At 38.4% G+C, this 144179-nt stretch overlaps 4 protein-coding genes across 10 annotated transcripts; 3 read left to right on the top strand and 1 right to left on the bottom strand.

Moving 5' to 3' along the window:
- Positions 1-31028: 31028 nt before the first annotated feature.
- Positions 31029-32717, bottom strand: LOC129728561 (uncharacterized). Its single transcript, XM_055687007.1, has one exon. It carries the CDS (start codon positions 32715-32717, stop codon positions 31029-31031), a length of 1689 nt encoding a protein of 562 aa, XP_055542982.1.
- A 17707-nt stretch (positions 32718-50424) lies between these two features.
- Positions 50425-105675, top strand: LOC129732953 (putative ammonium transporter 2). Of its 6 annotated transcripts, XM_055694426.1 has the most exons (8): positions 50425-54054; positions 56529-56621; positions 64365-64672; positions 64743-64944; positions 103549-103944; positions 104002-104234; positions 104288-104544; positions 105074-105675. In XM_055694426.1, exons 3-8 carry the CDS (start codon positions 64426-64428, stop codon positions 105494-105496), a joined length of 1758 nt encoding a protein of 585 aa, XP_055550401.1. In that variant the 5' UTR covers positions 50425-54054; positions 56529-56621; positions 64365-64425; the 3' UTR covers positions 105497-105675. The 6 variants fall into 6 exon arrangements, with proteins under 6 accessions (XP_055550401.1, XP_055550404.1, XP_055550405.1 ...); XM_055694429.1 differs by lacking the exon at positions 56529-56621 and having other exon boundaries at positions 50426-50861; positions 64579-64672; XM_055694430.1 differs by lacking the exons at positions 56529-56621; positions 64365-64672 and having other exon boundaries at positions 50426-50860; positions 64730-64944.
- A 7668-nt stretch (positions 105676-113343) lies between these two features.
- Positions 113344-119543, top strand: LOC129729686 (putative ammonium transporter 2). The gene is made up of 5 exons (XM_055688442.1): positions 113344-117521; positions 118158-118553; positions 118611-118843; positions 118898-119154; positions 119243-119543. Exons 1-5 carry the CDS (start codon positions 117094-117096, stop codon positions 119456-119458), a joined length of 1530 nt encoding a protein of 509 aa, XP_055544417.1. The 5' UTR covers positions 113344-117093; the 3' UTR covers positions 119459-119543.
- Positions 119544-120222: 679 nt separating this feature from the next.
- On the top strand, positions 120223-138562 carry LOC129729684 (synaptic vesicle glycoprotein 2C-like). Of its 2 annotated transcripts, none has more exons than XM_055688435.1 (8): positions 120223-120482; positions 128906-129333; positions 129454-129956; positions 130214-130501; positions 130556-130767; positions 130833-131050; positions 131115-131274; positions 136703-138562. In XM_055688435.1, exons 2-8 carry the CDS (start codon positions 128925-128927, stop codon positions 136878-136880), a joined length of 1968 nt encoding a protein of 655 aa, XP_055544410.1. In that variant the 5' UTR covers positions 120223-120482; positions 128906-128924; the 3' UTR covers positions 136881-138562. The 2 variants fall into 2 exon arrangements, with proteins under 2 accessions (XP_055544410.1, XP_055544411.1); XM_055688436.1 differs by having other exon boundaries at positions 128896-129333.
- Positions 138563-144179: the final 5617 nt, after the last annotated feature.

Here is a 144179-nt window from a genome sequence, read left to right as displayed (position 1 = left end):
AATAGAAATATTTAGAAAAACTGTGGATTGCTGATGGCGTACGTAAATTGATTCGAAAGATGAACATACTTTACTGCGAAAGTTACTTTTGTCAGTTTTTTTACCCTAGAATGGAGTTCCAGTTATCGTACAAGCCACAGGAGCATTTTGAAGAACAAGCACAAGGTCTAGATTGTATTTTCGGCACACCAAGAACTTTGGTAAATTGCAATGCGCTTGAAATTATGACAACTTTGGTTCTACTTTTTCGATTCAGATAATAATTGAATTTTTATGAAAACACAACAAATAACTTTTGTTATTCTTGTTTTTACAAAATCAAATATGACTACCGTTTCGTGAACCTCTTATTGTAAATACTTAGCTTTAAAAAGTAATTGTTTTCGTTTGTTTAACCAAAAAAGATCAAAGTGGTCCAAATTAGTCCTGTGCGCCGCCAAGCCGCGCCGCCGCCGCCGACACTTTTACGCACGCCGCCGCCGCCGATGATTTGGAATCGGCGCGCCGCCGAGGAAATTTTTACCGCGCCGATAGTGATTGTGTATGCTGGATTTTTTCCTGATTATAGAAATACCGCAAATCACAGCCGATAAGGGAACACTCGTATATTAAGTAACGCGGAATTTGGCAATTCTTAATACCCCTTCACTCCGACGTAACGCAATTTTGCATGGTGGCCTCACGCAGTGTAACACTTCGCTAAGTACCTCCCCTGTATTTACGTATTTACGAAAGGTACGGGACACGAGACATATGGACGCTAGGCATATGGATGTTGAGCATAGTATGCTAGGCATACTAGCTTAATGGATGTGATGCATAATGGATACAAGGCATACTGCCATATGGCATAACGGACGCGAGGCCGAATGGACGTGAGGCCGAATGGACGTGAGGCCGAATGGACGCGAAGCCGAATGGACGCAAGGCCGAATGGACGCAAGGCCGAATGGACGCAAGGCCGAATGGACGCAAGGCCGAATGGACGCGAGGCTGAATACAATATTGTATGATCGCATGAGATCCAATTATCATGACTATGTGTTCCGGATTTGCAACATACATTTCGCAGCAGAGTCTATTGAAAAATATGTTGCACCCTTGATGATTGACAAAAAGCGTCATTCAATGAATTCTATATTTAACTCAGATATTTTTTTCTCTACGTAGCTAGTTCAAGCGTAAATATATTCCTAAAGAGTTTAGGTTGAGCATAATATTTTTTCAAATCATGCGGCGCAGACGCATAACCGAGGGCAAGGAAACGTGGCGGCACTAAGCTGCCGTGGTTTCCACAGTCCGTGCCGGCCGCCGACCCGCCGTCGGAAGCGGCGGCCTCTTGCACACAAACGACTGATCTACAGATTTGCTAGGTCTACTCAAACAGAGTTTCTTTCCCTTAGTTAAGTCCGAACGAGCGGTAGCGAGTAAGGACATCATTCGCTCGAACAGCGAGTCAGCCGAAGGCCGCGAGTGTATTGCTTTCTAAATGACATCCTGAAGCGAAATACGTGTTATTTAAAGAGGGCTGTGATGATGACGATAATACCGTATTCCGCCTCACTTCCCATCGGCTTTGTGTCTATTCGGCCTTGCGTCCATTCGGCCTCGCGTCCCTTCGGCTTCGCGTCCATTCAGCCTCGCGTCCATTCGGCCTCGCGTCCATATGCCTCGTGCCCGTATGCCTGCCATCTAAGGCTGTGCGAGATTTCGAATGATTTCGTATAATTTCGCAAAACTCGAATTTTCCCGAAATTTCGCGAAATTTCGGTTTCGCGAAATTGCCGAAAAATTTCGTTGAATTTCGCTAAATTCCACCTAACATTTCGCGAAATTAATCTTCCAATTTCGACGATTACGAAATTTCGTGAAGTTTCGGACCAAATTTCCGATGCAGATTATTACATTATTTTGGTTTGTGCTTATTGCGACTATGAATTAAATTGAATATATCTCAACAGATATCTGGTATACTAAGTCAGACATAGAAGAATAAACTCTCAGCCGGTAACAAAACCGTAACATCATGCGGGAGGTATTTTTTATTCACGCAGAGCATAAAATTCATGTCATCACTGAAGTCATATTCGAGGAATATGAAGCCGTCCAAATGCGCTACAAGGTATCTAGTAATTTGTTTGTAGGAATAAATTTTACGCATCTTTTACGTACATCAAAATGTGGTTATATTTGCAGCGCACAAGATTAAAGAGGTCACTTTTTGTCTTTCGTTTAGGAGGGCATAGCAGTTTCTGTCAAAACTAAAACTCTGAAGCTCTATCTTACAGGCCAAATGTTCTATGCTACTCGACTTGTAAAAATTTTTAAGCGTTTTTTCGGATTTCTCTGTGTTAGAGGACTCCTCTTCGCACACCGTAGTGTATTTAAATGTGTTTTTTCAAATAGTTCATTGCTATCACTAGGCTGACCAGAAATCATGCCTTATAGTGTGCAGACAGAGTGATCGATGTGTCAAGCAGAAAAAGTTGTAATTGCCTGAATTTTTAGTATTGTTTCAAAACACTCTGACTTCAAAGTCAGCATAGGTTTCAAAATAGCCAGGTACCTTATCAAAAATGTTTTAAACGTGTAACCAAAAAAGTATGCTTTATTAATGAATGAATAAAAAGCACATGGTTCGCTCTCGTTGAACACATAACTGAGAAATGTTACTCTCGTTTTAGGGGACACAAAATTTTACAATGTCAAAAACAAGTTCAGATTACAGCATAAAAGTGATTCTGACTTTGCACTTGACAAATATACAAGGTAGAAGAAAAGAAAGGTTAGAAAGAACGAGAAATAAGAGAACGAGGATGATTACGAACAACTTAGTTGAGTAAAGAGAAAACTGTTTGTTTGTTGCATTACAACATTCCATTCTAACTGTTGATTGGTTGAAAGAAAAATAATTTTTGGTTTGTTTCAAAGGGCCGTTCCCAAACCACGTAACCATATATAGGGAGACGGGGGGAGGGGGGGGGGGTTATCGAAAGACCACGAAAAATCACGCGGGGGGTGTGGGGGTTAACGAATAGACCACGTAGTCTTTTTTCTGACATATAATTTATTATTGCCACTCAGTCAAGACGAACAACAATAAACAATATCGCACGCTAGCCTGGGGGCTAATGCGGTCTCGATCAACTAGATTAGTTGAGAGAATTCGTTATCGATATTGTTTTCGGCACATTTTGCATGTTATAGGATAAGTACAACGATACACCGTGCCCCAGTGCTGAGTCGAGAATATTTCCAGCTCGAAAAGTTCCTCGACCTGATCGGGAATCGAACCCGGTATCACAACCGTGTGGGAGAGCTAGCCGACCGACATCGCTAACCACAGAACCACGGGGACCACATAAGACGAAGCTTTCGCAATTTTTTAATTAATAAATTTATTTGACACGACTTAATAATTAATAAGTGTCACGGAAAGTTTGAGAGTTGTCAGCAATTAACTGTAATCAAATTTTTGAAACATATTTCAAATTTATCCGAACGAAGAAATTTTTTTTTTATTTAAACAGGCTTTGTCATATATGGCATTTGCTTCTTTAGAATAATAGTTCTATTTTGCAATGCGTCATATATATATATATATATATATATATATATATATATATATATATATATATATATATATATATATATATATATATATATATATATATATATATATATATATATATATATATATATATATATATATATATATATATATATATATATATATATATTCGGGGCGGTTTAAATAAGCGATTTGATAATGAAAAACTTTCCGAAAACCGCGTAAATTCCAGAATCCGTGTAAAAGAAGTAAAAAAAATCGTGTAAAAAGACCGTGAATATACTTTACACTACTTGTTCCCTTGTATATTTTAATTGTTCCTGCGGCCTTGTTCAGCTACCGACTACCAACTGGCAATGAACATCCATCGCGAGAAGGATAGATCTAAAACCTAAGAATATTACACACGATTTCAATTAGCTGATCAGTTTGATTCGTTTAGGGTGAAGTCCCGGTTAGTAAAACTGACTGAAGCGACGTTGGTAATGGGCGTAAGCGAAATGAAGAATGCACTATGCTTAGGATGGGAATACCATCAGTAACTACTTAGAGTTATCAGTGAGGAAAACTATCATAAGCTATTAGTAAACTTTTTCTTTTGCTGATATTGTTTGCACTTTTCTTCGTAGGAGAGATACTCTACAGTCATATAATTTTCACACAGGCGCAACTAAGAAAAATCTTAGGGGGGCTCTATTCTTCTTAATTTTTTATTGGATAAAATATCCAAAGCGGTGCAATATAACGGTGCAATATACCATATTGCATCAAGTTTTGAGTAAATAAGCTATAATGTAACTTCGTGCACTAAAAAATCAACGACAAATGAATTTTCTCATCAATCTTAAGGCCCAAATACACACACGGCGCAATGACACCCTATTGATCGCTATCCCGCCTTCCATTTTGTATGGAGAAGGCGTCATTACGCCGTGTGTGTATTTGGGCCTTTAAATGTTTATCATGTGGTTATTTTATTTTTGTTGCAATTAAGTGCTATTAATATAGATTTGAACATGTTTTGTATATGAAAATAACGTGAATCAGAAAACGGCTTATATTCAAATTCCGACCACTAATCACTAAGAAATAGAAAGGCAAACCGTCTCAACACTGACTGTCACTATTTTCAACGCCTGTTGATACACTCATGGGCGCCGACTTTGAGGGGCAAAAAGTGCCTTGCCCTCCAAAGTTGGCGCCTATGGTTACACATCATTGGGTAAAGAACATTGAAGGAACAAAATGGTATATACTAATCATATTTTTGATTACACAAACTATAATAATTCGATTTTTATTGCTCCTTGCATGACTGTTTAGACTTCTGTGATAATCATTCATTGCCCAATTTCTTATTTCGCTCTATCAATTTGACCTTAGTAGCGCATTGGCGGTTTGTTTGTGTTCATTGTTTGTTTTATTTTTTATTGCAACATTAAGTATATATTTTTGGGCAGCTTTAGTTGAAAATTAGGTTGAATATTAAAACAAAACTAAAGCCTGTAGTACACTCTTTGACCGAGCGTCGAATATTTGTCACTTTTTGACAGATAAAAATTTGGTCAAAGATAATTATTTGTCACTCTCCAATTTTAACATGGGGCGAACACGGGCAAACAACAACCATGATGTCAAATAAATTTGACCATTATGTCAGAAGGTCAAATATTTGACCATTAGACAAAGAGTGTACTACAGGCTTAAGTGTTACATGATTGATTGGGTGATACTGAGTATCGATACTTTCTCGATTGTCATTGTATCGATACCAGACCTCACGTTTTTAAGTATACTTTATTAATATATATATATAGGTATCAAGCACTGACCATTGCTGGAGTGATTTCTTATTAACCTACCGAGGCAGCAGCCATGATAGAGACTTTTTTTGTCTATATAATAAATTGTCAAGCGTTTCGATATCGCTAGTATCGATACTCATCATCCACACTGCGAAATCGTGTGCGAGATTCGACTGCGATAATCGTGTATTTCGAGGTAGTCCAATTTGGTGTAAAAGTCGCGATATTCCATTTCAAACTTCTTCCCAAGGTGCGGAAAGGAGCTTTCCAGCATTTTTTTTTATTTTTTCTAATGAATTATTTAAAAGAAAAAAAATATACAAGCAAACAATATTGAGGAGAGCTAGACATGAAAATTGATCCTGCGTGCTGACCTTACAGAGCTCCGTTTTCAATCGCCGTATTACTGAGAAGCTTCTCTCCACCCCTTGAAAAGATGTTTGAAATGGATATATATTACGGTAATCTGTGGCGTCAAACCTCTTCCGGTTTGTCGTTTACACGTTCACATTTCGAAATCTCAGACCATGAGAAAAATTGCTCATAATTTAAAGTGACCAGAAGTCCCTCATTTCGCGGAACAGTTCCGCGTTTGAACTAATTGTCCCGCCTAGAAATACGTCCCGCGAAATGTTCTACGTTCATTAAAAGTGTCCCGCACGCTTTTGAAATTTCCCGCGGTTTCAACAAAATAAAACTAACGGATGCTACATTTTTTTTTCGTAGCAGACTACTCATTATTGTGTCTCTTAACGTCTATAACCGCCAAATAAAATGTATGTATGGTAAGGTAATCAGCTTCGAATGTTTTTATTATACAGTCAGGTTTTTTACGCGGTTGCTCTCTTCAAAAACTCAAAAATGGTATAAGATATCGACTTCGTTTCAATCACGTTTTCTGTTTTAGGACAAAGATTTCAATAATAAAATCACAATTTTTGGTTTAAATACTGGAAATCCCTGACTGACCACCAACATATTCAATCAAAGTTCGCACGTTTTGGGACGGTTTTCTACATTATTTTTTTTAAACTCAATTTATTCTTTTTTTACGCGGTTCCATACAAATTTGGAACGTATCCCCGCGGAAAGAAACCTGACTGTGTTTACTATACTTTACATTTCAAATACAATTTTGATGCGCTTGAAATGGAACACCAACATTACAATGTTACTATTAATTTAGATAAATGTTACGTTACATTTTGATAACCTTGAAATGTGCATAATTAATAACAATCGCAACGTAACAATTGATTTTTTTTTGCAATCGGAATATTACTTTGCCTGTTATGTTTAAAAATGTGAAATCCAGCTATGAAAAGGAACATATTTCGAAGACCACATAAATTCACTCACTTTTCTCAGAGAAGGTTGAAACGATTTCCACAAAATTAGTGTCAAATAAAAAGTCTAGCTGCCTCATAACACCCTATTGAATTTTGCTGTAATCGGACTGTAACTTCGTCTGTAATGTATCAAAATGTGAAAATCACGAAACTTCATTATCTTAGAAACTACACAACCGATTTGAACAATATTGATATCAGATGAACGGGCTAGTTAAGGGTTATTACGACTTATTATGCATTTAGTTGAAAATTGGAGTTGTCGACCAGCGACAACGGAAGTAGTCGGAAGTAGTGCGCTGTATAGCGCATCTGATTTGCTATACAGCGCACTATTTCCAACGTTAGGTATAATGTACGATATGCGAGAAAAGTCGAATGTCGCTAGTCGAAAAACTCGACTTTCTACTGGGGCGACAATATTTGAACATAACTAGTAGGGATGAGCGATGCTAGCATCGATACCAGCGGTATCCATACTAGGGGTCGCGGCATCGGGTATTTTGGCATCGATACTCACCGCGAGAAATAAGTACCGGTATCTATACTTTCTAAACGACGCTTTTTGAAAAAAAATTGCAGGTCTGATATTGCGACTTTTACACCAAATTGGACTACCCCGAACTACAAGATTATCACAGTCGAATCTCGCACACGATTTCGCAGTTTGAGTGATGGGTATCGATACTAGCGTTATCGAAACGCTTGACAGAAATATTTTATTATATAGACAAAAAAATCTCTATCATGACTGCTACCTTGGTTGGTTAATGAAAAATCACTCCAGCAATGGCTAGTGCTTGATACCTATATATATTAGGGCATCCTTAACAGTGCGCTTCTATACCCCGTTTGGCAGCGCTCTATCATCACTTCATACCGTATCGGTCGCTGCTAAACGCGCTAGAGAAATAGTAGCCGGGTCTCCGAGAAGCATCGCGCTCTCAGATTTGGCAGCCCCGTAACAGCGCTGCTAAAGGTTTATGCTGGATGAAACGTCAAACAGAGACGATAGCAACGACCGGTGTGAAAACGGGTGAGTGCGTAAAATAGCCGCGCTGTACATGGTCGCCACCACAACTTAAATAGTAGCGCACTGTTAAGAATGCCCCTAATAAAGCATACTTGAAACCGTGAGGTCTGGCATCGATACAATGACAATTGAGAAAGTATCGATACTCAGTATCACCCAATCAATCATTTTTTTTTCATACGACGGAGATGCGCGTCAAATTTATAGTGATTAGACATAAGCCGAGACATCATGCAAATGAAATCTCGACCTACATCCAACCCCTTGAACCACGGGTTCGTCGATACCTTGGGTATAATGGAATGTAACCACCTTCCCAGTTCCCCTTTGGTCCAAGAATTTTGCCAACTGATGATCGTATTTTGACGTACAAATGCGAAAAATTCATTAAAAGCAATTGGTCTTTCATAAATTTCACCGTTTGTTGCGCCCACCTTAGCCAAAGTGTCCGCTTTCTCATTGCCCGGTATTGAGCAGTGAGAAGGGACCCACACTAAGGTAATCTGAAACGATTTTTCGGATAAAGCACTCAGATGTTCCCGTATTTACCCCAAGAAATACGGAGAGTGTTTAACATCCTTCATCGAACGGAGAGCCTCAATAGAACGGAGACTGTCCGTGAAGATGAAGTAATGGTCCGTGGGCATTTTTTCGATAATCCCTAGGGTGTATTGAATTGCAGCTAATTCTGCGACGTAAACAGAAGCAGGATTATCGAGCTTATGGTAGACGGTTAAATTGTTATTGAAGATACCGAAGCCAGCGGACCCATCGAGAAGTGATCCATCAGTGTAGAACATATTATCGCAGTTGATGTTTTGATATTTCTTATTAAAAATTTTGGGGATCTGCTGCACGCGTAAATGATCCGGGATTCCACGAGTTTCTTCTATCATGGAAGTGTCGAAAAACACAGTGGGATCAGAAGTATTAGATAAGCTGACACGATTTGGAATATACGAAGAAGGATTAATATTCTGGGACATGTGATTGAAATACAATGTCATAAAACGGGTTTGAGAATTAAGTTCGATTAACCTTTCAAAATTTTCAATCACGGGACGGTTCAAGACCTCACATTTGATAAGAATACGAGAAGACAGGCTTCAGAAGCGGTTTTTCAATGGTAGTACTCCAGCTAAGACCTCCAAACTCATCGTATGGGTCGACTGCATGCAACCTAAGGCGATACGCAAACAACGATATTGTATTTGCTCCAGTTTGATCAAATGTGTGTTTGCTGCGGAGCGGAAGCAGAAACACCCGTATTCAATAACAGACAATATCGTTGTTTGGTAAAGCCTTATAAGGTCTCCTGGATGGGCTCCCCACCATTGTCCGGTTATTGTACGAAGAAAATTCACTCTTTGTTGACATTTTTTCATCAGATACCTCACGTGACAACCCCAGGTGCCTTTAGAGTCGAACCAGACACCAAGATATTTGTGTACCAAAACCTGAGAAATCGTTTTACCCATTAACTGTGTTTGAAGCTGAGCAGGTTCATGCTTTCTAGAAAAAACGACTATCTCAGTCTTCTCCGGAGAGAATTCGATACCTAGCTGTAGAGCCCAAGCAGACAAATTGTCCAAGGTATCTTGCAATGGTCCTTGCAGATCGGCAGCTTTGGCTCCTGTAACAGAGACCACGCTGTAGTCTTTTTTTTTTTTTTTAAATGAGTTTATTTGACACGGCACGATACATTTTCTGTTTTACTGAGCCAAGTACAATTCGTTTTAATTCTACGTTAGCAGGGAAAAGAGGGAGGCCTTTTCTTTATTCTCGCGGCCGACTACGAGCTAGTGGGGATTTAAGGTGAGAGGAGGGGAGATACAATTTTGACTTAAAACTATTTTGGAACTTTGTTTTTCAACTGGTAGAGCAATTGTATTCTTGTTTGTTGTGGGTTCAAAATATTTGTGTAAGCATAGTTGCGGGCTCTTCGTTTCCGTGTCTTCAGCATAGCATATTTGTATCCTTAATCTGACAAATAGACAAAGAAAATTTTAAATTTTAATGTCAGCGTTTTTCAGAAAGCAGTATAACTGTGTCATGTACTGGAGATCACCGCTTCCCAGAATGTCTCTAACGGGTACGTTCGGTTGTTTTCCTCGGGCCCGAAGGGAATCTATAAGCTCGGACCTAACACCACAGTATTCGGTACACGACCAAACAACATGCTCGATGTCATGGTAGCCATCGCCACAAACGCAGTGATTACTGTCTACAAGCCCTATACGAAAGAGATGCGTGTTTAACGTGTAGTGATTGGACATAAGTCTAGACATCACGCGAATGAAGTCCCGACCTACATCCAACCCCTTGAACCATGCTTTCGTCGATACCTTAGGAAAAATGGAATGTAGCCACCGTCCAAGTTCATCTGAGTTCCATGATGATTGCCAACTGTTGAGTGTTCTCTGACGCAAAATGCTATAAAATTCATCATAAGCAATTGGTCTTTCATAAATATCGCCATCAATAGCACCCACCTTAGCTAAAGAGTCAGCCTTTTCGTTACCCGGAATCGAGCAATGAGAAGGGACCCACGCTAAGGTAACCCGGTAATTTTTATCTGTTAAAGCACTTAAAAACCACCGTATTTTCCCCAGGAAATACGGGGTGTGCTTCACAGGCTTCATCGATCGCAGAGCCTCAATGGCACTGAGACTGTCTGTGAAGATGAAGTAGTGGTCTGTGGGTAGGGTTTCGATGATTCCAAGAGAGTACTGAATAGCAGCAAGTTCTGCGACGTACACGGAAGCAGGAGCATCGAGTTTGTAGGAGGCGGTAAAATTTTCGTGGAAAACACCGAAGCCAGTGGACTCATCTAGATTAGATCCGTCAGTGTAAAACCTTTTATCATAACTAACATGTTTGAACTTATTCGAAAAAATCTTAGGGATCTCTTGGGGTCGCAATTGATCCGGGATACCAGAAATGTCTTGTTTCATGGTGGTGTCGAAAAATATAGCATTATTAGAAGTATCTAAAAGTGCGACATTGGAGGAATCGTATGAAGAAGGATTAATATCTTGAGCCATATAGTCAAAATATAAAGTCATAAATCTGGATTGAAATTGAAGGTCGACCAACCTCTCGAAATTTTCAATTACTAATGGGTTCCTAACTGTGCATCGAATTAGCAACCGGTAAGAGAGATTCCAAAAACGATGTTTCAACGGAAGAATACCCGCTAACACTTCAAGACTCATCGTATGGGTCGACTGCATGCAACCCAAGGCAATACGCAAACAACGATATTGTATTCTCTCTAATTTTATAATGTGCGTGTTCGCGGCGGAGCGGAAGCAGAAACAGCCGTACTCAAGAACTGACAATATCGTTGTTTGGTAAAGCCTTAGAAGGTCTCCTGGGTGGGCTCCCCACCAGGTTCCGGTAATCGTACGAAGAAAATTAATCCTCTGTTGGCATTTTCGTGTCAGATACCTAATATGACAAGCCCAGGTGCATTTAGAGTCGAACCAGACCCCGAGATATTTAGCGACTAAAACCTGAGAGATCGTTTTACCCGTTAGTAGGAGCTGCAGCTGAGCTGGGTTATGCTTCCTAGAAAAAACGACCAACTCAGTTTTCTCCGGAGAGAATTCGATACCCAGCTTAAGAGCCCATTCAGACAAATTGTCTAAGGTATCTTGCAATGGTCCTTGCAGATCGCTAGCCTCGCTACCAGTAATGGATACAACGCTATCGTCTGCAAGTTGCCTTAGCGTGCATGAATTTGCAAGACATTCATCGATGTCATTGACGTAAAAATTATATAAGAGAGGACTTAAACATGAGCCCTGGGGAAGGCCCATGTAACTAATTCGGGAAGTTGTCGAATCGCCATGTGAGAAATACATATGCTTTTCTGACAACAGATTGAGCAAAAAGTTATTCAAATTTAGTGAAAGTCCCTGCGAATGAAGTTTCGCGTTTAAAACTTCTACAGAGACAGAGTCAAAAGCCCCCTTAATATCCAAGAACGCAGAAGCCATTTGCTCTTTTCGAGCAAATGCGAGTTGAATTTCAGTAGAAAGCAACGCTAGGCAATCGTTCGTCCCTTTGCCCCGGCGAAAGCCAAATTGAGTATCTGAAAGTAAACCGTTTGTTTCGACCCATTTGTCTAACCGTAAGAGGATCATTTTCTCCATTAATTTCCGGAGGCAAGAGAGCATTGCAATCGGCCTATATGAATTGTGATCAGAGGCAGGTTTCCCGGGTTTCCGAATAGCAATGACTTTTACCTCCCTCCAGTCATGCGGAACAATATTTAGCTCAAGAAACTTGTTGAACAAGTCCAACAAGCGTCTTTTTGCAGAGTCGGGTAGATTCTTCAACAGGTTGAATTTTATTCTATCTAACCCTGGAGCCTTATTGTTGCACGACAGGAGAGCCATTGAAAATTCCAACATCGAAAATGGAGGCTCTTCCGTAGTTACTATAAACGCGTCGCGAAAGGTTTTCTGTTCCGGTACAGAGTCCGGACAGACCTTTTTGGCAAAATCGAGTATCCAGCGATCTGAATACTCCTCACTCTCATTCGAAACATCACGGTTCCGCATGCGCCTGGCGGTATCCCAAAGAGTGCTCATCGCTGTTTCCCTCGACAACGCGTTTACGAACCGCCGCCAGTACCCGCGTTTTTTCGCCTTTACTAAGCTCTTCATCTGCCTGCCCAGTGCCTCGTACTTTCGTAGTAGGTTGACAGTGCCGTACTCCCGGTAGTCCTTATACGCCGCGGACCTTCGCGCGTACAGCTCAGAGCACTCTTTGTCCCACCATTTGTTGGGAGGGCGTTGTCTAATCGTTACCCCGGGTATCGGTTTCGTCTGAGCTTGCGTCGCGGCGTCGATTATCAAGCCAGCTAAGAACGCGTATTCTTCCTCCGGAGGAAGTTCCTCGTGAGTCTCGATAGATTCCGCTATAATAGACTCATAACGCTTCCAATCAATATTACGTGTAAGGTCGTAGGAAATATTGATTGGGTTCGGGGGAGTTGAACCATTAGCAATTGATATAACGATTGGAAGATGATCACTACCGTGGGGATCGTTGATTACTTTCCACTGGCAATCTAACGCTAGTGATGTCGAGCAGAGGGATAGGTCAAGCACGCTTTCACGTGCCGGAGGATTAGGTACGCGTGTCGCTTCCCCAGTATTCAAAACTGTCATATTGAAGTCGTCGATCAAGTTACAGATTAAAGAAGATCGGTTGTCGTCGTACAGCGACCCCCATAGCGAACAGTGAGAGTTAAAATCTCCCAAAATCAAAAAAGGTGCGGGAAGCAATTCTGCTATATCAAGGAGTTGCTTCTGTTCAATCCGCGCGGATGGGGGAATATATAACGAAACAAGGCAAAGGTCTTTTCCATTCATATTCGTTTGAATGGCAACAACTTCAATATTCGAGATCGAGGGGAGGTCAATTCTGAAAAAAGAATAGCACTTTTTGATCCCTAAAAGTACCCCTCCACCGTGTGAGTCTCGATCTCGACGAATGATGTTAAAATCGTGGAAATTAAGTTGGTCATTTGAATTGAGAAAAGTTTCACAAAGCGCGAACGCATCACAATTGTATGTGTTTATCAAATGTGAAAATAAATCAAATTTGGGGATGATACTTCTGCAGTTCCACTGTAACACAGTGACAAAATTCCTAACCTCTTTCAACGAATTAGTCATCGAAAGATACGATAGCTGAAATGAGGGGCCAAGTTGCTGTGAGTTGCTTCAAAAAGGTTTTCACTGTTGGGAGAAGGGCAAGAAGAATGTTTTGAAGGGGATCTGGTATGTTGAATGTTTTAAATATCCAGTCCACAATATCAGAGAATTTTATGAACCCTGTTTCTTTTATGTCTTCTGATCGAGAAATGGGTGCCCGAGGGGTTTTTGGTGCCCCAGGAAGCGGTGGGTACTCCTGGTTTGATTTGAAATTGAAACCGGGGGGTACTTGCTTCGGTTTTTCTTCACCGCTTCCTTTTTGTGTTGTCTTATTGGTCATTCCGCTAGGGGTTATCTTACGACCTTTACGAGAAAGATTAGGAGAGTTGAGCATTCTCCTCTTCCTAGATCCCTCTGGCAAGGCATAGGAACACCCTTCGACGGGATCGTCAGATGTACCCTCATCGGTTGGCAAAAAGGAAAAGATGTTTCCTGTCGAGGGTGGCTCAGCCCTCTTAAGCATTTCTGCAAAAGAGCGCTTTGATCGTTCCTTAAGGGAACGCTTAATTTTTTCCTCGCGCTGTTTGTACGCGGGACATGCCGGAAGGTCATGCCGAGTTCCCTCGCAATAAAGACACTTTTCAGTATCCCCACTGCAAGCGTTCTCAGCATGATTGCCTCCGCACTTGCTACAGCGTGCCTTGTTGCAGCAGTAGGTGGCTGTGTGACCTAACTGCTTACAGTTTTGGCAATGCATGACCCGCGGTACGAACAGGCGTACAGGTAGACGAACCCTGTCCAAGCGGACGTAGTTCGGCAGCGCGGATCCGGCGAATGTTACTCGGAAGGAATCCGAAGGGAGGAATTTCTTCTTCCCTTCTTCGATGGATACTGAATGCAATTGCTTGCAATCCAGTATCTTTACACTTTGCATCAAGGGGTTTTTAAAGCAGCCAACTCCATGACGCAAAATGTCATCGACAGTGAGATTCCCCTCGGTAACCACACCGTCGATTTCTACATCCTTGGCAGGGATGTACACGCGATACTCTCTCGTGAAGAGCTCGTAGCCAGCAATTTCGTTTGCTTGCTTCAAGCTACTCACGACAACTCGCAGTTTGTTCGGCCTCACCTTCGTAATCTCGGTTACGGCCGAAAAATGTTTTGCCAGGTCTTTGCCAATTTGGATAATATTCAATGGCTTCTTTATGGGCCGGAAAAAAACAACGTAGGGACCGCCAGCGGCATCTGGGTAAGCTTTTACCCGTACTTCCGGTACTCTTGGTACAGGACTTGGCAAAGGGGAGGGCACAGGGGAAGGTAGGGGTGTGCTGATGGGAGAAATTTCAATTTCTTCCCCGTTTGTTTCCACCTCCAGGAAAAGTTGCACCTGCATGTCGTCCATTTTGCGGGAGCGTTACGCTCTACCGCACACAAACGATAAATATTCGAATATGGGGGGGGGGGGTTCAAGTAGTTGATGTTAAATTTTAAAAACAATTTTTCAATCTACAATGGATCAAATAAAAAAAAAGACAGTAATACTAATACTAATAACAATAGTAATAATAATAATAATAATAATAATTATAGTAATAGTATTAATAATAACAATAATAATATCAATAATAATATTAATAATAATATTATAACATAGTAATAATATTGATAATAATAGTAAAAATTCTAAAGGTAATACTTCACCGAACGTCTAAGTCACGACCTCACGGCTGATAGTAGGATTAATCGAGCGTCTCCGCAGAACAAACAATGACGATCCAGCTTCGTGTTGAGACACAGTGGCCGTGTCCTACACGCGACCTTGTAGATGCCACTTGTAGTTGACTTCCACTCGCTCGATCGTATGATGGTCCGTGCTGCTAGCGGGGTAACAGCGGTGCGGGAGAATTATTCTTGCTGATATATCAGCTGCGTATCGAATCACTGGCGGGGTAGCCTGCCCCTACCAGTGTGCAGATGTTTCTGCCGATATATAACAGTCTATTGTTATTGCGCAGCACGAGAACTAATCGACAAAAAAACACCCGTACGATAACTCGTGTATTGTTATTTTGCGAACTCAAACGGAGATAAACAATTTGCGTCTAATCGAGACGAAAGCAAAACAACGAATGACGACCACGCTGTAGTCTGCAAGTTGTCTTATCGTGCATGAATTTGCCAGACATTCGTCGATGTCATTTACATAAAAATTGTAAAGAAGGGGGCTTAAACATAAGCCCTGGGGAAGACCCATGTAGCTAATGCGAAAAGTTGCCAAATCGCCGTGCGTAAAATGCATGTGCTTTTCGGACAACAAATTGTGTAAAAAATTGTTCAAAATTGGAGAAAATCCTTGTCGGTGAAGTTCACCCGAAAGAATATCAATAGAAACGGAATCAAAAGCTTCCTTAATGTCCAAGAACGCAGACGCCATTTGTTCTTTGCGAGCATACGCCAGCTAAATATCTGTTGAAAGCAACGCAAGACAATCATTCGTCCCTTTGGCACGGCGGAAGCCAACTGAGTATCTGACAGTAGACCATTTGATTCGACCCAGTGGTCTAAACGACGGAGTATCATTTTTTCCATCAATTTCCGGATACAGGATAGCATTGCAATCGGCCTATAAAAGTTGTGATCAGAAGCTGGTTTCCCTGGTTTTTGGATGGCAATCACCTTCACCTGCCTCCAATCCTGCGGTACAATGTTTTGCTCCAGAAACTTATTGAACAAGTTCAATAAGCGCCTCTTGGCAGTGCCGGGTAGATTCTTCAACAAGTTGAATTTGATTCTATCTAACCCAGGCGCGTTATTGTTACAGGACAGAAGGGCAACTGAAAATTCTGCCATCGTAAAAGGTAATTCTATCGCGTCGTGGCCCGGAGACGCATCGCGAACAATGTTTTGCTCAGGAACAGAGTCCGGACATACTTTCCTGGCAAAATCAAATATCCACCGACTTGAAGACTCCTCGCTTTCGTTGACCGTTACGCGATTCCGCATTCTTCGGGCTGTGTTCCAAGGAGTGCTCATCGATGTCTCCCTCGACGTCTCGTTCACGAACCGACGCCAATATCCGCGTTTCTTTGCTTTAGCCAGGCTTTTAAGCTTGGTATTAAGCTCCGAATACCGTATATAGTCGTCGGGTATACCTCCCTTCTGGAAGGCCAAAAACGCGTCGGATCTTTGCGTGTAGACATCGGAGCACTCTTTGTCCCACCACGGAGTTGGAGGCCGCTCTTTGATCGTTACGCCGGGATATTTCTTCGTTTGGGCTTGCAACGCGGCGTCGAGAATCAAGCCCGCGAGGAGGTTGTATTCTTCAAGTGGTGGATGATGTTGAATCGACTCGACCGCTTTTGTAATCACTTCCTCGTATATTTTCCAATCGACATTCCGTGTGAGGTCATACGGAATGTCAACTGGTCGCATGCGAGATGACCCGCTAGTAATTGATATAAGAATAGGCAAATGGTCGCTACCGTGAGGATCGAAGATTACCTTCCATGTGCAATCCAACCGTAGCGACGTCGAATATAAAGATAAATCCAAAGCGCTTGGGCGCGCTGGAGGCTTCGGGACACGTGTCATTTCACCGTTGTTTAAAATTGTCATATCGAAGTCATCGCAAAGGTTATAGATCAAAGAGGAGCGGTTATCATTGTAAGGGGAACCCCAAGCCACACCATGAGAGTTGAAGTCTCCTAAAATCAAACGCGGCGAGGGGAGAAGTTCTATTAAATCAAAGAGCAGCCGTTGCCCAACCTGTGCTCTGGGAGGAATATATATTGAGGCGATACAAAGCTCTTTACCTTGTATTGTCATTTGACATGCGACAACTTCAATGCCTGGAATCGAGGGGAGGTTAATACGATAAAAAGAATAGCACTTCTTAATCCCTAGAAGAACCCCTCCATATGGAGTGTCTCGATCAAGGCGAATAATATTAAAATCATGGAAGTTGAGATCAGTATTCGAAGTAAGCCAAGTTTCACAAAGGGAAAATGCAAATACTTCTGCAATTCCACTGTAAGACAGAGATAGAATCCTTCATATACACAGTTGAATTAGGCATCAAAGGATACGATCGCTGCCAGGAGGGGCCATTTAGTAGTCAACTGCTTCAAAAATGATCTAACTGTTGGGAGGAATGCTGTAAGAAAAATTTTAATTGGATCGGGTACATTGAAAGTTTTAAAGATCCAGTCCACAATGTCAGAAAAATTCACCAATCCAGCATTTGATTCATCAACTGGATGTGCAAGAGGAACAACTGGGGTTTTAGATGTTCCTGGGAGTACTTGGAACTCTTTCTGGGCCTTCAAATTTCAAAGCCCAGGAGGAAGTTTGCTTCGGGTTTTCCGCAGCACTTTCAGTTTTGGTTGTACTTTCCTTTCCACTTTGGGAAATCCTAGGACCTTTTCTGGGAAGTTAAGGTGAGGAAGGATTTTTTCTCTTCCTAGACTCCCCAGGACTGGCATAAGGTGTTCCCGTAGGTGGATCGTCAAGTCGGTTTCATCTGAAGACAAGAGATCAAAGGGGTTCGCTGTTATGGTAGAAGTGGTCGTGGTCTCTTTGAGCATATCAGCGTAAGAGCGCTTTGAACGCTCTTTAAGAGACCGTTTTAATTTATCCTTGCGTTGTATGTACACCGCACACGTGGCGAGCCCATGCTGATTCTCACCACAGTGGATGCATTTTCCAGCATTTCCATTGCAAGAATCCTCAGCATGGTTTTCCCCACATTTACCGCACCGTGCCTTATTGCAGCAGTGGGCGGCTGTGTGACCTAACTGCTTGCAATGAGTGCAGTTCATTACACGGGGCACATACAGCCGCACAGGCAGACGAACTCAGTGAATTGAAACGTGGGTAGGAAGCGCGGATCCGGCGAATGTGACACGATACGAGTCTGACGGGGTATACGTTTTCTTACCTCCTATGAGTGATACTGACCGCAGTTGTTTTACATCGAGTACTTTTACCTCAGGTAGGCTGCTGTTCTTGAAACAGCCCACAGCATCCTTCAAGAGGCACTCAACGGACAGACTTGAATCGGTCACAACACCGTCGATCTCCACATCTCGCGCGGGAACGTACACGCGATACTCCCTCGTAAAGAGTTCCGAACAAGCTATATCATTGGCCTGTTTCAAGTCATTCACCACAACACGGAGCTTGTTTGGCCTGACTTTCGAAATTTCAGTCACTGCATTGAAATGTGACGTCAGGTCTTTCGAAATTTGAATTATATTCAGTGATTTCGACTTTGGTCCTGCTTTCGGGCGGAAATACACTATCAAAGGGCCTGTCTTTTGGTCCGGGTAAAGCCTAACACGTGGAGAAGGTGAAGAATTTGCAGAGAAAGAGGAGGCAGGAGGGACAGGGTCAGGAGGACTCGGAGACGGAGGATCGGAGGATGGGGTATCCACATCCATTGCGCTTAAGTTAGCGCACTGGCACACTGGACAAGAAACACGTACCTGTTCTTCTTTGTTTTGAAGTTTTTGTTGTCTTCAACAGCAAAATCACTGAATCCTACGGTGCTGGAGCGAGCAGCTTTGCAGCGACACAGGTATACAATAGGATGACCTTCAAAGCGGAATATTTAATTATCTGCAGCAGCACAGCACCAGGCTAGCAATGCCTTTTCTTTGTTGTTTTGTTCACACGCGGTGTAAAGCGAGAAAATCACAAAACGCGTCCGTTATTGCCGAGCGTTCGGGACAGAATGGTGATCAATCATGTAACACTTAGTTTTGTTTCGATATTCAACCTAATTTCAGGGTTGTTACAATCGGCGCGGATTTCGCGTTTTTTGCGGATTTTGCGTTTTTTGCGGATTTGACGCGTTTTTACTACTCTACACACTTAGTTTCTTTTACCGAACTCAGCAATCTTTTTAACGAGTTCTCAACAGCTGAGCCATCAGCAATCTGTTCAGTAATTCATTTGCTTGACGAGTGTTCGGTAATTTTTCATTCTCGTTAAAACGTCAAACATAGAAGATAGCTCAGTAAAAATTTACAAAGTATTCATAAAAAATTGCTGCATGAGTCGGTATTTACAATGCTGACTATTCGTCACGAATTACCGAGCGTTTTGTAAATTTACAAAGTTGACGATTTGCCAAAAATTACCGAGCTTTTTATTGCAGGCTTCTAGTAAACTGCTTTCCTGTGGTGGAAAAATTTCCATATGCTGACTGAAATGATTTGCATTATCTAAATCGTAAAAGATAGAATCTTGGGTGAAATCATTGTTGCGGATGTGCCATGATATGAAACATTCAACTAAAATACACAAATACGTACATATTTGATGAATAACAACTTACTGAATGGATCGTGTACTACCGCGTCGTTTTCTTGTAGATTTGAAAGCACGATATCCATTTTAATTTTTTTTTGAAAATCACACGCGAAACACTATAAAAACTCAACTTCGAAACTCTTTGAATATTTGCAAAATGACGGACTTTTGATGTTTCGTTTTGACAGATGCAGAAAAATTGCCGAACAGTATAGTAGCAAACATCAAGAGTTCAGTAAATCAATTGAAGGGTTTTCAGCAACACCTAGGTAGGTGCTGACAGATCGTCAAATATTTACTGAACTTTATGAAAGTGCAGAACATACTTTAGTTTACAGAAAAGATCAGCAATGTTTTTTGCTGAGCTCGTCAAGTGCATTTTGTATAACGGTAATTCGGTAAGAACTTTAACCGACATCAGTTATTTTTGAGGAAATTACAAAATCAGTATTTTTTCAAATTTACTGAACATGACCGTAATAAAAATTACTGAACAATTAAAACGAGAATAAGTGTGTATGGCGCGGATTTTGCGAAAAGCCTTGCAACCTTGCTTTCAATTACCTAAAAATCAGGATATCGACTGCTGGGCTGGCAGCACCCTTTCAGAGTTCTATGAAATATGGTGGGTGTGTAGTAGGGTGCCAATCACTTGTATGAGAAAAAAGTAATCAAAAAATTTAGAAAAAAAACCCTATACAAAATGTTTACCTGCCCGAAAAACACCCTGTGCGAAATTTCAGGTCAGTTGGATTCAAAATGGGGTGGCGCAAAACGAAGTTAGACCTTGAGAAATCCGAAAAATCATAAAAATCATGATTGTTTTCAGATAATACCAGATTTCGGCGTTTCATGCATTTATAAGCTATCTGACACCAAAAAATTTTCAAAAACCGAAATTTCATGCAGCCAACCTCTCTTGGGTTCCGATTTTTCACTAGGTGTTTTTTCGGGCGTGGTTTCTTAAAATTACCATTTTGGTTGGCATCCTATTTTTAATGCAATTTTTTAAAAATTATCTAGGCTTACATTCAAAGAGGACTGAAGTTTTTTTTTGTAAATCGATATATCTGAATAATGACAAGAGAAAAAAGTCGTCAAAGAATGACTTTGAGAAAGATGTCTGAATTTCCATTTAAAAATATTGAGAAAAATTAATAATCGAGATCCTACAAAAACAAAATTTTATCGTAACCGTTATGTGCTCGACAATAAAACACCCTTACGTGCCCCCAAAATGGTCCTTCGCGAAAAGATCCTACTGGGGCTTCACTAATAACATAACTCTTTGGATGTTATGTGGTGGTCCTGAATAGATTCAAAATGGCAACTGTGGTCGATTTACGGCCTATGAATGTCATCTCTGCTCCGAAAATACTCATATTGGGTGGTATTTGGCCATTTTTGGCAGATTTTCATGAACCGGAAGTTGCCACCTTGGATTTCAAATCGACGTCTAGGGTCGATTTCAGGTCATCCTGATTTCGGAAATACCCATAACCGTGTTAACAAGTTCTGAAATCACATGCGTCTCATCGACGTCAGTAATGACAAGTATTAGAGAAAAGTTGTCAAGGGCTGGTGTGTAGAAAACCGTCTAGAATTCATTGATTATTCATTGAAACTCTTCTGAACATTCCAACATGGTCACTAGACTGGGACACGGTTATATGGGAAAGAAGAGATGGTGTTTTTTCTCGCTCTCATGCACTTTACGTGTTCCTTATAGGTCCTATAACAACTGTGTAACTTTTTAGATCAATCGGTGAAACGCCCGATTTTTAAAGCTTCCATACGATTTTATATGGGAAAACCACTTTTGACGTTGGACTACGTCTACCCGCACTATATCGAGATACATTCTGTGAAAACTAAAACCAAGGTGTAACGTCGGAATGAAAGATTTCAAACGTTAATACTGATATAACCACTTGATGGATCACAATAATCAATATACCGTTGGATTGATAAAATGATGGACAATTTTGTGATTCTTCAGTTATCATTATCATTTCATTGTTAGACAGTGAAAAGTTCATAAAGGTTTCATGGTCGCATTTTCACAAACAATGTATCAGTCACATGCGAGCACGCCTGGCACAGACTTCATGAGTAGACACCAACTGCCTGCTGTCATATCCTGTATAGCAGTGGCAAAATTTTTTTGACAGAATCTTCCCGTCCCAATAGGTCAACTAATGTTTGTTTCCATGAGCCTAGACTATTTTGATGTCTTGAAGGTGAAGCTTCGGAAAGTTCGTAATAACCTCTTCTGTCAGACAGTTTACCGATCTGCTGTTAAAATGTTATTAAAACTGTATCTCGAAGAAAAACATGCTGACACAGGCAACAATACTGTACCGAGCAATGTATGAATAGAGCGCTGGCCACTCGTCGTCTATCAGTGCAGAAGAACTATGCCGCCGGGAACCACAATCACTATGCAAAAATTATTTACTGGGGCAAATGTGCATCACTCAAGCCCGGTTTATTTTCGAAGATACCGTGCCTGCGGGTAATTCCACGCTGCACATTTTTCTGCGCACTAAAGAGTGCGCGGAAAAATGTGCTGCGCGGAATTACTTGCAGTCACAGTAACAGACATATGACTTTCAAATATAGTATTTTCGTTGTTTTTTTGTATCTTGAAACTGGTTAAATTTTCTTTCTGATGTTCGAATTTACCCGAATATTCATAAAATTCTATGTCAATTTTAAAATTTTCTGAGAATATTCATTTTCGACTAAAAACTATGATTCCTTATCGATATTTTTTCCACGAGATTGTAACTGTAGGAAAAAAGTGACATCTTTGCCGCTTTTTGATCGGTGAGTAAGTCATCTTCCACAAGACAAATAGATACAGAAGGAAGTTTAATTTCTACTAAATCGTACTCAATTTATTATTACATGGAAGGTTGCCTTTTAGCGTATTAAAGAAAATTGACTATATTAGAATGAAAGGTATTCATCAATGTTAAAGAGAATATTTTTTCTTCTAAAATAGATTACTGCAAATAAATAATCAAAATACAGACCCCGTTCGATTTTGGCAACACGCCGAATTTTTTTTGTTGCCAAAATCGAACCATGCCAAAAATGAACGGTTTGACAGGCTTGATGAATTTATGCTGACGACCTAGATACTTGATATGACCACCCGTGTAATAAGATGAATAGTAATACTTTAATCATGATCATTTTATTACCGTAACATATTCCAGTCCAGTCGAATCAAATAGCTTGAAAATGAAATATAAAACTATTCTAGTCCTACGCTAACCACTTTTCACTCCAGTTGGCTCTTAAAAATATATCAATATATGATATTGAATGGAAATTTTCCTGGGAAAAACTCTTCTGATGACCGCAAGGCGCTACCTTGCTTGTGAAAAAAGATACTCACCCCAGACTGATTGAATATCTGACAAAGGGCTCACCATTGAATTTTACTAGCAATACTACTGCAGCATGCTGCTGTTCTAAATTCAACCATGTGATGAGAAAGAATATCGCTTAAATTTATCTTGGAGGCTTCCTCGAAGATTCTATGAGCAAAAATCACGCTTTGAAAACTAAATCCACGTGAATTTTTTTCTCATACTTAAGCAAGTTTGCAATAGCAGCATGCTGTAGCAGTGTTGCTGGAAAATTTCAATGGTGAGCCGTCCGTCAGACATTCAATCAGTTTGGGGTGAATAGCTGTTTCTACAAGCATCGTAGCGCCTTACGGTCTTCAGAAGAGTTTTTCCCAGAAAAATTTCCTACTAATATCATGTATTGATATTTTTTTAAGAGCCAACATGACATCTCTAGATACTACACTTTTCACTTTTTATTCACTTTCACTACTACTCACTATTTAATTCTATCACTTTTCACTTGCAAATACGTATTTCGGCACTGACATAGTACCTTCGTCAGTGCTTATTTGGACTGTGGAGAAAATAGCGAAACCCCAAGAATTTTATACCTAATTAGGTAAACGACTGGGGCAAATTTTAACTCAGAAAACGTAAACAACTTGAGTTAGGTAGAGAAATGTGCGGCCTGGTGATCCATGCCTTGTCGGGGAGTTTTCGGTAGAAATTTAAAAAGCCAAGAGAAATGATTACCCTGATCTCAGTTAAGGAGGGTAGCTGGGTTTTGTTTGAAAACTTTCTGCGACATCTTATTTCCAAGGGGATGTTACTGATCGAACTAGACTAATGTTGTCGGTAGTCATAGCGTGATCTTCATGAAATATATGTTCGGCTATTTTGGATCTGAAATGGTGAGTTATTCCTTTTTCTGAGTCTTTCTTAGCCTTTACAAGTTCTGAAGTATGTTCCTTAAACCGGATGTCTAAATTTCTTTTTGTTTGGCCTGTAAACTTTATCACAATGTGGACATGCAACTTTATAAACACCCGCCCTATGTAAATTATTTTTCTGTAAACTAAAGTATGTTCTGCACTTTCATAAATTTCAGTAAATATTTGACGATCTGTCAGCATCTACCTAGGTTTTGCTGAAAACCCTACAATTGATTTACTGAACTCTTGATGTTTGCTACTATACTGTTCGGCAATTTTTCTGCATCTGTCAAAACGAAACATCAAAAGTCCGTCATTTTGCAAATATTCAAAGAGTTTCGAAGTTGAGTTTTTATAGTGTTTCGCGTGTGATTTTCAAAAAAAAATTAAAATGGATAGACGACGATTTTCAAAAAAAAATTAAAATGGATAGAGACGGGAAAAGCGGGAAATTAGGCTTCACATCAGGAAAATCATCCTCCTGCATGTCTCCTACTAATGTTGTCAATGAACGAGTTGTAGCAAACTAATTCCTAAATCTGGAAAATATATACATTGGATTAAAAAAGAAAATCATTTATTTTTTAATTATTTTTTTTTCCAAATTATAACGATTTAAAATTGATGTCATTGAAAAACTATTTTGGCAATCAATTTTTTGATATATCTCAGAATTTTCAAGACGATTTCGTTAGGATGTGTTGTATACTGTTTTAAAAAAGGAGCTCAAATTTATCGAATTCCTAAAAATCTGTCATGCTTTTGTTTAGAAATTTATTAAAATTGCTTTTTACGCAGTTTTTGGTTTGGTTTTTCACGTCTTTTTTTATTGCGAATTTCGGAATTTCCGTGGTTTATCATGCGGATTTCCAGGAAAATTCGCGTTTTACACCGAATGTTTCAAATGATATTCTTTTCAAATTGCTTATTCAGAGTGTCGGTTGAATTTATTTAACGGATTTTAGAGAATTTCTCAAACATTTAATTGGTCCCAAGATCGAAACTAAAAAAAAAATGTTTCGAGATGACAGATCTCAACGTTTTATGAATTTCCAACACATTTACCATAAAAAAATAATTTTAACAGTTCCATGTGAATTTTTTCTTTGGTCACTTTGAGGCATTTCTTCCCGATCGATGTTCGCTTGAAAACAAATTTTGCATAAGAAGACAAAACTTCTAAGCTATAATTTAAAACGATCGGTGTTTAAGAGCCAGTTCGCGAGAACCGCAACCGCCTTTCTGAGGGACGTTGTTTTGATGTTCTCCGATTGGGCTGAAATTTTCAGCGTTTGTTTGTCTATTCAAGGTAGAAAGTTTTGCAAAATTTCAATTTTTTTTTGAGGTAAAGTGGGGTAAAACGGCCCTTGAAAATGTTATGTCCAAAAACGTCCAAATACTAAAAAGTGCAATAACTCCTGCTAGACTTGATGGATTTTTCAAAAATTTGTGGTATTATTCTCCACTAAAAGTACTTCAAAACGCATGGTAACAATATAGGGTTAAAAGGTAACATGATGAAAAAAACGCATTTTTTTTTTAAAATTGTCAATTTTTAGGGTCATCCTACTCTTTTCAACATCGCTAGAAGAAATTTCTGAATATGGGGTTTTGTAGAGCAACTCAAGAGCTTTAATGTCATGTATAAGCCAAGTGTGCCAAATGGGGTAAAACGGCCCTAGAATGTTTTTTTTAAACCGTCAAAATCACTAAAATCACTGTAGTTCCTGCTAGACTTGAAATATTTTACTAAAAATTTGGATTATCACTGTACCTTACCAGAGCTACCTACTCTATCAGAAGATACGCAATTTGGGGTAAAGCGTTCCTTGAAGATTTTTTTTTCGAAAAATGCCGTCAAAATCACCAATACTGCAAGAACTCGGGTTAGACTTACTTAGATTTACTGAAAATTTAGATAATTACTCTAAGTTAATAAAAACTTAAAGGCAAGATGACAAAAATGACAAATAGATTTACATAACGAAAATAAATATTTTTCTTGAGAAATACTTAGCGATTTCCGGGGTGCTATTTTTCTACAGAAAAGGTCCAGAACCAGAAGTTAGCATTTTATAAACAACTACAAAGCTTTTATTTGGCATAATATCCAGATGCATCTTTTGGGAAGTGACTAAAAAGGACTAAAGTTTTCCTTGACTTCACGAAAAGCTTCAAACAAGGTAAAAGATATGATCGACATGATGGTCGCGAAAATAAATAATTTCAACCGAGTTCCTACTTATCCGTGGAGCAAATAAATTCGTTATTTGCACGATTCTCTGCAATAGTTATGTATGCAAAACTAAGCGTAAAGGAAGATGGTGCTTTGATGAACGTTGAAGAACATCATGAGTAAAAATTGTTAAGCATTAATGTTCGAAGTCGTGATTTTTCAAAATGATTGTTCATTTTTGTTGATACAATTATACATGTTACATTTTTGTTGATACACCAGAGTAACATGATTTTTTTGGCCAACACTCTGGAAAAAGCGAAGAATGAGACCGATGACAATTAAGTTAAAAATAATCAAATTAAAAAGATTTAATTTAAATTTAAAAACAACCAAATTAAAAGAGATGAACATGAAACTCAAACCATAACTTACTTCATTTGCTTTAACAAAACTCGAAATATTGCAGTCTTTCAGCAACCGTCTCATCGATATTGTCTTTTACAGGGTTTAATGCTTTTCTTGAAACCTAGTGAAAAAGTCAAGAAAAAGTTCAGTCCTATTAAGTCAGTTTCCAAATGATGCATCTGGATTTGATATCAAATAAAAGCTCTTTAGTTGTTTTATAAAATGCTAACTTCAGGTTTTGGACTTTGAGGAAATAGCACCCTGAAATTCGCCAAGTATTTTCCAAGAAAAATATTTTTTTTTCGTCATGTAAATCTATTTGTCACTTTTGTCATCTTACCCTTAAGTTCGTATTTAACTAGAGTTATAATCTAAAATTTCAGTAAATTTATCAAGTCTAACCCGAGTTCTTGCAGTTTTGGTGATTTTGACGGCATTTTTTGAAAAAAAAAATCTTCAAGGAACGTTTTACCCCAAATTGCGTATCTTCTGGTAAAGTAGGTAGTTCTGGTAAGGTACAGTGATAATCCAAATTTTAAGTAAAATCTTTTAAGTCTAGCAGGAACTACAGTGATTTTAGTGATTTTGACAGTTTTTTCAAAAAAACCTTCTAGGGCCGTTTTACCCCATTTGGCACACTTGGCTTATACATGACATCAAAGCTCTTGAGTTGCTCTACAAAACGCCATATTCAGATATTTTTTCTAGCGATGTTGAAGTGAGTAGGATGACCCTGAAAATTGACAATTTTTAAAAGAAAAATGCGTTTTTTTCGTCAATTTACCCCTTTACCCTATATTGTTACCATGCATACTCTTAATGTAGAATAATACCACAAATTTTTGAAAAATCCATCAAGTCTAGCAGGAGTTATTGCACTTTTTAGAATTTGGACGTTTTTGGACATATCGTTTTCAAGGGCCGTTTAACCCCACTTAACCTCAATGAAAAAATTTGAAATTTTGCAAAACTTCCTACCTTGAATAGACAAACAAATGCTGAAAATTTCAGCCCAATCGGAGAACATCAAAACAACATGCGGTTGCGCCTCTCGCGAACTGGCTCTTAATTTTTTTCCATACATTCCATTGGCATTCAAGAGCAGGTTTACAGAGAGTAAAAGCAGAAGGAAGATTGTCAACGATTTTGAAATAAAAAGGGCGCAAATTGTGCAGGTTTCCATGAAGGTACTCGCTATAGTCGATAAACAGTTAAAGGAAGAAAAATTTTTGAAGAAGAAATATTTTTCATAGTTTTAATAACACTATTCTCGCAAGGATATATATGAACATGTAAAATTGATGTTTTTCACATATTTTTTTAAAAATAAAGCACCGAGAAAATTTAAAACCTATCATCAGGAAAACCGGGAAAAAAGCGGGAAATCGAAAATTGATTTTGAGTGGTCACCCTGCATTAAAACACGTTTACTTGAGACTATTCCATGTTTCTACAGAGGATGTTGTTCAGACTTTCCGAAAACATTTCTAATGACATTCAACTTATGTTTGAATGTTAGACCTGAATTCGAGTTGAGGGATTTTTCTACTTTTCCGATTGTTTCTACTTTTTCGAGTTTGGCGCTATACGTGAGTTACATGTATTTAATCGTTTCAATAACCTTTTTTCTAGCTAAAACTTATCTCGTCCTTTTGAATTATTTTCAACAAGATTTTTTGCAAATTTTAGTAAAACTTGCTATCGTTTGCAGCTTATTAATTACTTATTGAATGTTCCGACAATATACGGGTTTAAATGGTTATCCATCACTTTCCAAATCTCGTCAATCAATTCTCACTTTTTAGGTCTAAATTATGTCCCACAGGAATTTTACTCGTCATAATCATACTCTTTTCAACGAGAGAAAATCGCGAGAGAAAAAATCATTGCTACGGGCATTTTACATTTGTATATAAGAATTTCCAAATAACATTTTTGGTCAGCATCATTCCTAAACATGGCCGCAGTAAGTCAACTGTCCTGCGTTTGAAGCTAAATACAAATAAGTTATACATATCAGCATGGCATTTTAAAGATGGTATTAATTTTACCATAATGAATCATAAGTTTTTATTTCTTTTTTTCGGCGCGGTTTTAGTTTTCACGGCGCGGATCCAAAAACCCGTGGCGCGGATTTTGCGGATTCAAAATTAAGGTTTCTGTAACAACCCTGTAATTTTCAACTAAAGCTGCTCAAAAATATATACTTAATGTTTCAAATGAAAAACAAAACAAACAATGAACCCAAAAAATCTGCCACTGCGCTACTGAGGTGTCAATTTGATAGAGCGAAATAAGAAATTGGGCAATGAATGATTATCACAGAAGTCCAAACAGCCATGCAAGGGGCAATACCGATACTATCAAAGCATCGATAATCGATAGTCCTTCAACCGATACTCCGATACCCATCCCTAATAACTAGTGTCATACAAACGAGTCGTCTCTCAAACTTACAAATATCAAACTTCATAATAATTTTATATGTGGTTTAAAAGTTTTGGAAAGAAAAGAAATTCAAAGACTATTCAAAACTATACCTGCTTTGATCAATATATAGGACCTTAACATGATTTAAATGTGGTATCGTACTACTTGAACATTCCTGATATCGCTCGTGATTAATTTGTTCGAAATTAAGAGTCATTTCTTTTATTTCGATATTTCTCAAGTACTAACATTACGTCAATTTGCATATTTTATACTTCAATTACAACATCAATATGTTAGAACCCAAAGAGTGAATATACCTTTTCTGGATTTAAGCATTCATGTAAATTTATTTTTACAAATAATAAGTTTGTATGAGAAAGGCTGAGTCTGACCGCTAGGTGGATCAATTCAGGTTTTACACATGCTTTGAAAATAAGATGGACGTTTGTTCTCTGTGGTATAAGCACAGATTAACAGACATTAGAATAACTTTTTAATAAAATCATCGAACGAATGACACCAGTATTTTACGCTAGTAACAATAGCACCATCTGCAGTCGTGTTCGCGCTGCGTCGTGTATTTTGATATCAGTGCAAGCGTACGTGCGTGATTCAAATTGAGAACCACAAAATATGTATGAAATTGCTCGACAGTGCCTCATACGGTATTGTCGCGCGATGACTGTTATTCTATTGGATATTTGAAATGATTGTTTTTTTTTGTGGTGATGGAGTTAGGTTCCAGCGATACATCTGTTAGTCTGAGGTATGAGTACGAAGTGAATTTTGAAATATTCGTAGAAAATGACATGAAAAATCGCATAAAAAGCACATAAAAACCGCACAAAACGTGGCTTCAGCTGTGGGCTGTAATTGTCAAATTTCAATAATTTTTTTGAGGAGAAAATTTGTTAAGAGGGGAATTTGTTAGTAGCTTAAGTATTTATGATAAATATTAGTAAATAATGAGTATGTGTGTCCAATCACAAATGGTGACTTCTCAATACTGTTAGAAATTTCTAATTTAAATTGTTAGAATTTGTTTGCTTTCGCAATTAGGACTTACCATTTGTAGGGATTTAAACCTACTTGTCAAAAAAGGGGAAGTAAACTTACAACTAACTTAATTGCTAACTTATTGGTTATAAGGAGAGCTTATCGTAGCAACTGAGGATTGCAACGATTATTGTCGAAAATTAATAATAATTTTATTTGACATACCCGATCAGAAAGACAAAACAAAACTGTAACAGAAGCTGTTAGCTTGTTACGGGAAAAACCTTATAGGTGATAAAATAACAGAAATGATTCTACTAGTATCAAACACATATCAAAATGTTACTAATGTATCAGCTTTCTAACAAAATAAGATAGTATACAGAGCAGTATAATAACAAACATTGTTAGACACAACAGTTTTGATAAAAACGAAAAATTAGTTAGACTTGTTTCAGAACTACTTCATTTCAGGTTTTGTTATAATATCTCATTCAGATCCAATTTTGTTATCAAAATTATATGGGAAAATACAAAATTGTATCAAAATATGTTATTTGTATTTCGCGTTGTCGATGCAGCCAAATAAATTGTAGGAAACTGATTTTGACAGCTTTTATTATCTAAGTGTGATGCTTCAAATCTATAAATTATTGTAATTAGTATTATACATTTAGCTCTCTTTTAGCTTACATTCAGTGTTTCTCCTAAATCTGTCTTTTGGCTGCTGGGCACGTTTTAAAGTGCGCCACGTGTTTTAGGTTAAGCTGAAGTAGGGAATATTTTTATTAATTCTAATTTAAGCTACAAATATCAAATACCTTTTACTTAATAACTCCTATTCAACCTCACTGACATTAATAAAACACTACTTTTAACAATTTATATTTTACTTTTAAATACATTCACTTTTATGAGCTAAACACGTCTTGCTGCTATCGCATCTGGACTTAGAAAGAAAGACCGATCATCTGACAGTTTAAACACTTCCGCCGCAGATCTTTGTCATTTGAGGCACCGCTTTGGCGGCTGTCAAGCGCCCTTCGGGATCATTATTAACCTGGGTGGCTAGTTCGACGGTTTCTCCGCTAACAGACTCCCCCGGGTGTAGTCCGGAGCTCTCCGGATCTTCACGACTCTTTCGCACGTCGAGCAATGCAAACCGCGATACCGGTCGTAACACGCCCTTTCCGCCGATCATGACGACGGCTCGTCTAATTCGACCGTCCGGTGCCTGGATCAATCGAATGATTCGTCCTCGTTCCCATCCATTGCGTTTCATCGGTTCAGCGACCATCACCAGGTCTCCGCGTTCCAGAGCCCTAGTTTCGTCGAACCATTTTGGCTGTTGTCGAATCACCGGAAGATATTCAAGCAACCAACGTCCCCAAAATACTGTCAATTGCTGCTGAATAAGGTCCCAAGACTTTCCCAGAATTTGTCGACGTGTTAGTTCGCCTAATGGTTCCCAAGGTCTATCGTGAGATTGTCTCTGCCCGCTCGAGCTCAACAGCAGAAAATGGTTCGGCGTTAAAGCCTCCGATTCCGCTGATTCCAACGGTAAATACGTCAGAGGCCTTGAATTAACTATGCTTTCAGCCTCCACGACCAGTGTCTGCAACCCCTCGTCATCGAGTGTTCCCTCGGTATATGCTTCAGCCATGGCCGCTTTAACGGATTGCACCAACCGTTCCCACGCTCCACCCATATGAGGCGCTCCCGGTGGTATGAAAATCCATTTGTTGTTCGTGTTTGTGAACGTTGCGCTCAGTCCCTGGTTTATCTGGTGCTTAAGTACTCGATCTGCCCCCTGGAAATTCGTTGCATTATCGCTAAAAAACTCCACTGGCGGGCCTCTGCGACTAACGAATCTACGGATACAGGATATGCAGGATTCAGTAGACAGAGTGTAGGCGATTTCGAGGTGAACAGCTCGTACCGTCAGGCAGGTGAATAATGCTACCCACCGTTTGACTTTCGATCTCCCCAGTTTCACCTGCAGCGGCCCGAAGTAGTCCACTCCTGTGTAGGTGAATGCGCGCTCGTTGTGTGCTAAACGCGCTGGTGGCAATGGTGCCATCGGTGGAACTCTAGGTCGGGCTCGGCGAATTTTACAGTGCTGGCAATCGCGGCTAATTTTCTTCACCACTACGCGAAGTCTCGGAATACTGTAGAGCTGGCGCATCTCGTTGACAACCGTTTCGTTGTTGCCATGCTGATAATAGCAATGGTATTTGTGAATCAGGAGTTCCGTAACTCGATGTTTTCTCGGCAAGATCACGGGATGACGCACAGTATATGGTACATCAGTCGATCCAATTCGTCCCTTTTCACGCAACAAACCGTCGTTATCCAAAATCGGCATCAGTGGGTAGATGTGGCTGTGTTTACCGATTGCTTCTTGTCCAGTTTCATTTGGCGATTTGTTGGATAATGCTGCTACTTCGTCTGGGTAGAACTCACGCTGAGCGAGTTTGAATATCACCTTTTCGGCTGCTTGTAGTTCAAACTGCTGCAGTTGTCCAGAAAGTTTCGTTCGGTTTTTGTACACATTATGTACAAATCGAAGAGCATATGCTGCTGCACGCAGTAATCGGTTCCAGGAAGAAAAACGATGAAATTTTATAAACGGTTCGTATGAACAATGATACAAGATCGATGCACGCATTTCCTCAGTTGTAGCAGTTACCTGTTCTCTGAGACGTGGCCACTCAGTTTCTTGTTCTAGCAAAAAGTTTGGTCCTTTAAACCATTTGCTTTCGCGATAGAAGTACGGTCCACTACCCCATTACGTCGCTTCATCTGCTGAATTAAGCTTCGATGGTACCCACCGCCAGTCGCTGGCTGATGTGTTTTCTAGAATTTCTCCTACTCTGCAGGAGACAAACTGTCGCTAGTTAAGATGATCAGCTCTTATCCAAGATAAAGCCGTACTGGAATCACCCCCAGAATCTCTTTGATGGCGAACAGGGTAGTTCGTGTTATTTTGTGGTGATATTTAATCGTTATTTTACGTGTGAAATAGAGAAGTGATTCACGGTAGATATATTCTAACGTGTTTCGGTAGTGAATCTACACAAGGCTAAGTACAAGAACAGTTGCTTAAGCAGCTTGTTCGCATTAAAGTTTGTTTAAATAAAATCCCCCCAGCGCATTAGCTGCGGTGGTGATAATTTTTTTTTTGCCTATCTCTTGTTTCCCTGCATGTCTGTTGGTATAGCGTCCCGTGTTAACGAGTGTTGTGTGCGATGATTTGTTCTGGCTGTGGAACGGCAATTGTCCTATCGGATTTGCCGTTGAAATGTGTGGGCTTCAACTGTGCACGTTTGTTTCACTACAAGTGCACTGGACTCACCAAGACAACGGCAAAGATTATAACAGATAACGATAATCTTTGCTTCAAGTGTGATGAATGTTTATCAAACCAGTGTTGTGGTGGGCAGCATTTGGTTTCGGACGTCAAGCGTATCGAAGAAGAGATGAAGAAATTATCTTCTCTCACTGATTCGGTCATTGCAATGCGAGACCAAATATCGGCCCAGATAAACAACACGTTGAGTGCCGGTGTTGAACAGTTGAGATTAAATGTTAATGAGTCTCTTGAAAAATTATTTTGTGAGCAATTTGAAAAATTGAATAACTCGGTTTTGGAATTAAATACGCGTCAGAATATAGCTGCGATGAACGATGCTCGCGCGCGGAATGGGCCGGTTCCTTCTGAATCGGACCAAATCGGCAAAAAGCGTAAAATTGAATATGATAACAACGAACGAAATGATGACGACACAACATTTGCGGAAGTCGTTAAAAGACACAGTAAAAGTAAAAAAACGAGTACAAGTCAAATGATTAGTAATAGTAATAATAATAATGGTTTTAAACCGGCCAAACCTAAGACTCGTCCGGTTAATGTGATTGAACCTAAAGAGTCCAAACAAGCTTGCGAGGAAACTCGGAAGTTTTTGAATACTAACTTAGATCCAAAAACACACAAAGTTAGTAATTTTAGGAACGGTAAAGATGGTTCCATTATTGTTGAATGCGCTATTGGCGAAAATGTTGAAAATGTGAAAAATGGCATTGAAAATAATCTGGGTGAAAATTACAGCGCTGTTGTACCCACATCGGTGCCAAGATTGAAAATAGTGGGCATGAGCGAGAATCTTTCTCCTGATGTTTTCATTGACTATTTAAAGAGTCAAAATGAAGGCATCACAATTAATAATATAAAAATAGTAAATACCTTTGAAAATCCACGCTTCACTTATAACAAGTATAGCGCGGTAATAGAAGTTGATTTAGAAGCGTATAATAGCTTATTAGCTGCTAAGCAAGTAAATGTAGAGTTTGATCGATGCTTAGTACTTCCCGCGATAAACGTGTTGAGATGCTTCAAATGTGGAGAATTTGGACACAAGAGCATGGATTGCGAAAATTGTGATACATGCTCTAGGTGTAGCCAAAAGCACAAGACATCTGAGTGCACGTCTACTGTATTGAAATGCGTTAATTGTTTAAAAATGAATAGAGAGCGTAAAATGAACTTGGACGTCAACCATGCCGCATTCAGTTCAGAGTGCGTGATTTATAAAAGACTTTTCAATCAAAAGAAAAGCAGCTTGCGTTTCAATGAATAGCAAACAAGTTCCAAGAAGAGTGTGAATCACACTGATTTTCTGTATTTCTATATTGCAGGGTTGACAACAAACTACGTTGCATTACGTCAGGTTGTTGTAGATAAACGTCCACTTTTAGTGTTCTTATCAGAGACACATATTGTCGATATTGAAGCATTTGATCAGTATAGTATTCCGGGATATAACGTTGCTGCTTGCTTATCACTTTAGACAAACTGGCGGTGTTGCTTTTTATGTCAGAGAATCGGTTCAGTTCGAGCTTTGCCGAAACGAAGCTAAGGATGGTAACTGGTTCTTGGGCATTACAGTAGTTCGTGGCATGAAGTTGGGTAATTTTGGTGTTTTATATCATTCTCCTAATACCAGTGACCAGTGTTCCCTTGAAATATTGGAAAACTGGCTTGAGGAATTTCTTGATTTTAGTAAATTGAACATATTGGCTGGTGATTTCAATATTAACTGGCGAGATGATGCAAATTCGAATCATTTGAAGCGCTTAGTTGAATCTTTCAATTTGAAACAAAGTGTTGACGAATATACGCGCATTTCTCAGCGAAGTAGAACTTTGATTGATCATGTTTATTCCAATTTTGATTCTATTCGTTCAGTTACGAACTCCGATATGAAAATAACCGATCATAAGACATTAATGATTAATGTATTAGATATAATGAATGATTAAAATGATTTAATAAAATTGAAATACTGGAGAAAATATTCGAAACAGGCTGTTTCGAATCTTGTTGAAAGAAGCTTGGATTTTCCAATCGCGGGCCGTAATTTAGATGATTCGGCAGCTGTTCTTACAAATATCTTGAAAACGTGTACGAATCAATTAGTTGAACACAAATTAGTTTCTCTGAAAAACTCGAACAGCTGGTACAATTTGGATCTTTTGCGCCTTAAACGCAAGAGGGATAAATTGTACAAAAAGTTTTGTAGGTCTAACAGGCAGAATCATTGGAAGGAGTACACGATCGCGCGTAATAAGTATTCACAAACGTTAAAAAATACGCGTTGTGAATATATACAGAGGAAGATTATTCAGCATCAATACAACAGCAAAGAGTTATGGAAAATTTTGAAATCTTTATTAAAACCTAGTAATAATAAATCGCGGTCCATAACTTTTGATGGCACATTAGAACAAACAGAACAAGTAATTGCTAGTTAGTTCAATGATTATTTCATCAATAGTGTTTCATTGTCAATCAATCAATTGAACTGGTCGATGAACCGGATGAAATAAAACAGCCGACTAACGTTAATAGTAGATTTGATGGTTTTCACCCAATCACAATGGATGACCTTAAAAATATTTGTTTTTCATTAGGTAAAACGGCTAGAGTAGACAATGTAAATGCTAGGGTCATTCAAGATTGCTTCAATGTTATTGGTCACACTCTGCTGAACCTTATTAATGAATCATTGCTAACTGGGTACGTGCCTAAAGTGTGGAAAGAATCGTTGGTTGTTCCGATTCAAAAGGTTGCTGGAACGATTAAAGCCGAAGAGTTTCGTCCCATCAACATGTTACACACGTTAGAAAAGATATTAGGACTTGTTGTTAAAGGTCAGCTGTTAGAATATTTAAATAGTAACTCGTTATTAATTCCGGAACAATCTGGCTACCGGGAAGGCCATTCGTGTGAAACCGCGTTGAACTTAGTACTAGCAAAATGGAAAGACAACTTAGAGAATAGAGACACAATATTTGCTGTTTTTTTGGATCTAAAACGCGCTTTTGAGACAATTTCTAGGCCCTTATTGTTGAACACAATCAAGCGCTTTGGAATTTCGAGTACTGCATTCAGATGGTTTGAGAGCTATTTGGCTGACAGAACTCAACGGACTGTTTTTAATGATTCGGTATCTAGTCCCGTGGAGAATGATCTTGGCGTTCCACAGGGAAGTGTATTAGGGCCCCTTTTGTTCATTATGTATATAAATGACATGCGACGAGTTTTACGTTTTTGTGATATCAATCTTTTTGCCGACGACACCGTATTATTCATTGCAGCTAAGAATGTAGAAGAAGCCGTTTCACACTTGAACGAAGATTTACGTTTTCTAAACAGATGGTTGAAGTATAAGCAATTGAAATTAAATATAGATAAAACTAAATATATGATTTTCTCGCGCACCGTTGTAAATGACGATGTCTCTGTTTTGATTGATGATGAGGCAATTGGTCGCGTTCGGGAGATTAAATATCTTGGCGTGATTATTGATGACAACCTAAAGTTCAACACTCACATTGACAATGTCATCAAGAAAATTGCCAAAAAGTATGGAATTCTATGCCGTTTGAAAAACGAATTAACGATTAGTAGTAAAATACAGCTATACAAGTCAATCATCTCTCCACATTTGGATTTTTGCCCTTTTGAGGTTACAGCGTTTGCAGAATAGAATAATGCGTTTGATTTTAAATTGTGATAGATTAACTTCCTCTACCTTTATGTTGGACGCTTTGCAATGGTTATCCGTGAAGCAACGAATTGTTTATTTGTCAATGGTGTTCATTTTTAAAATAATTGATGGTTTGCTACCTCAATATTTGTGTGATCGAATTGAAAGAGGAAGAGATTTTCATAGATATAACACTAGAAACGCGGATGAACTAAGAACACCTTTCTTTCTAACAAGAGCTTCACAAAATTCATTGTTTTATAAAGGTATAATTTTTTTCAATTCGATGCCAAGACATGTTAAACGTGCACCAACGCTTGCGGAGTTCAAGAGACAATGTATTTCACACGTGAAAGTTTCTGTTGTACAGAACGAAAATTAAAACTTTTATAAAATGACGAGAGTTTATCTGACGAAGTTTAAACAACGGATTTATTTTGGATGAACTATTTATTTTTGGAACCTATCTATTTATTTATTGTTTTATTGAAGCATGTAACTGACGAAGTTTTTACGAACGGATCTGATTGTGTTGTAAAATTTTATTCATATTTTATATTAGATCTTTTTTAATATGTAATGTAATAACAAAAACTACTGTGTTCGTCACGGTGGTGATGATGGATTTTTTTCCTTTATGTTGTTGTAGCTTTAAAAAATAATAGAAAGTGACTACATAAGTTTGAGCCTCGCGCGCGGAATTTAGATATAAATGGATTCTTTAACAATGCTTAGAGAAAAATCATGAAGTAGTTGTGGTTAGTCTGGCTGAAGGTCATGAAAACCCTGTGCTAGTTTTGTGTAGCTCTATAGCTCTTCACATTCTTACCGATGTGAATCAAGTAATCAGTTTTTGAAGAAGTTTATATCTGGAGGTAAAATCAGTTCGTTTTTTTTTGTATAACTGATTTAAATGTGACTACATTAATTATCTATAGATAAATCGTCCAGCTCAAACCTTTGTAGGGGTATGTGGCGGGACCATCATCATCATCATCACCCCAAAATACCATTCTACAAACCGGGACAGCATGGTTCTCTCGGACAAATTTTGACCATCGCACGCCCAGAACGCATGCATGCAGTTCCAGCCTTGGAATTGACCATGGCTTGAGAGGAGTGACTTTCGCTTTGGCAGCTATCAGACAAACCTGAGGTTTGCCGGCTTGGTTGTTCGTTCGTAAGTACACAGCACAAGAAAATATGCTGCCTCGCTCGCGTCGACAAAAACGTGAATTTCAGAGCCGTGGTAGGTTTTTCGAGTGGCACAGGGGAAGTAGCATCTTGGAATTTTGATGTTTGCAATGTACTCAATCATGTGTATCCACCGTTGCCATTTTCCGTACACCTCGTCGCCGACTTGCTCGTCCCACTCAGCACCTTCTCGCCACAAGTCTTGAATCAAAGTCTTCCCATGGATGATAAATGGCGAAAGCAGACCTAGCGGGTCGAACAGAGTCATAACACATCGCAGGATTAGTCTTTTTGTCGGTCGTGAGGCTGTCCGAACCAGCCGTTGCACTTCCTCCGTCATCTGAGTGCAGAAACTCAGCTCGTCTGTTGATGGACTCCAAAGCATTCCGAGCACCCTTTCGTTTTTCACACCGTCACCCAAACTGAGCCACTTATCTGGTCCATGTTGCACCTCTCCTAAATGTTTGAGCACTGCGCTACTATTGGAACGCCAGTTATGTAGCTTGAAACCTCCATTGCCATGAACGTAGCGGACTGCGCTCGCCACCTTCGCTGCTTCTTCTTCGGAACCAAAACTGGCCAAGTAGTCGCCGACGTAATGGTCGCTGATGATCGCTTTCGATGCTTCCGGGTAGAACTCAGAATGTTCTTCTGCATTTTTGTTCTTCACGAACTGTGCCGAGGCAGGTGAGCAGGTGCTACCAAAGGTTGCCACATCCATCACATAAATGCCTGGCTTCTCCGATGGAATGAAAACACAAAAAGCGCTGGGAATGTTTGTCCTCTTCTTTGATTCGAATTTGGTGGAACATCTCTTGGATGTCCGATGTTATGGCAGCTGCGTATTGGCGAAAATGAAATAAAACGGCTGGAAGAGATGCCAGCTGATCCGGGCCTTTAATCAGTGCGCTGTTAAGGGATATGCCATCAACCTTGGCGGCTGCGTCCCAAATAACGCGCACCTTCCCTGGTTTCTTAGGATTAATAACAACTCCGATCGGCAGGTACCATACTCTTCGAAACGATTTGCGACCCGCCGGGTGGTTGCCTCTAAAATATTCAAAGCTCGTTGGTCCTCTTTTGACAGTGGTATGTCTTCGGGGGCCGCCCCGATCGACTCGATAGCAAAAAACTGTGTAATTGTTTCGTGTAGATCTTCGTCACGAGTGCATTTGCATACGTGAAAACTATACGACTCATCCTTGCTGCCTCCTCGCGGTCCGTAAATGCACCAGCCAAGTCTAGTTTTTACGGCCACTGGGCCGCTTCCGTTTCCCTCTCTAATTTTCAACGGTAATGCCAAGCGCAAATTATCAATTCCAATCAGGATTCTGGCTCTGGCGTTCTGATAACTACGAATTGGAATGCCCTGTAAGTGCGTATACTGTTTTACTGATTCTTCCATATTAAAGCTTTGACCAGGAAGACTGAGATTTTCTACTGTCCTAGCATTCAGGAGCTTATGCCGCTTCTCCTGCTCTCTTCCACTAACCGCCAATGCAATCCGTTGGGACCCATTTTCCATACGTGTCGTGTCGCCTGTCCACCTAAGGCAAAGAGGTTGAGGGCTGCCTTCCAAGCCCAGCGACGCCGCTAAATCACTCTCCACAGTGTCAAGTCCGAGCCTTCGTCAAAGAAAGCGAAGGTATCAATCGAGCATGTGTTCCCATGAAGAGTTACCGGGATAGTTCTGAAAAGCGTCGACGAAGTCAAAAGACGATGGGTGTGATTCTCAGCAATCTGCGCCGCAAGCATCGGTGGTCCCTCCGGGGAGTGAAGGAGTGGGTGGTGACGAAATTGACAATGTCACATGATTTGCGTCCACGACATGCTCTGCGACCGTGATTAAATAAACAATTTTTACAAAGTCCTAAAGACCGGACAGTTTTCCAACGATCATCCACCGTAAGCGACTTAAAGCTAACGCAGTCGCGCACCCGGTGTCCTGTTTTATTGCAAAATGCACAATCAATCGGTTTCGAATATTCTTTCGGCTCTCTAGCCAAGTCCCTATTTTTCCAGTTACTTTCCACTGCGTGGGAGTTCACGAAACCTTTGTTTTTTAAACGATCGTGAGGTTGGCTTTGCCTACGTTCTGGCTCGAATGTAACAACACTTGACGCATCTCGCACCACAGACGCCATATAGTCGCCAAAGATTTGGATTTGACAGGTGAGCGTGTTCGTTCGCTGCTTCAATATGGTCGCATAATGACTGAACCGCCATCCCGAAATCTATAAGACCTTCCAACCTGTCAGATCTTGGCGCTGGTATTTCCCGTACTTTACGAAGCAGCGCGTTGATGAGTAACTCTGGACGGCCGTACCGCATACGTAAGGTTTCAATCACCTGCGGGACCGCTGCTGGTAATACTAACCGACTGCGTACCGCTTCGAGTGCTGGACCCGAAAGGCAACGCTGTAAGCGAAGCATATTCTCGCCATCCGAAAAACCGCAGGCTTCCGTGGTGTAATTAAAACACGAGATAAATATCGGCCAGTCTGCTGGATCACCGTTAAATCGAGGAAGTTCTTTAGCTAGGGACTGGCGTGCTGCTAGCTGTTTTTTTTTCAATTCAATTCAATTTATTTCAGGCTATTACATAATGATATAACAATTTCGAACTTACCCTACTGAACTTAAAGAAGATCTTTGAAAGGGATTGCTCTAGCTTAAGACTAAGTATTATTGGATATTACTGTTTTAATGGATGGTTTCATGATTACATCAGAGACCGTTAATGAAACATGAAATTTCTAACATTGCCTTGATGAAAGTTTTCAATTGCCGCTTGAAAGCATGAATCGAGGAAGCTCCTTTCATGATATCTGGCAATCCATTATAGACTGAAGGTCCCACGTTCGAAAATCTTCGTTTACCTATTTTCGTTCTAAATCATATTCTTTGTATATGATGAGCATGTCTTGTTCTATGCTGGTGAAGAGCGCTTAAAAATGTCCAATTATGATGCAGGTCCATTTCATGGGTTATTTTGTACATTAGAACACTTACTTGGAATTTGTGTAACCCTTTTATAGGCAGAACATTATGTTCACGCAATTTGTAGAGATCCTCTGTAGGAAAAAGAAACGGCAATCTAAATATTGCCTTAAGACATCGGTTTTGTTGGACTTGCATTGGCTTTAGGTATCCGTTTCTGCTAGTTCCCCAAGCAGCAATTCCATGCTGATACCGGCTTTGTATAAATGCAAAGTATATCTTCATTAGTACGTGCGTTGGGAGAAATTTAGCTAGCTTCCAGAGAATGCCACACAGCGTTGAACATTTGCAGTCAACCTCACGTATGTGTATGTCCCAGCTTAAACGGTTATCTATGTACACACCCAGGTATTTAAAACAAGCCACTTCTTCTATCACCTCACCTTTAACTACTAGCTGTTGATGCGTTGATCTTTCGTGCTTGAGTGTACTAAAAATCATCATTTTGGTTTTACTTAAGTTGAGAGCCAGCAGGTTGTTCTCCAAGTACGCAACCACTCGTTGTAGATCTTGTGTCATATCGGATATCACATGTCCTGCAGTTGATCCAGCGTACGAAGTTGCAGTGTCGTCAGGTTCCGTTCAACTTGAGTTCTGCAATATCGTTCACATAGACGAGGAAGAACAGAGGTCCAATGTTGCTACCTTGAGGGACACCACAGCTGACATCACGGAAGTCGCTTTTACCGCCAGGGATTACTACTTGTTGTTGACGGTTCGATAAGTAGCTACGGATGAATTCATTCGGAAGACCTCGTACACCGTACGCCTCCAGCTTCTTCAATAGCATATCATGATTGATAGTGTCAAAAGCTTTGGACAGATCTAGGAAAACTACGCCACTACATTTTTTCCGATCAACTGCTCCTGAGATGTCATCCATCAATTCCAGTATCGCAACTTCTGTTGATGCTCCATGTCTAAAACCAAACTGGTGTTGGTATAGGTTTCCAGTACTTTTGAGGAAGTTGATCAGTCGCGTGTGAAGAAGTTTTTCAAATATTTTGTTCATTGCCGGTAGAACTGAGATGGGTCTGTAGTTTGTTGGATCCTTGACGTCGCCTCCTTTGAACACAGGAAGCACTAAAGATCGTTTCAAGCATGCAGGGTACACACCGGTACAGACACTGTCGTTAAAGCAGTTTGATAACAATTCAGATAACATTACTGAATGCTTTTTCAACGCGAAAACTGGGAATTCGTCGACGCCTGTTGCTTTAGTACCATCCAGGTTCCGAATAATCGAAAGAATTTTGATTTGGTTAGTTGGTTGCAGAAATAGTGAAACATTTGCAAACTTTATCGTACCGAACTTGTTGATGTCTCCATCCGATCTCAAGCTGTTAGCTATACTATCTCCGACTGATGTGAAAAAGACGTTGAAAGCATCGGCCACACTTTTTGGTTCATTTACCTCTATTCTATTGACTAACAGTGATGATTGCTTACAGCTATTAGAATTACTACCCAAAATTTTATTGATGCGTTTCCACGAAATCTTAGCGTTGACAGAGGACGTCATTCTTCGAAAGTATAAAAGTTTGGCTCTCCGCTTACTCTCCGAGTTCGAGTGGTCAAGAAGGGATTTAAGATTTTGATCCTCTCGATTTTTCTTCCACCTTTGAAACAATTTGTTGGATATTCGGCTCAACTTCCAGATATCTAGGTTGTACCAGGGACACAGGTTGGTTTTTACTGGGACGTTAATGGATACAGTTTTGGAGTACATTCGACGAAGATGTGCGTATTGATTGGTTATAGTTAGTAGGCGATCATTAGGAGATAACTGCCCAAAGTTGTGCGAACTAAGAAAGTATTGAAACTGTTCGTCCAGCAGTCGGAAGTTGGTAATCGTTTTCGTTAACGTTCGCTTAGGCTTACTCATTGCAGTTTGGAATAGTGTTAAAACAAAACGATGATCGCTAAAGTTGCAATCCACAGTATAGTTCGTAATTACTTTTGCATGCTCCACATCAGTGATTGCGTGGTCCAGGATGTTATTACTGCTTGGACGCGTCACAATTGTATTGGTTACCGTCATGTTATATGCGGAGAGAAGCTGGATATACGATTGGATTCCACGAGAAGTGCAATTATTTATTGGGAGATTCATATCACCCAGCAGAAAGTGGGGCTGTGCAGGATCTGTTGAAGCCAAGATGGTTTCCACGTTAGAAATGAATCGGCTGAACTCATAGTCTGGTGGACGATATATTCCGTTAATAACAATGGATGTTTTAGTTGTTTTTAATTTGATGCCAATATGATGATATCCGTTATCCGTAGAATTAGACAAAACTTCATAGTCCAGACCATCTCTGACAAAAACAGCAAGTCCACCTGCTGAAGTTTTACGACAAGAGAATATGCTTTTGTAGCCTCGAATTGTATAGAACTCGGATCTCCCTTCTTTTGCCCATGTTTCTCCAATAAGCATTCCCAAAGATAAGGGGCCAAATTTTTTTTTCGCGATTTTTAAGTTTTCCTTACACTGCGTATTCCGGAGAGTAATTCTGATGGGGTTGTTTACGAGGCACTGTTGCTGGGTAGGGAGGCCTAGGGCTAATGGGAAATTCACTTGGCTTCGATTTACATTTTCTAACGTACGATGGGGCTGAGACATTTCATTTAAACCGACGCGCACGGAAGGGTTATGTGTTTGCTCTCCGGCAATGTTCAGAGGGGGTGGAATATTGAGCATAGTTTGGTGATCTATGTCACCCGGGCGCGCGTGTTGGATTCGCTGCTGCTCACGGGGATAGTTGAAATTTCCCTGGCGTGCGTTAGGTTGCACCGGCTCACGGGAGGTACACATAAGTTGGGTCGTGGGGCTTTGATTGAAATCAATTCTATTTGTATTTTCCATATAATCATTCAAGGCATGACGCTTACCTAGGGTTTCCATATAAGTCTGATCTCCATCTGTAAATTAATTCGTCTGACTTACCGATATTAAACCAGCTTGGCCTACCGGGTTTCGAAGAGATGAATGAAGATCGATTTCAGATTGCACATGTCGCTAAGGTGGATTGCGGCATTCTCCTGATACCGGCAATAGAGACCGATTCGCTTTCGGGATGGTACCAGTTAATCTCACTAGGTTGTGTTGACTAGCCGCTGGTACGTTCGCCCTCTCTAGATGAACGTGAGCCGAACTCGGCTGCGATGTACTCCCCGGCTGAAACCTAGCCAACATGTTACGGCAAATTTCCAACTGCGCCTGCAATTCTGACAGCTGCTCCGCCGTTGGTTTCGACTGCGCTTCGCACTGCTCGACGCGGTTCTTAAGCTCTAGAAGAGCCTTCTGTGGATCTCTCTCTTCTCGCTGACATCGCCCAGCAGACTCTTCCAACACAGTTAACGGAATTGTGACCATAGGTGTTGCTCTCGGTGTGTCTGACGCCGACGCTGAACGCATTGCGGATGAATTAGGTGAAGATGTGTTTCTCCCACTTAGTGCTATCGCACCGTCACGATGAATGCGCTGTTCGGCTCTCCCGTTCGCGCTATTCAGAATGTGCTGCTGCTCTTCTCGGTGGCGGCGTCGCAGTTCGCGCTCAAGTTGTTCCCGCTCTATTCGCTGCCGCTCAACCAACTGGTTCAAATTAGCGGACAATCTTGACGCCGAACTCGAGCCGCTGTGTTCAATCCGCACTGAAACGCCATCACCATCGACGTGTAGTATATCGGCACATTGGGTGCACGCCCACGGCTGGTTCTGGATGCTGTCGTTCACTTCGGCGCATGTATAGTGTAACCAATTGTCGCACTGGTCACACTGCACCATGTCTTCTGCGTTGTCCGGGCGTTGACATGTCGCGCAGTTGTACTCCTCTTCCAGTTCCGGTTCACTATTTCTGCTAGCCGCCATCTCAGTCTTTTCACAGACTGAATATTTGAAGATTGTCGATGCAGCCAAATAAATTGTAGGAAACTGATTTTGACAGCTTTTATTATCTGAGTGTGATGCTTCAAATCTATAAATTATTGTAATTAGTATTATACATTTAGTTATTCTCTTTTAGCTTACATTCAGTGTTCCTCCTAAATCTGCCTTTTGGCTGCTAGGCACGTTTTAAAGTGCGCCACGTGTTTTAGGTTAAGCTGAAGTAGGGAATATTTTTATTAATTCTAATTGAAGCTACAATTATCAAATACCTTTTACTTAATAACTCCTATTCAACCTCACTGACATTAATAAAACACTACTTTTAACAATTTATATTTTACTTTTAAATACATTCACTTTTATGAGCTAAACACGTCTTGCTGCTATCGCCTCTGGACTTAGGAAGAAAGACCGATCATCTGACAGTTTAAACACTTCTGCCGCAGATCTTTGTCATTTGAGGCGCCGCTTTGACGGTTGTCAAGCGCCCTTCGGGATCATTATTTACCAGGGTGGCTAGTTCGACGGTTTCTCCGCTAAAACGCGTTGATAGAATTTTATAATTTTTTAGTTATGCTCTTCTGGTCGGGTAGCTTCTAAAGGTTCAACACCAGTAAGTCTATGTAATTCGAGTGTACCAAACCAAGGAGGACGCTTCAAAATCATTTTCAGAAGTTTATTCAGAATCCTTTGAAGCGTTTTCTTCCTCGTTGAACAGCAACTTGACCAGATCGATACAGCATAAGGCATAGGGTTTAAAACTAAGCTCACAGGGTTTAAAACTGATTCATGTGATAAAGAAAAAGTTATTGGAAGATGGTTAGAATCAAAATCAGCATGTGTGATCAATTCACTACATACATGACTTTGATCTGTTAGTACCAAATCGATTGTTGATGAATTTCTTACAGAAGAGAAACATGTAGGACTATTCGGAGACAAAATAGAATAGTATCCTGAAGAACAATCATTGAATAAAATTTTGCCATTGGGTTTACTTTGAGAATTATTTCATGATCGATGTTTAGCGATTAAATCGCCGATTATAAAAAATTTTGAACGATTTCTGGTGAGTTTTTGTAAATCACCTTTAAAATAATTTTTGTGCTCGCGTGTGCATTGGTATGGTAAATATGCTGCGGCAATAAATAAAATCCCAAGTTCAGTTTGAACTTCAATTCCCAAAGTTTTAGCTTTCGTCTTAAGATGGGGAAGAGCACGATGTTTGATTTGGCGATGAATAACAATTGCAACTCCACCGCCGGAGCCCTGATTTCTATCATATCTATGAATCACGTAATTGGGATCATGTTATAATTTGATGTTAGGTTTCAAAAATGTTTTAGTAATAATTGCAATGTGCACATTATTTAACTGTTAAAAAATCAAAAAGCTCATTCTCATTGGCCTTCAATGAGCGAGCATTCCGATTTAAAATTTTTATTGTTTTATTTGACATCATTGGTAAATTTTAAATTAGAAACAATTTGAATTGTAAAATTTGTTCCCATTTGAATAGCTTCAAACATGGATTTTGCCTGCAACATGGCGTTCATATGATCGAACATTGCCTGTTGCAGAAAAAAAAGTTTACCTGCCGTAATAGGCCCCAAGCAGTTGACATTAGAAAAAATATTTTCGGTAGCAATATCAGCTGGGGTAATAGGTATATTTTTATTTTCTACTGGTTTTTGTTTACCCCCCATGTTAACGGTAATTTTCGAACTACCAACATTAGGTGAACTAATATGGTTGCCGTTACAGTTGGCGCACCGAAATTTTTTACTCTCTTTCACAGGACATGTGTCCTTTTTGTGAGAGTTTCCACAATAAAGGCATTTTTGATCCATGTTACAAAAATTTGATCTATGGCCATATCGTTGGCAAGTACGGCGTTGGGTGATATGCTTTTCACCTCCGCCAAACTTCCTATAAATTTCCCACTTTACACGCACATTATATAAAGCATGTGCGGAGGGTCTAAACATAAACCCCTTAAAAACAGTCCTAATTCCATTCGGCAGACGAAGGAAGATCTCCATCACTCCTCCAATACTGAATGGAGTTAGACTGGGCTTCAGCAATGAGGTCAAATACCTCGGAATTATTCTGGACAAGAAACTGAACTGGTCTGCACAACTGGATCTCAGCGATCTGCAGAACTCTGTTCGGTAAAACCTGGGGACTGAAACCAGACTTGGCACTCTGGTCTTACAAGACCATTGCCCGACCAAGAATCACCTATGCTGCCCTAGTGTGGTGGCCTAAGGTGAACGAAGTGACTGCGCAAGCCAAACTCAAAAAAGTTCAAAGACTTGCATGTCTTTCGGTTACCAGCGCTATGCGAACAACTCCAACTGCAGCCATGGAAGCTATGCTTTGCCTACTACCTCAACATCTTCATGTGAAAAAGGAAGCAGAGCTTGGCGCTCAAAGGTTGCAAAGTTGGAAAACTATACTTAACGGGGACCAAATTGGCCACCTTTGCATACTTAGGGAGTTCAAACTAACTCCGCTATTAACCACAGTCTCCGACTGGATGGACGTTAGGACCAACATGTATATTCCATATAGAGTGATTGAAACAAACCGCTCTATGTGGAACAATGGAGGGCCTAATCTTCCACCTGGCATCGTCAGTTTTTATACGGATGGCTCGAAAAAGGAATCCCTAACGGGATCTGGTATATACGGACCCGGTATCAGGGAAACGTTTTCCCTGGGAAAATGGCCCACCGTTTTTCAAGCAGAGGTATATGCCATATATATCTGCGCAAAAATATGTCTGCAACGCAACTACAGACATGCGAAAATCGGTATATTCTCGGACATTCAAGCAGCACTACTAGCACTTAAGTCCGTCAAATGCGCTTCCAAACTTGTTTGGGAATGCATTGAAACTCTACGGGAACTTTCCCGACAGAATTCAGTTTTTCTGTTTTGGGTGCCCGGACACTGCGGAGTCGAGGGTAATGCACACGCTGACTACCTAGCAAGACAGGGATCAGCTCAGCGGTTTATTGACCCCGAGCCGTTTCTGGGTACGTCCATTTCCGCTAACAAAAGCGAACTACTAACTTGGGAAAGGCTAGAAATAGTATCCCAATGGCAACAGGCACAGGGTTGTAGACAAGCTAAACAGTTTATCTATCCGAACCCTGGAGCCGCCAGAAAGCTACTTAGTCTAAATCGTAGTGACCTACGGATAATCACGGGACTCCTTACCGGACACTGTCCCGCTTTTTATCATTTAAAGAAAATCGGTTTAGTGTTGAACGACACCTGCCGATTCTGCAAATCTGAACCAGAGAGTTCAGAGCATTTGCTTTGCTCTTGCGAAGCTCTTGCTTACTCTAAGTACAGCTTCTTAGGAAGTTACCTTTTAACTCCATACCAAGTGTGGAGCTCTAATCCTAAACAGGTAACTAGTTTCACCAACTATGTTGTACCTAATTGGGGTACAGGTTTACGACAAAACAGCTCTACTCCATCAATGAGTACGAGCAATCCGTAACCTGTGCACAGCAATCGGGGCCCGCCACAAAAGATAATCAGCAAGACTGTCGCAGTGGCATTTCAGTACCCAGTGCCCTTCAATATAAAATATAAAGCATGTGCTTTTTCAAAAAAATTTAAGTTGTTAACCCTACTGCGGTTTAAATGAATTAAATAGTTCACCAGGGAAACTCCAGTCCTCTGACTGTTTTCACCTCTTGATTTTGTTTCATAGGAATTACTTGGATAGGGGCTAGGCCAAGTAATTCTGTCAAAGTAATTTTGATCTCATCAAAGGTTTGATCGTTGGTGAGACCTTTCAAGACAACCTTGAACGGCTTGGCGTTCTTGGTGTAGTAGGTAAAACATTGTAATTTTGTCAGTTAAATACTGAACAAGACGATCACGACCCTTTATTCAGTCGGCTAAAAAGCGGAATTCACCTCTACGGCCAATTTGATTGGTAACTTTAACGTCAGAAACAAACGTTGAAAGTTCCTTTTTGAATATATTAAATTCAGAAGAAATAGTTACCACAATAGGTGGAACTTTCTCCTTTTTTAAAGAATTTACATTTTATATAGTGTCATTTCAAATAACTTCCATTTCACCGGCTTCTTGCTCAGGTAAAATATCAAACATGTTATCACTGCAGACGCTCGAATTGTCCGAGAGAGAATGCTCTCTCTTTCTCCTAGTAGTGATACGCGGTTTCTTTTTTCGCCCTGTCATTTCAGGTGATACGAAAAAAGTTAAAACAAATGTAAAAATTCAAAAGTAGGTAGTCTTGAGAAAGAATGATGGGAAATAACTTACAGGTAGTCTTTAAAAGACACACTGACGAAACACAAACTTTGAAGCTATAGGCCGTCAAAGACCAGTCCACAAGCAACCGAAAACACGTCTGATCTGTAGGACAGTTCAAAACGCACTGAGTGGGCTGTAATTTGAGATGACTTGTTTATGCTTAGTGCCTGCTCGTCTCGTTTAGATTATGATGGCTAAATTTGCTATATTACCTTGATCTTGAATACACCGACATTTGGAAGACCATAAAAGCTGCCGTTTTTTGCAGGGATATTCATTGTCGGTTTCAAAGCCTTTCTATCCATGAGTAACGCAATCAATCTGTCACGTCCGGCTATTCTAGACGCAATAATAGATATACGTTTTACGATTTCACAATTAAATCCCGGTGTAAACTGGACGGATTGCTGCTATATAGTAACAGATTTTAGATGCGGCATGCATAAGAAATTTGTTGCTCTCAAATTTCCGCATGCCTATCCGAAATTTATACGTTGACAAATTGAAAACAATATTTTATCCTAGTATATCCTCGTGCATGTTTATTACCAGAAAATTTTATCATGGATTCAAGCAATATCGAACTGCTTTCTGGTTCTGTTTTTTCATTTAACACAAGGCTAGGAGCTAGACAACCTAATTTTCATGAAAAATATTACGTCAATCTTATGCGATATTATTCGGCTATTTATCGTTCATCTGCCACTTTGACCGCAGACAGACATAAAGTTTTATAGTACTAGTAATACGTAACCAAATAGCGCTACGCCAGTCACATAAATCTGCGAAAAAAAAAATCTGTTGTAGCACATATATCAGACATTCAAGCTAGAACAAAAAACTCCAGTAACGCGTGTAAGATTTCAAATTCTTACTCGTTTGGAGTGCTAACGACATCTTTCTGCAACTTGCGACTTCAACCACTATAGTAATGGCAGCGCTGGGGAGGGAGCTGGCATCGCTGGCGACGTGTGTAGACGCTTTATTTATTGTGTCCGTGGTAATCGCGTTTTATTGTGGTATATAGCACGATAAATTGTGAATTTCGTGTGGTAATTGTGGGTAAAAGTGTTTCGAGTGTTATAACAGTGTTTTAAAAGTGATTTGGAAGTAAAACGATCTGGAAATTTAAAGTTTTATTGCCGTTTTTTTTCACAATTTGTCGCCTAGCAAATGGCTGCTTTTAAAGCGCAGTGTTGTGCTGGTGACTTTCCTTTGATACGGTAGTGTCAAGCTTATTCTCCGCCGACGGCACGATCTGCTGAGAGGCAGAAACTGAGAGAGCGGCAGTTGTAACCATAGAAACAAGTTGCCTATACTTGTTTGCGTGCGAGCGGAGGCATGTTTGGTTTGCTGAAAGCTGATTCAATGGCTAAGATAAGTGCATACATTTACAGACATGTTTGTTTATTTATAAATGACTCGAAGGTAGTAGTTTTCACCGACAAGAATGCATATATCAAGATGGCTTGCCAAAGTAATTTTTTTTAATTCTTTTATCACCAATATTGGGCTACCTGTAGTTGAGCAAGTGTGTTGGCTAAGTTCCCCGAATCTCGATATTTACCATATTCCCCACACGCACGCTCAGTATAGCAATGACAAACACCGCAAACAGCCAACGCCATTAGCGGCCAGCAGCGTCATCAACAAATAAATAAAACGTAGAACTACGTGAACAATAAAACACAAATTTCTGTACAAACACTAATAATTATGACTTTAAAATTAACATTTTCGTGAACCACAAATTAAGAGCTTTCGATTGATCTATATATCATCGTTGTCCGATTCATTTAAAGAAAAATCATGTTTCAAGATGGCTTGACTCAGTTTTTTGAAAATTTCTCGGAAACCACTTAACCACAAATTACCACAAATTGGATTTCGAACTCACAAATTAACCACTAAATATTGGTGATAAAAGAATTAAAAAAAATTACGTTGTCAAGCCATCTTGATATATGCGACAAGAATCAAATTGTTTTTTTTTATATATATATTTCGTGTTGTAGTGTGTGCAGTACAGTATGATTTTTTAGCGATGAATTTGTGCGTCATTTAATGGCGAATTCATCTTTCATGTGTAGCTACCACAGCGTAGCATTTTCGTACTGTTCTGTCATTCATTTATGCACCGCATGAAAAGGTGTACCAGACGATTGCTGTTTATCTATTTTTTAAAATTGTCTTGAATTTCCGAACTGAAATATATCTGATGACTATGTTTTAATATCCATTGTCATTCCTTTTCTATTTATGATTTCACTATCTTTTGAATAATTATTTTTACTCCATAGCTAAGTTTTGTTAAATATGCTAAATTTTTATAGGCGCAGATCCAAAAGGGTGAAATGAATAATAATTGTTCTGGCATTTTGTAAAGGGTTCAGGAATACTGTAATGGTGTGTCAAGCTCGTTTCCGCAGCTGTGCTACACCGTTCTGGACTACACTTTACAGCACGAAAACGAACACGCAAGCGACGCTACACTCAGTTGTCATATTTTTCGTACGGCATTTGAGAGCATTAGTTTTTGTTATTAGTGTTTTGAGACTGCACCCTGTTTCTTTCGGGTGTAGTCCAGGATAAAGTGTGTAGTCGGATACAGAAAAAGTATAGTCCGGAAAGTGAAAAAAAAAGTACAGGACAAAACTGTTGTCCGGGTGTGAACGTGCCGCGGAGACGAGTTCGACATTACTTATGCTTTTACGCATGTCGTTTGACAAAAAGGTCCCTATTGCTCAGCTTAATAATGAGCCAACATAACGCGTAACATTACTTGAACTCGTCACCCAGAGAATACTGGTGTAGTTTGTGGAATTCAGAGTATGGTGCATTGTTGCTAGTCGAAGTCGAAATCTTATAATTCAATTTTTTCGATTTGTCTAGTTTTTTAACAAAGGTTTTTGTATACTATGTCCCAATAATGACTAGTTCGGCATTTTGTCAACAAACTTAAGATATATATTTTGGTCAATATGCGTATCTGCATTTTTCAAATTATTGGGGCTTTGGATGCATGAATTTTTGCCAATTTTTCTATTTGATAGGCAACACTCGCATCGACAGCTAATAGAGAATCGGCGTGAAATATCGTGCTCCCGAGCGTCTCCGTCGGTAGTCGGGGATTGAGCGGTCGTGCATAATGCTTTGGTAAAACGCGTCTCCGGCCCGGGAGAGTTTTATGATATCTTAGTTCGAATCGTCCACTTAGTGTGGTATACCATTTTGCGTTTCACTAGGATGTACCACACTTACTGTGCGTGACCCTACAACACTCTTTAGTTTATTACTGCTTTAAATCGGTCTCAAATCAAAAAATCGCTTTTATAGAACAGACGAACAGTATAAAAGAAACGTCGTTAGTCGACCTGTTAGGCTCAAAGCCAGATGCCCGGGTGACCGAATATCTAGAGACTTCGCGTCGATACCTTTCATGAGGTCGTATTTTCTACAGATTGGTTATAACCGTGTTATAATTTTCGATATAAATAGGGTCACTTCACGAAGAAGTGATAGGAGTCGCGAGGCGTTAACGTGGACTCAACTCTTGTAGCTTCCGTAACATTGTGTAGTCAGCTGAGATCAATCAATGGGAGATACGTTTCGGTAGTTGCATAATAACTACATAAACAGATGTTCAAATATTTGAGTCGGTCTCGATTGAGTCATAGGTCCGGTATTCTCGCGTGCGCTTTATTTTTGCGGTGTTACTTCATCTGACATATTGATCGCGTTATGACTTCCGTAGAAGGTATAATGAACTCGTACGTGCGATATTTATTATTATGAACCCGGTACTCGAACCCAGCGCATCGTTTACCAAAACGAAACCTGCTGCAAACCTTAACCTTTTCTCCAACATCCCAGTGATTTCTCGTGGAAGTGCAGAGGTGTTCTCGGCTTCCAATAAAGCGAGTATCACGTCAACATATTCCTATACACACTCCTTCTTTGACCTGCATTCGGATGCGGCCGGCGCTGGTATTGCCTAATATAAAGATTAAGGTCACCAGTTTTTACACATTGAAGATGAATGTTAGTCCCAAGCATCAACTGTTGGTTCTCTGTGTAATTACAGCTGATCTGGCAATAACGGAGTAGCAACCGCGGGCGGTCAATCATGCTCATGCTCATGCTCATGCTATAGTAATGGCAGCGCTGGATTACAGTCAAAGCTGCCAAACGCATGAAATATCTCACAGATTATTGTTTTTGCAACGATTTAAGGATGATGTCATAAGGTTTGTGTGATTTATCGCAAATATAAACTGGGATTGAACAAAATTGTCGATAATGTACAAATTACGAATGCTCAAAATTTCTACAGTAAGAACGTCAACTCTACTTATTGCGATAATATCGGTAAGAGCTGAAAAACTATCGATTTTATCAAATTATTGACTACTAACAGCGAATTTCTTTATTCGCAGAGCCCACCTGGAACTATCTGGCATCTCTTTCGTGCATCGTAAATCGCAATATCGCTTCTCTATTCCTGCGTAGACTGACTCCGTGGAATAATGAAATTCGCTATAAGTATTCTTAGCGCCACCATATAAAATAAGGTCTCCATGAGATGATAGTACACATGTAATTTTCAATGTATTTCTGTTTGAAAAATTTACACGGAATTTTCGATCAATGTTTTGAACGTCAAAATACTATAGGGTTAAACATACACACTAATTTTTTTATTGCTGGAAACCAGCAAAATTTTGCTGATATTCTACATGCTGGAAAATCAGCTATGATATCAGCAAACCTTCTCGCAGAAACCATCAGCAAATCGAAACGTCAAATTTTTGACACCATTTTGCTGAAAATCAGTTGTTTGAATAAATTGCTGCCTGTTCAGCATTTGAGCATTTGACATGAATTTGATGATGTATCTCAGCAAAAGTTAGAAAACACACAGAATATTCTTTTGTTTTTTGTTATTTTATTAAAACAAATGTTTTACATTGCGGATATTTATTTTAAAGTTATCTGACTTTAAATCTAAATTATCGATATGAACTTTTAAATGTCTTTGTAGCCCTTCGACATAACCATAACCTATATTGCCCATATTCCCAAATTCCTAGAAAAGACTGAAAATTAACTTATCAGACATATTCTTTATATCACAATTATTCTATTTAAACGCATGCAATGCTTTTTTAAATTCCGCATCCATGGTACGTACGCTTATAAGCTCATTTTTATTTCTCTATAGTTTTGTTAACTTTTTACGTACAAAATGGATTCTCTGCGTGTTAGTAAGGGTAACCGGGGTGGTAGAGATGAAGTTTAATCTGGATGAGTTCTTTTCTACACTTCCATTATTCGCAATTTAGAAGTGGATTTTTTCAACACTGTAATGAACTGCTGGATACAAAACAAGCAGATCTATGTCGAAATTGAATGGAACATAAAGAAGAACATACATACCATAGTTCAGTACTCCAATCTTTAAAAATTATACTGTCAGTAGCTTTTTTTAACTTTTTAATGTGTCATTGTTACCTCATTTAAGCTTTCACTTAGCTTGCGATGTTGATGCGTTGGTCAATTGGTGCTGTAAAATTGACAACATTCACAGAGTCATCGAATTCTTGAACAACAATTTTCAGATCTGCATTCAGGAAGTCAGAAGCTGCAAAATCCTTAGCCGTAATAGTGTGCCGATCGTACACGCAAAAGTTGGACTGTGCGGAGCCATCTTTTGTACTGTTTTGGAACGGATATGTGTTGTTCATAACGCATTTGGTGCTCCAGCGAATGCTCAATATATTGGACGGCTCAAAATCATAACACTTTTGAAGTATCAACCGGTGCACATAGGAGTGCGTAAAGGGTGATTTTTTTGCTATTTGGTTTTTCGTGTATTCAGATTTGACAGTTCACGCGGGAATTCTGACAGCTGTCAAGGTCTAATGTACTCAGTTTGGTTTGCCATTTTACCATGAACAGACTTACGCCTGAACAACGCTTACAAATAATCGAATTTTTGGACCTTAGAACAACTCGCCGAAAATTTACTTTTTTACCGAAAAATTGTGTTCAGCGATGAAGCTCATTTCTGGTTACATGGGTATGTTAATAAGCAAAATTGCCGCATTTGGATCGAAGAGCAATCAGAGGCAATACAAGAATCGCCAATGCATCCAGAAAAATGCACGGTTTGGTGCGGTTTACACGCTGGAGGCATCATTGGTCGGTACTTCTTCAAAGATGATCAAAATCGCAACGTTACGGTCAATGGCGCTCGCTATTGCGCGATGATTTCTGAGTTTTTTTTGCCGGAAATGGAAGAGCTGGGCCTTGTTGACATGTGGTTTCAGCAAGACGGAGCAACGTGTCACACATCGCGCGAATCAATGAACAAATTGCGTGAGCAATTCATCTCACGAAATGGACCGGTGAATTGGCCGCCTAGATCATGCGATTTAACACCGCTAGATTATTTTTTGTGGGGCTACGTTAAGTCTCTCGTCTATGCGGATAAGCCAACAACAATTCCAGCCTTGAAAGACAACATTACACGCGTTATTCGCGAGATACCAGCCGAAATGCTCGAAAAAGTGACCCAAAATTTTACTTTTTGTATGGACCATTTAAAACGTAGCCGTGGCCAACATTTGAATGAAATTATCTTTGAAAAGTGAATCGCATAAACCAATTTATCGGCTCAAATAAAGATTTTATACAGTTTTGTAATTTTTATGCGTTTTTTTTTTAAAGAAAAACCAAATTCTAAAAAAACACCCTTTAGAACAACAACCTGGCCAAAATTATTTCTATGAGTTTTCAGATAGCAAATGTGTCTCATCGTGTTTTTTCCTCTATAAAGCTAAAAAAATTTATAAAACATATTAATCACAAGATTTGAACAAGATTTTATCACCTAGCAGTGATATATCAACTTTCCTCTGCTATTACTCTGCAATTCTAAAAAAGTACAAATAAAGTAAGAGCTTGTTCTAGTGAATACTTTTTTGTCAATAATACCTATTATCTGCTACTTTCAAATTGTCTTTAAAATCACTCGCTTTCAAAGGATCGTCTGATATGGTGTTAATAATGTTGGAACCCGCAGTGCTCCCAGTAGATCATTGAGTCATGGGAACTGCGTAACTCAACTCATCCGAAGGTACAATTTCTCTTAGCATTTGCGTTTTTGTGTCTCTTGCTTCGATCACTGCCATTAATCCTTTGCTTGGACGACATAAATGCGAAGCTTCCGACCAACTTCACAACATTATGGTTAAGCTATATAAATTTGGCATATTTCGAAGCTGTCAATTCTATATAAACTAACTTTTGATGCGACTCTGTTGACATCTTAAGATAGAGGACATTTGGGTTTTTTTTGACGTGGGACTACGTCTTTCTTCACTATACTGGGGTACATTCTGTGAAAACTGAAATGAACATGTAACGTTTTTGGTTAGTGGAATGGAAGTTTTAAAAAGTTTATAGCGTTCGAACAACTGTACCGATTTCAATTATTAATATACCGTTGGATAGCTAAAATATACAAGATTGTTATAGGATAAAAATTATCTCCACCATTTTTTTATTACATGGTGAAAGTTACGAAAAAGTTTCAAGGTCAGATATGCACAAGCATTTTCCATGCGATTGGCTTATTTCTCTAACGCAGACATCAAAAAGGTAGATGGAATGATTCTACGCGTTCATTCATTGGCTAGCAATGCCAGCCAATTAGCATCGCATTCATCAATGGAAGCAAAGTTGCTGGTATGTGATTGGTTCTTCCCTCAATCACCCAACTATTCCATTCTGATTAACGCTATAAAAGGAGATACAGCACGGAGACTCTGGTCGACCGTCAAGGCGAACAGTTCGGCTTCCCTTCGATCTGGATTGGACCCCACCAGTGGTAATCCAATTCAGATATCGTTGGTGGCAGGCATAAAGCGAGGCTGCGCTCTGGACCACGTCTTGGAGGATTTGGAAGCCGCTCGGCTACTACCTATAGTAGTCGATGGTGTGTGTATGTGAAGCGTGTGTATGTGTGTGTGTGTGTGTGTGTGAAGCGTGTGTGTGTGTGTGAGGCGTGTGTGTGTGTGTGAGGCGTGTGTGTGTTTGTGTGAAGCGTGTGTGTGTTTGTGTGAAGCGTGTGTGTGTGTGAAGCGTGTGTGTGTGTGAAGCGTGTGTGTGTGAAGCGTGTGTGTGTGTGAAGCGTGTGTGTGTGTGTGTGTGAAGCGTGTGTGTGTGTGTGAAGCGTGTGTGTGTGTGTGAAGCGTGTGTATGTGTGTGTGTGAAGCGTGTGTGTGTGTGTGTGAAGCGTGTGTGTGTGAAGCGTGTGTGTGTATGAAGCGTGTGTGTGTGTGTGAAGCGTGTGTGAGTGTGTGAAGCGCGTGTGTGTGTATGTGAAGCGTATGTGTTTATGTGAAGCGTGTGTGTGTGTGTGTGAAGCATTTGTGAGTTCGAATCGTGTATTCATTTATGAAGCATTTATGTTCGAATCGTGCACATGTGTATGAATCGTGTATGTATATGTGAATCGTGTGTGTGTGTGTGAGCATGTGTGTATGTATGTGGAGCATGTGTGTGTGTAAAGCGTATGTGTGTTTGTGTGTAAAGCGTATGTGTATGTTTGCGTATAGTGTGTATATGGTATTAACATTATTAGTATAGTGTATGGTTTGGTGTATTGTATGGTATGGGTACGGAAGAATTATTTTTCACACCCACCTTAGTCCCACGTCGAGCCTACGTTTGTGCACTTAGGCACATACTCTTGAACTTTTTTTCGTAAGACTTTTACCCCTCGATTATTGTTTTGATCTTTTGTGGTAACATTCGAGGATTTCTCTAAGTTTTTCCTCCAGAATCAGGAACTTTTCATTACTCGAATGTTCGCAGCGTTGCGCAATCAACCCGAATAGGGTATTCCACGGCAAGATATCACAAAATCTGAAGAAACTAATCAAATTGACAAAGGCATGATAAATGCACTCATTAAATAATAAAAATAAAAATTCAGCAAATATGAATGTTCCAACTTCGCATTAATCGCAATTACGAATGGGTGAGCATGGGGCAGATTTTCTTTCTGGTACTTATTGAGAAACACATAACCTTTCCAATGGTGGGTAAATTTTTGCTGGGACTTGCTGGGAACCCAAACAAAAATCCTTTTTTGTAAAAAAAAAGTTGATCAAAAGAAACTGAAAACACGTGTATGGCAATGCCTTGTTTTGAACAAGTTTTTTCAACCTATACAACACATTACCTACACAAATTTGCCTAATATACCTTCGTTGTTACCGCCCATATTAAATTTACGCTCAAGAATTACTTTAAAGTTATAATAACATGAGTGAAAGTGTATAGTTTTCGTACAATAATTTGAGACTTATTCATGGGCTCTAACTAATATCAAGGTTATGATAGTTACTGTAGTTTGTAATCAACTCAAATAATTTCAAGATGGCCTGCATACAAAGTAGTAAGTAAGTATCAAAAAATCCAAAAATGATCAATAGCACAAGGAACACTTGAATAATTTTTTTCGTATTTTGGCCAAGTTTTTGACTGAAATAATCCTAGTTTTTAAAAGAAAAACCAAATTCTTAAAAAACACCCTTTAAAACAACAACCTGGCCAAAATTATTTCTATGAGTTTTCAAATAGCAAATGTGTCTCATCGTGTTTTTTTCTCTATAAAGCTAAAAAAATCTATAAAACATATTATTCACAAGATTTGAACAAGATTTTATCACCTAGCAGTGATATATCAACTTTCCTCTGCTATTACTCTGCAATTCTAAAAAAGTACAAATAAAGTAAGAGCTTGTTCTAGTGAATACTTTTTTGTCAATAATACCTATTATCTGCTATTTTTAAATTGTCTTTTAAATCACTCGCTTTCAAAGGATCGTCTGATATGGTGTTAATAATGTTGGAACCCGCAGTGCTCCCAGTAGATTATTGAGTCACGGGAACTGCGTAACTCAACTCATCCGAAGGTACAATTTCTCTTAGCATTTGCGTTTTTGTGTCTCTTGCTTCGATCACTGCTATTAATCCTTTGCTTGGACGACATAAATGCGAAGCTTCCGACCAACTTTACAACATTATGGTTAAGCTATATCAATTTTGTCATATTTCGAAGCTGTCAATTCTATATAAACTAACTTTTGATGCGACTCTGTTGACATCTTAAGATAGAGGACATTTGGGTTTTTTTCACGTGGGACTACGTCTTTCTTCACTATACTGGGGTACATTCTGTGAAAACTGAAATGAACATGTAACGTTTTTGGTTAGTGGAATGGAAGTTTTAGGAAGTTTATAGCGTTCAAACAACTGTACCGATTTCAATTATTAATATACCGTTGGATAGCTAAAATATACAAGATTGTTATAGGATAAAAATTATCTCCACCATTTTTTTATTACATGGTGAAAGTTACGAAAAAGTTTCAAGGTCAGATATGCACAAGCATTTTCCATGCGATTGGCTTATTTCCCTAACATAGACATCAAAAAGGTAGATGGAATGATTCTACGCGTTCATTCATTGGCTAGCAATGCCAGCCAATTAGCATCGCATTCATCAATGGAAGCAAAGTTGCTGGTATGTGATTGGTTCTTCCCTCAATCACCCAACTATTCCATTCTGATTAACGCTATAAAAGGAGATACAGCACGGAGACTCTGGTCGACCGTCAAGGCGAACAGTTCGGCTTCCCTTCGATCTGGATTGGACCCCACCAGTGGTAATCCAATTCAGATATCGTTGGTGGCAGGCATAAAGCGAGGCTGCGCTCTGGTCTTGGAGGATTTGGAAGCCGCTCGGCTACTACCAATAGTAGTCGATGGTGTGTGTATGTGAAGCGTGTGTGTGTGTGTGTGTGTGTGCGTGTGTGTGTGTGTGTGTGTGAAGCGTGTGTGTGTGTGAAGCGTGTGTGTGTTTGTGTGAAGCGTGTGTGTGTTTGTGTGAAGCGTGTGTGTGTGTGAAGCGTGTGTGTGTGAAGCGTGTGTGTGTGTGAAGCGTGTGTGTGTGTGAAGCGTGTGTGTGTGTGTGTGAAGCGTGTGTATGTGTGTGTGTGAAGCGTGTGTGTGTGTGTGTGTGTGTGTGTGTGTGTGTGTGAAGCGTGTGTGTGTGTGTGTGTGTGTGTGTGTGTGTGTGTGAAGCGTGTGTGTGTATGAAGCGTGTGTGTGTGTGTGAAGCGTGTGTGAGTGTGTGAAGCGCGTGTGTGTGTATGTGAAGCGTATGTGTTTATGTGAAGCGTGTGTGTGTGTGTGTGAAGCATTTGTGAGTTCGAATCGTGTATTCATTTATGAAGCATTTATGTTCGAATCGTGCACATGTGTGTGAATCGTGTATGTATATGTGAATCGTGTGTGTGTGTGTGTGAGCATGTGTGTATGTATGTGGAGCATGTGTGTGTGTAAAGCGTATGTGTGTTTGTGTGTAAAGCGTATGTGTATGTTTGCGTATAGTGTGTATATGGTATTAACATTATTAGTATAGTGTATGGTTTGGTGTATTGTATGGTATGGGTACGGAAGAATCATTTTTCACACCCACCTTAGTCCCACGTCGAGCCTACGTTTGTGCACTTAGGCACATACTCTTGAACTTTTTTTCGTAAGACTTTTACCCCTCGATCATTGTTTTGATCTTTTGTGGTAACATTTGAGGGTTTCTCTAAGTTTTTCCTCCAGAATCAGGATCTTTTCATTACTCGAATGTTCGTAGCATTGCGCAATCAACCCGAATAGGGTATTCCACGGCAAGATATCACAAAATCTGAAGAAACTAATCAAATTGACAAAGGCATGATAAATGCACTCATTAAATAATAAAAATAAAAATTCAGCAAATATGAATGTTCCAACTTCGCATTAATCGCAATTACGAATGGGTGAGCATGGGGCAGATTTTCTTTCTGGTACTTATTGAGAAACACATAACCTTTCCAATGGTGGGTAAATTTTTGCTGGGACTTGCTGGGAACCCAAACAAAAATCCTTTTTTGTAAAAAAAATGTTGATCAAAAGAAACTGAAAACACGTGTATGGCAATCGCTTGTTTTGAACAAGTTTTTTCAACCTATACAACACATTACCTACACAAATTTACCTAATATACCTTCGTTGTTACCGCCCATATTAAATTTACGCTCAAGAATTACTTCAAAGTTATAATAACACGAGTGAAAGTGTATAGTTTTCGTACAATAATTTGTGACTTATTCATGGGCTCTAACTAATATCAAGGTTATGATAGTTACTGTAGTTTGTAATCAACTCAAATAATTTCAAGATGGCCTGCATACAAAGTAGTAAGTAAGTATCAGAGAATCCAAAAATGATCAATAGCACGAGGAACACTTGAATAATTTTTTTCGTGTTTTGGCCAAGTTTTTGACTGAAATACTCCTAGTGCTAGTATTGTCATGATGATTTGTACTGGTATTGGTTATATTTTTCAGAATGCTGCTATCGTTAAAACAGTGCAAGCAGTAATCAATACTGATGATCTAAGTACTGACTAGGTTAATACAAATATGAACTAATCGATTCACTCTCATGAATCCGGTCATTCAAAAACATCATCGAATCAATAAATGCCCCAGTCTAGTCCCGTTCCCCTCCGTCTACACCCAACAAAACGACAAGAACACGTTTGAACCTTAAGCAGAGGTTTTGGAATCAACAACTGCACCCCACACGAATTCACCAGGACCTGAGAACCCGAGGCCTTCAGTGATATCTTGGCTCAGCGGCACATACCATAGGCCACTTGAACACCAGCGAACAACAACAACGAACCATAACCAGCAACTAGCCCCCGCACAATACCTTCAGGACCCGAGAATAACAAGCCCCTCTTCCAGCTCATGACATCGTGGCTCAGCAGAACAAATCCATACATGCTGCATATTCATGGCCATTCGAAGAGCATCAGACGACCATCAAACTACAAAACAGTGATTGAAAAATACATCCTAGTTTTAAGATAGACTTAATTTCAGCTCGTAGTCGGCAGCGAGGATAAAAAATTTGCTTTAAGATTTTAAGTCTTCAGATATAATTGGCGCCGTTAAACATTAAATTGTATTTGTGCCTTGTCAAATAAATGATATGAGAAAAAAATCGAATCAATAACAATTAAAAAGACATTGGGTTTGTTCAAAACATTTTGCATTTAACGGCGACTCTGGTTTTATTTATATGTCAGTAAATTCTGTTCCAACAAGGCTCGCTATTGGCTGTTTTGGTTGCTATTTATTGAAGCGAAAACGTTTAAAATTGTAACCGCTTTTTCTTGATTTTCCTCTGGATCTTCTCGGGCACCTTGCTGAGGCGGTATTCCAAATGAACATTAGTACATTAGTAGAAAGGATCCAAACATGCTTTTTCTTTGCCTTCTTAAGCATTTCCATATTCCTGGCATGACCTGGAATGCCCGTCGAGGATCAAAAGTACCGAAGATTTTTCTGTTAATTTAGTCTATCGGTCAAACTAAACGGTCAAACCACATGGGAAACGTATATGATGAGTTCCAACCGCGCTACGGGTGCTTCAACCTTTAGAGCCTCACTCATATGTTTTCAGTGGAAAATTCATTGTAGAAATATATTCTCCCCATACTGTAAGCTGCGGAAATGGTCATTATGACTTTTTATGTAAAAACTGCTCCCGCTACTTACCGTGCGCCTTCCATTGCCAACACTTTGCAACTCTATGTTACAACCTATGAAAATAAAATAATCTCTAATACTACCTCCAATACGAGTAATAGTCAACTAGATACTTACGGTACTGGAACCAGTCTTATGCGCTTTCCATCTTCGATTCGAGGGGAACGGACTACTTCATAAATCTCTCGGAGGAGTTCATAAAAGCGATTAACACTAGATCGATTGCATCCCACAACCACAAAAGATCAAAACAATAATGGTCGCATTTACGGAAAAAGTTGTAAAGGCGAGGCGTTTTGCCCCGACTGAGCATTTCATACAGAGTTCCCTTAAAAAATGTTTCGGTTTCTAAAAGATCAAACAAAAATTTAAACGAAAATTATTTCTTCGACTCTCTTGTGCTAAAATATTTGAATTGGTTGAATAAGATCGATACAAACTCTGAATTGTTTTTATGCCCATGAGTATAGTTAACCAAAATTTCGTTGAAAAATAACACAATGCAAAAAAAAAAACAATAACACAACGAGTGCACTGCGATACCGGCGGAAATAAAACCTTTTGTGTGTGTTGTTAAATTTAACATATACGCTATCGAAAAACTAGTAATAATAACCAAACGGCTAGAATTTTTTTCTTCCTATTTCAATTTCCACATGGATATGTTATAAAATAAAAATAAAATTTGTAACGGTCAAACTAACAAGATTTTCTATTTCTGGAAAATAGCAGACCTCTTATTGCTATATAAAATGTGATTTTATTGAAAGTTACCGTTTAATAAGTTATAGGATGTCACATTCTGTGAATTTGCTATACTACGAAAACTGAGACTTTTTTCCATTAGACGAAAATTAAAGCGTACGCTTTAAACATTTAAGTTCATTAATTTATCTTTAAATAGCTGTTCCCTATTGTTTACTATGTAGTATTATTACTGATTGCTGTGAAGTGAAATAAACCAAATCAGAGGCGAGCATACGATCAGAAAATGGTACATACTTCAATTGTTATATAGCGTGGGAGAGGGCGTAGTAAAACACGGAAGCTCATTAAGTCAATTCTGTGCATGTTTAATGGCAATGATTAGACGGTATATTTGTTTAAGCCAATTAACTAAATTGATTTACTCGTATAGTAATGTTGTCATTGAAATTTTAATTAAACTGTCGTCTTATGGTTGGAAAGATAGTAATCGATATCGTTAGTCTTGATTTGACAGTCCTCGAAAAAGCGTCAGATATTTACGATATTCGTGATACAACAGTTATGAAAAACATTGGCTCTAAAATGAATATGTCTATTTCGCAATTATCATCACACACTTGGGCTCGAAACAACAGTTACGTTATACCTGGAGTTTACGATTTAACAGTTGAAGATACAAACTGGGTGCTTACTTCATCTTTCATCATTTTTACAATGCAAACTGGCTTTGGTATGCTGGAGTCTGGATGTGTTTCTGTTAAAAACGAAGTTAATATAATGATGAAAAACATAATTGATATAGTTCTAGGTAATTTATTCTAATGTGGATACTTAAAACAATTTAGTGAATATCGAATTTCTTTACTCTGAATTATTAGGAGGATTTACATACTGGCTTTTTGGTTATGCAATGTCCTTCGGTCGAGGTGAATTGAACAACCCTTTCATGGCTTTGGGTGATTTTTTGATAGATCCAAGTGTAAGTGATCCACTTTTCGGACCAATATTCGCTGCTTTTTTGTTTCAACTATCGTTTTCAACGACTGCAACTACTATCGTCAGTGGTGCAATGGCAGAGAGGTAAGTTGTGGCGAAAAATGTCTTTGAAATGTTTTATCTACAGACAGGTGGGCAGTAGACTGGGACACGGTTATATGGGAAAAAAGCGATGGTGTTATTTTTTGAATCCCATGCACTTTTCGTGTCCTTTTGGGTCCTATAACAACTGTGTAACTTTCCAGATCGATCGGTGAAACGCCTGCTGTAGCAGTGTTGCTGGAAAATTTCAATGGTGAGCCGTCCGTCAGACATTCAATTAGTTTGGGGTGAATAGCTGTTTTTACAAGCATCGTAGCGCCTTACGATCTTCAAAAGAGTTTTTCCCAGGAAAATTTCCTACAAATATCATGTATTGATATTTATTTAAGAGCCAACTTGACATCTCTAGAGAATAAGTATTGAAAAAGTGGATTTTCTCATATAAAATCGTATGGAAACTTTAAAAATCGGGCGCGAATCGGACGTTTCACCGATCGATCTGGAAAGTTACACAGTTGTTATGGGACCCATAAGGAATACGAAAAGTGCATGGGAGTTAACAATTATTTTTTGTCCCATCCTAGTGGGCAGGTATAAAGTGTGCTTTGCTCATTTTAAGGGAGCGCTTACTAAACCACGCGGTCGTATAAGCCGTTGAGAACAAAAGTGGTACATAAGCCATAGAAATTCGGGAGACACAAAAATTGAAATCACTTGAAAAGTAAATTATTTCCATTATTTTTACCAAGAAAAATGCACTACATCATTGCTGTGAACACTTCAGATAAAACCATGTGCATGAAAATTTGGTTAAAAAACAATCTTGCACAAACTCTAAAATAATAAAACGTGTATCAAAAGACATCAATTTTCTAAAGTGGTTCTAGAGCTTCCAGGTTTTTCTAACCACAGCGGTAAAAATTAATGAAAAGTTTCAAGGACAAATTCACGCGTACAATGAACCAATCACATTCGAGCGTGCTTAACACAGATGACATTTTTTTTTTTCCTGTATGGACTTCCTCACTGTGACCAATGAATCGTAGATCTATTGTGAGATATGCCCGGGTGTCTGTTGTATCCCGCACTGCTGTTAATAGCAATACCTCTATTGAGAAGTGGCATGCTTATTATTATTATTCATCAGTGCTTGTGTGTAATGTACTCTTCTTTCACATGCTTACTGTTTTACTATACCGATACTCGTTCCTCTTGCCAAATATCACCAATTATAATTCCCTGGAGAAGTTTCGTCGTGCGTCCTTCTTGCCAGTTTTATTGATAAGAGGGACTTATTTTTTGTTAAGAGGAAGTCACGCAAAGGTATTTGTAGATTTCAGCGGAAAGGAAGGGTAACTGGTGGGGAGCCTGAGAATAAACCCATGCTTAAGTCCTTTTTGCCTTTCTCCTAGAAAGGTATAGCAATCACTGGAAAAACCAAAGGTATAAAAGTGGTCCCAATGGCCGAATGTCATATACCACTCGACTCAGTTCGACGAACTGAGCATTTTCTGTATGTATGTATGTATGTATGTGTGTGTGTGTGTGTGTGTGTGTGTGTGTGTGTGTGTGTGTGTGTGTGTGTGTGTGTGTGTGTGTGTGTGTGTGTGTGTATGTGCAACTTTTTTTTCTCACTCACTTTTCTCAGAGATGGATGAACCGATTTTCATGAAATTAATTGCAAATGAAAGGTCTAGTTGCGCCATAGGTTGCTATTGAATTTCATTGTAATTGGATTTTTAGTTTAGAGGTTATGTATAAAAATGTAAAAATAACGAAACATCAAAATACCTCAGAAACCACACAACCGATTTCAATAAAACTGGTTGCAAATGATCGGACTATCTCCAAAACCCTTAACTTTCAAATTTCGTAATGATTGAATTCAAAAGTTATGTAAAGAAAAGTTATCCTGAGGTTGTTTAAACTCACTCATTTTTCTCAGAGATGGCTGAACCGATTTCCACAAAATTAGTGTCAAATGAAAGGTCTAGTTGTCCCATAGGTTGCTATTGAATTTCATTGTAATCGGATTGTAACTTTGTCCGTGTTCATAAAAATGTGAAATCACTTAATGAAAGTAGACATATTGACTTTCTCCTAACGATCGCTGGCTAATTGAAAGGTAGAAAAGTGATCCAAATAGCCGAATGTCATACACTACTCGACTCAGTTCGACGAACCGAGCATTTTCTGCATGTATGCATGTATAGGTGTACATGTGTGTGGGTGTAGGTGTGTACGTGTGTATGTGCACCTTTTGCCTTTCTCCTAGAGAGGTATAGCAATCACTGCAAAAACTAAAGATATAAATGTGCTCAAAAGGGCCGAATGTCGTATATCACTCGACTCAGTTCGACGAGCTGAGCATTTTCTGTCTGTGTGTGTGTATATGTGTGTAACGCTCTCCCAATCTTACTTGAGTTTCTCAAAGATGGCTGAATCGATTTCAATGAAATTAATTGCAAATGAGAGGTCTAGTTGTCCCATAATACCCTATTCAATTTTATTGTAATCGGATTTCTAGTTTAGAGGTTATGTATCAAAATGTAAAAATCACGAAACATCAATATCGCAGAAACTACACAACCGATTTGAACAAAACTAATTTCAAATGAACGGGCTACCTAAAAAACTCTTAACTTTTGAATTTTATGAAGATTGAACTTGTGGTTCAGAAGTTATGGAAAGAAACGTGTTCTGGAGACTATTCAATCTCACTCATGTTTCTCAGAGATGGCTGGACCGATTTTCATGAAATCAGTATCATATGGAAGGTCTTGTTTCGCTATAAGACCCTATTGATTTTTTTGCAAACTGATTATTACTTTGCCTGTTATGTTTAAAAATGTGAAATCCAGCTATGAAGAGAAACATATTCCGAAGGCTACATAAACTCACTCGCTTTTCTCAGAGATGGTTGACCCGATTTCCACAAAATTAGTGTCAATTAATAAGTCTAGCTGCCTCATAACACCCTATTGAATTTTACTGTAATCGAATTGTAACTTCGTCTGTAATGTGCCGAAATGTGAAAATCACGAAACTTCATTATCTCAGAAACTACACAACCGATTTGAACAATATTGATATCAGATGAACGGGCTAGTTAAGGGTTAACTGATGAATTATGATTGAACACGTGGTTTCGAAGTTTTAGCAGCCGTTATGTATTAAATTGTTAAAACAACGAAAGTCTATTATCACAAGTATTACACGACTTGTATTTAGTAGTGTCATACGAACGAGTCATCTCTCAAACTTACAAATAACAAACTTCATAACAATTTGTTATGTAGTTCGAAAGCTTTGGAGAGAAAAGAAATTCAAAGACTATTTAAAACTATACCCGCATTGATCAATATATATGGCCTCAACATGATTTAAATGTGGTATTGTATTATTTGAACTCTCCCGGTATCGCTCATGATCAAATTGTTCGAAATTAAGAGTCATTTTTTTTATTTCGCTATTTCTCAAGCACATATTTTGTAATTCAAATACAACATCAATATTTTAGAACCCAAAGACTGAATATACCTTTATTGGATTTAAGCATTCATGTAAATCTATTTTAAAAAATAGTAAGTTTGAATGAGAAAGGCTGAGTCTGACCGCTAGGTGGATTAATTTAGGTTTTTGACATCGGATGGCCTGGTTCTACTAAGATTCGAACCCACGACCATCCGCTTGACAAAGCGGACTCTGTAACCTTGCGGCTACGCAGCTCCCCACACAGATGACATGAATTGACAACAATCATACTGTAAAATTTTCCATATCCTGAAAACCTGAAATTCTTTTTCAAATGACTTATTACAATTTTGGGGTAGTGAACTTATTTCTGATGTCAGAAAATGTTGAAAATAGCAATTTACACACCGTAGTAGTGCCGTAAGGCCTTTCTCATGATCAGATTTTTTTTTGCTCCGATCAAGCTTGAAATTCTAATAGGGGAACCGCTCTTTTATTCATCTCAACACCTATATTTATTTCATTGCTCCTATTTGTGCAATTTACTGTACCCTTACTTTCAAAGTGAAAGTAATTTTAATTTCACCTCTCGATTCAGTTCAGTAAGTTAAGAGTGATGAGAAGAGCGAAATAAGAGCGATGAGAAAAATATAGGTGCTAGGATGAATATCGGAGGGGTTCCGTTACTCGTTTATCATCGAAAAACTTTAGACTTGTATTTTTTTGTTTAGTTTTTAGGGTACTCTTTTATGAATTAGGGTGGTCATTCCATACGAAGTGTACATGCCACTTGGACACGACCACCCCAGATTTTGTTCAAAGTTGGGGGAATTATTCATCTACTGTCTCTTTGGAAAAATCCCTATTGCTTGTTAATAATTTTTTTAATTCATTTTTTTTTCATTTATTTGGAGCAGGGAAAAGCCTTTGGGAGTAAAGTTCATTTAAACCTCTTCTCCCAAAGGCATAAAAAACCTACTCTTCTTTTTCATACATAACACAATTCAAAAACACCTCCAGTGAGACATTGTCTCTTCGAAGGAGGTGCATTGTATCTAATCTAATTACAAATACTTATTATCTACTTCAACAAATTGCACTTTTTGTGAATCGATTCAGCGGTATCACTTTGAGCTGTACGGATGTCACTATGAAGTTTGCATCTGTCCGGGATGGCTTAACATATGCCGTATGGTAAATGACGCAGCATTGACTGAAACAGTGGCAGCTTGGTAGTCTCCAATGATGAAACTTGGAATGAGCGATAGAGTAGAGAAAAGAACCCATTATGAGCGTAGTATCGCTGGCTTCGGCCAGACATATACCAGTTAATTTACCTCACAAAATATCTGGTGCGGCTCCTGGCCGAGCATTTCAACCCGTAGTGGTAGTGACCTCAACGGCGACACATAGGACAAGGTTTGGATGTACATTGGGTTGGTATTCCAAGAAGGTGGCGATGATTCTGTCAGTGGCGCGATCGACCGATGAAACAGTGAACAGCTGAACACAGGAAGACTGGTCTAGCTTCTGACTTTTGTTTTTGTTTTGGAAGCTGAGCCGGGCTGCTTTTCCGTAGCTTTCTGCTACAATATGACTTAGATAAGATATTGACGTAACTTGCCTCTAATATACAGTTGTGCCGCTTTTTTGAACTTGGGTATATTGCGTTCTAATTTCAATGCTTCTGGTAATGCGTTGTATCGGACGTTGCCATAATACGTGAAGGTCTTTTTTCCAGTCTCCGTATTCTGTCGTAATACTAAGAGGTTAGCTCGATTTCTTGTTTCATGAGTATGATCGGCTCGTCTTAGAACGTAATTATGGTGGATCCGTGGATTATGGAGAAGATTTTGCATGGTCACCACAGTTTGTAATTCGCGTGAAGCTGCTATAGGGATAATCGAGTTGGGTGCATTAGAATATAGCTCCAGAGTTTCGTATAGCCGTGGTTTGCCATATACGATTTTGAGACATCGATTCTGTGTTGTTTGAAGCGGCCTCAATACAGTTTTCGACGCAGCTCCCCAAATAGCGACCAGATACTGCAGTTTAGATTGTACAAATGCTTGGTACATAGTAATAAGCTGTTTTCGAGGTAGCAGATTTGATATTCTCCAGAACAAACCACAATATGAGCTAATACTGTTTCTTAAAATATCAACATGAGCGTGCCAGCTACGTGCAGTGTCGAATGTCAAGCCGAGATATTTGAAACTGTCTACTTTTTCTATTGTTGTTGTACCAACTTTCAGCTCAGTCTGGTTTGCCACTTGCCGGCCCCGTAGACGAAATATCATATACTTTGCCTTTTCAAGGTTTAGAGACAACAGATTTTCACCGAAAAACATCTGGAGTTTTTGCATATCTTCAGACATTTGATGAACTAAACAAGCGGAGTTTGTAACTGTGTATGACATAGATGTATGATCCGCAAATAATCTAGGTTTTCCATGCAAATGAAGTCTGGCAAGATCATTAATATAGAGCAAAAACAGTAGAGGCCCTAAGTTGCTCCCTTGTGGAACTCCAACCGTAATTGCTTTTCTGGAACTTTCGGTACCGTTAATTGAGACATACTTCCCGACAGATAGCTCTTGAACAGAGCATTAGCTATGCCCCGGATACCATAGTACTCCAGTTTTCTCAGTAATAGGTCATGATCAATGGTATCAAAAGCCTTCTTTAAATCTAAGAAGATTACGCCTGCAGTTTTTCGTGTATCCATTGCCTGATAGATATCGTCAACGAGTTCACTAGCAGCTGTCCATGTATTTGAACCGGGACGAAACCCGAATTGGTGTTGGTTTATGATAAAAGATCAATACGCCCAGTATACGTATCTAACAACTCCTTCAAGGCATCAAATTTATCGACGCTGTTCATTCCCCTGATGTTAAGCTGAAGGATTCGCAAAGTAGAACGATTACACAAATGATTTATATATTTATTCAGATCGTTAGCGTTTTCGACATAAAAATTTTTCTTTATAAAAATTTATAGACAGTATCTGTTGATTACAATTATATTTAGCATGCACGCTTAGCTGATTGTCGGATTTGTGGTGACAAATGAGGTGATGGAGATCCCCCATTACCGGTGGAAGTATTCAGAGACCGCTTCGTGGTAGTCTTTGAGAGACGTTTTAGCTCTTCCTTGGATCCAATCTGTTCTACTTTACTTCCATCCTGTCGCCTAATAAGAACTTTTCCGTTTCGTCCTGGCCAGATGTATTTGACACCTAGGGATGATTGGACCTCTTTTGCAGCACGTAGAAGATCGCGTCCAAACGCAGTTAATTTATCGCGAATCGAAACCCGACTAGACGACCCAGTAAACACCTCCGAAATATCCGATGCTTCTAGAGCTCCATGCTTTCTCTTTTGCTCGAAAAAATCCTCTTTTAGTTTCTCGTCACGGAATGTAACGAGTATTGGTACAGTAGAGTTGTTTACAGCTTTACCCATCAGACGTCTGGCAGAAAGAACAGTTGTATCTTCTAATTGCACACCAATGGCACGACCAACTTTCCGTACGAGCTGTTTGGTATCCTCATTCTCCAGCACGGGAAGTCCCATGACAATTGCATTCCTTGCTAACTGTTGCCGGTTCACCTTGTCTAATTCCTGTTCTAAAAGGTCCACCCTCGTCGAAAGTGCCTGATTTTTGTTCTGACAATGCAGGACTTCGTTACGAACTTTTATATTTTCCATCTTCACTGCCTCTATATCAATTTTAAAACGACGAAAATCTTTCTGGAGCTCATCGAATTGGTTGGATAAGAACTGCTGCGATTCTTCAATTTTATTACTGGTCGCGACCAACGTTGATAACTGCAATCGAGATTGTTCCACAATAAGTCGCAATTGAGATGTCTCTTTCCTTGAGTCATTCATACCAGCATTCAGTGCGTGGAGCTCAGCAACAACAACATCGAGGCTCACATTCGTTTGGCTGGTGTACGAGTACATTTCAGAGCATTCCACAGAGCATAAATACACTTTTTTCTTAGCCCTAGCAATTGCGTTCCCAAACAGTTTTTTGCACCGAAAATGCGCATATTTTCCACAGAACACGCATTCTATAAGTCGTGCCGAGTTCGGTTCCTCTTTCTCGCAAATATAACATACTGATACTGCATCTCCAACATCCGACATTATCTAGTTGGATGACCGCTAGCACCATTCAATTGTTGTAGTATATGAAAGCTCGATCACACAAGCTAGCAAAAAAGAGATCTGAGTGACTACAGTTAATGCCACTCAATCCGTGCCAATGACAGATGTGATCTGAATAATTGTGTTGGACGAGGTCTATTGTTATACTTAGAATCTTGAATAAATCGAAAGATACTTATGTTTTCGTTGCGACCTCATGAGGCACCCCAGCAGCAATACATGGCCTTCCACCTTGTCACGGAACAATTGCTCTGAAGGTGAGATTTCAATCACTTAAACCTTGTTCAATTTGGAGCAGATAAATCACTATCACGCGATCTGATCAACGTTGCCAGATGAATTTTGGTGTCGATTCAAATACCCCCCGCTCTCCAGGACTTCCTCTTTATTGCAAAGTCGCGCAATTTTTGTCAAAAATCTCTTTTTTCTTTTTCTTACAATTCATAGACGTAAGATGTCTGGTAAATACTGATAGATGATTTATGAAGAAAATAAACCAAGGAATCCAGAAAAAATATATATTTTGACCGGAAGTGTTGCCAAACAAATAATTTTTGTATTTGAAAACAAAATTTACATTTTACGGCAAATGCAGCCATTTTTATTGTAAATTTGATAATGTCATCGTGTTCCTTGGAAAATTTCACATAAGAAACAACTATCATCCCGAGGTAATATGAGCCAATCTCAAGATATAACATTTTTACGAAAAAAGTTGTAAATTTCGTTATTATTTTATTTTATAATTTATAGACGTAAGACACCCGAAAAATAGTGATAGGTGAATTTTGAGGAAAATAAACCAAGGAATCGAGAAAAATATTGTTTTTGCCCGGGAGTGTTGCTAAATAGATTATTTTCGTATTTTAAAACTACATTTACATTTTTCGGCCAATGCAACTAATTTTATTTTAAATTTGGTGGTTTCATCGTGTTTCTCAGAAAATTTTACGTAAAAAGCACTTACCACATTTCTACTAAAAATTAATTACGAAATCCAGAACTATTTTCGTAAAAATGCTACATCTCGAGATTGGCTCATATTTCCATGGGGTAATAAGTGTTTCTCACGTAAAATTTTCAAGAATCTTCGGAAAAATTCAAAACATCAAAAATATTGACATGAAAAATCGAGGTTTTTCCGGCCTCCGACCACTGTGCGTCCCAACAAGTCGATTAACGTTTGTTACCATGAACTTCAACTAAGACTAATTTGAAAATTCGAATGTAAAGGTAGCGCCTACTATTAGAATCTGAAAAAACTTATGTCTTGAAGGAAAACGTACTGGTGAAAGCAACAGTACCATACAGTACAGATGGAGCAGAGTTTCACTGGTCTATCATTGCAGCGGTACACGATTTCTATTCGTGTGCAATCAAAACAAAACTGCAATGCTGCTGCTGATGGAGATTAACAGTTTATTTCACGAATATGGTTACCATAAAAACCATAAATCACTCAACAAGAATTGAACATTTTGGCAACGATTGCAAGTTATACATTAATTTTATATCATTTTATCTTAAATGTTCACTAAACAATCGTGACCGGAATAATATCGAGAGATAAAATTTCTTAAAATACAAATTTATAGAAGAGTAAGGTCGATGTTAGGCTGGGGCGGTGCGGCGCAAGCTGCGTCGAAACAGTTCGGCGAGGGAAAATATCAGCAATGAAAACTGACGCGCGTCAAAACAGATCCCGAACTGTTTCGACGCAGTTCGCGCCGCATCGCCTTAGTATAACATCGGCCTAAGAGTCGGCGAATGCTTGTGAATTTTTTGTCCATTTACTAAGATGTATTCGGAATCTTTTTTACATTTCGACATTGCTAGATGAGATTTATTTATTTTGAGCTTAACAAATAATATACAGAGTGAGCCCACTTAAAGCCCTTTAAGGGGTGATAGTTAGAGGACCATATTTGATGAAAAAATCTTTCTGCGCGTATGGCCAAAATTTAACCTTAGCAGAGTCACTTTTTTCAGTTTTCGGTTATGTTTACCTTGAACGAATACTAGCACAAGAAGCATTATAGCTAGCACAATTCTGTTGTTATCGTTGGAAAGCTGAGGAAATTTCGTACTCAATAGTGTCTTAAAAACTTCAATTAAGAGAGCATAAGAAGCACTTAGAAAGGAACAAATGTGAAAGCAAATGTTTTTCGAGAGCTAAACTGCAATTTTCTCCCTGAAATGTGTGATAAATATGGGTTTTGTTGTAAACCGAATTTAACATTGAAGTCTATTCTATAAGTTGTTCTTTGACACCAAGCATCTAACTCTTTTAGTTTAGCTGCTTTTTCACGAGCAAAGCAATAAACTGCGCCTTCATTAAGTGCAGTAAGATTTACAATTTTCTATTCCATATTACCTACTGGAAGATCCGAAAAAAAACTTAGGCTAGTGGAAAATTGACCACGTTTACGGTAATTTCAGATACCAAATCTGGGTTGACAACAACAAGAACAAATTAGATTAACCTCCACAATCACACAATGTGAATGTGATTGGTTAATTTTTAAGGAATTGATGGTTAAAGTTTATTTTATATCGTTCGAGTTCAAAAATTAATCTTTACGAAGTTCTATTTCTATAAAATGATTACAGTATTCTGCGATGATGCAGAGTATATTTCAATATTACTGTCATGAATTTTGACATGATATTTAGGTGAAACGAACCTGAATCCACAACATTTTTTTCGTTTTCTTGTTGAGCTTTGTTTGTGAACATATCAAATCTCATATTTTATGTTCATGACTATTTCTGTTAGAATGAATTGATGACTTAGTATGCCACATGGAATCTTTCTTAAAACGGTTGTTTTTCAAACCTTTAAGCTAAGACGAGTTCATCTTTTTTTTTGTATTGATACAAAAATGACTTTTCTCATTGTTTGTCTAGAGCTAGAAATAAACGATTTATTTTGTTGCGGAAGCTCGAAATGAATAGAACAAGATTAATTTAAAAAAAATCTAACAGCACGAGTGATTCATCTTTTTATCTAAAATGAATCTTAGCCAACTTTCTCAACAAGTGTTATTATTTGAAATTAGAAAAAAAATACGACCTGTTATATATATATATATATATATATATATATATATATATATATATATATATATATATATATATATATATATATATATATATATATACATATATATATATATATATATATATATATATATATATATATATATATATATATATATATATACATATATATATATATATATATATATATATATATATATATATATATATATATATATATATATATATATATATATATATATATATATATATATATATATATATCATTCCGCGTCGAACACTCGACAGAAACGGACGTGCAAAGTGGTCGTTCTATTACAATCCGGTCCGTGTGTACGAATAGCCAAACAAAAGAGTGTATTATTCGCGCTAAATGCCAACTAGATTGTGAGTTGTGTCGCTACGTTCTGTACCCGGCTCGCAACTTTGGCTGTATTGGTGCAAAATACCAGCTGCAGTTTTGATCTGTGCACAGTGAATAGATCTTTCTAATTTCTAATTGACAGTCGAGTGTGCTGAGTGATCTCACACCCGGCTCACTGCTGCTGGCTGTATTGGTGCTGCTGTACTGGTGCTGCTGGCTGCTTTGGGTGCACCTTCGAACGATCGGACAACCACTGCTGGAAGGAAGAAGTAAATAGGTACGTGTTCTTGTCGGCGCTAGTGCGCTAGTGCGCTACATTTAGCGCGATGGATATAGATCCCTCGCCTCCCGTGCCACCATCCCCGAACCCCCCTGACCCTGACCCTTCTGTTACCCCCTCCCCTGTTCATTCTCCAGTCCCCCCTCGCCCCAGGCTTTACCCGGACGGATCTCAACAGGGCAGCTATACTGTTTATTTTCGTCCAAAGGCAGGAGTGAATTCAAAGCGATTAAACATACTGCAAATTTCTAAAGACCTGACGAAGGGGTACAAGGCCGTGACCGAAATTTCCAAGGTCCGACCTAACAAGCTCCGTGTCGTGGTCAGTGATCTGGCACAGGCCAATGCTATCGCTTGATCTGAGCTCTTCACACGCGAGTATCGCGTTTACATACCCGCACGAGACGTGGAGATCGACGGTGTCATAACCGATTCGAGTCTGTCTGTCGAGTGTATCCTAAAAAGCGCAACCGGTTGCTTCAAAAATACCGAAACACAGGCGAAGATTTTGGATTGTAAGCAATTGCGGTCCATGTCTCTCGTCGGCGGTAAAAAAGTTTACACTCCGTCAGACTCGTTTCGCGTTACGTTTGCCGGATCTGTACTCCCTAGCCACGTCTCGATCGACCGGGTTCGTCTGCCTGTGCGATTGTATGTACCCCGTGTTATGAATTGCACCAATTGCAAGCAGTTAGGCCACACAGCCGCCTACTGCTGCAATAAGGCACGATGTAGCAAGTGTGGGGAGACTCATGCGGAAGATTCTTGCAGTGTTAATGCTGAAAAATGTATTCACTGTGGGGCATGTGCTCTCCACATGCCCGGTGTACATGCAGCGCAGAGATAAAATCAAGCGGTCACTTAAGGAGCGTTCAAAGCGTTCTTATGCTGAGATGCTGAAGAAGACCGTGACCACTTCTACCATAACATCGAACCCCTTTGATCTGTTGTCCTCTGATGAAACCGATTCTGACGATTCATCTTATGCCAATCCTGGGGAGTCTAGGAAGAGGAAAAATGTTTCTTCTCCTAAACTTCCCCGTAAAGGTCCTAAGATTTCCCAAAGTGTAATGAAAAGTACGAACAAACCAAACAGTGCTGCGGAAAAACCGAAGCAAACTCCTCCTGGGCTTGCAAATTTAAAGTCCCAGAAGGAGTTCCCAGCACTGCCAGGAACATCTAAAACCCAATGCCTAATTCAACCGCGTATATTAAGGATTCTATCTCTGTCTTACAGTGGAATTGTAGAAGTATTTTACCAAAAATTGATTCGTTTAAAGTTTTGATAAATAAAAACAAATGCGATGCATTTTCCCTTTGTGAAACTTGGCTTACTTCAAATATTGATCTCAACTTCCATGATTTTAATATTATTCGCCTTGATCGAGACACCCCATATGGAGGAGTACTTTTAGGGATTAAAAAGTGCTATTCTTTCTATCGTATTAACCTCCCCTCGATTCCAGGCATCGAAGTTGTCGCATGTCAAATGACAATACAAGGTAAAGAGCTTTGTATTGCCTCAATATATATTCCTCCTAGAGCACAGGTTGGGCAACGGCTGCTCTTTGATTTGATAGAACTTCTTCCCTCGCCACGTTTGATTTTGGGAGACTTCAACTCTCATGGTGTGGCTTGGGGTTCCCCTTACAATGATAACCGCTCCTCTTTAATCTATAACCTTTGCGATGACTTCGACATGACTATTTTAAACAACGGTGAAATGACACGTATCCCGAAACCTCCAGCGCGCCCAAGCGCTTTGGATCTATCCTTATGTTCGACGTCGCTACGGTTGGATTGCACATGGAAGGTAATCCTCGATCCTCACGGTAGCGACCATCTGCCTATTCTTATTTCAATTACAAACGGGTCAACTCGCATGCGACCAATTGACATTCCGTATGACCTCACACGGAATGTCGATCGGAAGTTATACGAGGAAATGATTTCAAAAGCGGTCGAGTCGATTCAACATCATCCACCACTTGAAGAATACAACCTCCTCGCGGGCTTGATTCTCGACGCCGCGTTGCAAGCCCAAACGAAGAAATATCCCGGCGTAACGATCAAAGAACGGCCTCCCACTCCGTGGTGGGACAAAGAGTGCTCCGATGTCTACACGCAAAGATCCGACGCGTTTTTGGCCTTCCAGAAGGGAGGTATACCCGACGACTATATACGGTATTCGGAGCTTAATACCAAGCTTAAAAGCCTGGCTAAAGCAAAGAAACGCGGATATTGGCGTCGGTTCGTGAACGAGCCGTCGAGGGAGACATCGATGAGCACTCATTGGAACACAGCCCGAAGAATGCGGAATCGCGTAACGGTCAACGAAAGCGAGGAGTCTTCAAGTCGGTGGATATTTGATTTTGCCAGGAAAGTTTGTCCGGACTCTGTTCCTGAGCAAAACATTGTTCGCGATGCGTCTCCGGGCCACGACGCGATAGAATCACCTTTTACGATGGCAGAATTTTCAGTTGCCCTCCTGTCCTGTAACAATAACGCGCCTGGGTTAGATAGAATCAAATTCAACTTGTTGAAGAATCTACCCGGCAATGCCAAGAGGCGCTTGTTGAACTTGTTCAATAAGTTCCTGGAGCAAAACATTGTACCGCAGGATTGGAGGCAAGTGAAGGTGATCGCCATCCAAAAACCAGGGAAACCAGCTTCTGATCACAACCCTTGTAGGCCGATTGCAATGCTATCCTGTATCCGGAAATTGATGGAAAAAATGATACTCCGTCGTTTAGACCATTGGGTCGAATCAAATGGTCTACTATCAGATACTCAATTTGGCTTCCGCCGCGCCAAAGGGACGAATGATTGTCTTGCGTTGCTTTCAACAGATATTCAGCTGGCGTATGCTCGCAAAGAACAAATGGCGTCTGCGTTCTTGGACATTAAGGGGGCTTTTGATTCCGTTTCTATTGACATTCTTTCGGGTAAACTTCACCGACAAGGATTTTCTCCAATTTTGAACAATTTTTTGCACAATTTGTTGTCCGAAAAGCACATGCATTTTACGCACGGCGATTTGGCAACTTTTCGCATTAGCTACATGGGTCTTCCCCAGGGCTCATGTTTAAGCCCCCTTCTTTACAACTTTTATGTAAATGACATCGACGAATGTCTGGCAAATTCATGCACGATAAGACAACTTGCAGACGACAGTGTAATCTCTGTTACAGGAGCCAAAGCTGCCGATTTGCAAGGACCATTGCAAGATACCTTGGACAATTTGTCTGCTTGGGCTTTACAGCTAGGTATCGAATTCTCTCCGGAGAAGACTGAGATAGTAGTTTTTTCTAAGAAGCATGAACCTGCTCAGCTTCAAACACAATTAATGGGTAAAACGATTTCTCAGGTTTTGGTACACAAATATCTTGGTGTCTGGTTCGACTCTAAAGGCACCTGGGGTTGTCACGTGAGGTATCTGATGAAAAACTGTCAACAAAGAGTGAATTTTCTTCGTACAATAACCGGACAATGGTGGGGAGCCCACCCAGGAGACCTTATAAGGCTTTACCAAACAACGATACTGTCTGTTATTGAGTACGGGTGTTTCTGCTTCCGCTCCGCAGCAAACACACATTTGATCAAACTGGAGCGAATACAATATCGTTGTTTGCGTATCGCCTTGGGTTGCATGCAATCGACCCATACGATGAGTTTGGAGATCTTAGCTGGAGTACTACCATTGAAAAACCGCTTCTGGAGCCTGTCTTCTCGTATTCTAATCAAATGTGAGGTCTTGAACCGTCCCGTGATTGAAAATTTTGAAAGGTTAATCGAACTTTATTCTCAAACCCGTTTTATGACATTGTATTTCAATCACATGTCCCAAAATATTAACCCTTCTTCGAATATTCCAAATCGTGTCGACTTATCAAATACTTCTGATTCTACTGTGTTTTTCGATACATCCATGATAGAAGAAACTCGTGGAATCCCGGATCATTTACGCGTGCAGCAGATCCCTAAAATTTTTTCCAATAAATATCGAAACATCAACTGCGACAATATGTACTACACTGACGGATCACTTCTTGATGGGTCCACTGGCTTTGGTATCTTCAATAACAATTTAACCGTCTCCCATAAGCTCGATAATCCTGCTTCTGTTTACGTCGCAGAATTAGCTGCAATTCAGTACACCCTAGGGATTATCGAAAAAATGCCCACGGACCATTATTTCATCTTTACGGACAGTCTCAGTTCCATTGAGGCTCTCCGATCGATGGAAGATGTTAAGCACTCTCCGTATTTCCTGGGGAAAATACGGGAACATCTGAGTGCTTTATCCGAAAAATCTACTCAGATTACCTTAGCGTGAGTCCCTTCTCACTGCTCGATACCGGGTAATGAGAAAGCGGACTCTTTGGCTAAGGTGGGCGCAACAAACGGTGATATTTATGAAAGACCAATTGCCTTTAATGAATTTTTCGCATTTGTACGTCAGAATACGATCATCAGTTGGCAAAATTCTTGGACCAAGGGGGAACTGGGAAGGTGGTTACATTCCATAATCCCCAAGGTGTCGACGAACCCGTGGTTTAAGGGGTTGGATGTAGGTCGGGATTTCATTTGCGTGATGTCCCGGCTTATGTCCAATCACTATAGATTTGACGCGCATCTCCGTCGTGTTGGGCTCGGGGAAAGTGGTATCTGTGCCTGTGGTGAAGGTTATCACGACATAGAGCACGTTGTTTGGTCATGCCCTGTACACCGTGACGCCAGGTCTAGATTAATAGCTTCCCTGCAGGCCGAAGGTAGGCAGCCGGCTGTTCCTGTTCGTGATGTCTTGGCGAGCCGTGACCTATCCTACATGTCCCTTATATACGTTTTCCTGAAATCCATCCACGCCCCAGTTTAGTCCTATCCCCTTCCGCCTACATCCAACCAAACGACAAGAACACGTTAAGACCCCGGATTCGGAAACAGCAATCAGACCCGCACGATACTCTCAAGGCCCGATGGAAACAACCCAATATGCCAGTCCGTAATATCTTGGCCCAGCAGCGGAACAAATTTAATATGCTGCTTACCTATGGCAATGAAAATCATCAAACAGCAAACCTGTGCTTTTAATGCAAAATATTCTAGCTTTAAGTTAGATTTAGTTTCAGCTCGTAGTCGGCAGCGAGGATAAAAAATTTGCTTTTAGTTATTAAGATACTTTAGAAAGTAAGCTACCAGATATAATTGGCGCCGTTAAACATTGAATTGTATTTGTGCCGTGTCAAATAAACTATAGATGAAGAAAAAAAAAAAAAATAAATAATATATATATATATATATATATATATATATATATATATATATATATATATATATATATATATATATATATATATATATATATATATATATATATATATATATATATATATATATATATATATATATATATATATATATATATATATATATATATATATATATATATATATATATATATATATATATATATATATATATATATATATATATACATATATATACGAAACAAAACAGCAAGTTGGTTTTTCTGCACACGTGAATTGCTACTTGTGTTTTTCATTCTATGTGTTTTTGTTCAGCGTAATTACATCATCTCCAATTTTAAATCCCAATAGTCCTTTCGATGTTAATGGTTGCTTTCTAATAGGTTCCTTAATGTCTTATTATTAGTAAAAGTTTCATGAAAAAACTCAAGAAACACAGCACAAAAACCTGTGGCAAGTGCCGATGGACATACTGCTACCACCCATCCTTGAGCTGAGGGATTTTATCGTTTATCACTATTCACAAATAATTTTACAATTACAAAACTCGTGAGAACACTAATCTGCTTCCTGCAAGCAGGGTGACGATTGAACATTGATTGAGGAAAAAGATTGTCACAAACTTTTCGGATAAAAATTAGCGCCGAAGCATAAAATTAGTCTAGGCTCACGGGAGCAAACATTAGTTGACCTGTTGGGATGGGTTCTTTTAATGTTTTAGGACACCGATATACCTCCACTGAAAGCATAATCGCCACATGTGCTATCGGACTTCATAGCACGTGTGACGCTTATATGTACTTCAGCCAGTGGTGGGCACCGCTAATCGAAAATTTAGCGTCGCTAATCGCTAAGCCGCTAACCGGAAAATTTAGCTCGATAATCGCTAAACGCTAAACCCACATTAGCGGAACTTTCGCTAATCGCTAATCGCTAACTTTTTAATATGTAAATAGTCATATCGCTATATTTATTGCTCGTGTTTTGTAAGATTTGGACCACTTTGATCTTTTTTGGTTAAACAAACGAAAACAATTACTTTTTAAAGCTAAGTACAGGTCGGACTCGATTATCCGGAGTTTTGAAAAACATTTCGCTCCGGATAATCGAATCCTCCGGATAATCGAGCCATTTATTATTTTTTAATTTTCAATATCTTTCATTTAGGACAGTGAGTTTTCTATTATAGTATGTTGTACACAATACATGTACGGACGAAATAAATTGGAATTTGTCTTTAGACTGTTCGTCGGCGTTTGTTATACATATATACCTAATAATAAATTATGTAATATTGATTATCTCGAAGATGTAAAAACCAAATGAAATAAATCAGAACTACCATTAGAAAGACAGCTTTTGCATCGAGAGATTAAAGGAAATATTTTCCAGAAAATATAATAGAATTTGATTTGATTTAGGTATTTACCTGTTTTATTATCTTAAATATTAAGAAGAATTGAGGTGTTACATATACAGACCCTGTTTGATTTTGACAACACTCATGATGACGCTCATGAGACGCTCGATATTGCCACTAATGGGCTACTTTGCGGATTTCAAATCGTTATTGATTTCGCTTGATGAGTTTTGGTAATAATCCAGGAGTATCCGGAACGCCACCAAAACAGGCTTGTGGTTCTAAGTACTGCATTGATCATGGCCATTATATTACAGAAATATGTTCCGGCCATAAATTCGAAACCGGTTGACCAATAGTGGTTGTCCTCATCGGCAACTAAAAACTATAATACCTTGCCTTTGGAGGTTGTTGAGTAAGAAGTGGTTGAAGGAACGACGAGAAAACTGCTAAAAACGAACTACCTGAACAGAACGGGGCATTGTTGTTACAATTTTGAACAACCCCGAAACTCCCAATGACCCGGAAGACAAATATACGTTATAGAAATGCAGAAGAAAAAAAATACTCTGATAATCGAGCCATTTTCTCCGGATAATCGAGCCGCGGATAATCGGGCCCCCGGATGATCGAGTCTCCGGATAATCGAGTCCGACCTGTATTTACAATGAGAGGTTCACGAAACGGTATTCATATTTGATTTTGTAAAAACAAGAATAACAAAAGTTATGTAGCTTGCATTGAAAATAGATACTCTTAGAAATGTTTTCATAAAAATTCAATTATTATCTGAATCGAAAAAGTAGAACCAAAGTTGTCATAATTTCAAGCGCATTGCAATTTACCAAAGTTCTTGGTGTGCCGAAAATTTAATCTAGACCTTGTGCTTGTTCTTCAAAATGCTCCTATGGCTTGTACGATAACTGGAACTCCATTCTAGGGTAAAAAAAACTGACAAAAGTAACTTTCGCAGTAAAGTATGTTCATCTTTCGAAGCAATTTACGTACGCCATCAGCAATTCACAGTTTTTCTAAATATTTCTATTGTCGCTTCTCTGAAAAATTTAGCGAATTAGCGATTAGCGTTTCGAAGGCCATAATTTTAGCGACGCTAACAGTTTCGCTAACCAGCTCAAAAATTAGCGAAATCGCTAAATCGCTAACTGAATTTTAGCGTCGCTAATTAGCGAATTAGCGAAATGGTGCCCACGACTGACTTCAGCGGTAGTATATCATGACATCTAAGCAAGGGGTGCTTGGAGGTGGTGCGTAGTTCGCGGAAATTTGACCTTCGAAGTTTACATTAATTTTCACCGCGAATCAATGGAATAATAATGATAACTAAAGTACTACAAAACTGTCCAACATTTTTTCTTTATATCGACCTATTGATCACTGTAATCCAAGCAATATCGCACGCTTAGCTTTGGGGCTAATAGCGGTCTCGATCAACTAGATTATAGTTGAGAGAATTCGTTATCGATATTGTTTTTCGTACATTTTGCATGTGTGGGATAAATACAACGATACACCGTGCCCCAGTGCTGAGTCGAGAAAATTTCCAGCTCGAAAAGTTCCTTGACTCGATCGGGAATCGAACCCGATATCACAACCGTGTGGGAGAGCTAGCCGACCGACATCGCTAACCACAGAACCACGGGGACGGGTTTCTTGTCTTTGATAGTGCGCTAATTAAAGCGCAATGGATGTAGATCCCCTCCCTCCCGGTCCTATGTCACTAAACCCTCCCGTAGTCCCTCCTGCTCACTCCTCTCCTGTCCCGGCATCAATCTCCCCTCGAGCTAGGCTTGACCCTGACGGATCGACTCTTCCAGTCTACTTCAGGCCTAAAATCGAAATCCTTGAACCTCATTCAAATTTCGAAAGACCTGACGTCACAGGCCAACGATATAGCTTGCTTCGAGCTTTTCACACGCGAGTATCGCACGAGATGTGGAGATCGATGGTGTCGTGACGGATTCGAGTCTGTCGGTCCTCGTGTCCTGACGTAAAATTGAAGATTCTAGATTGCATGCGATTGCAGTCTGTGTTTCTCGTCAGCGGCACAAAAGTATACACCCCTTTCAGATTCGTTTCGTGTTATGTACCCGTGTATGTATGATTATTGGCAGAGGAGTACTTCGAGGGATTAAAAAGTGCTATTCTTTCTATCGAATTAACTTTCCCTCGATTCCAGGCATCGAAGTTGTCGCATGTCAAATGACAATACAAGGTAAAGAGCTTTGTATTGCATCAATATATATCCCCCAGAGCACAGGTTGGGCAACGGTTGCTCTTTGATTTAATAGAACTTCTCCCCTCGCCACGTTTGATTTTGGGAGACTTTAACTCTCATGGCGTGGCTTGGGGCTCCCCTTAAAATGATAACCGCTCCTTTGCGACCTTCGACATGACAATTTCAAACAACGGTGAAATGACACGTATCCCGAATCCTTCAGCACGTCCAAGTGCTTTGGATCTATCCCTCTGTTCGACGTCGTTACGGTTGGATTGCACATGGAAGGTAATCCTTGATCCTCACGGTAGCGACCATTTGCCTATTCTAATTTCAATTACTAACAGGTCAACTCGCACGCGACCAATTGATATTCCGTATGACCTCACACTGAATACCGATTGGAAGTTATACGAGGAAATGGTTTCAGGAGCTGTTGAGTCGATTCAACATCTTTCACCACTTGAAGAATACAACCTCCTCGCGGGCTTGATTCTCGACGCCGCGTGGCAAGCCCAAACGAAAAAATATCCCGGCGTAACGATCAAAGAACGGCCTCCTACTCCGTGGTGGGACAGAGAGTGCTCCGATGGCTACAAGCAATGATCCGACGTGTTTCTGACCTTCCAGGATAAAGATAAGGCCGACGACCTTAAACGGTGTTCTTAGCTTGATACCAAGTTTAAAATCTTGGCTAAAGCAAAGAAACGCGGATATTGGCGTCAGTTCGCAAACGAAACGTCGAGGGAGACATCGATGAGCACTCTTTTGAACACAGCCCGAAAAATGCGAAATCGTATGACGGTTAACGAAAGCGAGAAGTCTTCAGGTAGGTGGATGTTTGATTTTGCCAGGAAAGTATGTCCGGGCTGTGTCCCTGCGTAAAACTTTGTTCGCGATGCGTCTCCGGGCCAACTGAAAATTCTGCCATCGTAAAAGGTGATTCTATCGCGATCACCTTTTACGATGGCAGAATTTTCAGTTGCCATCCTGTCCTGTAACAATAACGCACCTGGGTTAGATAGTATTAAATTCAACTTGTTGAAGAATCTACCCGGCGCTGCCAAGAGGCGCTTGTTGAACTTGCTCAATAAGGTCCTGGAGCAAAACAGTGTACCGCAGGATTGGAGGCAAGTGAAGGTGATCGCCATCCAAAAACCGGGAAAACCAGTCTTTGATCACAACTCTTATAGGCCGATTGGAATGCTATCCTGTATCCGAAAATTGATGGAAAAATGATACTCCGGCGTTTAGACTACTGGGTCGAATCAAATGATCTACTATCAGATACTCAGTTTGGCTTCCGTCGTGCCAAAGGGACGAATGATTGTCTTGCGTTGCTTTCAACAGATATTCAGCTGGCGTATGCTCGCTAAGAACAAATAGCGTCTGCGTTCTTGGACATTAGGGGGCTTTTGATTCCGTTTCTATTGCCATTCTTTCGGGTAAACTTCACCGATAAGGGTTTTCTCCAATTTTGGACAATTTTTTGCACAATTTGTTGTCTGAAAAGCACATGCATTTTACGCATGGCGATTTAGCAACTTTTCGTATTAGCTACATGAGTCTTCTCTAGGGCTCATGTTTAAACCCCCTTCTTTATAACTTTATGTAAATGACATTGACGAATGTCTGGCAAATTCATGCACGATAAGACAACTTGCAGACGACAGCGTGGTCTCTGTTACAGGAGCCAAAGCTGTCGATTTGCAAGGACCATTGCAAGATCCCTTAGACAATTTGTCTGCTTGGGCTCTACAGCTAGGTATCAAATTCTCTTAGGAGAAGACTGAGATAGTAGTTTTTTTCTAGTAAGCATGAACCTGCTCAGCTCCAGCCACAAGTAATGGGTAAAATGATTTCTAAGGTTTTGGTACACACAGGGGCGAACGAAGACTGATTTGAGCTGCAGGCGAAAACTTATTTTGGTGCCCCCCATCAGTTAGGTTTTTTTATGCGGGGGATGCGTATCTTACGAAAAAACCCGTGTAAAAAAAACCGCCGTATTTCTAAAATCCGCGTAAAAACCGCCATAATTCTAAAATCCGCGTATAAAGTAAACCACCAAGAAAGGTTTTAGAAATTCCCGAGACGCTCTACGACAAGTATTTAAAATTGTCCTTTTTGATGGTTCTTACTGATCTTTCGGAGGGCGGAGGGTTATTTTGACTAAGTCTTTTGCTCAATAAATACTCAGATGTTTTTGTTTCCCAACCCGCGTTAACTCGAAAACCCATGATTTTTTTTGAATTAGCGCGGTAAACCGCGTGATTTGAAAATCCGCGTAAAAAACGTGCATTTCGAAACCCGCGTAAAGAAAACCGCGTAAAAAACCTGACTGTATATAAATAGTTATGTTCTTCAAAGTATTCAAAGTTGTGATTTTTCCGATGACAAATGTCTTCAAAATACTTAAAACGTCGAGATCTAGTGTTATCTCGAGAAACTTGTTTTGGTCCAACCGAGGGCTTCATATGGAATATTCTAGAACTGGCTTCTGGACATTTGCGAAACTTATTCCAAACCAGATGTAAATTATTTTAATGTTCATTAGGTATCTTAAACTTGTTTTTCATTAGAGTGGTTTGTCGCTAAGCAAAATAAAAATGTAACCAATCAAGTACAGTGTCCCAGAAAGTTACTGTTATTTTTCCAAATTTTTCACATTTTGAAGCTTCGCTATAGTCTAGAAAGCTAATTTTCAATTTCAATTTTATTGAATAAATCTTTTGTTCTTTAATTAATATAATTAACATAATATTCTTATAATTTATGAAAGCGTAAATTATGTTTTTCTTTGAGGTTAGAAAGATAAAATATGTGATGTTTGTTTGAAAAATCAAGCGTCAATAAGCAAGCAAGACAGAAATCTATTAATGACAAACCACGACAGTCTAAAATTTTGGGAATTTCCTAGAACGCCGACAATCTCGTATCAATATAATATTAACTATAATCAATTCAGAACATCACTAGAACTTAGCTTGGCCTGTTGGCAATAAGCGTTTTCCCCAAGAGCTATTGTGTGAAACTTATATTAAAAATCTTCAACCACTCGCCACTCGGTGAATCAGTTTAACAGTTAAATAATAATGAAAAAAAAATGAAATAGTTGGATTAAAAACAAATTCAGTTGACACAAAGAAATTTGACGAAAGAGTTTCCAGCTCAGTCGATCAAGGCTTAGTTTCGTGAAGCTCTAATGATCAGGAGATCATCCATTTTAAAAATCATGACTGCTCGTCAACTACGTGAGAGTGAAAAATAGCAGATTCAATTAATTATTGACATGGTGTTTATTCTAAAAACGAACATGCTTGGGAAATTTACAACGATTTTTGCAAGTTTTCATTTCTACAAAGTGCACTGATTTTAGTAAACTCACTCTATAAAATTTTCAATGAGTAAATATATTTATTTTTCGCAGCTAAGTACAGGTCGGACTCGATTGTACGGAATTTTATTGTTTTGGTGTTCGTTTTTATTTTTATTTCAAAATCTTACCTTCACCATCCCTTCTGGAATATTTGTCACCATTTATGTCACTTCCGGCATGTTTGGAACATGTTCGAATTAAGTGAAAATAATCAATGTTCAATTTTTTTTTTGCTTTTTAAGATTTTATCCTATTTCACCTCAAAAATAATTTTTGGTTACGCCACTGCATCATACAAGTGAAATGAGAAAAAAAAGAACATATATATTTTATGTTCGTAAATCGCTAATTCGAATATTTTTTCTGTGATTCGATTATCCGGAATGAACTTTTTTTGGGCATTCTGGATAATCGAGTCCGACCTGTATTATTCGAAAAAAAAAAAACACGAATTTTCCTTTGATTTATAATCAATGTTTCAAAAAAATCAAAAGTACATATTCAGTGGTGTGTCCCTTTAAATTTGGCAAAAACAACACTTCAAAAAGTCAAGTAAAATTTCACAACAAAACTCGTTTTGCATTGTTTTAATTTAATCAAACTGTTTCCAACATGCATGATAGACTTTATGATTTATTTCAATTAATATAACGCTTGCTCGGAAAAATTGACAATTTTCCAGACTTTGGGCTGACCGGAACGAAGCCAGTCGTACCGGAGTTAAAACAGACCGGAACGAGCTTGTTCCGATTCTCGACCGAACTGGACCGAAATCCGGACGCAACTTTTCGTTTTAATTTCGCAGATATAAACAATTGAGAGCGTTTTTATTGACTCGATAAGCAAGCCTGCGAAAAATAGGTTGTTATTATTATTATTATGGTGGTTTCAATTTGTTTTTTTTTCCAATCTTTTCGCTCCCACATTTGGCGCCCTCCAATGATTGACGACCGTCTGCTTCGCCTTCGCCTTAATCCGCCCCTGGGTACACAAGTATCTTGGTGTCTGGTTCGACTCGAAAGGCATCTGGGGTTGTCACATTAGGTATCTGATGCAAAAATGCCAACAATGAGTGAATTTTCTTCGTACAATAACCGGATCATGGTGGGTAGCCCATCTAGGAGATCTTATAAGGCTTTACCAAACAACGATATTGTCTGTAATTGAGTACGGATGTTTCTGTTTCCGCTCCGCAGCAAACACACGCAGTTCAGTACACCATAGGGACCATCGAAAAAATGCCCACGGACCATTATTTCATCTTTACGGATAGTCTCAGTTCCATTGAGGCTCTCCGATCGATGAAAAATGTAAAGCACTCTCCGTATTTCTTGGGGAAAATACGGAAACATTTGAGTGCTTTATCCGAGAAATCTTTTCAGATTACCTTAGTGTGGGTCCGTTCTCACTGCTCGATACCGGCCAATGAGAAAGCGGACTCTTTGGCTAAGGTGGGCGCAACAAACGGTGACATTTATGAAAGACCAATTGTCTTTAAAAAATTTTTCGCACTTGTACGTCAGAATACGATCATCAGCTGGCAAAATTCTTGGACCAGAGGGGAACTAGGAAGGTGGTTACATTCCATTATCACCAAGGTATCGACGAGCCCGTGGTTCAAGGAGTTGGATGTAGGTCGGGATTTCATTTGCATGATGTCCCGGCTTATGTCCAATCACTATAGATTTGACGTACATCTCCGTCGTTTTGGGCTCGGGGAAAGTGGTATCTGTGCCTGTGGTGAAGGTTATCACCACATAGAGCATGTTGTTTGGTCATGCCTTGTACACCGTGACGCCAGGTCTAAATTAATAGGCAGCCGGCTGTTCCTGTTCGTGATGTCTTGGCGAGCCTACCCTACATGTCCCTTATATACGTTTTCCTGAAATCCATCCATGCCCCGCTCTAGTCCTATTCCCTTCCGCCTACATCCAGTCAAACGACAAGGACCCTGGATCCGGAACCAGCAACCAGACCCGTACGATACTCTCAGGGCCCGAGGGAGACAACTCAATCAGCCAGTCCGTAACATCTTGGCCCAGCAGTGGAACCAGGCCCGGATTTGGCAAATGCCCCGGGCCTCCCGATTGGAGGGGCCCCCATTGTCCTAGGGCGACCTTTTTTTTGCTCGTCACCTTCTAGAACGTTAACTCTAAATGTTTTAAGAGAAGAGGGCCCCACAAACAATTTTTACCCGGGCCCCCTAGCTTCTAAATCCGGCCCTGAGCGGAACATATTGCATATGATGCTTACCTATGGCAATGGAAAACCATCAAACAACAAACCATTCTAGCTCTAAGTTAGATTTAATTTCAGCTCGTAGTCGACAGCGAGGATAAAACATTTGCTTTTAGTTATTAGGATACTTTAGAGAGTAAGAAATCAGATATAATTGGCGCCGTTAAACATTAATTTGTATTTGTGCCGTGTCAAATAAATATTAGATGAGAAAAAAAAATTGGTTGGTTGATTTTCCTACAAGCCACGTACAGTGATTAGAGATGTATTACTAAAGTTCAATTCAACGGACGTAGATCATCCCAGAACGCTCCGTTTCGGTTCAGGTCCGAAGAAACGAACCTTCAAAATTCCGTTTCGATTGGTCTCCGAATTATATACCTCTTACTAAAGCTAAAACTGAAAATTAAAAAAATCCTATCAACTGTAATTAAGGGGTTTATGCCAGAAATTTCTCATGAAAGGTATTGAAAATAACCGTTCAATTTTCACTCAGATACCGTAAAAACTATTAACAAGGTTAATTTCAATGTTTCAAGCTCCACCGTTTCTAAATTATCGTGTAAATTTAAAAAACAATCATTCTTTATGCGGTCTCGTGCCACGCACGATCACGCATAATATCATCCGTTGGAGGTAATCTAGTATTATCTTTCCTTGTCATGTCACCGCGACTAGAATATCTTGCTCTGTGTTTAGTATAGAGTAAATTTATTGCACGGAAGGGTTCATTTGCTTTTCTACGTTTGCGGATAGAGCTATTTTGTTGCCAATTATAATTATTAATGAGCAATGTGTGTTTGTGAGTATTTTTGTCAGCAAAGTTATTACTGCTTGGGAATACCTGCAGGTGGCTTGTATAGATACATCAGTAGTGATTTTCAGTTTGATCACGGCAGTAGTTGACTTTGGTTGGTGCTGCATCATGTAAAAATGAACAAAACATCTTGTGGAAGTTTTAGAATTGAATTTAGAAATTAACGTGATGGATCAGTTGATAATAGCAACAGACAGCGTATTAAACAATGAAACCGTTAGCGATACTAAAGTGATTCCCATGCTTTACGATTTCGGTGATAATGATGGTGCTTTTATTATGATATGTGCTTTCTTACTTGTTACTCTGCAAACTGGATTCGCTTTGCTTGAGTCAGGATGTGTTTCGGAAAAGAACGAAATCGACATGATGCTGAGGAACGTAGTAGATATCGTGCTAGGTGGCATATCTTTCTGGCTTTTCGGATATGCCTTTATGATGGGGAGAAGTAACCACGGTAATCCATTCATCGGTTTGGGAGACTTTCTCATTGACCCATCGGTGCTAGATCCTTTGATGGGCAACATTTTGGTTGTTTACCTTTTCCAGATGACATTCTCTGCTTCGGCAACAACAATCGTTGGTGGAGCGGTAGCTGAAAGGTATAGTTTAATGATTTCAAAATAATCCAGATTTATTCTACCTATGCACATTGACTAGAATTTGTATAAGTCATTTTAACTTTCGTTTTTTTCGAGTCTAAGAAAAAGAAAAAGCAAACAAATGTTACAGTTGCTCAGGGCCGGATTTAGACGCTGGGAGGCCCGGGGCAAATTTGTCCGTGAGGCCCTCTTTTCTTGAAATATTTAGAGGTAACGTTCTGGAAGGTGACGAGCAAAAAAAGGTCGCCCCAGGATTAGGGGGACCCCTTGAATCGGGAGGCCCGGGGCATTTGCCCCCCTCAAATCCGGGCCTGCAGTTGCTGGGTGAAATTTTACATATAAAACCTAAATTAATCCACCTAGCGGTCAGACTCAGCCTTTCTCATTCAAACTTATTATTTGTAAAAATAGATTTACATGAATGCTTAAATCCAATCAAGGGGTATATTCACTCTTTGGGTTCTAAAATATTGATGTTGTAATTAAAGTATAAAATATGAAATTTGACGTAATGTTAGTGTTTAAGAAATAGCGAAATAAAAGAAATGACTCTTAATTTCGAACAATTTAATCACGAGCGATACCGGGAACGTTCAGATAGTACGATACCACATTTGAATCATGTTGAGGCCATTTATCTTGATCAAAGCAGGTATAGTGTTGAATAGTCTTTGAATTTCTTTTCTTTCCAAAACTTTTGAACAGCATATCAAATTGTTATGAAGTTTGTTATTTGTAAGTTTGAGAGATGACTCGTTTGTAGGACACTAGTTATGTTCAAAAAAGTCGTGTAATACTTGAGATAATAGACTTTCGTTGTTTTACAAATTAAAACATAACGGTTGCTTAAGTTTGATTACAATCAATTGAAAAGGTAACGTATAGGGCAGCCAAACTTTGAAACCACGTGTTCAATCATAATTCATCAGTTAACCCTTAATTAGCCCGTTCATCTGATATAAATATTGTTCAAATCGCTTGTGTAGTTTCTAAGATAATGAAGTTTCGTGATTTTCACATTTCGATACATTACAGACGAAGTTACAATTCGATTACAGTAAAATTCATTAGGGTGTTATGAGGCAGCTAGACCTTTCATTTGATACTAATTCTATGGAAATCGGGTCAACCATCTCTGAGAAAAGTGAATGAGTCCAAGTAGTCTTCGGAATATGTTTCTTCTCATAGCCGGATTTCACATTTTTAAACACAACAGGCAAAGTAATAATCCGTTTGTAAAAAAAAAAATCATTAGGGTCTTATGGGGCAACAAGACCTTCCATATGACACTGATTTTATGAAAATCGGTTCAGCCATCTCTGAGAAACATGAGTGAGATTAAATAGTCTCCAGAATACGTTTCTTTTCATAACTTCTGAAACACATGTTCAATTTTCATAAAATTCAAAAGTTAAGGGTTTCATTTGAAACCAATTTTGTTCAAATCGGTTGTGTAGTTTCTGAGATATTGATGTTTCGTGATTTTTACATCTTGATACATAACCTTTAAACTAGAAATCAGATTACAATAAAATTCGATAGGTTCTTATAGGGCAACTAGACCTTTCATTTGCAATTAATTTCATTGAAATCGGTCCAGCCATCTCTGAGAAAATCGAGTGAGATTGGGAGAGCGTTACACACACACACATGCAGAAAATGCTCAGCTCGTCGAACTGAGTCGAGTGATATACGACATTCGGCATTTTGAGCATTTTTATACCTTTATTTTTTGCAGTGATTGCTATACCTTTCTAGGAGAAAGGCAAAAAGTGAAATGATAGAAATGACTTTTAATTTCAACTTCAATCCCGAGCAAGGCCGCAAACATTGAAATAGTACAATATCAAATTGAAATAATGTTGAGGCCACATATTTTGATCGTAGCTATAGTTTAAAACAGTCTGCGGGTTACGTTTCTTTCTATAACTTTCAAACCACATGTTTAAACATTATGTAATTCATTGTTTAAGGGTTTAAAAGCCCATTAATTTTAATTCAACTATGTTCATAGCTTCTGAGATATAAGAGCGATTTTTACATTCTGACGCAGCGCCAAAACTAAAAGTTTAATTACAATGAAATTCAATAGCAACCTAAACGGACCCTTCATTTGACACCAAGGTAGAAAGAATCGGTCAGACCATTTCTGAGAAAAGTGAGTGCGAATAAAAGGTGCACATACACACGTACACACACAAACATATACACCTATACATGCATACATGCAGAAAATGCTCGATTCGTCGAACTGAGTCAAGTAGTATATGACATTCGGCAGTGCGTCTTGAGCTGCCCGACAGATCAGACGTATTTTCGGTTGCTTGTGGACTGGTGTTTGACTGCCTATAGCTTCGGAGTTTGTGTTTTGTCAGTGTGTCTTTTAAAGATTACCTGGAAGTTAACTTACATCAGTCTTTCTCAAGACTACCTATTTCTTTCTTTCTCAATACTTGCAATTTGATATTATCTTTGAACTTTTTTCGTATTACCTGAAATGGCAGGACGAAAAAAGAAACCACGCATCGCTACGGGGAGGAAAAGAGAGGCATCTCTTTCTGAAACTAGCTTATGCAGTGAAAATTTATATGATATTCTGCCTGAGCAAGAAGCCGGCGAAATTGAAATGTTCGAAAGTAAAACTATTCAAAGTGAAATTTCTGTAAAAAAGGAGAAAGTTCCACCTATTGTGGTAACTATTGCTTCTGAATTTAATATTTTTAAAAGAGAACTTTCTACGTTTCTCTCCGACGTCAAAGTTACTTATCAAATTGGCCGAAGAGGCGAATGCCGTTTACTGGCCCAAACATTGAAAGGTTGGAATCGTCTTATTCAGTATTTAACTGAAAAGATGTATAAATTTTTTACATATGATACGAAGAGCGCCAAGCCGTTCAAGGTCGTATTGAAAGGTCTCACCAACGATCAAACCGGTGATGAGATCAAAATTACTTTGACAGAATTACTTGGTATAGCCCCTACCCAAGTAATTCTGATGAAACAAAAATCACGAGGCGAAAACAGTCAGCGAACTGGAATTTCCCTTGTAAATTATTTAATTCATTTTAACCGCAGTGAGGTAAACAACTTAAATTTTTTTGAAAAAGCACATGCTTTATATAAAGTGCGTGTAAAATGGGAAATATATCGAAAGTTTGGCGGAGGTGAAAAGCATATCACCCAATGCCGTGTTTGCCAACGTTATGGCCATGGTTCAAAGTTTTTTAACATGGACCAAAAATGCCTCATTTGTGGAGACTCTACTCACAAAAAGGACACATGTCCTGTGAAAGAGAGTAAAAATTTTCGCTGTGCGAATTATAACGGCAACCATATGTCGAATTTTTATCAATGCCCAGCCCGGTTAGCAATTGTTAAGGCAAGGCAAGGTAAACAACATTCAAAACAAAATTCTCCAAGCGTACCAGTGGCGCATAGTTTACCTACTCCTTTGCATACCCGTTTAACATATGCACAGGTTACAGGTAGTTCGAACATTCTACCGCCTAATGATGGTAGTTCGAAAATAACCGCTAATATGGGTAAGCAAAACACGCTAGAAAATAATTGTACACCTATCACCCCAGCTAATATTGCTACCGAAAATAATTTTTCTAATGTCAACTGCCTGGGGCCTATTACGGCACGTAAACTTTCTTTTCTGCAACAAGCAATGTTCGATCTTATGAACGCCATGTTGCAGGCAAAATCAATGTTTGAAGCCATCCAAATAGGTACAAATTTTACAATTAAAATTGTTTCTAATTTAAAATTTAGCAATGATTTTAAATAAACCAATCAAAATTTTGAATTGGAATGCTCGCTCATTGAAGGTCAATGAGAATGAGCTTTTTAATTTTTTAACAGTAAATAATGTGCATATTGCAATTATTACTGAGATATTTTTTAAACCTAACATTAAATTAAAATATGATCCCAATTACGTGGTTCATAGATATGATAGGATCCAGGGTTCCGGCGGTGGAGTTGCAATTGTTATTCATCGCCGAATCAAACATCGTGCTCTTCCCCATCTTGAGACGAAAGTTTTTGAAACTTTGGGAATTGAAGTTCAAACTGAACTTGGGATTTTATTCATTGCCGCAGCATATTTACCATTTCAATGCACACGCGAGCTCAAAAATTATTTTAAAGGTGATTTACAAAAACTCACCAGAAATCGTTCGAAATTTTTTATAATCGGCGATTTTAACGCTAAACATCGTTCATGGAATAATTCTCAAAGTAATTCCAATGGAAAAATTTTATTCAATGATTGTTCTTCAGGATACTATTCTATTTTGTCTCTGAATAGTCCTACATGCTTTTCTTCTGTAAGAAACCCTTCAACAATTGATTTGGTGCCAACAGATCAAAGTCATGTATGTAGTGATTTGATCACACATGCTGACTTCGATTCTGACCATCTTCCAATACCTTTTTCTTTATCACATGAATCAGTTTTAAACCCTATGAGCTCTGTTTTTAATTATAACAAGGCTAATTGGGAAAGATACAAAACTCATATTGAGAGAAATTTCAATAATGAGCTTGATTTGCAAAACGAAGTGAATATTGGTTCCGCTTTGGAAGCATTAAAATGTGCAATTGTTGATGCCAGGAATTACTCTGTTCCGAAGACTCACGTGAAATTTGATTCACCGATAATTGACGAAAATCTTCAACTTCTAATTCGTTTGAAAAATGTCCGCAGACGTCAATATCAACGTTCTCGTGACCCTGTTTTTAAAACTATTTATAAAGATTTACAGAAAGAGATTAAACATAGATTTACTCTTCTGAGAAATCAAAATTTTGAAACTAAAGTTGAAAAATTGAAACCATATTCAAAACCTTTTTGTAAGCTGTCGAAGATTTTCAAGAAACCTTCAAAGCCTATTCTAGTTTTAAAAGATGGTGAACGTTTTCTTGTATCCAATTAACAAAAGGCTCAAAGACTTGCTCAGCAATTTGAGAGTGTTCATAACTCAAATTTGAATTTTGTGAGTCCAATTGAAAATAAAGTCTCACGTCAATTTGATTTAATTTCTTCCCAGAATTTTTTACCTGCAGAAATAATTGAAACTAACTTGAATGAGATTAAATCAATTATTAAAAATTTCAAAAATATGAAAGCACCTGGTGACGATGGAATCTTTAATATATTAATCAAACATCTCCCTGAAAGCACAATGGAATTTTTAGTGAAAATTTTCAATTGCTGCTTCAAAATTGCATATTTTCCCAAACTATGGAAAAATGCAAAAATTACTCCAATTTTAAAACCGGATAAGAACCCAGCTGAAGTTTCAAGTTATCGACCAATCAGTTTGCTTTCTTCAATAAGTAAACTGTTTGAGAGAATTATTCTTAACAGAATGATGTCACACATCAACGAAAATTCAATTTTTGCAGATGAACAGTTTGGATTTCGCCATGGGCATTCCACTACTCATCAATTGCTCAGAGTTACTAATATGATACGAGCTAACAAATCTGAAGGTTATTCCACTGGAGCTGCTCTTTTAGACATAGAAAAAGCATTCGACAGTGTTTGGCATGAAGGTTTGATTGCGAAATTGCAAACTTTTAATTTTCCAATTTTCCTAATCAAAATTTTAAAAAATTATCTTACTGATCGAACTCTGCAGGTTGTCTATCAGAATTCAAAATCTGATAGATTTCCTGTCAGAGCAGGTGTGCCTCAAGGTTCAGTCTTGGGTCCAGTCCTGACAACATATTCACTTCAGATCTTCCTGATTTGCCTCCAGGATGCACAAAGTCATTGTTCTGCGATGACACAAGCATTTCCGTAAAAGGAAAAAGTCTTCGTGTCATATCAGTCGATTGCAGAAAAGTTTAGATATTTTTTCTTCCTACTTGCAAAAGTGAAAAATCTCTCCCAATGCTTCTAAAACTCAAATGATAATTTTTCCGCATAAGCCTAGGGCTTCTTTCCTCAAGCCAAACAATAATCACGTTGTCAAGATGAATGGGGTTATTTTACGTTGGTCTGGCAAGGTTAAGTACTTGGGACTAATTTATGATAAAAAACTTATTTTCAAAGAGCACATTGAGAGTATACAAGCCAAGTGCATCAAATATACGAGATGTTTATATCCTCTCATTAACAGGAATTCTAAACTTTGTTTCAAGAACAAACTTTTGATTTACAAACAAATTTTTAGACCAGCAATGCTTTATGCTGTACCGATCTGGTCAAGTTGCTGTTCAACAAGGAAGAAAACGCTCCAAAGCATTCAGAATGAAATTCTAAAAATGATTTTGAAGCGTCCTCCTTGGTTTGGTACACTCGAATTACATAGACTTACTGGTGTTGAACCATTAGAAACTATGTCAAATAAAATTATTAACAAATTTTTTCGACAAAAATCGTTGCAATCCTCAATTGCTACGATAAGCTCTCTTTATAGCCAATAAGTTAGCAATTAAGTTAGTTGTAAGTTTACTTCCCCTTTTCTGACAAGTAGGTTCAAATCCCTACGAATGATAAGTCCTAATTGCGGAAGCAAACAAATCCTAACAATTAAAATTACAAATTTCTAACAGTGTTGAGAAGTCACCATTTGTGATTGGACACACATACTCATTATTTACTAATATTTATCATGAATACTTAAGCTACTAACAAAAAAAAAACATAAAAAAAAATATATGACATTCGGCCATTTGGATCACTTTTCTACCTTTTGATTAGCCAGTGATCGTTAGGCGAAAGTCAATATGTCAATGTTACTTTCATTAAATGATTTCACATTTTTATGAACAACGGACAAAGTTACAATCCGATTATAATGAAATTCAATAGAAACCTATGGGGCAACTAGACCTTTCATTTGACACTAATTTTGTGAAAATCGGTTCAGCCATCTCTGAGAAAAATGAGTGAGTTTAAACAACCTCAGGATAACTTTTCTTTACATAACTTTTGAACCATATGTTTAATCATAACGAAACTAAAAAGTTAAGGGTTCTGAAGACAGCCCGATCATTTGAAACCAGTTTTATTGAAATCGGTTGTGTGGTTTCTGAGATATTGATATTTCGTGATTTTTACATTTTGATACATAACCTCTAAACTAAACTAAAAATCCGATTACATTGAAATTCAAAAGCAACCTACGGCGCAACTACACGCAAAAGTTCAAGCTTTAATCATCCAATGTGTCCTTTCAATTCGCACAGAATTTGCTCTGAATTCGCACAACCAATGCGTGATACGCATAACGCAAAAGTTGTACAAGGAATACGTTGACAGAGATCAAAATCAGAATATGTATCATATACACAAAAGTCGTAATGTCTCGGTGAACTTCGGCTTCGGGCGAACGATCAGTTTCGAGGCGCTCAAAAAACCGTTCTTTACTTTCGCGAGCCGGTGCGTATCAACGGCTCGTGCATCCCTAAAAATCGTCAGCAACCGAAACAGCCAATAGCGAGCCTTGTTGCCGCGGAAGTTATTGACGCTGGTGCCAGTAACGTAGAACCGAATGCATGTGAATGAAACCAGAGTCATAATTAAATGCAAAATGTTTTGGACTAATCTCATGTTTTTGTTTATTGTTAATGATTGAATGATGTTTTCAAATGACCTGATTCATGAAAGTGAAAGTGAAAGCACTGTTTTAACGATGCCAACCTTCTGAACATCGGCTGATGCTTTATAAGTGTAGTGGTTTGGAGCTGCGCAATACTTTCAAAATACGCTAGAGCATCAAATGCGTTATGCCCAACGCACATGCGTTGTACTGGTTCCAATTTTGATCAGTAAATGCGCTAATTTCGCTCATAAAGGATCTGGTTACGCACACTTCAACTTTTGCGTGTAGACCTTTCTTTTGCAACTAATTTTATGAAAATCGGTTCAGCCATCTCTGAGAAAAGTGAGTGAGAAAAAAAGTTGCACATACACACACACACACTACACATACACACACACACACTACACATACTACCATTCTGTTTCGGAACAGAGTGGTGTATGTACATAAATCGAGGTATTACCGTCATGTAATATGTGACATGTAACATGTTACATGTGATATGTAACTTATCATTTGTCCTGTAACATATAACACGTGATTTGTAACTTGTTACACGTAATGTAACACGAAAAATGTGACATGTCAAATATCATGTAATATGTAACATGTTGTGTTACATGTAATGTTTCACGTCACATGTTATATGTAACATATGACAAAGCTGTAGGTAATAAAATTGCGGTTCTAAAAGAAATTTCGGCTTCGGGCGAACGATCAGTTTCGAGGCGCTCAAAAAACCGTTCTTTACTTTCGCGAGCCGGTGCGTATCAACGGCTCGTGCATCCCTAAAAATCGTCAGCAACCGAAACAGCCAATAGCGAGCCTTGTTGCCGCGGAAGTTATTGACGCTGGTGCCAGTAACGTAGAACCGAATGCATGTGAATGAAACCAGAGTCATAATTAAATGCAAAATGTTTTGGACTAATCTCATGTTTTTGTTTATTGTTAATGATTGAATGATGTTTTCAAATGACCTGATTCATGAAAGTGAAAGTGAAAGCACTGTTTTAACGATGCCAACCTTCTGAACATCGGCTGATGCTTTATAAGTGTAGTGGTTTGGAGCTGCGCAATACTTTCAAAATACGCTAGAGCATCAAATGCGTTATGCCCAACGCACATGCGTTGTACTGGTTCCAATTTTGATCAGTAAATGCGCTAATTTCGCTCATAAAGGATCTGGTTACGCACACTTCAACTTTTGCGTGTAGACCTTTCTTTTGCAACTAATTTTATGAAAATCGGTTCAGCCATCTCTGAGAAAAGTGAGTGAGAAAAAAAGTTGCACATACACACACACACACTACACATACATGTGTGTATGTACATACACATATGTAGCCATATACCTTTGGTTTTCCCAGTGATTGCTATACCTTTCTAGGAGAAAGGCAAAAATCATGTAATTATTGCGTTGTCAACATAAATATTTAAATATATTTTTTGAAATCCAAAATAGCCTTTTAAGAACATTAATTTGTGATAAATTTGATGTTTAGTCAACTACATGCATCTTTGAAATTTTTCAAATTCATTAAGGCATTTTCAACTAGCGTGTTTGCACTCAGAATGAATTAAAAATACGAAAATATTTATTCGAACTTTTTTGTTTGCACCTTTCTTCCGGAACAAATTTGATCTAAGTTATTTTTATACTTCGAAGTAATAAATAAAAAATCCGATTTCGTCATGCAACTTGTAATCATTAGATATTAGAAGATACTTAAAAATTCAGCAAACGTAAACTGTTTCAAATTAAACTTGGGCGTCGTTCACAAATTACGTAACGTGAAAATCCAGGTTTTAGACCCCTTCCCCCTCTATGTAACGATAAGTAACGTTCAATATGACTCCCCCCCCTGAAATTACGTAACGCTGAACTCCCAAAAATTTTCGATTTTGAAGGAAAATCACAGTTAGGTAATTGTTTCAACTACCACCCCCTTTCTCCCCCATATGTAACAATAAGTAACGCAAACTCAACCCCCCCATGCGTGTACGACGCCTTACCGGCTGTTAGATATTTCACGGTGTCATTAACAAGACAATTTCTCTCATCAAGACTCAACGGAAAAAAGCGTTCGAGGTGAGCGTCTTGTTCCGAAATCAACAAAAAAAAAAACCGTCAACATTTCTGAATATTCAGCAACATTCTGGAAAATCAGAATAAATACTAGAACATGAAAAAAAAAAACAGGACGCCCCATCATGATCTCAAAATCAGAACATGTCCTGCTAAATCAGGAGGAATGGTATCCCTATCTGAAACGAGTAACGCTCCGGTCTGGGAAAGTTCGGTTCAATTTGTATCGAAAAATTGATCATAAATCATAGATAGAAAATCGTCTGCTTGTTCTTTCTGAGATTGTTCTCTGTTACAATTCCTTATATGAGCCGTTGCGGAACAGAGTGGTCTAAAGACCATTTTTTTCAAAAACGAGGTTTTTACATAAACCGCATCTACTCAAGAAGCTTAAGTTAGGAGACTAAAAAAATTTCAAAAAATCAACCTTTAAAGCTGATTTATTTTATGTTGAAATTTCGCCCGAAACAGAATGGCCATTCTGTTTCGGAACAGAGTGGTGTATGTACATAAATCGAGGTATTACCGTCATGTAATATGTGACATGTAACATGTTACATGTGATATGTAACTTATCATTTGTCCTGTAACATATAACACGTGATTTGTAACTTGTTACACGTAATGTAACACGAAAAATGTGACATGTCAAATATCATGTAATATGTAACATGTTGTGTTACATGTAATGTTTCACGTCACATGTTATATGTAACATATGACAAAGCTGTAGGTAATAAAATTGCGGTTCTAAAAGAAATATATACAGTGTAAATTTTTTTTCCGGGCCAAATTTTACTAATTGTCACAAAATATTAAATATCTCAAAAAATACCTTTTTTTAAAATCTAATTTTTTCACACATTAGAGATGACAATATGTACTACTATTTGTCAAAATTCGGTGATGGTAAAATGTAAAACAAAAAATTTTATGAACGTTCGAGTTCGCTGATATGTTACGCATATTCAATTACAACAGGGCAGAGTGTAAATATGATCGATTATGGTACAAAAACAGCGCGTAGGATTGATATCATGCTATTAGTGATAATTGTTAACATTGTAATGTGTAGCTAGCAAAAAACAATAAAAAAAAAATTCAGAGTGAAAATGTCAAAATACTCAAACATTCTTAACTTTTTAAATTGGTTACCTTGTGTGTTTAAGGTTGTAGTGTGTGAAAGCCACACGTGGACGACTACGAATTTTCGAAGGTACAAGACTCGGAAATAGGTAATGCGTTACCTGTGAAAACACTATCTCATGTTTTCATCTCCATAACAAACATGAGGATATGTTGTCACATGTGACGCATGAACTATTGCCGAGTGGTATGCCTTCAAAAATTAGAAGCCGACAAGACTTGGAAATAGTTAATGCATTCCCTATGAAAACGCTATTTTATGTTTGCTCCACCACAGCAAATATAAAATAGCGTTTGCACCGGCGACGCATTAACTATTATCACGTCCTGTGCCTTTGAAAATTCGAAGTGGTGGCTTGAAGTTGGCCATTTGAAGCTTCAACATCATTTCGCTCTAATCTGGCAACAGTTTGTTGGATCGGTATAGGACCTTCGGTGAAATCGTAGTAATGATTTTGACCTTTCATAAAAAAGATACGCTGTAAGAAAAATGGGAATTTATTTTGGAAAAGAGATATAATACAGTAAAAATAATACATCAATGTACTTCTATTCCACGAATGCCTTTATGTAGTTAATACAACTAATCTTTTCTTACAGGTGTAATTTCAAGGCGTATTGCTTGTTCTCCTTTCTTAACACCATCGTTTACTGCATACCGGCCGGATGGGTTTGGGGAGAACATGGTTTCCTAAGTAAGTTAGGAGTTGTTGATATTGCCGGGAGCGGACCAGTACATCTTGTAGGAGGAGCATCGGCTTTTGCGTCAGCCGTAATGCTCGGACCACGGCTCGGGCGTTATGCGAAAGGTATCGAACCTCTACCCTTGGGTAATCCCGTGAACGCATGCATGGGTTTGTTTGTTCTATGGTGGGGATGGTTAGCATTCAATTCAGGCAGCACGTACGGTGTTAGTGGTGCGAAATGGGTTTATGCAGCTCGTGCTGCTGTAATGACAATGATGGGATCTTTTGGAGGGGGCAGCTTTAGTATGATGTAAGTTACTGTTGTAACATATTTAGGTATGCAGAAAATAAGTTCTATATGTTTCAGATATTCGATGGCACGCAATGAAGGGCGATTGGACATTGTTGATTTAATCAACGGCATTTTGGCATCACTGGTGTCGGTAACTGCGGGTTGTTTTTTGTATCACGCATGGGAAGCTATAATCATAGGAGCTATAGGATCTGCTCTATGTTGTCTCTGTATGCCTCTCTTTGATAAAATGGGTGTCGATGATCCAGTAGGTGCCAGTGCTGTTCATGGCGTTGCGGGAATATGGGGTAAACTATATCACTGAAAAAATCACTTCTATAATAAACAAGCTATATTGTAGGTGTTCTGGCTGTCGGTTTATTTGCTGACAATCCAGTCCCGTTGGGTACCACGAACGGACGATTTGGTTTGTTCAAAGGAGGTGGTTGGTATCTGCTTGGTGTACAATCTCTTTCTGCTTTATGTCTTGCATGTTGGTCTATTTGTACTACATTAGCACTTCTTTGGATCATTAATAAAATAGTACCAATAAGGATGGATCCAAATGAGGAATTGCTCGGCGCAGACCTTATGGAACATCGAATAAGACATTCACAGGTATGTTGACATATATACAGACAAAAATTGAAGAATATGTTATTTAGAAACAGTTAGGTACTGATCAATTTGGGCGTTCCAAATTGGTAAGTTGGTACAGTAAACGAGTTATTCCCTAGGAAATCGAAAAACGGGAAAACAAAAAATTCATCTATTGCTATTGGCAAAGAAACTGAACTCATAAGTGATAACTTTCATGACAATTTGTATTTTTTTTGTTGAAACTGGTTCAAGATTTACTTTGGACATAAATAAACCAAAGGTATAATTTTAATAGCATACCAGTTGGTTTTAAGGTACAATGCTGGTCTAAGAAGCAAGTTGCCGTATGTTTGGCTCCCGGTTCATAAGAGACTGTTAAAGTTAGTAGGATCGTAGTTTGTCACCGCAATTGTCCTATACATTGTCAGTTGACAGCTAAGTTTGTATATAATGAACAGAAGGTCAAGTTCTAAAAGCGCCATGTTGCACCAAGGATTTTTTTGTCGCAAAAATTCATTTCTAAATATATTATGTGTTCTCATTGTAGATTGGAATATCAAGGGCACTTTCGGCATTGGCTCCTTTAAAAGTTGACTTAGATGACGTTGTTAATGCACCTTCTATTGGTCGAAACCCAGGACACGATCAATGCTTAGATGAAATACGTGCCGCAAGCCAGAAGCTATACGAGTGGCGTTCTTTTATGGATAAAATGTCTCCACAGAAAAAAACTAAAGCTGAGACATCAGTAGACAAGAATGAGTTTGCGAACAAGGATTCTTTCAAACTCCGTAATATAAAGCGGAATAATAGGAGTAATCTTACAACATACGCTGATAACCAAGGATTTGACGGATCCTCCGGGGATGATGGAGCGAAACTCGGAAATAAACCTTTTGCAATATCTGGAAACGTTTTAGGCAAGATCCAATCTGAAAGAAATGAGCAAAACTTTGCTTGGATAGATTGAATAACGAACGACAACAATCGACGATGAACGTTTAAATTAAGAAATAAATATATTTATACTGCATATACAGGTAGTCACCTGTAAATTCTGGATTTATCAGGAAATATGATTTTACCGGAAAAATCATGAAATTTTTAGCATAATTAGGGATTTGTTGCTATTTAAAAAGAATTTATATATTAAATAATCCTTTTTTAATACATTGTCTCTATTCTTTCTCGCTTTTATTCTAATCCTGATAAGTGCACTAGTGTGATAGTTTCTAGTTATTGGTTGAATAACTTGAACGAACATTGCTGACATTACAAAACTAAGAAAGCTTCGAAAAGCATAATATCACATTTAAAAAAAAAAACGATTTTGAAAACATGTATTAAAAGTTCTCAAATTCAAGCTTAATCGGTCAATATTTATCAGAGTTATATTATATTTAAACTAGTTGACCATGCACAAGGTTGCATATTCAATTTTGGGGTGTCAATTCAATTCAATTGGCTAGATGCCGATATTTGAAACATGATGTACGACAAACTTGCAGTCCTCATGTAACGCTACGAGTTTCTTAAAGAAAGCAATGCTCTATCTCTTATGCCTAAAGCGTGGAAGCCCATATTCAGAGGGATTTTCAGTCAATATTCGCGGCGAATATCATAATATTAACTGCGAATCTAAACATATAAAAATGCAGCTCTGTTTGTCTGTGACTAAGATAGTTCGAGACCCCTCCCTCCTCTGGAAGGGAGGGGTCCCATACAAATGAAACACATATTTCTGCACATCTCGAAAACTAACCAAGCAAATGGAACCAAATTCGGTATGTGGATGTTTTCAGGAGTAACAAATATGTCCATATTGGTTCGACACCCTTCCCTCTTCTGGAAGGGAGCGGTCCCATACAAATGAAACACTAATTCCTGCATATCTCGAGAACTAACCAAGTAAATGGAATCAAATTTGGCAGGTGGATGTTTTGGGGATAACAAATATATCCATAATGGTTTGACACCCCTCCCTCTTCTATAAGGGAGGGGTCCAATATAAATGAAACACAAATTTCGCACAGCTCGAGAACCAATCAAGCAAATACAACCAAATTTGGCAGGTGAATGTTTTTAGGGGTAAAAAACATGTCCATAATGTTTCGACACCCTTCCTTCTCCTGGCATGTCTCCAAATACCATTTTGAAATCCAAGATGACGATTTCCGGTTTCTGAAAAACAGCGGCAAATGACCAAATACCACCCAATATGATTGTTTCTTTAACCAGAATGATGCTCAGAGGCCAGAAATTTTCTCCTAATGCCATTTGGAAATTCAAGATGCCGACTTCCGGTTTGTAAAAAAACAGCGGCAAATGACCAAATACCACCAAATATGGGTATTTCTGGAACTGTTATGATGCACTGAAGCCACGAATCGACCTCAGACAACATTTTGGATTGTAAGATGGCGACTTCCGGTGTCTGGAAAACAGCCGAAAATGACCAAATACCACCCAATATGAGTGTTTCTTTAACCAGAATGATGCTCAGAAGCCAGAAATTTTGCTTCTAATGCCATTTTGAAATCCAAGATGGCGACTTACGGTTTCTGAAAAACAGCAGCAAATGACCAAATACCACCCAATATGGGTATTTTTGGGATTGTTGTGATGCACTGAAGCCACGAATTGGCCTCAGACAACATTTTGAATTGTAGAATGGCGACTTACGGTGTCCGGAAAACAGCCTAAAGTGACCAAATATCACCCAATATGAGTATCTCTGGAACGAGAATGAAGCTGAAAATTGACCTCAGACACCATTATGAATTGTAAGATGGCAACTTTCGGTTTCTAAAAAACAGCCAAAAATGGCCGATTTCTATACAATATTAGTATCTTCGGAACCAGAATGATACACAGGAGCTAGATTTGACCACAGACACCATTTTGAATTCGAAGATGGTGACATCTGGTTTCTGGCAAACAGCCGAAAATGACCAAAAAACCAAACCAGAATGACGCTCAGGGGCCAGAAATTGTCTCCAAATGCCATTTTGAAATCCAAGATGGCGACTTACGGTTCCTGAAAAATAGCTCAAAGTGACCAAATACACCCAATATGAGTACCACCGGATGATGCAATGATGCAAGGAGCTATGAATTGACCTTAGACAACAGTTTGAATTGAAAAATGGCAACTTCTGGGAAACAGCCGAAAATAACCGAATACTACTACATATGGATATGTCCGTAATCGAAATGATGTAGGGAAGCCAAGCATTGACCCTGGACACCATTTTGAATTAGAAAATTACCACTTTCAGTTTCTGCAAAACAACGAAAATAACTGAAATGCACCCAATATATATCCGGAATAAAGGTCATGTACAAATGCCAAAAGTTGAGGATGTTGCCATTCCGATAAAACCAATCATTTTTATACGATATAATCCAATCGCACGGAATCAATAAATTTGAAATGTTTAAAATTATTAATTTGAACACCAAAATAGGCAGGACGAAGTTTGCCGGGTCAGCTAGTATTGACTAAATATTGAACTGAATATTATATTATATAGGCTCTCACGCTTCAGGCATAGGAGTTAGAACATTGCATTATTCGACAAACTTGTAGTAGTACTTAGGGACTACAAGATGGCCCTACATCGTTTCTCAAATTGTACAATCAGCAAAAAATGTTGACTACAATATTTGACAACGGTCATTACACTGCCTGACAAACACACAAAACCTGTTCGGTCAAAAAGATATTGTTGTATTTGACATAAGGATAAATTTGGCCTTTACACTAACGGTCAAAAAATTTTTCGGAAAAACATTAAGTATTTGACTATTGGTCAAAAAGTGTACTACAGCCTGTATAATAAGATCATGCTCACCAAAAAGTTTCTCCGTTTTTCCGGTAAATCGACGCATTACACAGTGCCACAAAGTTTTTTTTTCTGCTTCTATGTATGATTTTTCCATGTATTTTGACGCAAAACTAAATTTCCCCGAGTTTGAATACATTTCTCCTCAGGGGGCAACAGTGGCGCCATTTTGAATTTTTGAGAAATCGGAAATTTTTTGTGTTTTTCGAATCCCTTTTGCTTTAAAGCCAAATATCAAAATTCTAAGAGTTTGTCCATATATCAGAATTTTCTTACCCGTCTTTTAAAAAAAAAGAGATCTTAAATCGGACAAAAAGAGATCTTAAATCGGACAAAAACTGAGCTCAAAACGGTGATTCTACGAAAACGATTTTGGCATGGTTGTAGTACATTTCATAAAGCAAAATAATATCGAGTATTTATGAACACTAATGGTAATGCGCTTATATCTGAAGGTGGTAGTTAAAATCTGTCTTATATTGAGTTAAAAAGTCTAAGGAATCGATTGGTAGGTATCTGATCCCCGTAAAATGTCAGCAACATACCAATTTTGCCAAAACTCCTCTACAATACTAAAACAGGTTTATCTCGACGTTAGATTAACTTATTTGAAATCTGTTTAATGTAATATCAAAAGTGTAAGAGATATTCAAAGTTACAATAAGAAATTGTCTTCACATGATCCTCCCCTTTTGGCGAGAAGGGGGTCGCCAAATTTTCCAATTTGTCACAAAATATTGAATATCTCAAAAGCACCTTTTTTAAAAATCTATTTTTTTCACACATTGAAGATGACAATATGTTATACTATCTGCCAAAATTTGGTGATGGTAGCATTAATTTTGGAAGTAGCGTGGACTGTCTCAGGCGCAAGACTAATAGCGAAACCTGTCTCTGCGCAATCTCTCAGCTTCTGGTTCTCTAAACCTGGATTTACTTAATATAAACATGCACTGTATTAATTGGGTACCTTTTGTGTTCGTCTTTTTTTACAACCTTCTAATAACAGGGTTCGCCGGTGAGTTACGCTTATTCAATTTCAACGGGACCAGTACAAAAATGTTCGATGTTCATAACTTTTTTGTTTTTCATTTTACCATCACCAAATTTTGACAGATAATAGCACATAGATTTTTAAAAAAGGTACTTTTTGAGATATTTAATATTTTGTGACAATTTGGAAAATTTGGCAGAGAAATTTGTACAAATTTTTTGTTGAACCGCAATTTTATTGCCAACAACTTTGCTGAAGACACCATTTCTATCAAGCAAGCCGTTTTCTGATTTAGAAATTTTTATCTGTTAATCACCACTTTGAATAGGCCAGCCCGCAGCAGCCGCGAGTCTACATGAAGAACTTATATCATATAATGACTGCTTCATTAAAAAGGAACAACTGTGAAAAGTTTCAACGAAATCAGAAATGGACGATCACGATCGATGTGCGAAGTAGCATGGAATGACTCTCATATATACTCGATATTGTTTCGCTTTGTGAAGTATACTAAAACCGTGTCAAAACCGTTTTCGTAGAATCACCGTTTTGAGCTCAGTTGTTGTCCGATTCAAGATCTGTTTTTTTTTAAATTGGTAAGAAAATGCTAATATTTTGATATTTGGTTTCAAAACAAAATGGCGTCAAAAAGCATGAAAAATTTCCGACTCTCAAGAATTCAAAATGGCGCCACTGTTGCCCTTTAAGGTGAAATGTGTTCAAACAAGGGGAAATTTATTTTCGCGTCAAAATACATAAAAAATAATACATAGAAGTCAAGGCAAAAAATTTAGCACAGGCAAGTCAGGATGCACAAAAAAATTATTGAAAACATCGTTATTATGCCATAACAATCTCGTTTATCGCATCGACGTTCTCCTGCATTTGTTCTCAAATTTTTCAATACGAGCGGCTTCTTCCATTTGAGGCAGAGGCTTCAATCACCTTAGATGGATGGACAGATTCTAATATAGTATATTATCTTTAAATAGTTATTCTGCCAGCCCGATTGTTTCCGCTTATAACGTTCCAAACCTCCCAATACTGGTATTTAAGGAATTAGGATGATAATAAGGTATCCGAAATCGGTGACCAACGCCATTTTGAAATTCGAGATGGTCATATACCATGTAATATGGGTTTTGTGCGGAATCCGGATGGTGTCCAGCAACTGAATATCGATGTTCGACGCTATTTTTAAATCCAATAGATCAAACTTTGGTAACTCAATTATTAAATTTGTTTCATCGCTTACTTACAATACTTTTGATTGCCAATGCATCATTATGCAAAACATAATTATAGGTGCCATTTATAAATCCAAGATGGGGACTTTCGCTTTCTGGAATCTTGCGTAAAATTAAGAAAAATACTAAAATTCTGCGGTTGTAGGGGAAGACTGGAGAGGAGCAGCCCAAGACCGAGTTTTGTGGGGGCGTATTCTGGATTCGGCATAGGATCTTAACGATCTGTCGCCTCAAAAGTAAAAGTAAAGCAAGTACAGTGAAATTTCGATTTTATCACGGACAAAAAAAAACACTTTTCAGTAAATTTAGCGAAACTTAGGATACGAGGAAAAAATGAAGCTTAGTAATTTTTGTTGCATAGCAGAGAAATCTAACGAAAAATTTTAATTTTTATCATTTTACCAAGTCCACAGTTTCGTTGGATTCACGAGAGGATCTTTTTTTGACCGTGATAAAATCGAAATTCCACTGTACTTATATTCTGACCTTCCAGCTGGTCTCGAGGTACGATACTGGCCTAACCAGCCAGTCGTCGCAGGTTCGAGTTTCGGCTCGGGAGAGACTGTTAGTGTCAGTAGGATCGTAGCGCTAGTCCCGCAATTGTCCTGTACACTAAAACATTTGGTTGCGAAGTCTTTGCATAATAAACAGAAGGTCGAGTTTTGAATATGAATATAGCACCAAGTTTTTGCTTTGCTTACTTAAATTTTTCTCAATGTTTTTTAGAAACCGACATGATGCCTTCAATTTGTTTTCAATAGAAATTCAGCTGGCGTAATTATGCGCCGGAATCAAAAGCCCCAAAGCAAAGAAAAAACGGCGGTAGGGCTTTCAGTTTCTTTTCTACTTAGATTCTTTCGAGTAGAAATGAGCCGTTAAGAGCAAAAGTGGTACATGTGCCATTTTTTCACCTTTTGGGTTTTTTGTATAAATTGATGTAGAACGCAATAATATACCATAATATCAAAGAAAAGCAGAGAGCTGATAACTTATACCAGAGGTATAGCCAAAACAATCTTCAGTTTTCTTCTTCTACGGTATTTCTGGATCCGGAGGGCAACCGGTAGTCTACCGAAAGTTGAACCTCGGTCCATCGTGTAGTTATTATCGGCCAAATAAGAATCCTAAAGATACCAGGGTGTTTTCTTTTGAATTTGCCCCAGTCGATCTAGATTACGTAAAACACATGTACCACTTTTGCTCTCAACGGCTCAATACCAAAATTTTCTCTGATTTTAACCAAATCGTTGGCGTCCTGAACAACTCAATTGTGATTGCAATATTGTCCCCTTATTCGCTAGCATAGGGTTTTTATTTTTAGGGAGCCTTCTTTTAAAAAGTTAAATAAAACGTCTAAAAATGTTTTATGGGTACACCCAACACAAACGAGTAAGATTTTGTTACTTTAGTGCAATATTTTATTACCTTTTGTGTCTGAAGACTGCGCATTAAACAAAAAAGGTAACAAACTAAAAGTAATAAAATAAAACACAGCTACGCGGTTGTATGCGTTGTTGCAGTCGAATATACAACTAAGAGCCGAAATGCATGTGAGGCGAGACTTCACCCGCTGCATTTGTATTGATGCAGCTATCTGGTTCATTTCCGTCTTCTTTATTCACACATACGCAGAATCTCTCATGTAGCTCCCTCGTATCAAATGTCTAATAAGAAACATCACTGTTTAGTTCCCCCCTCTGTATTTTGAAATGAAGATATGTTATACCGTATGACCAGAGTTGCCGAAGATGTGAATGTGGCGTCGAATCGAATTACCTTGGTTGTCAACTTACAGGGCTTCGCCGTTTACATAATTCATATAACCAATAATCTTTTTGGGATGGATGCTCCATATCAGACGTGGAATTAAGAGGCAACTTTCGAAGAAATTATTCCTCTGTGAAATAAGAGCGAATTATTGAAAATTACTCAGTCCAGTACTGACAAGTAGGTTTAAATCCCTACGAATGATAAGTCCAAATTGCGAAAGCAAACAAATCCTAACAATTAAAATTTCAAATTTCTAACAGTAACATAAATACTTAGGCTACTAACAAATCCCCCCCTTAAAAAAACTCAGTCCAGCTTTTCGATCGTGGACACACTGCTCATTGCGAGCGAATTTTCTCTGTAGTTGAATATCGGTGGAGCGACAAGAGAAATCGTCTAGGTTTTCTTTAGCATCTGTTTATGCCTAATAATACAAAGTTGCTTGCAAAATTGGTTCGTCTGAATTTATTTAACGTATGGTATATTTTGAAGTGCTTATACGTGAATAGAAATAACTAAAATCAAATTTTTGCCGAAAAATAGTTGAGTTTTAACTGTGATCAGATGGCTTCCTAATCTTGAAAATGAATAAATAACTCAAAACAAATTGCATAGCATTTCGGCAACATAATGTTCAACAGGTACCCGAGCCCAATAAATGAAGCTCTTGAAAACTAAACGAGACAATGCGTTTTGGCCTTTAATGCCTTCGGCACGGGTAGAATTTATGGTTTTATGAACAAAAAACAAATTCATAAAATCAGTTGCGCCCTTTTCACACAACACCACTCTTTTTTTCGATTCACTCGGACATCATCTGACCATTTGACGCAATATTCTCAACATTTCAGAGAAAAAAAAATGATTTTTTTCCATTTCAATACAATTGAGCTGTTTCGCATATATGAAACAATAACATGAATTTAAAGTAAAATTTCAACTTCATTTCTGGTTGGAAAAGTCAGTAGATGCTATTACAGAGAACTTGACATGTTACAGAACATTAGCACTCGTTAAACTTTCTTGATTTTCTGTTATACAGTCATACCTCGATATAAGGCAACTTTATTTTTATTTTCGTTACATTATATCGAGTTACGTTGTATCGAAGCACGAAAAAAATTAGTTTTTTGCTGATGCAAAATTCTTGATGGTTTCTCAAAAGTGCGCAAAAACTTATATTCCTTCGCCTAAAAGTAAATATTAACCTGTCTTATGTTAAGACATAGATTTTCGTAGACAAACATAACCAGTCACAAAACATTGAAAAATTTAATGTCAATTTTACCCCATTATACGGTACTTATTGGTTTCAAAACTTACTTAAAACATTTATTCGGAACATTATACACTCCAAAAATAATTGTTGTACTTTAATTTTGGGAAAATAAAAAAAGTTACGTTATATCGAGGTAAAAGTTACGTTATGTCGAGTTACGTTATATCGAGGTTGCCTTAAATCGAGGTTGCCTTAAATCGAGGTTGCCTTATATCGAGGTATGACTGTATATCATAATACTAATAAGACGATATAGCAACAATATATTCTGTGTCATTTTTGAAACACAAATTGTAATTTCGGAAATGAATTCCAATTACGATCATTCCTGTAATTATTTCAGCCTTACAGATCAAATTGATCAACTCCGTTTCGCAGTTCTGCTTAGCAATAATTAGCGATTCGTCAAGTGCTTTGTTTATATGATGACACGTATGTCATACGTCACATCTGATACGTCATATGATAATTACAAAACTAATAAAGGTGCTAAAACACGGCAAACGACCACGAATGCGAGTGAAATTGTATGTTTTATTTCTTCTTGTGATTTATATTGCGAATTGGGTAGAGGATATGATATTTTATATGCTAAAAGCTTACAGCCAGTGTTGAGTTATACCGTTAGGATTTGTATATTGAGTTCCCTTTTCTCTATTTGTATTGAACACATGTGAATTAAACCTTGGTTTAGGAACAAGTAGATGTGTCGTATCTAATTTTATGTCTTTTGTGATTCAAAAGACGAACATCATGTTAACTCTGGGGCTGTCAGTATATTTTCACATTCCTATCCTATCAAAAACCGTGGGATGATATACTTTTCTAAGTAATTCTGCATACTTGATATTAAAAAAAGAGATTATATTTAGAGAGGGCTTCGATATCGAGCAACGTAATAAGGTGGAAAAGCTGCAGCGGTCAAATTGTAAGTTGTGATGTATAAAACGTGAAATTTGTTGTCAAAGTTTTATTTTGGATGTAAAAGCACATGTATTTTTGTATTGTCAGTAGATGGCCTCGCCATGCAAAGTTGCATTACGTGACGGTGGGGGGATATTGTACATTGCCCTTATGCAAAAACCTGCCGAAGAACAGCACTGCCAAAGACGTTCGATACCCTATCAAAATGAAACATTTTAGTTTTAAAAATAAATTTTATTCTTTTTAAAAACAATTTTTTTAAAGTCATCTATATCGCCGAATAGCCACTTTTATAGTACACTAGTTATTTCAATTTTTGGTTTCTTAGCTAACATACACGACTATGTTCCTGATTTTTATCCAGGCAGTATTTATTAAAACTCGACTGTGCAAGTATTTAGCAGTATTAGTATTAAGCATGTAACGGAAATTCAGTTGAGTATTTTTTCGTGTGGACCACACTGGAACCTTTACTTTTTAGAACTTTCGTGGCATTGTCCCAGTTATATAATTGTTTAGTGTGTTTGTGAAGCTGTTATGGAGTTTTAATTGTATTTCCATATTCATGAGGAAGATTTACTCTCTTTTCCATTCATTTAAGAGTTCCATCAATAGCATACAGATCTTGAGCAATTGCATGCAACATAGGACATAGAGGTATATTTCAAAAATAACGTTAGTTCTTCTCTGCAGTCTGCACTACAGGTAGGTATTTTAAATAAAGTGTTGATCGAATACCAGTTGGTTAGCCTTACTAGCCATGAGCATTTGATTGGAATTGTTTCGTCTAGCTTTTTGTATCCGTACTAGGAAAATGTAACATTCGTATGGAAAGTGCATAAGGATTGACCTTGAAACCTGTTATTAGTTTTTACTACTCAGTAAGAAAATGGTGGTAATAATTATCATATCATATAAATTTCGTACGTTTTAACTATCCATCGCACATTGATTCTAAAATATTTTCGACAAAGCAATTGTAATCATTCGTATATATTCTCATCAGACATACAATAAATTGCAGAGAATCATTTTTGTTGTCATAATTGTCTTTAATGCAACCATTGTTTGGTTGAAAAAGACACTCTTTAACTGAACTTTATATAGTCAAACACTATAACGTAGAATTAGGAATTCAACATTTTTAAGTAGTTTTTTTCAGATGGAAAACTCTGCGCTGGAGTTCCACTTATTATTTTCGCTAGCCCTGTATATAAAAATCAGGGTTGAAAATGTGCAATGTATGCTAGGCTAGCAAGGTTTCGAGAGAATATTTATTCTCCTATATACAAACATTTCTCATACATTTGTTTTGATTTTTTTACTTTCAAAAACTATAAAATAAGTTTTCGGGTATTATCTAGAAATATAAAAAAACGATCGGTTTTCAGTAGTATTTTTTTGTATGTAATGAGATTAATTTATGAAAATTCTCTTTCAGGTTATATTTTCGAAGAAATGCCAATAAAATTGACCAGTATGAAAGCTATCACAAGAACAAGATCTTTTGACCAGAGGTCTTTCACTTAGTACCACAACAAATTAAAATTCATACGATGTTAATTTCAAATCTTCACCGCTTAATTTTGCGTTCTTTTTTTAGTACTTACGTACTGTTCCCATATGAACGATAGTTTCTTTCGAGGATGAACGTGACAGCAGCGCACGACGGCAGCGAAGTTTTGACAACAGGGCGTTTCCAGCTAGAATGATCTGAAAATACGCAAAAATTGAATCGATTATTTTTAATTAGAATGGAATTGAATTATCACAGAAGAAGAGTTTTTAGGCTCGAAAATAATTTAATGAAAAAATGTAAAAAAAGTGCTATGAATATAGTATGAGAGAAAGATATATATTTTTTTGGACAAAAAAATTAATACGAACACTGAGTCTTGAATTAAGAATAGATTTGAGTGTGTTTGATTTCATCTCTGCGAAAGAAAGGCAGCATACGCAGCGCGTAAAAAACAAAAAACTCCAAAATTCTTAAAACCGTGTAAATTTAGAAATCTGCGTAAAAATGACTTATAAAAACCGCCTAAAAACGACTTAGTATACTGTAGATCAAATCACTCTCTGTGTGCTACAAATTTGAATGTATTAGCGTTAGTGTTTGAAAAAGTCACAGTATAATAAATGACACGACGAGTTAGCTGATGTTGTAGATCAGATTAAGTTTGAGTAAATTAGTGAGAATTAGACCTACATTGATGCAAACTGCTGCGTAGGCGTTCTGTTAATCAATTCGAAGATTGTTTGAAGTTTTTATTATTGGTCATCAACATTAATACATACAGGTCTGGTGTTCGTATGATATAAGGGTATCTCAATTATTTTGAAAAATTAGCACCTCTCTCAAAATCAAGGGATCATGTGTTGCGAATTTAAGTTCGAGATATTTAAGCCGCCTAGTCAGAGGCAGTTTCGATTTTGGCCTTAGAAGCGGCGCTGAATCCAGGTCGGTTCGTACAGTATTAGTGCAAAGGCTACCGTGCAAGTTCAAAAATGGCGAACTCCACGCCGGTGATATCAATTGACTACATGTCAATAAATTCATCGATTCACATTCCGTCACAATTTGATGTGACAATTGCGGATGCAGGATATATCGTGATAAATTCGTTGATCCTGATCACAATGCAAACTGGATTTGCATTGGTGAATGCAGGAAGTGTCAGCGTGAGAAACAGTGTTAATTTCATGATGAAGAATACGGTGGATACCGCCATTGGTGGATTTGCGTTCTGGTTGTTTGGATTTGGGCTGGCCTATGGTCGCAGCAAATATACTAATATGTTCGTTGGTTTGGGTGACTTCTTCTTGGATGCCGCGACTACAGATCCTCTCATGGGTGGAGTGATGACCGCATTCATGTATGAGATATCGTTTTCATCATCATCAACTACGATTGCCAGCGGTGGTATGGGTGAACGGTAAATTTTCTTGCTTACTACTATATCATTATGTTTTAGTTCCAACAAATATCGGAATTATTCATAGTTTATTTTAGTGTTGTGTTTAAGAAATAACGGAGTCAATACATTACATTTCAAAACTTTTACCCCATGAGAATTGCATAAAATCTTGAAAACTTTTGACTTTCGTTATTGACAAAATTGTCTATAAACCTTGAAAATTCAACTAGTTGAACCTTATGTCTTTGAAATTGATCATATATGTCCGAGGCACAATAACTCACGGAAAGTGAATTTAAAAAATGGATGAAACATAAGTTAACCCTCTAGTGCCCAATGCCGCCATTTGGCGGGCTTCAGTCGAAGTTCCGAAAAGCTTCAATAAATACTTAAAAAGTGTTTATAATGGTTTATAGTGATTTTATCGAAGTCCGTTTAGAAATTAATTTGGGCACTAGAGGGTTAAGGTTCATTACATTTTGGCACGTAAAATTTTTCGTAATAAAGAAAACCAAAAATCAAATGTTCGATTATAAATCGGTGCCTTTAAAAAAATGTCGTTATGTCATGCCTCAATCCAATCATTTATGACATTTAGCAACATAAATGTATGATTATTTTTTATCGAATATTTTAAAAATGAATTTTTGTCAGTTTCAATTTTCAGGCCTATTGCTTCTTCGCTTTCTTCAATTCATTGATATATGCTATCGCTGCTGGATGGGTATGGCGCGAGACAGGATTCCTCGCACTCTTAGGTGCTACTGACATTGCAGGATCAGGACCGGTGCACATGCTGGGAGGTGTCAGTTCATTTGCTGCGGCAGTGTTCCTTGGACCTCGAATTGGCCGATTTGATCGTAGTCATGACCACCCTCCTATGAATGATGCAACTATTGCCTTCCTTGGTTTGTTCATTCTATGGTGGGCATGGTTGGCGTTCAATACAGCCAGCAGTTATGGCCTTAGTCGTGGTCGTTGGGTTTACACAATAAGAGCTGCGGTCATGACATTGCTTGGTTCAATGGGTGGCGGAGTAACCGCTTGCGCGTATGTATTTGTTTGAGATCTTTTCTTAGCCAAACTACAAGATTTTTTTTCTATCAGATTTTCGATATTCGACAATAAGGGCAAGGCAATACCTTTCCAGATTATGAATGGAGTGTTAGCATCGTTGGTGTCTGTTACTGGAGGTTGCTATCTTTACCAGTCTTGGTCGGCTGTACTCACGGGATCCATCGCTGCAATACTTTGCTTATTGAGCATGAAGTTGATGAATCGTCTTGAAATCGATGATCCGCTTTATGCGTGCACTGTTCACGGCCTCGGAGGTGCATGGGGTGAGTGACTATATTTCTATACCTGGTCATTACACTAATGTATTTTTATGACAGGTCTAATATCAATTGGATTATTTGCTGTTGACCCGGTTCCACAGAGCACGACTGGCGGTAGATCAGGATTGATAATGGGAGGTGGATTTAGCTTACTGCAAAGCCAAGTATATGAAGTGCTTACTTTGCTGGTTTGGGGATTGTTTGCCACGTGGGCTTTACTCTGGATTATCAACCTATTTATACGCGTTAGGGTCACACCAGAGGAAGAACTGCAAGGGGCAGATTTAGCAGAACATGATGTCGATCATGCGAAAGTAAGTATATTTAGACTCCTACATTGTATAATGACAATGATTGATAACAATTTGTTTCAACATGAATTAAAACAAATTATGTTTTCAGAATGCCCTTGAACAATTGAAACCTTTGTGGAATAGAGAAGTTGAGCTAAGCGATGGTCTCACCTACCGGCTTTCGAAAGGAATTGTTCATATCAGGGATACTACCTCTGAGTTGTACAAAGGTAACATCAATGCTGTTTTTAGCGATGGAAACATAATGCCATTAGAAGAATTGCGGAAAAACGATCCAGTTAATATGAACTATAGCGTCAATTGACGAATAGCTACAGAATCAAACCATCACTGTGATATCAAATTTCCAGGCAAATTTAGCAATGAAATAAAATTAAAATAATATTTGTAACGGCCTTATTTATGCTTGATGTGCTTTTGTTGAAACCCCTGAACGTAGTAGTCAGCCATTGATTGAATTTTGTAACATTTTGGCACGAGTGGAACCGTGGAATGTAAGTCAGAAGATATGTGCCTGTATGAAATTATTGGTTTAAATTCAAGGATCAAGATAGGAAGTAACCTCTGGCCGTTTGCAGCTCGCCCTTGAATATTTGTCTATCTTTCATTTGTCACTTGTCTAGTCATCGGAATGCCGAGCATTCTGTTAGTTAACTCAAAATCCGTTTAAGTCGGTTAAAGAAATTCTAAATGGTACTGAAGTTGTGCCGCCTGTCAATGTTTGTATATATTGACAGCTCTATCACATGTTGAGTTCGTCTTTATGGTGTAGTTACCCCAGTAATTGTTTGTTTATGTTTCTCGAACTACACCAGGACTACTCTTTTTCTGTCCCGTGTAGGTCGCGAATGAAACAGAGTGTAGTTTAAAAACACCAACACCAAATACTGTTAAATGCCATGCTGTTAAATGCCATACAAAAAAAATACAGCCGGGTGTAGCTTCGTTTGTTTGTTCTTTTTCTGTGTTTGCACCGCCGCAAAAACGAATCCGACAATAATAAGATATCTGCTATCGGAACTGTATGCTTTTTTTTTGAAAATCCGCGGGCATGCGCGTTAATAAGCAACAGTTTTGATCGATATTTTCTTTTAAAGTCATGGTGTAGGAAATTTGATTGTCGCTTCGGTGGCCGTAATAAAATCCTGAATCATAAGCAATATAAAAAACAATTTGAAATCTTAGCATCGTGAAAAGTGCCTGTGGAATGAACGTAATGATTAGTATATCAACGAACTTTTGAAACATTGAATAGTCGTCATTATCGTTATCAAAATTATTACATCGAAAAGAAGAACGATTTGGTGGATGGTTGAAGATATGTCCCAGTGAGTATATTTGCATTTGTACATTTTCCTCGAGAATCAGGAGTTTGTGTAAACTACCTATATTAATAAATAGTTTACGTTGGAAGCTCAATCATCAAATTCAAAAGTAAAAAATCCTTCAAACTAACAAAACATCAGTAACAGAGTTTTGCAAATAGCTCAGAACTAGTCAAAAGCACACGCAATATTTTTAAAAACAACATAGAGAAACTACAAGAAAGGTTATAAGGTTTTTTGTTACGTCTGATGGTATTGAAATAGCTGTAAAAATTGAGATGGTTTATTTGAGCGGAAAGTAAAGTAATATAGAAGGCAAGAGAAAAGGTGAGAACGGGGTGGTTGAGATAAATTTTTCGTCACATGGGGTATCGAACTGATTCGGCGACGATTATCTTCGGCAAGTTTTCTAGAGGCAATGAAGACAAACATAACTTATATATATATATATATATATATATATATATATATATATATATATATATATATATATATATATATATATATATATATATATATATATATATATATATATATATATATATATATATATATATATATATATATATATATATATATATATATATATATATATATATATATATATATATATATATATATATATATAAAGAAAATTTGTGTTCAAAGTTTTGATGCTTAGACTCTCGAAAATGGACATCCCAAATAAAGAATCTAGTTCAAGATGCCCGATAAACATTAAAATGATTCACCAAACTACATGTAAATATTTTTAATATCTATTAAGCATCGTAAACATAACTTTTCATTTTCGAGGGTCAAAACACCAATATTTTAGGCACTTTGAGGCATCCATAAACCATATCTGATTAAGCTGAAATTTTGCACAGGTTTTTATTTTGGGCAAATACACAAATTGAGCATCCCATTGCCACCCTAGTGTCGGTTTGTGCTTTGTATGGAAGAGTGTATGCATAAGTGCGTGCGTGTAAGCGATGTCCTTGCCATTTTCAATAACTTCCATCATGCAGGAGAAAGAACGATATGTGTTAGCCAATTCTTTCCAAATCTGTGATTAACTTCACCTTAACCTCCCATTAACAAGCATTTGAAAGGTTGATAAATGGTTACACATTACATTGTTATACAATTTGGATTGATTTTGTATTATGTATGCCATTTTTGCTTTTCTCCTAAAAAGGTATATCAATCACTGGCAAAACCGAAGGTATAAAAGTGCTCCAAAGGGCCGAATGGCATATATCACTCGACTCAGTTCGACGAGCTGAGCATTTTCTGTATGTGTGTGTATGTGCAACTTTTCAATCTCACTCGATTTTCTCAGAGATAGCTGGACAGATTTTCATAAAATTATTCTCAAATGAAAGGTCTAATTGCCCCATAAAACTCTAATATAAATAATATAAATTAAAAACAAAAATTAATAAATTAAATTAATAATTAATAAATTAATATAATATAAATAAAATTGTAATCGGATTTTTAGTTTGTTTGTTATCTATCAAAATGTGAAAATCACGAAAGTTCATTATCTCAGAAACTAAACAACCAATTTCAACAAAATTGGTTTTAAATGAACGAGCTACCTAAAAAACCTTATCTTTTAAATTTCATAAAGATTGAACATGTGGTTTAAAATTTATGAAAAGAAACGTGTTCTGGAGACTGTCTAATCTCACTTATGTTTCTCAGAGATGGCTGAACAGATTTTCATGAAATCAGTCTCAAATGAAAGGTTTAGTTGCCACATTGATTTGTTTTGAAATCGGACTGTTACTTTGGCTGTTATGTTGAAAAATGTGAAATCCAACTATGAAAAGAAACATATTCCCAAGACTACTTAAACTCACTCACTTTTCTCAGAGATGACTGAACCGATTTCCAAAAAATCAGTGTCAAATGAAAGGTGCAGCTGCTTCATAACACCCTATTGAATTTTACTGTATTTTTTTTTTCTTCACATAACATTTATTTGACACGGCACAAATACAATTTAATGTTTAACGGCGCCAATTATATCTGATGACTTAAAAACTAAAGCAAATTTTTTATCCTCGCTGCCGACTACGAGCTGAAATTAAGTCTAACTTAAAACTAGCATGGGATTTACAATCAGTGTTTTGTTGTTCAATGGTCGTCTGATAATCGTCGAATGACATGTATGGATTCGTTCTGCTGAGCCACGATGTCGTGAGTTGGGACAGAGGCTCGTAGTCCTTGGGTCCTGGTTCTATTGTGCGGGGTCTGGTTGCTGGTTTTGTGCTTAAGGTTCAAACGTGTTCTTGTCGTTTTGTTGGGTGTAGACGGAGGGGAACGGGACTAGACTGGGGCGTGGATGGATTTCAGGAAAACGTATATAAGGGACATATCCTCACGGCTCGCCAAGACATCACGAACAGGAACAGCCGGCTGTCTACCCTCGGCCTGCAGGGAAGCTATTAATTTAGACCTGGCGTCACGGTGTACAGGGCATGACCAAACCACATGCTCTATGTCGTGATAACCTTCACCACAGGCACAGATACCACTTTCCCCGAGCCCAACACGACGGAGGAGCGCGTCAAATCTATAGTGATTGGACATAAGCCGGGACATCACGCAAATGAAATCCCGACCTACATCCAACCCCTTGAACCACGGGTTCGTCGATACCTTGGGGATTATGGAATGTAACCACCTTCCCAATTCCCCTCTGGTCCAAGCATTTTGCCAACTGATGATCGTATTCTGACGTACAAGTGCGAAAAATTCATTAAAGGCAATTGGTCTCTCATAAATATCACCGTTTGTTGCGCCCACCTTAGCCAAAGAGTCCGCTTTCTCATTACCCGGTATCGAGCAGTGAGAAGGGACCCACGCTAAGGTAATCTGAGTAGATTTTTCGGATAAAGCACTCAGATGTTCCCGTATTTTCCCCAGGAAATACGGAGAGTGCTTAACATCTTTCATCGATCGGAGAGCCTCAATGGAACTGAGACTGTCCGTAAAGATGAAATAATGGTCCGTGGGCATTTTTTCGATAATCCCTAGGGTGTACTGAATTGCAGCTAATTCTGCGACGTAAACAGAAGCAGGATTATCGAGCTTATGGGAGACGGTTAAATTGTTATTGAAGATACCGAAGCCAGTGGACCCATCAAGAAGTGATCCGTCAGTGTAGTACATATTGTCGCAGTTGATGTTTCGATATTTATTGGAAAAAATTTTAGGGATCTGCTGCACGCGTAAATGATCCGGGATTCCACGAGTTTCTTCTATCATGGATGTATCGAAAAACACAGTAGAATCAGAAGTATTTGATAAGTCGACACGATTTGGAATATTCGAAGAAGGGTTAATATTTTGGGACATGTGATTGAAATACAATGTCATAAAACGGGTTTGAGAATTAAGTTCGATTAACCTTTCAAAATTTTCAATCACGGGACGGTTCAAGACCTCACATTTGATTAGAATACGAGAAGACAGGCTCCAGAAGCGGTTTTTCAATGGTAGTACTCCAGCTAAAACCTCCAAACTCATCGTATGGGTCGACTGCATGCAACCTAAGGCGATACGCAAACAACGATATTGTATTCGCTCCAGTTTGATCAAATGTGTGTTTGCTGCGGAGCGGAAGCAGAAACACCCGTATTCAATAACAGACAATATCGTTGTTTGGTAAAGCCTTATAAGGTCTCCTGGATGGGCTCCCCACCATTGTCCGGTTATTGTACGAAGAAAATTCACTCTTTGTTGACATTTTTTCATCAGATACCTCACGTGACAACCCCAGGTGCCTTTAGAGTCGAACCAGACACCAAGATATTTGTGTACCAAAACCTGAGAAATCGTTTTACCCATTAATTGTGTTTGAAGCTGAGCAGGTTCATGCTTCCTAGAAAAAACTACTATCTCAGTCTTCTCCGGAGAGAATTCGATACCTAGCTGTAAAGCCCAAGCAGACAAATTGTCCAAGGTATCTTGCAATGGTCCTTGCAAATCGGCAGCTTTGGCTCCTGTAACAGAGATTACACTGTCGTCTGCAAGTTGTCTTATCGTGCATGAATTTGCCAGACATTCGTCGATGTCATTTACATAAAAGTTGTAAAGAAGGGGGCTTAAACATGAGCCCTGGGGAAGACCCATGTAGCTAATGCGAAAAGTTGCCAAATCGCCATGCGTAAAATGCATGTGCTTTTCGGACAACAAATTGTGCAAAAAATTGTTCAAAATTGGAGAAAATCCTTGTCGGTGAAGTTTACCCGAAAGAATGTCAATAGAAACGGAATCAAAAGCCCCCTTAATGTCCAAGAACGCAGACGCCATTTGTTCTTTACGAGCATACGCCAGCTGAATATCTGTTGAAAGCAACGCAAGACAATCATTCGTCCCTTTGGCACGGCGGAAGCCAAATTGAGTTTCTGATAGTAGACCATTTGATTCGACCCAGTGGTCTAAACGACGGAGTATCATTTTTTCCATCAATTTCCGGATACAGGATAGCATTGCAATCGGCCTATAAGAGTTGTGATTAGAAGCTGGTTTCCCTGGTTTTTGGATGGCGATCACCTTCACTTGCCTCCAATCCTGCGGTACAATGTTTTGCTCCAGGAACTTATTGAACAAGTTCAACAAGCGCCTCTTGGCATTGGCGGGTAGATTCTTCAACAAGTTGAATTTGATTCTATCTAATCCAGGCGCGTTATTGTTACAGGACAGGAGGGCAACTGAAAGTTCTGCCATCGTAAAAGGTGATTCTATCGCGTCGTGGCCCGGAGACGCATCGCGAACAATATTTTGCTCAGGAACAGAGTCCGGACATACTTTCCTGGCAAAATCAAATATCCACCTACTTGAAGACTCCTCGCTTTCGTTGACCGTTACGCGATTCCGCATTCTTCGGGCTGTGTTCCAAAGAGTGCTCATCGATGTCTCCCTCGACGTCTCGTTCACGAACCGACGCCAATATCCACGTTTCTTTGCTTTAGCCAAGCTTTTAAGCTTGGTATCAAGCTCCGAATACCGTAAATAGTCGCCAGGTATACCTCCCGTCTGGTAGGCCTTAAACGCGTCGGATCTTTGCGTGTAGACATCGGAGCACTCTTGGTCCCACCACGGAGTGGGAGGCCGTTCTTTGATCGTTACGCCGGGATATTTCTTCGTTTGGGCTTGCAACGCGGCGTCGAGAATCAAGCCCGCGAGGAGGTTGTATTCTTCAAGTGGTGAATGATGTTGAATCGACTCGACCGCTTTTGAAATCATTTCCTCGTATAACTTCCAATCGACATTTCGTGTGAGGTCATACGGAATGTCAATTGGTCGCATGCGAGTTGACCCGTTAGTAATTGAAATAAGAATAGGCAGATGGTCGCTACCGTGAGGATCGAGGATTACCTTCCATGTGCAATCCAACCGTAGCGACGTCGAACATAAGGATAGATCCAAAGCGCTTGGGCGCGCTGGAGGTTTCGGGATACGTGTCATTTCACCGTTGTTTAAAATAGTCATGTCGAAGTCATCGCAAAGGTTATAGATTAAAGAGGAGCGGTTATCATTGTATGGGGAACCCCAAGCCACGCCATGAGAGTTGAAGTCTCCCAAAATCAAACGTGGCGAGGGAAGAAGTTCTATTAAATCAAAGAGCAGCCGTTGCCCAACCTGTGCTCTGGGGGGAATATATATTGAGGCAATACAAAGCTCTTTACCTTGTATTGTCATTTGACATGCGACAACTTCGATGCCTGGAATCGAGGGGAGGTTAATACGATAGAAAGAATAGCACTTTTTAATCCCTAAAAGTACTCCTCCATATGGGGTGTCTCGATCAAGGCGAATAATATTAAAATCATGGAAGTTGAGATCAATATTTGAAGTAAGCCAAGTTTCACAAAGGGAAAATGCATCGCATTTGTTTTTATTTATCAAAACTTTAAACGAATCAATTTTTGGTAAAATACTTCTACAATTCCACTGTAAGACAGAGATAGAATCCTTCATATACGCAGTTGAATTAGGCATCGAAGGATACAATCGCTGCAAGGAGAGGCCATTGGGCAGTCAACTGCTTCAAAAATGATCTAACTGTTGGGAGGAATGCTGTAAGAAAAATTTTAATTGGATCGGGTACATTGAAAGTTTCAAAAATCCAGTCCACAATGTCAGAAAATTTCACTAATCCAGAGTTTGTTTCATCAACTGGGAGTGTAAAAGGAGCAACTGGGGTTTTAGATGTTCCTGGCAGTGCTGGGAACTCCTTCTGGGACTTTAAATTTGCCAGCCCAGGAGGAGTTTGCTTCGGTTTTTCCGCAGCACTGTTTGGTTTGTTTGTAACTTTCATTTCACTTTGAGAAATCTTAGGACCTTTTCTGGGAAGTTTAGGAGAGGAAATATTTTTCCTCTTTCTAGACTCCCCAGGATTGGCGTAAGATGCTCCCGCTGGTGAATCGTCAGAATCGGTTTCCTCAGAGGGCAACAGATCGAAGGGGTTCGAAGTAACGGGAGAAGTGGTAACGGTCTTCTTCAGCATGTCAGCGTAGGAACGCTTTGAACGCTCTTTGAGAGACCGTTTTATTTTATCCCTGCGCTGCATGTACACCGCACATGTCGAGAGCTCATGCAGATTTTCTCCGCAGTGAATACACTTTTCAGCGTTAACACTGCAAGAATCTTCCGCATGAGACTCCCCACACTTGCCACAACGTGCCTTATTGCAGCAGTAGGCGGCTGTATGGCCTAACTGCTTGCAATTCAGGCAGTTCATGACGCGGGGCACGTAGAGCCTCACAGGGAGACGAACCCGGTGGATCGAGACGTGGCTTGGTAGTGCAGACCCGGCGAACGTAACTCGAAACGAGTCTGACGGAGTGTATACTGTTTTGCCACCGATGATCGATGCTGACCGCAATTGCTTGCAGTCGAGCACCTTTACTTCGGGACACGTTTTGTTCTTAAAGCACCCTTTGGCACTTTGCAGTATACACTCGACGGACAGACTCGAATCGGTTATGACACCGTCGATCTCCACGTCTCGTGCGGGTATGTAAACGCGATACTCGCGTGTGAAGAGCTCAGAGCAAGCTATATCGTTGGCCTCTTTCAGGTTACCGACCACGACACGGAGCTTGTTAGGCCGGACCTTGGAAATTTCGGTCACGCCCTTGTACTCCTTCGTCAGGTCTTTAGAAATCTGCAAGAGGTTCAACTTTTTCGATTTCGGTCCTGCCTTTGGCCGAAAATAAACAGTATAGTTGCCCTGGGCTCCGTCTGGGTAAAGCCTGGGGCGAGGGGGGACTGAAGAATGAACAGGGGAGGGGGTAACAGAAGGGTCAGGGTCAGAGGGGTTCGGGGATGGTGGCGCGGGAGGCGAGGGATCTACATCCATCGCGCTAAGTTTAGCGCACTAGCGCTGACAAGAACACGTACCTTTTTATTTCTCCCTTCCAGTAAGGTTGGTTGTCCGATCGTTCGAAGTAGCAGCCGTTACAGCCAGCAGCACCAATACAGCAGCACCAAACAGCCACCAGCAGCGAGCCAGGTGTGAGATCACTCCACACAGCGATACGACTCGCTGACACTGATGGCTTCTTCTTTTTCCTCGTTTGTGTCTCGTCCACTGCTGTAGCACAATCCAGCCAGCAGCCAAATCGGCTTACGCACCAGCTGGCAGTCACGATGCGAAACAGTTGCACAAAGGAACGACCTTGAACCCGGATTTATTTCACTCGACCAGGCAAACAATGCCAACACTTGTTCACACGTCTTTTGTTTTATACTCTATCGGACCGATCACCAAACACGTCCAGTACTGATGCGTGTTCGGCACAGAATGTGAATTTTACTGTAATCAGGCTGTAATTTCGTCTGTAATTATTATTTCAGAAACTACACAACCGATTTGAACAATACTGATATCCGATGAACGGGCTAGTTAAGGGTTAACTGATGAATTAAAATGATTGAACACGTGGTTCGAAAGTTGTGAAAAGCAAGTCATATTTGAAATAGAAAAAAAATCCTACTATGAATAATCGAATTTAAAATATTTTATCGAATGATATATAATTGAATCTGTATATAATCAAGTCCAACCTAAATATGAGTACAGTAACGTTTCGATTATACCACGATCAAAAAATAATTGCGCGTCATTTATTAGAAACATATATATTTCATGTTATATTTGAATGTTATATTTCAAAAGTTCGGTATAGTTTCACTGTTGGCTACCAAAATTTGTTTTTTAGTGTGATAAATAAATTCAGCAAATATTATCAAGGTGTATTTTTTTCTGAAAATTGAAGTGTTGAATGAGAAAGGCTTGGTCTTACCGCTAGTTTAGCTTAGGTTTTTAATTTATTATGCAAAATACCAAAAAGCTAAATTCACAAACATTATTTATTGAGTTATAAATAGAAGTATGACTTATAAGTTACAGCATGTTTCAGATGAATTTTCATAAAAAATATGTCGGACGATTCTGAAGAGGCTTGTCTGGTTAGACCGAGATCACCATCTGTGACTGGTGTTCCAGCCGGAACGATGCAGTATACACAAGGAATATCGAATACCCAGCTTCAGGCTCACAACAATAACAACAATCATATTTCCGCCCAAAGTCATGGTTCAAACTCGACGGCTCGTGGTTCTCAGTCCGAATCCGGCGAACTAATTGACTACAGCAATGATGTCATCTTGAGTCAGTTTCACGCAGATGCTATTAAACAGGCAGGATTTGGCAAATTTCAATTGATTGCCTCTATTATCAGTGGTCTTGGGCTTTCCGGTCACGCAATTCAGATCTATGCGGTATTTTACATCATACCTTCAGCAGAGGTGGAGTATTGTATACTAGATACAGAGAAAAGCTGGCTTGGTGAGTATTTGTGTGCTAATTTCTTTTTAATTTCATTATTAAAATGGTTTTCAGCCATAAGCTGATTCGTCTTCGCCGTATGAGAAATAAGGTCATAGTTTGATTAATTGATTGTTTTAGGTTCTATAACCTTACTTGGTATGGCGATGGGAGCACTTTTATGGGGAGGTCTGGCAGGTCGAGCAGGAAGGAGAAAATCTCTGTTAAGCTGTTTGGCGGTCTGTGGAGTTTTCTCTGTCATTGCCGCGTTTATGCCGACCTATGGACCGTTTATGATGGCTCGATTCTGTGCTGCCGCTGGAATAGGAGGAGCTCTACCTACAGCTTCGGTGTATCTGTGTGAGTTGACTCCGGTTAATTACAGAGCTCGAATGTTAGGGCTTCTCGGAGCATTTGGTGTAGCAGGTGGTTTAGTAGCAGGCGCAATCGCAACAGTCACTGTTCCTGCTACAGGACAAAAAGTGATGCTTGAAAATAAAGAACATTTTAGTGCCTGGCACCGGTACTTGTTATACAGTACGTTACCCACATTTGCTTCGATTCTTGGCTTATTTTGGTTGCCTGAGTCTCCGAGGTATTTACTGGAGAACTCCAGAGAGGTTGAAGCGCTAACAATATATCAGGTGTGTATTTAAAATATTTTTTTCTGAGCGATATGGTAGAATCTGTTATACTTCATTTCGAAATTTCACTTCACATTAGATTCTATCACATCTGTAACTCAAGCATTGGAGAGGGTTTTAAGAATAAACCGAAATACGGGTCTCCATGCACAGATATGAAAATTTATAGAATCGAATGTGAAATGAGAATTTAAAGTAAAGGTGTGTTTCATTTCTACAATATCTTAAAACCAACTGATGCATGTAAATTTTTCTAGAAAATATATCAAAACAATCGGACGCGCGGTGGTTATTCGTTGACAGAACTAGAACTACCGGGAACGCGCACGCACCGGAATCTACCGACTTCAGTATTGCAAGAAATGGCCACAAGTATTGCGCTATTTTTCAGCAGCTTCGCTCTATTGTTCAATAAAGTAAACCTCAAACGAACACTTCTTCTTTTTGCCGCATGGACTGCAACGATTTTTGTGTATCATGGATTAACAATTTATATTGCCGAGTACTCCAAAAGCACAGAATCAGAAAACTACTACCGTAACACAGTGCGATAGGTGATTGTAGATAAATGAATTGGTGCTAATTTTGAATAATTTTAGATCAACAAGGATAGCATTACATACGAAAACAATGACTTCAACAAATCAATTGAAAACATAATATATACCAATTGTCGTTTCGTAAACTGTACTTTCCGTCGAATGTTCATTAGTCACGTGACATTTAACAACTGCACATTTCAGTATAGTGAATTTACAAATGTCAAAACAAGTCGCACCCAATTCAAGTACAGTACATTTGACGATGTGGGGTATGCTATTCTTCTGCGATAATATTGCGTTAATTGATTTGAGAAAAGTTTTGGTTACATTTCAGATTGATTGACACCGACCTAACCGAGCGACACTTCATCAACTGTTCGATGAACAATATAACAACCCTTAGGTTGTCGTCAACTTGTGACAGGGATTTTGAGTATAATATTTATCTAGACTCACTATGGAAATCGCATTTTGGAGCTCTGATGCCAGGAACGATCTTCATGTTAATGGTAGGAGAAGGCTCCCATCGTTTTGGACGGAGCAGAGTCGCAAGTAAGAAACTCAAGAAATCGTATTACTTTACTGACTAATGACTAACTGTTGTGAACTGTTGAAGCTCTTTGTTTCGGGTTTTCGATTTGCCTCAGCATGACGGTTGCCTTCCTGTATCATGATCTGCAAGTGGTTTGGACTGCAGGCTCCGCTCAAGGACTTATGCTCGCGGGGATTGCAGCGCTTACACTATTAGCAATCGAAAGTTACACTACAATGTTAAGGTAATAATATTTTGTTTTATAAAAGACTTTTTTTATTCACATTTTACAGTTTAAGTATAAAGCAAAAACATTGATCATGTCTTTGCATGGTGTTATACGGAGAAGAAAAGATTCTCGACATTATAGTTTTAACCAATCCACAATTGATCACCGTCGTATCTAATCATTTTTCGCAAATTTGTTGTGCTAATTTTTTGATAGCGGCATTTTAAAACTAGCGCACCACCAAATCATATCTAATCAGTTCATTTTTTTATATGTACCTAATGCCTTACTGGTATTGCTATGATATTTTCATACAGCGCATTCCCGGGTTACATAATGTCGAATATCAGTGTTTTTGTTATTACTTGTTTTCTTATAGAATATTCATTTCTTTGCTGCCACATTTTATTTAGTGTTTGAGTTTAGTTTAATTATTTGGAAAGGAATTTCCGTGCTAGATTAACACCTAGGAAATGAATTGCGTTTTATAAACATTAATACATTATTAATATTTTATTGGACGGTCGTCTTATTTTTATAATATAGAACATCTAAAAATTACACGGTATAATATAAGTCACAATATAATAGACAATATAATCACAGAGACATACAAGATCTCTGTGCTTGGTTCATCATTGACGCAAACGTCGCATAGCGATAGCATAACCACTTACGGTGCAATTACGGTATCAAGTTTTACAGATCCTTTGAAAATGAAATGAACATCTGTTCTCTGTGATATATCTTTTGTATATTCAATTAAATTGTTTTAGATTCTATCAAAACACTGAGAATAATATTTTAACTGTAAATGTCTTTTAAGCTGAATTTTTTTATAATTGCTAATTTAAAAACAAAGTAATTTTAAAATTTGAATGCAATATTTTTCCGCATAACAAATTCGAAAAGTAATAAAAAAATTGTTTATTTGACAATTTGCACAATTTTTTGGGCGTTGCTTTTTTTTCTCTGTGTGGACTCTCCACTGCGACCAGAGATATTTGAGCTATTGTGATATTGCCCAGGTGTTTTCTGTACTCCGAACTTCATATCATTGGCAGTATCACTATTGAAGTAAAGGATACGCTTTTCATTTATATCCGTGCTTGTGTGTGAGTGTTTACCCTTTCGCTCTACTATACCGAGCCTATTTCTATCCTCTATCCAGGGGTACTATAGAACTCAGCTTGAAGGAAGGGTATGTAGTGGAGAGCCTGAAAATAAACCCATGTTAAAGTCCTTTGACAACCCAATGGTCTGATTCTACCCACGACTGTAGGGCGACTCCTGTTGCCCCACCAGGAACTTGTGATATTCTTCGGTAAATCACCATAAGTATTCCGGTACACGTCTTAACTGCTAGCTCTTTCATACTTAACACCTGGGTCACTCATGCGCCGCTGAGTGCGCCGCGTGATCGTACTAACTGTTCTACTTTTAAATGTTTGTTAGTTTAACTGGACAAAAATGTGCAGGCTTTCGCGGTTCTTCGTTTCCGCCCTAGTCAAACGCAGCAGAAGGCTGTGTACTAGTTAGCTTAATATCTGTTGATCCGTTGTTGTGAATTTTATCACCCGGTAGAAGATTTGTTCTTTTCCGGGTCCTAGCTACGTCAAAGTGACGGAACCGTAAAGGTTATTCTTCTCGAAATGTAAAGATTAAAAACAAAATTCTTCTCGAAAGGAGGGGGTGCCGTTACACGACCACCCGCTTATCAAAGCGGACTCTGTAACCTTGCGGCTACGAAGCTCCCTGGGCGTTCCTCTAAAACAAACAATGAATATCCAAAATAGTTCCCAATTCAAAGATTTTAAATGTTATTTTCAAAAATTTGCGTAGTCCTGGCGATAGCTTGCCCGACTTTTCTCGAGCTTCTGAGCAAAATCACATGAAATGACCTGGAAATGCGCGAAAATTTAATCGACCATTTTTGTTTTGAATGAAACTTTGCACACGTATTTAGGGGCGGGCGAAGACTGATTTGAGCTGCAGGCGAAAACTTATTTTAGCGCCCCCATTCATTTTTTCGTTTACAGTCAGGTTTTTTACGCGTTAGTTCAAAAATCCGCGTAAAGTAAACCACCAAGAAACGTTTCAAAACAAAACCCAGACGCTCTACTTCCAGTATTTAAAATTGTCCTCTTTGACGGTTGTTTTGGATTTTTCGGAGGGCAGAAGGTTTTTTTTTACTAAGTCTTTTACTCAATAAATACTCAGAAGTTTTCGGTTCCCAACCCGCGTTAACTCGAAAACCGGTGAATTTTTTTTGAATTAGCGCGGTATCGCGTAAAAACCGCGTTAATTCAAAAAACCGCGTCAAAAAACGCGTCAGTTCAAAAATCCGCGTGAAAAACCTCGTAAAAAAATCTGCGTTAAAGAACCGCGTAAAATAACCTGACTGTATATCAATAGTTATGTTTGACATCGGACCTGGATTCCAGAGAGTCCGGTCCGAAGTTTTTCCGACTTCAATGTCCGATTTAATTCCAGACCGGTACAGAACTGAGCTATCTGGAAAAGTCCGGTTGAAAATCAAACTCAACGTGATTTAAATCACAAGCAGCAGACTTATCTACAGGTTTCTTCATTTGCATTTCTTTGAATGTGCTTAATTTCAATCCAAGTAACATATTTTAAAGCAAATAGGTATATGTAGGGTTGCAATGACTGTATGGAAAAAAAATCATCATCGAATTTCAAAAACCGTAGGTATATTTGGTTTATTGACCCGAAAATCCATCTATGCTAAATTTCAACTCAATCGGACATGATTTAGGAGTGCCTCAAAGCGCTCAAAGTTGCGATTTTTGGACCCTCGACAATTTACCAAGGGAGGAGTAGTACATGAAATTGGGAAAATCGAAACTTTATTTTCCGATTCCAAATGACTTCAAAATACTTAAAACGTCGATAGATAGTGTTATCTCGAAAAAATATTTTCGGTCAAAAATCGACCTAGCCGTTTTCCGGGCAACCGAGGGCTTAATATGGAGAATTCTAAAACTGGCTTTTGGTCATTTGCGAAACTCGTTCCGAACCAGATGTAAATTATTTTGATGTTCATTAGGTATCTTAAACTTGATTTTTATTAGAGTGGTTTGTAGCTAACCAAAATAAAAATGTAACCAATCGGAGTACAGCGTGCTAGAAAGTAATAGCTATCGTTTAGAAAGCTCATCAATCAAACTTTATAAAATATATTTTTTGTTCTTTAATTTTGGCTGATACAAATTTTAAATAGTTTTTATGTCCACGGTTGTCAAAGTTAGCTAAGGGGAGGGCAAAAAATAAATAACACTGAGAAGACATAAAATGAAAATGAAATTTGTATCGGCCTAAGCAAGCCTGGAAAAATAGTCAACTAAATTTGAATTTTTTGTTGTTTAATTTTTTTTTTCAATCTTTCCACTCCCGCATTTGGCGCTCTCCATTGATTGACGAGCAGGTGACCGCCTGCTTCGCCTTCGCCTTAATCCGCCCCTGCACGTATTTGGCTTAGCAAACTGAGCATTTTTCACAGATGGAAAGATTTGTTAGAGCCATGGTTTGTTTTCTAAAAGGTGTATGCACTTTGGCGTTGGTTTCATTCAAAGCATTGTAGCTCAGAAACACTTGGTTGTATAGTAAGGCTGTCTAAGAATGAGTGGTGGGAATTGATAATCAATACAAATAAAAATAGATCTATGTCTGTCTGTCTAATCCATATAGACTTGGAATCTACCGAACCGATCGACATGACATTTTGTATGTAGAGGTTTTTGGGGCCGGGAAAGGTTCTTATGATAGTTTGAAACCCCTCCCTCCTCTAAAAAAGAGTGCCCTCATGCAAATTAAACACAAATTCTTGCATAACTCGAGAACTAAGAAAGCAAGAAATATTTCTGTGATAGTTTGACACCCCTCCTGCGCTGGATGGGAGGGCTCCCATACAAACGAGACACAAATATCTGTATAATTCGAGATTTAATCAAGCAAATATAACCAAATTTGGCGTGTGGTGGTTTACGAGAGCAAGACATATTTTTGTGGTAGATCGAAACCCCTTCCTTCCCTAGAAGGGGGGCTCCCATACAAATGAAACACAAATTTGGAGCCAAATTCGACACGTGGGGGTTTTTGGGGGTAAGAAATGTTTATTTGGTGGTTTGACACCCCTACCTTTTCTGGAAAGGAGGGCTTCCAAATAAATGAAACACAATTTCTCTAGAATTAATCATGCAAATGGAACAAAATTTGGCATGAGAAGATTTTTGGGGGCAAAAAATACTTCCATTAAGGTTCAACACCCCTCTCTCTTCAAAAAAGGAGGGGTACCACACATATGAAACACAAATTTCTGCACAATTCGCGAACTAATCGAACAAATGGAACCAAATTTGGCATGTGAAGGTTTTTGGGGGTGAAAAATGTGTTCATAATGGTTCGACACCCCTCTCTACTTTGGAAGAAGGGGGGAAAACTGGAAAACAGCCTAAAGTGACCAGATACTATCCAATATGACTATTTTTGGAAAACAGTAGACTGAATATATGGGTATTTCTGTAATCGAGTGATACAGCCAAAAATTGACCTCATTTTTTGAAAGATTTGAATCACTGTCGCATTCATTTTGATCTTTTGTGGTAATTGACCTCGTATGCTATTTTGAATCGTTTCAGGGCCACCATATTATTTTCATAGAGTTATATTATTGGTGTGAGATAAAAGTAATTAACATAAATATATTAGTTCAAAATAGTCTCTCGTAATATAAAAGGCTCTAACACTGGTCGACAAAAGCGAAAAAAGTGCAGCCCTGAAGCTCTAAATAGCTGCCCTAGAAAAACTAAAAAATTACAAAATTCTATCAACGCGAGATACAAATAAAATATTTTGATACAATTTTGTATTTTTACATATACTTTTGATAACAAAATTGAATCTTAATGAGTTACGATAACAAATAAATAAAAAATAAATGGTTGTCCTATAATCTTAGTTAGAGATTTAAGGACAGAACAACATAAAAGGCATTTTGAAGAAAAATTAACTTTTTAACAATATAAGTTACAGCTTAATGATTTTAAATGGTATATTCAGACAATTTCTTGAAAGTCATTAGGAACAGATCATTAAATTAAATCTAACTTTCAAAATTTTGTAGGATTGAGACTGAACGCTGACAGCGCGAGTAGATGATTTGTTGTCTGACTGTCATCTTACCTAATCAGTATTACTATCGACATTGAGCCCGACTTTTCCGGAAGACTGCGTTCTGATCAGACTTCGGACCTAATTTTTTGAACTCTACCTGTCTCGACGTGAATTCTACAAAAAATTTACAAGAGTAAAATGAATTTTAATATTTTCCTGTTAAATATAAGTTGATTGTGTTACGACGCCCAAACATTTTTTTACTTGAACGTATATAACAACTGTTCTTATTTAAATTCACTTTTAGATGTACTGCTCTTGGATTTTTCGTTTGTGGTGGCCACCTAGGAGCATTAATTGGTGCTCCCATATATGCATCTTTTCCTGTGGCAACATCGAAGGTGGCTGCAATCGTATCAACACTATTTCTTAGTGTCCCTATTTCATCAGCAATTATTCTTAAGGATCCTTGTTTGTTGCTATGAGTAAATCAATCAGGTATTCCCATGAAGAATCTATCCATCCGAGCGAGTTTTTACGCTTCGCCAGTTTTTTATAGTGCTTGAAAACACGCTTATAAAATACAGAGAAGGCGAATACAAGTTTTCCATTAAAATATGTGATATATCTGGCAGTCTGTAACACTAATCAGATTTTGTTGCATATTGTTAGGCTTCATAAATCGTTTAGGCTACTGTGAAGACATGCGTCTTTATTTTAAGGTAAAGACAACTCAAGTAGAACAGTTATCTTATGATGCTGTCAAAGTTATAGAAAAATCCTGGATGCTCGAGTTTAAGGCTGGTTTTATGTATTTTTAATTTTTAGTTTTATATTGTTAATTATCATTGTTGTCATTTCTACTGTTGATAAAAATGTTCGTACTCGTTTTATTAGCACATTCAGTTAAATACTTTCACGACTATTTCTGTAAATGAAAACTGATTAAAAATAAATCTACAAAGACGATACAGTAAGCATTTGAAAAGCAGTGTAAAACCTCATTCTCAATTTATAGCATAGCATTACACATCATATTAAATTATTGATTTATTAATTGAGACAAATTAAAAATCAGAACAAATTTTTAATAATGTAGTAGTTACATTTGTTATACATTCATAAATTGCTTTAAATAATTTTCGTGAATGCAATGAACACTTTTTCTGTAGTTTCTCGGTTTCTCGTATCTCTAATCTGTTGACCGGACGCCACTTCATGCGGGGTAATATCGATCCTGCATACAAGTTTTGAGAACATTGTAGATGCTCGAGTATTGGAAAAGTTCAAATGCAGTCAATACTTTTTGTTTTATCATATCTTCTTGATTCTTAAGCATAGCGGTACAAATCAAAAATCAGTCTATCATGATCATGTAATCGTGTCTTTTTAAAACATATCTTATGTTTACGCACTAGAAATAGATAATAATACATAATAAAAAACCGTTCTGAAATCGGTTAGTGACAGACAGTGTCTCCAAATTGCTCCAGAATTTATGTGACACCAAATGATATTGGTTTTCATCTAGCCATTTGAAAACAGACACTAGCAATACCATATGTTATTTTAAGCTGGGGTGTGTAGGCCCCCCAATAGGGGCAGCAGAGTGACTCGTTAGAATACATAATATAGCAGTGTTTTCAAACATTGTTATTATTTTTTTGTCAGTAATTTATAAGTTTCTCTTTTTATATCAACATTTTTACATTTACTTAATAATATTCCCAAGTATTGAAGTCGTTTCTCAAGTGCTCAAATCAAATTTAAACCATGAGATCATACAGGAAACGAGAACATACGAACAAAAGAATGAATTGTACCGATTTTTTTGTAAAGTGCTAATCACAGAGTTTTCATGTAACCGATTGCAGTTTTACTCCACACCGAATGCTGTAGTAGGATCGTAAATAAACAAGTGTCACATACCTATGAATCCTTGTAATCCAGTGAGAATGAAGTTGAAATTGGTATCGGAATTCTGTCTTGCAATTGTTACCTTGAACTATTAAGTTAAGTGACCTGACTTAAATATTCTATATGATAGGGAACACGTGTGATAAATTTGTTCAACACATGATGTAAATCGATTATATTTTGTTGATCTTAGAATTAAGAATAATTTGTAGTAGAATATTCCAGCTAAATAGAATTGTATAAATAAAAACCTGAGGTGTAATTGATTCGTTCGAAAACATATCTTGAAACCCCATTTTACTTTTGAAATATAGCCTTATTGTTCAACGATTGATTGCCAGGAACGATTGATTGCCAGGAACAACACTTCGCGAATGTTGAATAACAGGCAGTTCTCAGTGAGAAGTCCCGTCATATACAAAAACAGCTTTTGTGTTACACCGGCCGACAAATTGAGAAAAAATGCATTCCAATAGCTCAAACCGGAAAAAATTGAAGATTATAGCTATTCAACCATTATATCGTATATAGATATCGTATAGAATATGCTCGATATCGTATAGAAATTGCTCGCCGTGTTCGTCGCTTCAACGGTATGTTTACGACGAAACTCATTTAAGTCTCTGTAAGAACGGTTATGGCTAGGGACACCAAAATTCGCAGGAATGGTTGAATAACTATAATCTTTTCTTCCGGTTCGAGCTTTTGCACCTGTGTTATTTATTAAATTAATTTCAACTTTGTTATTTATTAAATTATTTTCAACTTACCAACTCAAGTTGTAAAGTACTAAATTACTGACCATTCTGCAAACAGGTTAATAAGCTGTTGCGGTCTAAGGCAGCCAGAATCGTTACGAATATTCATGTAGATTTTGACATGGTAAAAAAAAGACATGCATGACAACATGTAGATTTTGACATGGTCAAAATAGACGAATGACAACAGACGAAATAAGTCATTAGTGGACAGTGAAAATTGCAGAGGTACTGAAACGCAACCCTGCAGTACACCTGAATTATTTTCGAACCAAAGAGATATTAAAGGCCCAGTTACACACACGGCGTAATGACGCCTTCTTCATATTAAATAGAAGGCGTGATGGCCTTTACGCTCCCAATTTAACTCCTTTCTTGCGATGTTGCACATACAGGCCTATTTACGTACAAATGTGTTAACGCTATGGGTTGAGGAAAACATGAACAAATCGCTGTTTTGTTTGCAATGCTACGTTTTGAGCAGCTGGAGAAAAATCCAAATTGAATCCTCATTGTATGTTGTAAATTCGGTTCTAAATATTTTTTTCATTCACGGCAAAGAATGACAAAAATTGATAAAAAGTTACCTTACTTACGAATAATGGATCACCGTGATCAAGCTTATATTATTTACACTGACCTGAACGTCGCACAGTGCGTTGAATGTATGGGAATGCGGGACAAAGATCAAAACAGCCATTCAGGCCATTTTTCAAGTGGTGCAACACGAAAAATGCTTAGTACTGATGAGAGCTACTATTTGCATTAACGACGAATGTGAAATAACTTATCGCGAAAGTGTCTCAAACGCCACTTTCTTATATAGAAACATAAAATGATAATTGTCGTAGAATATTATACATTCCGAGATAAACAATTTCCATGCGACGAAAAAGTAACCTGAACGCATGTTACGCATGTTATGTAGGGGTTTTTGGTCCCGATAAAGGTTCCTATGATAGTTTGAAACCCCTCCCTCTTCTGGAAAGGAGGGGTCCAATACAAATGAACATACATTTCGGCACAACTCAAGAACAAACCAAGCAAGTGAAATCGAATTTGGCATGTGGATGTTTTAAAGGGTAATAAATATGTCCATAATGGTTCGACGCCCCTCCCTCTTCTGGAAGTACATGTTTCTGCACAAATTTCTGCACATCTCGCGAACTAATCAACTAAATGGAACCATATTTGGCAGGTAAATGTTTTTAGTGGTAACAAATATGTTCCATAATCGACCTCAGGCAACATTTTGGATTGTAAGATAGCAACTTCCGGTTTCTGGAAAACAGCCAAAAATGGTACCCAATATAATAATATCCGGATAAAAAAAGATACACAGGAGCTATTATTGACCACAGATACCATTTTGAATTCTAAGATGGCGACTTCCGGTTTCGGAAAAACAGCGGCAAACGACCAAATACCACCCAATATGGGTATTTTCGGAATCGTAATGATGCACTGGAGCCACAAATCGACTTCAGACACCATTATGAATTGTAGGATGGCAACTTGTGGTTTCTGGAAAACAGCCAAAAATGGCCGATTTCAGTCTAACATGAGTATCTCCGGATCTAGAATGATACACAGCAGCTGAAATCGACCAAAGACCCCATTTTGGATTCTAGGTTGGCGACTTCCGGTTCCTGGGAAACAGCGGAAAATGATCGGATTACACCCAATATGGGTGTTTCTTCAACCAGAATGACGCTCAGAGGCCAGAAATTATCTTAAATACCATTTTGAAATCCAAGATGGCGAATTCCGGTTTGTGAAAAACAGCCTAAAATAACCAAATAACATCCAATATGAGTATCTCTGGAACCAGAATGATGCAATGAGCTAACAATTGACCGCAGGCACCATTTTGAATCGCTTAATGGCAACTTATAGGAAACAATCGAAAATGACCAAATAATACTCAACATGGATATTTCCGCAACCGAGATGATGCATAGAAACCAAACATTGACCCTTGACACCATTTTGAATTTAAAGACGACCACTGTTAGTTTCTGGAAAACAACCAAAATAACTAAATACCTACCAATATGGGTATTTCCGGTGTCAGATTGATGCCAGAAAATTTGCTGAAAATGACCGAATACCACCCAAAATGAATATATTCAGAATTAGGGCGATGTACAGAAGCCAAAAGTCGAGGATGTTGTCATTTCGATAAAACCAATCATTTCAAACGATTTGTCTTTTGACTTTGATCATATCCTATGGCCGATTCGTCGTGCATTTCTTTATTCATTTCGTCAATCAGAAGTAGACAATATATAATATTCTAATATTCTAATGCAATGTTTACTTACAAACTACATTGTAAATTGTAGACTTTAAACACATCGCAAGGAATCAATGAATTTGGAACGTTAAAATAGTACAAAACCACATTTAAATTATGTGGAGACCACATATATCAATCAAAGCAGGTATAGTTTCAAATAGCCATTGAATTTCTTTTCTTTCCATAACTTTTGAGCCACATATCAAATTGTTATGAAGTTTGTTATTTGTAAGTTTGAGAGATGACTCGTTCGTATGACACTAGTTATGTTCAAATAAGTCATGTAATCTTTGAAATAATAGAGTTTCGTTGTTTTATTAACAATCTAATACATAACGGTGGCTTAAGTTCAATTATATTCAAATGAAATGGGAACGTATAGGGCAGCAAAACTTTGAAACCATGTGTTCAATCATAATTCATCAGTTAACCCTTAACTAGCCCGCTCATCTGATAATAATATTGATCAAATCGGTTGTGTAGTTTCTGAGATAATGAAGTTTCGTGATTTTCACATTTTGGTACTTTACAGGCGAAGTTACAGTCCGATTACAGTAAAATTCAATAGGGTGTTACGAGGCAGCTAGACTTATTAGTTGACACTAATTTTGTGGAAATCGGGTCAGCCATCTCTGAGAAAAGTGAGTGAGTTCAAGTAGTCTTCGAAATAGGTTCTTTTTCAAAGCTGGATTTCACATTTTTAAACATAACAGGCAAAGTAATAGTATGATTGCAAAACAAATCAATAGGGTCTTATGGGGCAACTAGACCTTCCATTTGACACTGATTTTATGAAAATCGGTTCAGCCATCTCTGAGAAACATGAGTGAGATTAAGTAGCCTTCAAAACACGTTTCTTTTCATAACTTTTGAACCACAAGTTCTATTTTTATGAAATTCAAAAGTTAAGGGTATTTTAGGTAGCCCGTTCATTTGAAATCAATTTTGTTCATATCGGTTGTGTAGTTTTCAAGATAATGATGTTTCATGATTTTTATATTTTGATACATAACCTCTAAACTAAAAATCTTATGAGACAATGAGACCTTTCATTTGCAATTAATTTCATGAGAATCGGTCCAGCCATCTCTGAGAAAAGTGAGTGAGAATAAAAATATGCACATACACACACACACAGACACACACACACACACACACACACACACACACACATACACACACACATACAGAAAATGCTCAGCTCGTCGAGCTGAGTCGAGTGATATATGCCCTTCGGCCCTTTGGAGCACTTTTATACTTTCGGTTTTGCAAGTGATTGCTATACCTTTCTAGGAGAAAGGCAAAAACATTTTTTTTATTGTGAGCTTCCAGCCATTACTATGTTTTAAAAACGTTTTTTCTTGTTGAATCCACCACCGACAATAATTTTACTATGAAAAACAATGTTAGTGACATTTGGATGTATAGGAAAAATGCCTGAAATATTGCTGTTGAGATTAATAACAGCCCCTCTTTTTCATGGTAAAAAAGGCAAAAACAATGTTTTTTATTGTTTGTACAATGATATTTGATGTAAAATTAATGTATCTACGACAAAACACTTGTTTAAACATACAATAACACTTTTTTCGTGCTATCATGCGGCACTTTAGATCACATTTCAGTTCAATGACTATTTTCATGGAAACCAGGATCACACTGACCTATCCTTGTGGTCATTATACCTTCCTAATACATTATACTTTCGAAAACTACTTTAACGCTCGTCTTCGAAATTCCCAACTTTAAACTTGGTTTTTCGATATTTCATGCAATCTTCCTTGCAAATTCTCACTCAATAGCCTGGCGGTGAATAGCAGCACTATACCCGTTTTAATGTGGAGGCAAGATTGTGAGTTTTTGAAACGGTCCTTCTCAACTAACGGTGCTGATGAGTGAATATCTGTATCGTAATAAAGTCAAATATTATGAACAAGCTTACAAAGAATGTATCATATTAATTAACCAAGTTATTTAATTAAAAATATTAATATAATTTAATTAAACAAGTTACAGATTGAGTGCTACGGGATGGCTTAGAATCATATTGACACACTGTTTCAAAGCAAGATTGTTACTACCGTTGCCGACCGGTTATATGTATCTGAAGTGAACCGGTAGAAGATGCTTTCATTCAAATATTGGCTGACTTTCAAAGTTGAAAATTTTTATTGGTTGGCTCATGTGTTTTAGAGGTGTGTCTTCATTGCCTTAGAAAATATTTTGCTGATGTCATATGACACGTCATATCAGAGAATGTATTTCTTTTTCTCTCGATACTTATCATTTATTTGTCATCGCACCTGTGACATTATTATCATTGGTGCTCGAAAAAATCAGATGTTTAAATAAAACGTAGCACTGATGAAAATATATGTATACTAATGTAATAATGCTTTCCAGGCTTATATATACGCAATGTTTGAATGTGCTAACATCTGTTTGAAGATCTCTGTATTTACTAGGACAGTCAGTTAGTATGGCAGTGGGCACAGAAAAAAACTGATTTTGCACGGGTTTCATGACAATGCGGAATTGGTAATGAATGGCAATGAAAAAATTCAGGGCCCCTGGCTAGGCAAGGACCTTTTGCTAACTTCATAGATCCGGAATTTTTTGTGGCGTTTTTTAAAAACTCTGCTTGATGAGTGAGAGAGGTTGGCCATAAAGGAAAGTTAAAATGTCGTAGGTTTAGAGTTGTATTTATTCTTTCTTTAAAACACTAGTATGCTGCCTAATTACCTTTGTACTCCCTGCTACCCAATCCATCGACTACCTATCGACTACTTAGTACTACTATCCAATCTATC

Source organism: Wyeomyia smithii, chromosome 3 (assembly GCF_029784165.1).
Source record: "Wyeomyia smithii strain HCP4-BCI-WySm-NY-G18 chromosome 3, ASM2978416v1, whole genome shotgun sequence".
NCBI lineage: Eukaryota > Metazoa > Arthropoda > Insecta > Diptera > Culicidae > Wyeomyia > Wyeomyia smithii.
Note: the sequence above shows the minus strand (reverse complement) of the source record. Positions and strands in the feature narration are given on the sequence as shown.

Excerpts from the sequence above, each read along its gene's own strand:
- LOC129728561 (XM_055687007.1), bottom strand. The coding sequence starts at position 32,717 with ATGCGTGCATCGATCTTGTATCATTGTTCATACGAACCGTTTATAAAA.
- LOC129732953 (XM_055694425.1), top strand. The coding sequence starts at position 64,333 with ATGGTTGGAAAGATAGTAATCGATATCGTTAGTCTTGATTTGACAGTC. Across the intron at positions 64,673-64,742 it reads CATAATTGATATAGTTCTAG|GAGGATTTACATACTGGCTT; the intron begins GTAATTTATTCT and ends CTGAATTATTAG. Across the intron at positions 103,945-104,001 it reads GGGGGCAGCTTTAGTATGAT|ATATTCGATGGCACGCAATG; the intron begins GTAAGTTACTGT and ends TATATGTTTCAG.
- LOC129729686 (XM_055688442.1), top strand. The coding sequence starts at position 117,094 with ATGGCGAACTCCACGCCGGTGATATCAATTGACTACATGTCAATAAAT. Across the intron at positions 117,522-118,157 it reads AGCGGTGGTATGGGTGAACG|TTTCAATTTTCAGGCCTATT; the intron begins GTAAATTTTCTT and ends AATTTTTGTCAG. Across the intron at positions 118,554-118,610 it reads GGCGGAGTAACCGCTTGCGC|ATTTTCGATATTCGACAATA; the intron begins GTATGTATTTGT and ends TTTTTCTATCAG.
- LOC129729684 (XM_055688435.1), top strand. The coding sequence starts at position 128,925 with ATGTCGGACGATTCTGAAGAGGCTTGTCTGGTTAGACCGAGATCACCA. Across the intron at positions 129,957-130,213 it reads AAGCGCTAACAATATATCAG|AAAATATATCAAAACAATCG; the intron begins GTGTGTATTTAA and ends AAATTTTTCTAG. Across the intron at positions 130,768-130,832 it reads AGTACATTTGACGATGTGGG|ATTGATTGACACCGACCTAA; the intron begins GTATGCTATTCT and ends GTTACATTTCAG.